At 43.1% G+C, this 114,742-nt stretch overlaps 5 protein-coding genes across 5 annotated transcripts; 3 read left to right on the top strand and 2 right to left on the bottom strand.

The window, feature by feature from the left end:
* Positions 1–19,154: 19,154 nt before the first annotated feature.
* dmap1 (DNA methyltransferase 1 associated protein 1) lies at positions 19,155–25,342 on the bottom strand. Its single transcript, XM_076087996.1, has 10 exons — positions 24,912–25,342; positions 24,625–24,716; positions 24,095–24,290; positions 23,780–23,938; positions 23,497–23,664; positions 23,090–23,275; positions 22,621–22,692; positions 21,900–21,972; positions 20,743–21,095; positions 19,155–19,898 (listed from the first exon to the last, which is right to left on the bottom strand). The coding sequence occupies exons 1-10, from the start codon at positions 25,005–25,007 to the stop codon at positions 19,839–19,841; spliced, it is 1,455 nt and encodes a 484-aa protein (XP_075944111.1). The 5' UTR covers positions 25,008–25,342; the 3' UTR covers positions 19,155–19,838.
* A 619-nt stretch (positions 25,343–25,961) lies between these two features.
* hnrnpm (heterogeneous nuclear ribonucleoprotein M) lies at positions 25,962–34,119 on the top strand. Its single transcript, XM_076087998.1, has 16 exons — positions 25,962–26,245; positions 27,237–27,418; positions 29,028–29,080; positions 29,812–29,819; positions 29,997–30,090; positions 30,196–30,432; positions 30,661–30,814; positions 30,933–30,982; positions 31,067–31,127; positions 31,513–31,656; positions 32,116–32,232; positions 32,418–32,486; positions 32,578–32,679; positions 32,810–33,411; positions 33,514–33,565; positions 33,659–34,119. The coding sequence occupies exons 1-16, from the start codon at positions 26,142–26,144 to the stop codon at positions 33,820–33,822; spliced, it is 2,193 nt and encodes a 730-aa protein (XP_075944113.1). The 5' UTR covers positions 25,962–26,141; the 3' UTR covers positions 33,823–34,119.
* A 171-nt stretch (positions 34,120–34,290) lies between these two features.
* Positions 34,291–40,462, top strand: timm44 (translocase of inner mitochondrial membrane 44 homolog (yeast)). The gene is made up of 13 exons (XM_076087997.1): positions 34,291–34,419; positions 34,825–34,929; positions 35,630–35,806; positions 35,902–35,982; positions 36,161–36,310; positions 36,613–36,749; positions 37,239–37,324; positions 37,750–37,842; positions 37,956–38,080; positions 38,351–38,401; positions 38,552–38,641; positions 39,017–39,127; positions 39,755–40,462. The coding sequence occupies exons 1-13, from the start codon at positions 34,390–34,392 to the stop codon at positions 39,872–39,874; spliced, it is 1,356 nt and encodes a 451-aa protein (XP_075944112.1). The 5' UTR covers positions 34,291–34,389; the 3' UTR covers positions 39,875–40,462.
* Positions 40,463–56,850: 16,388 nt separating this feature from the next.
* LOC142946585 (cortexin-1-like) lies at positions 56,851–70,592 on the top strand. The gene is given in 3 exon segments (XM_076087994.1): positions 56,851–56,936; positions 67,798–69,012; positions 69,014–70,592. Coding segments are annotated over 2 exon segments (384 nt in total). The 5' UTR covers positions 56,851–56,936; positions 67,798–68,958; the 3' UTR covers positions 69,344–70,592.
* Positions 70,592–76,268, bottom strand: LOC142946584 (fibrillin-2-like). Its single transcript, XM_076087993.1, has 9 exons — positions 76,051–76,268; positions 75,668–75,793; positions 75,425–75,547; positions 75,167–75,283; positions 74,908–75,036; positions 74,596–74,715; positions 74,097–74,328; positions 73,722–73,875; positions 70,592–73,564 (listed from the first exon to the last, which is right to left on the bottom strand). Exons 1-9 carry the CDS (start codon positions 76,214–76,216, stop codon positions 73,187–73,189), a joined length of 1,545 nt encoding a protein of 514 aa, XP_075944108.1. The 5' UTR covers positions 76,217–76,268; the 3' UTR covers positions 70,592–73,186.
* Positions 76,269–114,742: the final 38,474 nt, after the last annotated feature.

Genomic DNA, 114,742 nt, shown 5'->3' with positions numbered 1-114,742 from the left:
TTTCCTGTAATAAATTAATTAAATTAGTAAATCAATACATTGTCTGTTATGAGTTTTTGTCCAATACAATAAATTGTGAAGTGGGACTTTTTAAGTGGAAAAAAGCATCCCGGAAGAGAAGTTTCTTAACATTTCTGTTCTAAAATGTGAAACGCCAAACTGCACAATAACATCAAAGGATAAAAAGAGTTGAATTAATTACAGCTAATTTAAAATATTACGAAACAGGTTGAACAACAATATATTAGGCGGAAAAAAACAGCTCCATCAGCTCGTTCCCTGTTTCTTAAACTGGAATGTAATGAATAGAATTACTTCTTGGGAAAGACCGAAATAAGAAAGTTAACTTAGAGCACTCTGATTCTCTTCAGTGAACTACTTTCTTTTAATGAATAAACATCTGTTAAATTAACCAGAATGAAATTTTGCGCGCTTCAGTGACAGACATATGTCCACTCAAAACACTTGTCCTGAACACAAATTGAAAACAGTGACTTAAGTAGCGCAAAGGTCAAGTTTTGACCCTGTTATATTCGAAGCATTCAAATTGTCTCAAAGTCTTTACGTCGTTTCGAACCCGAGAACAGTTTTCCAGCCGAAGCGCACAAGTTCCCTCACTTTAGAAAAAAGAAAAGAAAACTACGACAAAGCTTCACAGCCGACAGAACACATGGCAATCAAAGAACCAATTAAAACAATTAAAACAAACTAAGCTGTAATCACTTGCGTTATCGCGCAGCATCAGAAGGCACTTACCGCGTGGAGAGCGAGATTTATTTCGCCGTCAAGCAACTCTCTCCTTCTTTTCAACTTCTAAATTTCAAGGACGCTGCACTTTCTCTCCCGGTCGCGCAGGAAAGTGAGAAGAGAAGAGGGGAGAGGGGGAAAAAACGTGCAGCTGCGGGAAGCGTCGGCTTTTCCAGTCCTTCTCCAGATGTTGCGAGTGTTGACTAGTGAGTGGCCGCCGAGATGTGTGGAGTTTAGAGGGGTGTTAGTCGCTGCGTCTCTGGGCTGGATCAGAGCATCAGTGAGTGGACTGGCTGCGGGTCTCTGTTGGTCTCTCCTTCATGCGCTCCGTGTGACAATCTCTTCCCCCCCTCTCCCTCTTTCCCTGCCCTCTTTTTCTGTAGTTCCCCCCCCCCCCTCTCCGCTGCTCTCTCCCCCTCGATGGACACATTCAATTCCTTGCCCTCATGTGTTAGAGTGAAATTGATTCAAAAGAAAAAAAAAATACAGTATTCAGTTTGGCCAAAGAAAAGACAACTTAGAGGTGCCAGAATGTATACCTACAAATATAGAATAAAAAATATATATCTGGATTCTTCATGCATCCTTTCTTATAATGATCATTATCTCATTAGTCTACAATGATACATTACATGACTTTCATGGGAATTACACCTGAAAACACTTTCAAATCTGGAGGATCACATCCAACCAAACAAATCTATTAGAAAGGATCAAATCTGAAGACATTTCTCCATAAGAAAAAGCTTAAATTCAGTTGTACAAGTTAACCCCCCCAAGTCATCACTTTCCCTGTGTGTGTGTGTGTGTGTGTGTGTGTGTCACTGCTTTCTTACTGTGAATGGCAGGTGATGGAGTTATCCTCTCCTCGGTGGCTCACTGAGCCTGAACAGTCTCCAGCATGTTTGATTGACACTCGGGAACATTCCCTTTTGATGAGACACAATGCTAACCAATGGTATTATTTGTCACAGATAATCTGCTTTCAACTCCAACACATTAGACACAGCGTAATATCTGCATTATTCATATCTGATTTCCAGCACAATGTCAGAAAGCACAGCTCAGAGCGCCACAAATCAGCCCAAATCACTCTTAATTTGTTTTTATCGGTATTGGTATTGCTTAAAGACTTTTTGAAATAATGTAATTGAAATAATTCCTTATTCCCCGGAGCCAATCCAGAGGCTTTACACTGCTAATCTAATGTGACACGCAATTTCCTTCTCTCAGACGATTGCTTCCCCTCAGGTCCCTGTCTTTAATGAACAGCCATTTGGCTGTGAGCCTGTGTGCGTGCATATGTGTATGTGTGTGTGTGCAATCAGAGAGCAAGAAAGAGTCCCGAGATAGGAAATGAGTGAATTGGGAATATCACAGCCAAGAAGAGGACACAAGGAGAAGGCTTGTAGCTGGAAATCAGAGGGGTTCAGCGCGCAAACTCAGCCTGAAAACAACTGGATAATTGGGATTTAAAAAAAACTAATATTGACTCTCTTGCCTATGTTGAGGAGAACCATGATATTACCTGGACACTTTATCTGCACCTTACATCCATATAGTGATCACTGAGATGAAACTTCCCATGTGAGCCGCTTCCTCTCACACCTAAAGACAGCCGGTGGGCGAGGAGGCGGAGGGCCAGACGGCGGATGCAGACCTTGGATATGGACACATAAACCAGAGTCCAGACGGTGTCTGTAACAGTCTTGCCTTCGGACCAATATGGAAGCATGTAACACATGTCTCCCTTGTGACAAGGCAAGGTCATTACTCCGCTTAGGGAGCCTCACACATTGTTTTGGGGTTAGACAACCGCATGCCACCACACACACACACTGTAAAACAGACAAACTCACAGTCCAGGGTTAGATGAGACTGAGACAGCACGTGGGCTGAATTTCAAAATAAAGTCTGCTCAGGGCAAGGGTAACCTTTGTTTCCATACAAATGAATAATCAGAGGTTTTCTAGGAAACCGGGATTCTAAACATGCCAAAAATACCTTCATTTGCAAGTTGATCAGTAAACACACTCACCACAAGTGGCTCATTGACATTCTGATTATTATGTCCACCCTGTTCCTCCAATTTGCCCCGTTGTGCTAGTGGCTGTGGGTGGTGTACAGTGGATGATGATGGGTGTGTGTCCTGCAGGCCCAGTGAAGTGTTAATGATGTCCCCGCTGCCTCAGCCAGGTTATGGCACAGGGGCCGTTAGCCGCCCAGGGTAAACTGCATGGCTCCCAGAATAAATTGCCACCCGGAGCCACGCAGGCTGGTCAGCCAGCCAATTACAGGCCTGCCCGCTCAGCTGAGGATGATGGGATACGATGTTAATTGTATGTCTTCATTTTCTGGCAGGAGGTGAGTCACTTGGCTTGTCTTCTTGACTGGCATACAGACACGCATGCACACACACACTGAGCGTTACATCTTAATGTATGCTGTTTATGCTTCCATCTGGTCTCTTTAGGTGTCTTTGCTCCATTCATCAGCGTGGTCACATTCCTCTGTCCTGTCTCACAGATCTGAGTTTTGAATCATTTCCACGCAATTTTAATATCATTTCAATTTAACAGTTCAGCCTCTGTCGTCGTCATTGTAATCCTCAACAAGTAAGAGATGAGTTAAAGGCAAATGAAATCAACGTGATGAGAGTTCTCCACTTCTTTTATTAAGATGCCAGGGGTCATCAGCGGAGTCTTTTAACTTTCACAATGCGTAATTGGAGTGGTGAACAGTGAATAATCATGTCTTTATTTTTTTGTACTTTCCTCCTCTCATTCGCAGTTCTTGTTTTCGGGGCGTGAAGTAAACTAAGTTACTGCTGTAATCATTTCCACAGACCAATTAGTGATAATTACCTTTTGCTGTGAGACTCACAATCTCCAATTACAGCAGATTGCTTTCAAAATTCATACGATTTCCACTAATCAAAAGAAGAAGAGCATGAAAATGAAACAAAAAAAAAAAGAAATAATCTTTTTTTTTTAAGTGATTGTGCTTGCTGGAAAACCTGAAGAGAGAAGTGGCAGACTTTTAAAAAAAGAAAAGAAAAAAAGAACAGGACAACAGAGTGCCCCAGCAGGAGCCTCGCAGTGGCAGCAGCAGTGGTAGAGATGAAGAGTGCTCAGTTGTCTGGAGTCGGTTGGGTAGTAGTTGTGCGGTGGAGTTCTGCACTCTCCTCAGTATATCAACATAGAGACTGTCTGGTAGCAGTGCTATGGAGAGAGAGGTTAGCTACTATATTAACATAGGGAGAGACAGCGCCAGAGCAGAGCAGTCTGCCAATGACTGAGCAGTGGAAGTGAGACGGAGAGAGAGGCCATCGACCAGACAGCTACAAGATGGAGTGGAAGGGAACGTGTGAGAGATGAGCTGTCGAACATGTGACAATGTGTGTGTGTGTATGAGGGAAAGTGGAAGTATGTGTGTGTATATTTGTGTGTGTGTGTGTGTGTGTGTGTGACAGCTCCCCAAAGCAGCCAGTGAGCGTGAATGTGAGGAGGAATACAGAGAGGTGCATTATGGTCTCAATCATTGATCGCTTCCTCCCAAGGGGGCTGATGACTGCCCCTCACCAAACACAAAACACACACACACACACACACACACACACACACACGCACACACACTAGTATCCTGTATGTTTACACATTCACAGCACAACCGTGTCGGCGGGCCGATACTGTTTGCATGTACTCAACTTAGTCTCTGTACCGCTGAAGTTAAATTCCCTGAACTGGATACAGTTTTATCAACACTGTGGAGTTAAGTCGTCATAAAAGAGGCAAACTATTCTACAGGGATGGAGAATAAGCACTGCATGCTGTGTGACTTCAGAGAACATTCTGTCCAATTATATTGTGACTTAACGGATATAGTTTTGTCGCTGTCAACAAATCCCATGAAGAAACTACAACCACCAGTATGTTAGACTTCCTGTCTGTAGCACTCGGTTATTTTTTCATACCGAAGACGTACATCTTTAAAGGCCGGTCATGAATGTAAAGTTAAAAAAAAAACTTAACAAAGCTAAGACATCGCCTGAAAGACTCACTGAACACGGTCGTTCAATATTCCCCTGTTGGTTTTCTGTGAGACGCAAGTGAATAATTCAGAAGGCATTAAAATATAGGAGGGTCAGACAAATTTGGACATTTAACAAAATGTTTAGTCTTCTTCTCCTGTGAATAAATGTCTGTGTCGTTTTAGTAGTTCTTTGGATCCTCATGACCCTTGCCTCACAGATTACAGACTCAAACCAAAAAAAATGCAGGTTGGTACAACATCACGTTATTTGTTGGAGAAAGTGAGTTCATTATTGGGTTCATTATTTACCCCATGTTTGCTAGGCTAATCGCTTACTTGCGAGCATTGACGTGCCCTCAGCAATGACTGTGTCTTCACCTCACACAAACAGAAGGAAATAGTGCGTTCATCGGGGACTATTTTCAGCTGTGGATTGAGACACATTTGATGTGCATGAGTATATTAACGGGCAATGAATGTGGAACTGACTGGATGAACGATTTGGGTGTTGTCCATGTTTTCGTCTCTCAACTTTAACTCTTTAATATATGTTAATTGTATAATTTTAGTTGCCTAAAAATGTTTTGTTCAGCATTTGATTGGACTTAGCTCCACCCTCTTGTGTCAAACTCAAGGCTTCAAAGCCTTAGTGCACAAACCAATGGGTGACGTCCCGGTGACTACGTCTACTTCTTATATGCAGTCACACCATGTAGGTCTATGACTGCAGGCTAAACAGACAATACTTGTCAGAGGGATACATGTATTGCCTATACTTATTCTTTAAGACAAATATTTCCAGGACAGCAACATGAGTGAAAAGTGGACACCAATTCCTTTTCTTCCACTCACCTTCATCTTTAGTCTCATGTAGCCACAAGGCGAAGAGTAAAGTGCAGTGACAGCCTGTGTCCTCAACCCACCACCACTACACACAAACACAACACTGCCCGCCACCAAACACCAAACATCACACCCTTTCCCCTCCTCTCCCTCTCCGCCTCACCCATCCAGCCAGCCGGGGCCCCCGTCCTCTCTCCTCTCTCACCGCCACGAGGCTGACACTAATGTGACACTCTGGAAAATAATTACCAACAAACGCACTGCTGACTGCAAACAGCTCGCTCCCCTCAGTGGACTGTCACTAGTCATTAGTCTGAACCCTGGGAGAGGACAGGACCACCGAGAGGGGGGTTAAGGGGTGTGGATGAGGAAGAGGAAGAGGGCCATACCATGCGTTATGAGAAAATAAAGAGAAGGAAGGGAGATCTGACAGGTGAGATAGAAATAATCTGCTTTCCAGATGTAAAACATGTAAAACAATTTTGAGAGCTTACAAGTGTGGTGGAGTTGAGGTCGTATCTTCTGGCCCAGTCTTCATCATTGGCCCCCTCTGGTGGTTTACATTATATTAACTGTGGCACGGCAGGAGAGAGCTGACACAGACCGTGTTAGCACTCAGTATATTGGTTCCTAGTGTGGGCAGTCTCCCTCTGATTTCCATCTGAAGCCGCTTGGTTTGAGAGATTTAAAAAGGGTAAGGGAAGCTGGAGTTGAAGAAAAAGTGAAATCCAATATTTGAGAGTGACAGAAAGCAGAAACAACCTATGGTTCAGGTAAGCAAAGACGTAAAATGAAAGAAAGGGCACTCAGCCTGAAAGCCGTTCAAGGTGGCAGCAATTCCAACACAATTATCCAAATGCCAAAGGGTACATCAATTCTTTGAACACCAACCCCCCTCCTAAAGACCATTATTTGAGTTGCCTTGGGGGGCAGCCGTGCCAGAGAGAGATTAAAATTTTTTAGAGCTCCCACAATGGCCAATATTAAAATGTCTCAATACATCTGCCTGGCTATTTTGATTGGGAACTTAACCCTTGACTCCTGAGCGAAAAAAGGCCCGTTCTCCGCGCTATTGTCGGCAGGCTGGAGTCTAATTTTTGTATGATTCAGGCTAATGAGCCAGTAATAAGTCCTGTGTGTGTGCGTGTGTGTGTGTGTGTGTGAATGAGGGGGATATTACAGCGGAGAGCGGAGGAGAAGGAGGAGGGCAGGGGTGGAAGATTCTCATTGTTCAATGATCGGAGGGTACGAGGTTTAATCTGTGAGAAAGAAACTGTTTCCTCTCTTTAAAATGCAGCAGGGGTTTTCATTGATAGTCAGTTTCTACATAAACAGACTTGATTGAAATAAGTGTTCACGCTTCTCATTCTGGAAGTCGAGACAGCAAGCGAGAGCGAGAGACAGGCTGTTGGAGAGAAAGTGAAAGTGTGTCTGTCTGTGTGTCATCCAGCCAATGGCTTTATCCAGCCTTATCCTGAACCATGAAACCATAGTGCATGACACCCCTCTATGCTCTGCACAGATATGGCTATTCACTGTTAGCACAGAGATTTGACAAGCCAGACTGCTCTCACTCAACAGCCTGGGTCAAATGGATGACTGTCACAATCTTTCTCCCTCTCTCTTTTCCTCTCTATTCCATGCTATGCACCCCCCTTCCCGCCTCTTTGCTCCCCACTTGCCGCCAATCTCCCAACTTTGCCTGTTCAAATTGACAAATTCAACCAGCTACAAAAGAATAAATGAAAGCGAGGGAAGATGCCTCTGAAGGGGATAATCTTTGCAGAGGGAAAGATCTGGTTGACTGGGAGACAGGAAGGTGAACACATTGGTCTTGTATTCACAATGTCAGATGTAAAGGTTTCTCACACTAAAATAGAGCATAGAGAAATGATTGAATAAAAAAAAATGTTATTTAAAGATCTTGTGTAAAAGATCAGTTTTACTGAAAAGTGCTGAGAATAACACATTATTTGATTAAGAACATTTGTCGCCCAATACATGACCAAAGCTCGCAGCTGTGGCGATTACATCCTGCTTTTGGTTTCACACTGTTTCTCTGATCTACAGATGGTGGCAGTGAAATGCAAAGAAGCATATAGCAAAGTCAGTGAAGAGGAAGAGTGCTGGCTAGCAAACACAAATACATTTAAAAAGAATCAGCGTTGCAAGTGTTTTATGAGGAAGCAAATGCATTCAACATGTCAGCAGCAGTCAGATTAATTTCTTTTCCTACCTTCCTGTGTTTTCCAGCAAGTTTTGAATGTCTGCCCCACGCTGATTGGTTTCACCTGTCCCTCGTTAGCCTTGCAGTCACCAGACCTCCTCACCTGTTCCCACTTCCTCATTAGTCTCCCTATTTATACCGGCCCAGTTCATTGCTTCATTGTCGATTTGCTTTTTTTTTTTTGCTGCCTGTTACCTTTGATCCTGAAACTGGAAGACTCCCCCCCCCTCCTTATTAAAGTATCTTCATTGAATCTGCACATCTCAGAGTCTGCATTTCCTGATGCATAGAATGTGTAAAAAACATTCTAATGGTGAAGCTGGTCACAGTGAAGCTAATTTAAACTTATTTCATCTTTAATGATCCATTATTTTTCATGAGGGCTTAATTTTGTCACATAAAATATTCATCAGAAAAGTAAATAGTAACTATAACTCTCAAATGTGGAGTACTAAAATGTACTTGAATCCAATACTTGAATAAATGTACTTTCCACCACTGGAAAATGTATGTTTATTCATGTTTAACACATATGTTTGCCCTCTTTTTTTGCTGTGTGCATAATGTAGTGTCTTGAAAGCCCACCTGGGTTTGTTTTATGGCATTTGATTAAAATAGTGTAATTTTGCCACAGCATCATTCAAATCTCCACCTTGCAAACCCTTGTCTCTGCTGTTGTGTGTCACCTCTGTGTATGTCTATCTACCTCTAAGCCCCATGAGGCCCTTTCGTACAGCCTGTGGTTTTGTGTGTCAAAATCCTAATCGGCACACACACACACACACACGGTCTATCGGTGTTCAGTCAGGTAAAGGTCTCTCAGTCGTGCTCTGTGAGTGGCCTCTGCTCAAACAGATCAATAGACGCTGGCACGTCCCTCCACCATCCAAGAGAAAACAATTAAAAGCCATCGATCCTGTGCCAGGCTTCCCCATGAATATGCATGTGTCCTTGACCTTCCCTTGGAGAGGAGAAGAGAGAGACAGACAGACAAATAGACTGACAGACAGGTGTATGAGCGCTCTCTTTTTCCGCCCCTCAGTTGTAATGTTAACTGCTTTGTAATCGTGTTTTGTGAAGCCCTGCTTTGCTCTTTTTTTTCTTTGAATCCGCGCATCAAATTTCAAACATGCCTCGCGAGCTCACATGAGGCGAATCGTCGCATTAAAGCCTGTGAAACCAGTTGCTCTTTTATAAGCTTGTTTTAGGCACAGACTGCTCTTTTCCCGTGTCGGGAACGGAGATCAAGTGGCTCCACGACAACTGTCCCCTTCAGCTCTCCCGTTGCCAGCCTCTTTTCTAATTACAGATGTGTGACATGCACATGGGGACGTCTCCATGTTAGCACATCACTGTTCCTGTCCTGACACATCCTGTGGTCACAACAGCAGGGGCTGCAGGGGACAGCACTGCCCTGTCCTCCGTCACTGGGGATTAGCATTAGCATGCTAACAGGACCCCCAGGGGAGTGCTGTGCTAAGGGTCACACTGACAACTGTCAACAGCCTGCTTTAATTAGCTGAGCCTGGTCATCATGGAGCTATGCTAAGGCTGACTCTACATTCAAAGTCCTGTTTACACATTCTGCACCGTTAGAACAGTATCGGCTTTAGATTGATGGTAACTGAAAGGATTCAAGCGTGACAGGTGTTGCAATTGTGTACAAAAATATGACTGTTACTCCTGTATCTCCTCTAATCCATCATTCGTCGTCAATCCCCATCCCCCCCCCCCCCCCGACCTGGCCTCCCTTTGCTTGAATATTGTACATCGGGAGTCAACAGTGTTGAGTGCTGACATGTCACAATGGCTGGCTCCTAACCTGACAGTATCAAGATGGCGTTGTCATAGGCCCGGAGACGAGGTGAGAAGCCGAGTGTGTGAGAGGTAGAGTGTATCGTCAGTCAGACAGTGCATTATCCAGCTGTTCTGTGGCTGTCTACCTTTTTCTGTGGCGGGGTAATGGGAGTGTCACACACTAGCAGACAGTTGGAGTCTCACTATTCAGCTGAGAGGCCACATCCATATACACTGCCTGCTAACTGACTGCCAACGCTGCCGAGGCTGTCCTGTCTGCCCCACAATGACTGTCAGTGGCAACCTGGGGGCTGGCTGGCGTGACTGTCAGCGACTGGTCACAAAGCATTTACCTGCTGACAGAATTGCAATTAGTCCAGGGAATGTTGTTACTGGGAGAAAGAAAAAGAGAGACAGAGGGGAGGGGGGGGGGGGGGGGGGGCAAGAGGGACAGGTATAGGAAAGGAGGGAGGGGTAGGGGCGGATAGAGTGAAAGGGGATAGGAGAGTGAGAGGTGGGTAGATGGGGTGTTGGGGAAGAGATGTGGAGACAGCAGCAATGGAGAGTGAGGGGTGAGTAGATAGAGGAAGGTAAAAGAGGATTGTGAGGAGTGGACAGGTTTGATCTCTGAAGCAGCCCGTGTGTGTGCGTGTGTAGAAGATTGATGCGTAGCAACATATCAGGGGAGTGTTTCTGTCTGTCAGTGGCCCAGGTCAACATACATTTACTTAGTGACACAATCCTAATGAATCTCCCCAGTCATATCACCACATCACACACAAAGAGACATCGCCAGTGACCTCCGAGAATAACAATAACAATAACTGTGTCTGGATGAAAGGAAAGAAGGAAAGAAGCTTGTCTTTTAAAATGCAACCTCTTTTCAGCACCATGGACAGCTCTGTATGCGTCGACTATCTGTCAATTGAACACATCCACATTTTCCCGGCACAAAGATTTGCACTGAAGGAATCAACGTCGGCCAGTCCTCTGGTGTCACACGGCTACACAACACACTGCGACCTCGCACAAAGCCAGTGTGCCGCTCCGCTTTGTCTCAAACTCTGGAACTCATCACCATCGACTAATGACCTCTCTCCCTTTCTCTGCAAGCTCCTAACACTCCTCTCCCGCCTTTCACTCCCCATCTCTCTCCATCCCACACACTCTTTGTGTGTGTGCTCTCTGCCTGATAAGAGAGTGGCAGGGGCTCCTCCCTGGCTCCTAAGGGAGAGACGGTGCATGACTGAAACTGTAGTCCCAAACCAAACACAAGTGGAAATTGGTCTATGGGCCAGGATCAATAGTGAATTAGCCAGTACGCTGGTTCTATGGAGGGTTGCTCAGCTCTGATCTGATGATCCATAGTAAAAAAGGCCGCAAGTGGAGCCTTGAGACAAGCATAGAGGCAAAGAGGACTTCAGGGTTGTAATGGTGGGATCCACTATCCAGTGGTGACCTACTCAAATTGAAGTGTCTCCTCAAGAAACTTTGTATGTAGAGCACTAAGACTGTCCTCCCAAGAGCATCGACAGCTACAGTCATTCCAGCAAATCCACACAAATGAGATATATTTACATTCAAGTGAAAGACCTCTGATGGGCACAGTCAGGAACTATGACTTTTGTGAATTGGAAGCAGAGGGGGAAGTCATTTTAGAGCCATGTAGGAAGAAGGAAGTTGAACTTTAACACAGGAGAAAGCTGTTCGTGTCCCGTTTCTTATCAGACTACACAAAACCTTAACCAGAGCGTTGTAACATCAAAGAACAAATTTGTAGGGTACTGACAAAAGAAATGTCATTCTGTCGATAGCAGCATCAGATCAGAAGAATTATGCTATATCGGCATTTCATTTGGAGGACTTGTTGGAATCTGCTTGATGTCACAATTATGTTTAAGCAGTAAGAAAATAGCTTTTTTATGCAGCATGTAACCATGGTTAAAGTCTGACAATAAATGTTTGATTTATCATCACACGTCCATAACATCGGGGCGATTGTGAGAGACATTAAATAAATAACAATCAAAGCAGCAGAGGGTGAGATATTCTGACTTTTAGTCCCTGGTATGGGTCAAACGCCAACAATGCTGGGTCCTACACTCCCCATAATGCACTCTATTCTCCGAGTATGTATCGCAGGCTGCTCCTTATGACTTATACATTTAAGTTGATGTGTTTTTCTTTCAAAACAACATCGAAATAGAAGAAGAATAAAGCTTGATATTAAAATGGAAGAATCTAAGTAAAATCTTCAAGGTGCAGCATTTTTTCTCGGCCTTCAGGAGGCCCTCTGAGGCCACATTCATGTCCAGGGACGTGTCGTATCGCCTAGGACCGACATGCTCTTTGTGGTGCAGGTGTGAGTGCTCCACTAAACTAACTCTACTGTTCATCACTGCCTGCCTTGATCCCAATGGTGTGTGTGTGTGTGTGTGTGTGTGTGTGTGTGTGTGTGTGTGTGTGTGTGTGTGTGTGCGTGTGTGTGCATAGGTGTGTGTGTGTATGTGTGTGTGTGTCTCTCTCTCTCTCTGGTGATTAATGAGCGGCAGGGCCTGATGGATTGTCCTGATCACAGAAGGGACACCATGTTGAGGAGACACACACAAACTAAGTGGGGATATAGGCTGCTGTCCAACACACACACACACACACACACACACACACACACACACACACACACACACACACACACAGGTATGCATACACATGCAAGCATCCATTCACAGACATTTAAGCACATATACAGTACATGCATCCACAGACATTTTCAACCCGGCTATACACATACACAGATGGTTAACCTCTATCAGTCCATTACATCAGCAAGAGTAATCTCAAGCACATCTTCCCATCTGCTGCCTCATGCACCTGCAAACGCACACAAACACACACACACACACACACACACACACAACTCAACCTCCTGCACCTGGTCCATCTGACAGAGAGGAGTTTCCAGAGGTGAATATCTGACCCGAGTGGGCAGACACCATCATCATCTCATCTCTCTCCTGAAGCTTGTGATGTTGTGATGTGATCTTGAGATGAGAGGTATTTCTGCAGCTGTAGGAGATACACTGGCGAAAACACACATTCTCACACACACACACACACACACACACACACGCACGCACACATACCCACACACACCCACACACACACAAAATCAAGGTGGCTTCTTCCCTCGGGCCTCAGCAGGGAACATATGTAACAACGCGCCTCATGTTGCCTCGTTGTCATGGGTGTTTCTTTGCCTGGCAAAGTGGGTTATTTGTGATCTGAATCCACTTTGCGATGCTTACCGTTTGACTGAGTTCTTAAGGTGATTTACATCGATAGAGTATAGGGCTTTCTGCGGTCCAATGAATCGCATTTGGAATATCCCATTTTACAACACAAACACATGCAAAGGTATGGCCGCAGACACAGACACACACATGCACATTCTCCCCCAAGCAGTCTGATAAGGTTGTCTTATCAGAAAAGAAAGGGAAGGGAGGTAGAGGGGGGTTGCTGTGTGATAATGGCTTTCACCAAATCCCTCCTCTGCCACAGATTAAAATGCCTGCTTGGAGAGCATTAGCAATCTTTCTTTTCATCTGTCTCCTGTTTTTTTCTGGGCCAATCTATTGTCACAGGCCTGCCACACATACAAGGAGAAGTCAACCTCAATCTGATAGGCCATTGTCTTATTCTCCCCATCGCTGATTCCTGCTCATGGTATTGATCGCAAAGCTGTCCCCCTCACATCTCATCACACCGCTCTGTGTGAGCGAGTGTGTTTGTGCCTTTGTCAGTCCGTCTGATGGAAGATGTGGTCAGTGTCCCAGTGGAAGAATCTTACGATCAGGGAGGAAAATGGCCAAATTAGAACTATTTTCTGTAATGACACAGATCTATTGGTGGCTGGATCACACGCTGGACTTATGTAGCATTGAACCCAGTGGACTCCCACCTAATCCGGTCACTCCAGGTATCAAGAGATCACAGAAGTGGGGCGAAGAAGCCACTCGAAACTAACTGTGACACTGCTCAGCCACCTTCCCCCCTCAACCTTCGCCTCCTCCTTCTCCTCACTCTCGCGCCTCCTCCACCATGCCTCACAGGCCCGTCTGTCACCCCTCTATAATTATGAGGAGTGAGAGTAATGTGTTGCAGTATGAATAGGATTGTCGGCCTGATTGTGATGTATAGGCTTTCATTACCATGTTCAGGCCTGTGCCCTTCGCCATGTAGGAAATCCTATTTAGGCCCTAATTTGGGAGGCTCCCCGACCGTCCCGCCTGATAGCAATCACACACAGTAATTGTGTGCTGGGGCAACTGACAAGAGTGGAGGTTCAGACATGGAGAGAGAGAAAGAAGGAAGGATTGGGGGAAGAGGAGGGAGGAGCTCCTGACAATGATATATCTGCATAGTTTGGTACATTATTCAAGTCATCCTCTGCAGAATATGTATGTTTTTGTGTATATCTACTTATTTTAAGGCGGTATGTTGGAAAGATTTAGAGGCACTTACAGTTAGACCGGAGATGTTCACGTACAGGATTTGATGTGAATTTAAAATAGACAATTGGAGGGCTTCCCCTTCTCTCATTCTACATCAACAATGCTAGATAGCTAATTGGGAGGAGAGATCATGCTAACTCGATAATTATGATTTATGAGACAATCTCCAGTGGATATCTCCCCTGATTCGACGTCAACATGTAACCACCCCTCCAGCAATCAATATTTGTACATTTTCCATGTCTAAGTTGTTAAGTTTTTTTAAATATTTCATTAGTTTCTTTTTAGAGGGGAGCGATTCTCTGCACCAGCATTAATGCCGATCTGACTCCACTTATAGGCTCGTAGATAATGAATGTCTAATTGACTCATTTAAATACTGTTTGCCTGCAGGAGGGCCTTTGCATTAAATGTTTGATTGCCCTCATATTAACTGTCATTAATCCCCTTTGCTCTTAATAAGGACTTTATGAGGCTTTCTTAAAACTTCTCGCCTACCTCACTATTCCCTTTGCATAATTAAGTAGAATATTCAAAAATATGGAAATGAAGGAGCTCTCAGGATTTGACTGATGGTCTTTGTGCCACAGCACTCTAATTACAGGCAAATCTTTGCATTTTCTGTTCTGCATTGGGTCATGGTTCATTAGCTGGGGGTCAGTTTGGGTCGACACAGTTAACTCTTCTGTTTAATGTCTAACTCGAGCCTGTTTTTCACACCGCACACGACATTTGATCAAACCGAAAGAAGTTCTTATACCTGTTGTGTTTGTCGACTGCCGTGTCCTTTAAAAGGAAGACGTACGACACGTAGGGAACTTTTGACAGCCATTACAAACTGTCACAGCACCAGAGTGGGTGAGAGACACAAACTTGTCTGTGTTTATAGCTTAACTGATCCTCTTATTCCTGCTACTGCAGTCTCTCTGCTATGCCCTAATCTCTCCGGGGGTCTTACTGGCCCAGGATGACAAATGGGAAGGAGAGGCCAGCCAAGCGTGGGCTCTGTGGAGAGGCTCAGGCCGAGGGTCTCACTAAGCCCCCTCAGCTCCGCCCTGGATCATCTCTGACATGGCCTGCACTAACCCCACGAATGGAGAGGCCACACGCATCACACATAAACCCAGGTATGTGCACAGGGACAAACAACCACAAATACATGCTTCCACACATGTAACCATACACACAGAGAAACACAAGAAGAGTTACAGTACACTACACCTGTCTCATTGACTCTTCTAGCTGCTACCTTATATCACACACACACACACACACACACACACACACACACAGTTCTCAGTTGCACCAACAGTCCAACAATGTCAGCTATGAACGGGTGTCACCAGATAGAACCCAGCCAGCTCTATTTCAGTATACACAGTCCAGCTCAATAGGAGCATGTACTAAATGACTGCAATGTGATGAGTGGCTGTACTGTGACTCTGTGACAGCGCATGAGAATGTAATGTGTTGAAGCCTCCTTCTCTTCCCCCCTTCGCTCTCTCTAGCTCCATGCTCCTCTGCGCCCCACTGCCTCTCAGCCACGGGATCAGCTGCAGGCGCTAATGAAACGTCAGTCAGGTAATTGAGGCTCTGGCTGTGGCGGGCCAGCCAGGCAAGCAGTCAGCCTGTGTGGGTGATGACACCGGGACGCCAGCAGCTACAGGATCTCAGCAACCCCCTATGAAGCATCACAGGAACTGCTCCAGGAACCAGCCGGGTGGAAGACATTGCATTTATGCTGACATTTCCCCCATGTCTTCCTGTTTGTGTTAGGGAGAAATATGAGCGACGAGTGGTAAGGTGTGTACCGGTAAGTTGAGTCGTCAACTCAACCAGAGATTGTTAACCAGCTCGGTGAAAGCTGCTGTTAGTTAGGATGATGTTCTGCCAGCAGCCCGAGTGAAAGAGTCAGAGGTTGAAATCCTTTGTTATTGCACCCCAGAGTGATGTTACCATACCTGCCATCCGCTGACCTGCTCAGCACCCCCAGTGAGTTATGGGTAATGTTTAATTCCCCTGCCGTGACAGCTGCGGATCCGCATGGTAAATTGGATTTTTTTTCTTTTTTCTTTGTTAGAATTGTGCTTGTGCAGGTGAAGAGAGGGACATTCGCTACACTGGTTTGCCGAGGTAACTCTGTCACATATTGTTCAGAGGCCTCTCTATCTCTCACCGACAAATCAAATCAAACTGGTTTGTTTCTGAGGGCTGAAGGTAGAACAGAGTGGAGCTGATCTGTCCAACCTGGTCTCGTTTATAGTCAGCATGCAATCACAGCTCTGACCTGAGCGGACCGCCCTCTGCTCACCCCTATGTTGCCTCCCTTTCTTCATCAGGTTAGCTCAGATCAACAATGAAATAAAAGTCCAAATGTATGGATACGCATACAAGCTGAGGACCAAAATAGGACATGCATACATGTGCTTAAAAAAGCACAGTTTTAAGGTTAAACTTGTTTCACAATCTTTGTATTCTCTGATTTAGAAATATTTCTCTGTACATGTAAATGTGTAATAAACCCGGTTTGTCTTTTCTATACTCTTAAATCACTCCTCATAAAAGGACTTTTTTTCTATTTCGCCACTATTCCACCCTGTTCCTTCTATTCAAAGGAAGGACACCTTGAAAAACAACAACACCTGACCGGAGATGTTCTAAGAGCAGCACAGCACCGGGGAATAGGAAGTCTAGATTTAGTCCGCTCTACTCCACTCCACTCTCTTCTGCCTCCCCGGGGCTTTAATGTGGAGAGTGGACAGTGGGGTTAATGCCTCGCTGTAAGCACTGCTTAGTGCCAGTGATTGGGTTTGTGTTGCAGCAAGCCTTCCCCCCCACCAGCAAAAAAAAATCCAGTGGAAATGACTTCCACTGTCCAGCCCTGTGGGCAACTGTGATTTTCCAACCTGCGGTTTCAACTCCCCTCCCCTTTGTTGCGGCTCAGTGTCCCACAGGGCACAGGTGAATCTGATGTGGAACCATGATTAAAAGTTTTCTCCCTCAAGGTGACCTAAATAGCAGGAGGTGAAAGTCAAAGTGACAAACATGGAGATGAGAGAGGGGCAAGGTGAAAGTCTGTTTCGGACTTTTGTTATGGCCCATATGGTAAGCGCTCTATTCCCGAGCTTAGGAGGGGAATTATCAAGACCCTGTCCTTACGCTCCTATTGCACCATTCCTGCCTCTTTCCCTTGTAGTAATCAGAGATTGCATGTGACATGATGGGTATAAAGCAGTGTGCCACGGCAAGGAGGCATCGACAATCTAATCATTGTCACATCAGCGATTACCTCAAGGCGTGATGTATTTGAACAGCGTTCTATCACATCTGCTATTACCTGCCTCCTCCTGCCTTATGTCCCTCAGTACACATCTTTTCTCTTAACTGTGTGTTCAATCACATCCACCGGCGTCGCCCCGCTGGTGCGGCCGAGCGACCCCTCGACAGTGACGTATGCCAGCGATTAGCCTGGATACAGTTCAATTATGATAAACAGCCAGTGCACCTCTTAGGCCGTGATTAAAGCCTCAGCCCGGCCTTGATAAAGAGATCCCATCTCAATGCCATCACAACCACATTATAAGACACTCCGCCGTGGTGTTCTGCCTCATGCTTTTCACATCAGTGTTGCAGAACGTACACTGTAGCCTGGATGGAGCTCATGGCAGATGGAGCAAGATGGGAGCTGCTGGGGGGGGGGGGGGGGGGGGGGTCTTTATCATTCACACATGGCTGGTGATGCATCCCTGCCCACCTATTTTCAATTTAGACTAGTATTTATTAATAACCTCCACTTTCTTGAAGCCTATATCTTACAAGATACCTGCCATATAACTTAAGATGGGTTTAGATATTGAGAGGGAGAGAGGAGCCCCAGCTTTGATAAATGGATGAGCAGTGATGAAAAGAAGATATCAGAGAAGCATGAAAGGAGAGAAGGAAGAGAGCAGAGCATTAATCCAACACAAGGCTGGTAGAAAGAGGGAGCGAGAATGAGAGACAGAGAAAAAGGGGAGAGAGAGGGGAGGAGGAAGCGAAAGAAAGATAGCCTTTCGGCTGTGTTCTGTCAAGGGAGAAATTACACATTTACGGAGGTTTTTTCAAGCAACGACGGGTTCCATAGATCATACCCCTGGATTTATGAGCCAATTTTCAACATGAAATATAGACACGGAGAATCCATTTTACCCATGTTTACTTGCCTTCTCTCACTCTTTTCCTCTCTCTCTCTCAATCAAACCGCCCCCAGTGTGTGGATGGGTTTACTCCTGTAACCTTAGAGAGCGTATTAAAGATAGAAATGAAGAGGTTTTAATTGTGGCGGTTTCACCTGTGACAGTTAAGAAAGACGCATCTGAAGGGATCAAGATGAAACAAAGGTTTTTAAAAAGTTGTGTTATTTTATGTCTTTTGCCAAATCAACATAATTACACTTGTATTTTAAGATAAGATAATCCCTTTAAACTTCATTTGTAATCTTAAAACTAGTGAACACTGAATGTTTTTTGGTTATAGAGATGCGGACCATAAAAAGAGACTGAAAAATGTCAGAGAGAAATTTGAAGTAAAGTTCGTATGCAGGTTGCAGTACCTGAAATACTTGATTTTTTTAAGAGTCTACATCTATAAATACACCCAGTAGGCCGAGATACTCCCCTCTTCTTGGCTAAATTTGCATAGAAATGAATGTCTAAGCAGGCTTAACGACATAATTGACATGCAATTAGCAATAATATGGGCAGGGAACCTAATGAAGTTTCAGTTGCTGTGCCAACCTAAGAACGATCACTGCTTAATTATCATATTAATGAAGTTATTACGTGTCACTTAACTTAGATGACAGGTAAGGTAAGAATGTCATGATCCTACAATTTCCCCGGCAAATGTGTATTCAACACTAATTACCTCCACGTTAAAATATGATCTGAGAAGCAGCGACAAGACGCTTGAAATGTGAAAGCGACCGCTGTGGCATAAACATGCATAACACGCAGAAGGAAAAAAAACAAAACAATGAGGTTTATTGAATCATTGACTGAACCATCTTCAAAGTCACCTGAGGACAAACAACACAAATCAGCCTCACTAGATCAACACAAACGACGGGCAGCAGATGGAACCGGCATCTATCAGCACTCTGGGTCAGGGGGAGCTACTAAAGGCCAACACAAAAACACATTTCCAGTAAACACTATGGCATGATTAGGCTGCAAAAAAAAAAAAAACTCAAGATGGGTCAAAAGAGCTCTGCAGCTCGAGGTCCTCCCACTCCCAAAGTCTCCTCTTCTTTCATTCCACTTCATTTCAATTACCCAGTCATTCCCACCTTCTTCCCCATGTCCCCGATTAGCTCAGCCTGGCAATTTACAGTTGATCTTGCCTCATCTAAGGCTGAGCGATGGTGGAGGCCGGGAGACGAGCAGTAATGGAATGAAATGTCACTCAGTTGTTGCCTTTGTCACAAAGATGCTGGGCAGGCCAGACGGGGAGGGGGTTGGAGAAAAGTTGTGTGTGTGTGTGTGTGTAGTCAGTGGTGCTTCTACGTAAATGAACAGCGATGTAGTTTCCTGCTCCCCCGTGTCCCACTTGTCCAACCATAAAACGTGTGTCTTCACTGTGACCACAGTAACGTACGCGGCCCCATGTCCTCCACCGTGTAACAGCTGGTGCTCTCGTCCTCATCAAGGCTTCTTCACCTTTTTCACTGAAGACGAGCTGGACGCCGACTCTCTCCGTTTGCGCTGCAATGTGACACACAAAACAATCACTTAAGGGGTCTGGCAGTTTTTTTTTACCCTTTCACAGTTAGGAGATTATTTTACCAGTTACCAATCGATGGCTATTTCTAAAACATGTTTGCTATAAATAGCGATGGCTGTGCATAACACTGCTACCCAGATCATGTCCTCTTCCACACAGGAACTTAAACCAGTCAGTTGCTAGTGCAATGACAATGACAAGATCCCTCACTGGGTTCTGCATCATCAGAATTGAAATATTATAAAAAGACAAAAAAAGATCTAATACAATTTTTCGTAAAAATGATCTCAACTGCATTGTTTGAAATGACTGAAAACGTACCTGTGAGTGCATTTAACTACCTTTCAATTAGTCACAAGGCTGTTTGCCCCTCAATCTAAACTAATATTTATAATACCAATTTATGAGACTGATGTTACATTAATTCCTTCGATAAATCTGTATTCCTCCGACATTCAAAATGAAAGCCGTGCATTTGGGAAATTGGTTTACTTGTGCGCATTCGGCAGAGCCATCGCGTCGGACAGTGCTCAACATTACACTGTAATAAATGTAACATAAAAATACAAGTTGCCATTGAACCAAATTAGTACAGAATAGTCATGAGTTATAAGTATTTGATGTGTGCGACTGTAATTTCCATATTACGCATTGATAAGACAGGAAAAACTTGCTTTTTAACTTGCACGTCCCGTCTCATAGACCTGGGACTTGCCCTCTAAAGATTTTGAGATTTGACTTGGTCCAAAAGACTTAAAAACCGCTCTGGTTGAAAGATAACTTCAGCCCATTTTTGGTGACGGTTTGGAAAGGTTTGGGTCTTACTGAGTTGGGGGTAAGTGGTGCTCCTACAACGTCAATGATTTGCTCCTTGGCTTCCAGCTTGATGTCATCTGCACTGGGCCAGGATGGCGCTTCGCACACTGGGGTAGATGCCGTGGTGCTGTTCGTGGCATTGAGTTCTCCACCCTGTGTTGCAGCGGCTGGCCCGCCTCCTATAGGTCCACCCAACATGCCTCCGCTGCCGGCCTTCAGCAGGGCCTCATAGCGATGCCGCAGCATCTGTTGTTCGTATTCACAGTTGCTGTGGGCCTGCTTCAGCTCATACAGCAGCACCAGGTCGCTACGCAGCTCGTTGAACATCTGAACGATCTCCTCTGTGGGCATGGGGTTAAGATCTGGATCCACAGACACAAAGGCAAAAAATATGAAGGAAAATTGAGGAGCTTTTTAGTAAAACACCTCAAAACGTGTTTACAAACGGTTAGAGGTTATTTGTGAGGCCATTATAGTAGAAGATGATGGTGCTACTGATGAATGTATTGGTCCCAAACTGTTTGGTACTGGATCAAAGGAGTTAGTGTCCTTGTTATGTCATACTTATATTGTTAAAACCCTCTCATATCATTAGAGATATGCAACATGAGGACTAGTACGTATTTGTGCCCAGGTTGTGTTTGTCAAGAAACGGTGTAAGCTTACTGCTAATAACCCACTGCCCTGTTCTTCCATTTGTAACACATTTCAAAGATGTCAGATTATTCCTTTAAAACACAGTTTTTTAACTTTTTCTGGCTAATTAGACCTCGGCTGAGGACTGTGGGGGCGTGTACAGACTAATTAAGTGACATCTTCTTGAGTCTCCTGCTAGCTTTGGGTGTTCGGGGTGGGACAAATCACACCTTTATCATTCTTATTGGTAGATGAAGATTTGTGACATCATATATTCCCATCAAATCTACGGCCCACCTTCAACCTGAGCAGAGGTCTAATCAGCCAGAATAACTGAAAACACCTATGTGAGTGTACAAAGGCTTTAAGTGGCTGTTATTCAGAATTAAAATTCTTAAATTGTTCCTGCTGTACTGAAAACACCAAACCAAGACCATCAAATAGCCAATTTAGGATCCATATATTTTACGGCTGTTGTAGAGGAGAGTTTTAACTTTAAATTTCAAATGCAGATTGCTAGTGTTACTTACCCACTCCTTGCTCCAGCAGAATCTGCTCAATGGCCTTGATCTTCTTCTGGCCTACCGAGCTCGGCAGTTTCATCTGAATCACAAACACACACATGGAGAGAAACACACGCCAACAGACACACACAAGGTTGTGATTTAAGGTGCTGGGGATATTAGGATGAACAGCTCCACCTCGGGGCTTTTAATTCGTATGAAATGCACTTCAGCGAGCCAGATCAAAATGTCTTTATCCACTGAACTCTGTCTGACTGATTGGCTGGAGGGATACTCCACTCCTTTAGCTGTGCTAATGCATTTCCCATAGAGAGGGGCAGCTCCTCATCAGTCTTGAAGATGAATAAGAGTCCCCTTTGCTAGGTCTTACAGATATTAGCAAGTCACTAACAGAATTAATCATCACAGTGCTAATGAGAGATATAGCATGCTCAAGTCAGACATCCTGGTCTCTCACATACATCAGCTGCAGGGTCCAGCTTTACTAAAAAATGTTTTGATATTAATAGTGGTTTAAACAAAACTGAATTGATGAATAAATGTCAACTACAAGTTGTTAATACAGAGCTGTGGGATTATTTCTGACCACTGTAGGTTTGTTGTTTTTGTTTCAGATTGTTCTTTTTAAGTTCCTTCGTCATATTTAAGAGCCACAGTGAAGTTGTATGTTGCAGAAGTCCTTTGGAGAATTTTGTCATTTCAATACCTCAACATGAGCTGTACTCACCCTCTGACTGCGCAGTGTGACGCCGGCTGATTTGAAGTCTGGGAACTTGATGCCTGCTGTTTCTGGAACGGCCTAGAGAAACAGAAATAACTGATATGAGGCAAGATAATGGCAACCCTCTGAACTTTGGACAGACTTGACATGTCAAAATATTCAATCAATTATTATGGGATAGATCAGGACTGAATTTCAGACTGCGACACAGCAGCCCCTTGAGTTTTTTTAAGACACAGCTGTTCCATTGAAATAATATAAAATGATTAATACAAAATATTGGGACAGAGCTGAATCTTAATTCTTCAGTGATAAAGCACTATTATGGGGTTGACCTCTGTGACATCTCAATAATAGAAACATTTACGGTTGTTCCTTCTCTCTATTGATGCTTTAATAACTAGTACACATTTCTCAGGTACAATTGGTTGGCTTGTGCGTTACTTCGCTCCTTCTGTACGAGTGCATATCATACCGGTTTCTCCGTTTCTCTCTTTTGTGGGAGCTTCTTCTTGGAAACTCTCTTTTCCGCTCGTCTTAACTCTGTGGTTGTGTCAGCCGCTTTAATGAGTTTCTGCAGATCCTGGGCCTTCTTCTCACGCTCTCTCTTCCTAGTTTCAATCTTCCTTAGCTCCTGAATAAGATATTCCTCTTCTGCCACCTGCAGGAAAAACAAGAGAAGTGCAATGTAAATATTTTAAAAGGCTGGAAAACATCTTACAAGGTTTGGCAATATTGCTGGATTCATTTCCCCACAAAATGCACAACTGCATTAAAACCTGTATTTATAACTGGTTTGTCTCATCTTGGCTGGGGCAATATCAAAGTTATGAAAGCCTAACAACAAAATAAGAATCCAAATCCAACTACAAAGTTACAAACTTGTTCAGGTGTGCGATTAAAGAGCTTGTCCAGTTGCTCTTTACGGCGCCTTTCATGGCCGGCATCAAAGATGTAGATCTTGGGCTCCGTCCCTGAAGCTGCACGGACCTTGGTCAGCTTACCACAAATACTATAATACCGTTCTTTCAGGTCCTCCACAGAACGTTTCTGAAAAAGCAGAAATGGAAGAATGTCACCACAAATATGGGCTTTAACTTACAGCATTGAGAGTTTTTGCAATATATCCCCAGTGAAAGGTGTAGATGAGTGGCTGAGTGATTACTCTGTATTGCTGGTGGTCGTAACGGTCGTGAACAACTACGAAGCGCAGGTCAAAGCGCTTGGACAAGTCAAACAGGTGGTCCGTCTCTGCTTTAGTCCAGCCATCGTCGTGGAGATGCATCTGATATTCCTGCTCAGAGTACACTGGCACCTGCACAGTCTACAAAAGCAGACAGAAGAACAGAAAGCATACAGTGAAGAAAATAAATATATATACGTCTGAACAAGGAGGAGCTGACAGAAGATGGGTAGCAATAAAACTCTGATATTTGTATTGAATAAGTGGTGAGACTAATGACTCTTTAGTCATCCCTACCTTGTTGAAGCGGGCAAACGGGTAATCCTTGCCCTCCTCTGCCACACGTCTCCAGTGGTGGAAAATAGCCCCATCCCTGCGAGCTGGATTGGTAAAGGGCATCCACTTCCAGGGACGCACCTTTTTACAGCCCAGCTTGGCTTTGACTGTCCTGTAGCCCTGAGTAGTGTCACTAGGCAGCAAAGGGGGTGCATCTCTGGGGAGTATCAAGAAAAACAGATCTTTGTTGAAGCAAGCCAAGTCAATAGTCAGCACATGCAGATAAGGGACAAAAGAACATAATACGCCAAAACATCTTTGCAGTGTGTAATGTCAGAGAGACAAAAGGCAGGGATAAACAGTAAAGAGAGATGATGAATAATTCTCCACGGAAGTGAGACAAACGCTACCAATTTGATTTCTACACCTCCTTTGGACAACTTAATAGCTGTAACAATAAGTAAAGTGGCTATAACACACGGGACTTGAATCATTGCCTTCAGGGTAATTCAGTACATTGACTTTAAGAGATACTTAAATGGAGCCCATACTTTTTATCTGAATAGAGCAGAGCATAGACCTCTCGGTGCATTCCCTCGGGTCTCTTGAAAGTCAGCGTTTCCGTTGTCTTCTTGGATTTTTTCTGAGACAGATGATGGAAAAACGGTTATTTATCTCATGAAAACTGGTTACACTCGAGCACAGAACAACAACATAGTCGTCTTAATATCGCTCTTTGTGGTGGTTTTGAGTCCCATGATCTGTATAACTCTGAATGTTAATTCCAATTTGGAGAAATTACATAGGGCAGGAATCGCTATTTGTGATCATCTCTTACCTTGTCTGAGTTGATGAGATCTTTCTTGCTGATGGGGCCGTCATTCTCTCCTCCAGTCAACTCCAGAATATCCCTGACATCAGCACCAGTACCCATGACTTATGCTGTTGTTAATCAACACTTCTCACAAAGTAAATACTGTTTATTCATTCACTGGCGCTCACCCAGTTAAGCGGTACTGTCCAGCGAATACGCTCCTAGCTAAAGGCTAACGTTGGCATTTCCAAGCTACGTTCACTTCACACAGAGCCGTAAACAGCCAAGTAACTATTTCGTAAGATACGTTCTCGTAATAATACAGTGAACTTTTCTACTATGTATGAAAATTATAGATACAGTAAGAAAATATTCACAAGCTATTGTTAAGGCTAGGTGAGTAGCTAGCAACTAACGTTAAACCAACATTACTTCCGTCCCCGCTGATGTCGCTGTGACGATACTGGTCTACTCTATAATTGACTTTCGCCCCCTTGAGCTCTGGCGGTGCACTGCAGCTTATTCTTATTTTTTATTTAAAATAAACCTGAACCAACGTGACACTGAAAACACCAGCAGGGTTGATACAATAATACAATTGTAACAATAAGATAACGAACCTTTACAAGCTAAATCAAGTGTCGTTCCCAACCTCGTCTTCATAAGAGTATAATACAAAGGAGAGCGTACAGATCTCATTCATTAAAAAGAAAACAAAATTGGAGCGTCAAGTTTGTCCCCACGTTACATTTTTATATTTGTTGGGCTATTTACCCAAACTAAAATATGGAGGTTTTGACTCAACAATTTCAAGTTTTACCCGAAAACTGTCACGAATTGGCATAAAAGAAGACTCAAATTAATAAATTGTGACAGTTACAACAGCGTGTTAAAAACACACACACTCAAACAAAATGCATTTTTATTTGACACAAGTTTGAATGTTTTTTGTAGGTTTATTTGTCTGCATTCCGGGCGCCATTATTCTGAAAACCCCTATTGTGCGTTTAATGACCTTTACTTTTTAAAAAGTACACCGGATGTAGACCATTCTCTCCCTGGTTTAAAAATTCCCAGCATTCGTTGTTCCAGGTTAACTGCTCTCTCCGCCATTTTCGTTAGCTGGTGTCGCAGAGGTGGTTGGCGTAGTTATTTGTTGCATTACGTTCAGTTTTAAAAGGTGACTCGTGAATACCATCGAAGATAGTCTTCGATAACAGTTTAATTTAGCAAGACACTAAACTGCGCGATAAGATGTCGACTGAGCAGGACGAAAAGCCTGACGTGACCGAACTAGCCGACGAGCTGCAGCAGCAGGAACCGCCGCCGCAGCAGCAGCAGCAGCAGCAACAACTGGGGTAAATCCATTCATCAAGGGTCCTTTGTTGGAGCTAGCTAGCTAGCTAGCTAGCCGTAATGATACAGATCGACGGAAATATCGAGAAAGACTCTTCTTTCGAAAAAAAAATCCCCCATAGTTTCATCTTTACGAGGCTATTATATAAGGCCTGCATTGGTTTTTTTAAAGTTTGTTGTAATAAGTTTACCTGGTGTTAGGATCGGTGTTTGGGATCCGTCTAATTACTAGTGGAATCAGTCCAATTTACGTAACTTTAAGTAACGGTAATATATTATTTGCAGATTATTTAGCTGGGTTACTTGTTAATGTCAAATATGTTGGCCCTTTCTCTTATTTTCGTTCGCAAATTGATCAAACACGGTAAAATACTGAACCGATAATTGAATAATCCGTTTGAGGCCTACTAACGTGATGTCTAAAGAGCGGCCTTGCCATGCGGCTGATGAGCAATTGTCTCGATTGTAAGACTGTTATTGCAGTCCAGACCATTGTAACTGTGTTCTTATTAATATTATCACACGTACTTTAACCACTTAATATATATATATATATATATATATATATATATATATATATATATATATATATATATATATATATATATATATATATATATATATATATATATATATATATATATATATATATATATAATAAAATCTACTTATGTTGAAGAATGGTTTGCACGATCGTATTAAGAAATCCCGTTAGGTCCCCTATTGGATTGAGTGAATTACGCTAATGGCCTCGTTTTGCCGCTATGAACGAGCAAAAGTCAAAATGCTGCCGTGTATGTTATGTTTTAATTTGTAGTCGTTAAGAACGTACCAGCTAATGTGTCTGCAGACTATTTCTTTCTCTTATGTGTCCCCACTAGCTGCCTTTTGGCTTTGAATTTGCATTCCAGAATCTAAATATGCTTAATTTTATACCTTTCTGGGCTCACTTACACTTTTTTTAACTCGCCATTTACTGATCTCTTTATTCAGAGAACTGAACGGCAAAGCCAAGCATGAGCCCAATTCAAGCAGGAAGGAGAGGCCCCAGAAGAGGGGTGGAGCTGGGCGCTATGAACCCTATGGAAACGTCAACAAGAGATACCGCGTTTTTGTCAGCAACATCCCATACGATGTCAAATGGCAAGCCCTCAAAGACCTGATGAAAGAAAAAGGTAAGGTGTTTGGATTAAGGGATTGAGTCAGTCTGCTTTGGACGTGACAAAAAAAAGATGCATCCTCCCGGGTCATTTTGTTTGACCACTGCAGCTTTTGAAGGGCTCTTGTGGATTTGTGCAGAAACTTAAGTTGTACAATGTTGCGTGAGATCTCCCGGGAGTTATGTGGAACAAAGGTTTTGGACGAGGTTCGTCAACTAAGGAGTCGCTGCAGACTTGTACAAGTGCAGTGAACCTGGGAATGAACATTTATTCTACTTTGAGATTACTAAAACCAATTGTGGTTTTTTTTTTTTTTTTTGTGAAGTGGGATTTGTATACGCGTTAAGCCGGTACACTACTGTGAAAATCCAATGGCTTGGGATCATGGGCGGCATATTGAGATGCTTTTCCCCAAGAAATCCATGAGAAACATTCATTACATTGCCATAACGTAATGATTTTTGCCCAGAAACGAGGTGACAAGTTGCTCTAAGTTGCAACATGTAATAAACGTTTAAAGCCTGAGCTCTCATGATTTATAAATATGTAAAACTTTTGGAGACTTATCAAATGAAATCATTTGTGATGCAGGGACTAGCCCTAAATTCTCTTCAATGTACACTGTGGATTTACATGTGTTCTTATGTAGTTATGGGGTATTGGAAAAGCTTAAGCTATATTATAAGTAATGCACTAAATTGGCATTTACTTGAATTAAACCATGTTTTTAAGAAAGGTACAATCCTTTTTCAGAAGGAGTGCCTGGTATTCGTTTAATGACTGACTGTGGAGTTAAATTGCATTTTCTCTTTTAGGTGTGACCTTGACGAGCAAATGTTTTCTCAGCAGATCTCCATGTTGTGCCAAACACGGCCATGCGTTGGAGTTTTATTTGGGGTACAGGTCTACAAAATGAAGCAACTTCTTATGCACTGTCCTTGTCTCTAGAGGTTTGGTCACTGATGTCCATCCGTTGAACAGACGTGATCTGGTCGAATGTGAGGCTGTGGTCGCCGCTGAATCAAAATTCTGATATTGTGCGTTTTTAAGGAACAGGTCCACTTTAAGAACATGTTTGCCAATAGAGAAGTTTCTATCCCCTAAGAGCTTGCCTTTTATTAAGATTATGGTTAGTTTCAAGCTGTATGTTTCTTCTCCGTTGATGGGCAAATGTATTGTTGCATTGGCCTGATGTTTTTAAAATGGCGACATTTGACAAAGTATGCACTTTGTCAAGAGGCATTGAACAGGTTTTACCTACTTGAAATTATTGGGTCAATTATCGTCCGGTATAAGGTGGTGTTCAAGGCATTATATCCAAATAGGCAGGCTGATGGCCATTTCAACAGTTGTTGTCCTCAGTCTATTGCTCTTGGTGCTTCGGGAGAATTCCGACAAGGACAGGCTAAGAAGTCTTGATTTTTTTTTTTTCCATAAAGACTCTAGCTTGCTTTTTGTAGACCTGTACCATATTGTGCTGCTGCTGAGGTGCTGGGGGAAGGCGCAGGACTGGCAGTGTGAGCTCACTGTCACCGGCCACCCTACTTGTGTCTGCTCTAAACCCCCATTGTTCTCTCGGCTTCTCTCCCCTTGGTGTGTGTCGTCTCTGGAATCTGATTTGTAGTGGGTGAGGTAACGTACGTGGAACACTTAATGGACGCAGAAGGCAAATCGAGGGTAAGTGCAAATACATACAAATAAAACTTGAATAATCCTAGGCAAACCTGTGTTTGTCAGCTTTGGTGTCTTTATTTTCATTGTTGGACATTGTTCAGCTTCAGAAACCTGGTGGAGTGTGTGAGATGGTGACATGCTGGAGGCGTGTTTTATTCGGTGTCGTTTGTAGCACTGACTTGATGTCATCCCGAGGGTTGATGCTCTTATAAAAGGACTTCAGCTTTCTTTGTAGCTAATCCTGTGGGATTGCAGTCCGAGTGACAAAGTCCCTTCGGTTGCTGGATTTGCGCCTCATGAACTAAAGGGGTCTAGTTTGCAAGAGGTTGTTACAAGGCTGGTATTTGGTTGTTAAATATAACTCATTCCGTAGAACAGCTTTACTGGAAACGTTGCCTCCATTATCTTAGTCGTGGGGAATCCTATCTCACTGTGGATTTTCTGCCCTTTGGATGTTGGGACAAATACTCTTTAATATTCACCATTCTTGCCTGCATTGTGCTAGTGACTGGGAAAAGATCTTAGAATAGTAATGTTATGTGGAAGTACAGAGTTGTGGCCAAGGCTGTAGGCTTGTGTGATGATCTTGTGATTGTGCATGAAATTGTCTATTTTTGCTCACATTTCTTTGTCAATTGAAACATCTATTTTAACAATCGTTTACTAATTTTAATTATTCTTTACTCCTTTTGGTGCGGCCTGCTCTGGTGTCTCCCTTGTCTCCATCAATAAAGGGTTGTGCGTAAGTAGTTTATCCATTTATTAGTATTTTAAGCATTTGTTGTATTGATGCCTTTCAGATTGACAAAATGGAAATGTTGCGCCACACGTGTCTAAGTTATAAAATCATTTTTGGAGAGGATAGTTATAGAAAATGTAGGAGTTTCATCTCACAGGATATACTGTGTATTCCTGTTAGTGTTGTTGAGTTTAGGACTGAAGAGCTAATGAAGAAAGCGGTGGAGAAGGTCAACAAGCACAACCTCAATGGACGACCCCTGAAAGTGAAAGAGGTAGGCCACAGCACAAATAACCACAGAAAACAGTGCAGCAAATCGATCAACATGTCAGTTGACTGTTTCCCTGAGTCACATTTTCATGCTTTTCTTTTTTGTTAGGACCCTGATGGTGTGATTGCTCAGAGAGAGATGAACAAGACTCAGGGCGGAGGACATCCAGGAGGCCATGGCGGAATGGGTGGAATGGATCGCATGAACATGGAGCGAATGGGCCCTGGACCAAATGGCTCCATGGTCAACATTCCTCCGAGCCTGATGAACAACCCCAACATCCCCAACGAGATCATACACGGTCTCCAGGCTGGCAGGATTGGCAGCACGGTCTTTGTGGCTAATGTAAGTCTTCAAGAGTCGTCCTGTTCTTAAAAAAAAAAAAAAAAAAAAAAAATGATTCGTGGATGTATTTGATAAAATGACTTACAAAACTTACATCAATACCTTATTAGTGTCCAGCTGTTATTTTAATCTAAGATATGTTATGTAGGTTAGTGTGACTCATCTTTTTGGCCTCGCCTGTGTGAATAAGCATGTAACCATCTCTAAAATTGTTCCTTGTACCTGCAGCTGGACTACAAAGTAGGCTGGAAGAAGCTGAAGGAGGTGTTCGGCATGGCAGGCATGGTGGTGAGGGCTGACATTCTGGAGGACAAGGATGGGAAGAGCAGAGGCATGGGAACAGTGACATTCGATATGCCCATTGAAGCAGTCCAAGCTGTCTGTATCCTTTTTGAAAAAAATGTTTGATTTGGATCCCTTTTGTGTGCATAGAATGTTAATTCAATAGAATCGCATTGTTTCAGAATCTCTCTGGTACGCTTTCTTTAATGATTTCACAGCTATGTTCAATGGGCAGCTGTTGTTCAACAGAGTCATGCACGTCAAACTGGTATGTTGCCTGAACCTTGCTGTACATCGGCTCACATTATAGCTGAAGCGCGTAGTCTGAATGCATTTACGTTTGCTTTTACAGGATGAGAAGTCTCTGCCCAAAGATTTTGGACCACCTGACAGAGCTGCTGCCGCTCTTCCCCGTAAGTACACATGTAGCTTTCTCCACTTGTATAAAAAAAGAAACAAATGCCTTGTAATTGAAATGCTTTGAATCATTATTACCACAGTATCCTTGCTGGTTAAATTTAGTTGCTTCAGTTTGGTGCAGAACTGCACCTGTGATACTTATTTGTGTCGAGTAAAACAAGCATATAAATATCTTAAGCTACACACTGGCTGGTCTGTCAGAAGCCTCTGGGGCCTCGCTGAGGTACTGAATAGTTTGATATTATTCACAGTGGTGCTTTCACTGCAGTTGATACAAAAGAATGGTAATACTATGGATATGTAATTTTGGTCCCATCTATTTGTACAGACACAATTTTGTAGACGACGTCTTAATACTGAACCATTTTCTCTTCCCAGGTGGCCTGAGTGGTATTGGTTTGGGCCTGGGACCTGGTGGCCAGCCCATTGATGCTACTCAGCTCAACAGAGGTGGAGGAGGAGGAGGAGGAGGAGGAGGCGGCGGTGGAGGAGGTGGAGGAATGGGCAACATGGGCCCTGGAGGTAACTAGCTCCAGTGTTTTTGTTAAACCCTTGAATAATCTGGGTTCATACAAAGGTTCAAGTTTTTAAAAATGCATAATTTTAACAGCTTTGAATTTGAATAAACTCCTTGAAAAATACTTCATTTTCAACATAGTATCTGGTTTGATCTGCACAATCACTCATGTATACCAACAATCTTTTTAGTATTTGAAATGAAGTGATCCAGTCTTATATTATCATGGTCTAAACATACAATCAAAGTTAATATGAACAGCTGGTAAAATAGACAGTGACAATTTACATTGATCGCTTTGGATATAAAAATTCTCGAAAAATGTATTTATCGCAATTAAATTTATAGTAACAATTTAGGTTTGCATACCTTGAAAAAGGGACTGTATTGTTTTTACTCTTAAAATGCTGTCAAATCCTTAATCAGTAAAGTCAGGGGCTTATCATCACTATTCTCACTTGCAGGAATGGATGGAATGGGCTTTGGTAACATGGGAGGTCGTATGGGAGGCGGAGGAGGAGGAGGAGGCGGCGGAGGAGGAGGAGGAGGAGGAGGCAGCAGCAGCGGTGGAGGAGGAGGAGGTATGTACTGAAGATTTTCAAGTAGCTGGGCCTTAACTGTATTTACCTTCATGTTCTAAGCACCTAGACTCTGCAAGAGTGTCAATTATGAGTTTGAGTCACTGACTATGATGTACCATACCAAGCCTGTCCATCCGTCTCTGGTTGTGTCGTCTGTTATAAGACTTTCTTCTCCTCTGTTCAAGGAATGGATAACTTTGGAGGAATGAACAACATGGAGCGTTTTGGTTCTTCAGGAATGGGCAGAATGAACGGTAAGGAGACGTTCTGAGCACCCCAAAGCAGGCGTGGAACACTTCACGTTTTGCTGGATGTGTCTAATGGTTTCATCTCTTGCGTTGTCAGAGATGGACCGTGGGATTGGTGGTGCTTTTGACAGAGAGTTTGGGCGAAATGAAATGGGCATGTCTCGCAATAATTTTGGTGACTCCTTTGAAAGAGGAATGGGTTAGTATTTCCAGGATTTTGTATAAATTTCCTCAGATAACGAATCTGATAAACCGGATCAGATTCAATTCTAACTTCAGCTTCGACAGTTGATGTGACACATTTTTCTTTTGTTTACTCGCTCTTAAAGGAAACTCTGTGGGCATGGACCGCATGAGCTCTGGAATGGACCGCCTGGGAGCCAACATGGACCGCATGGCGGGGATGGATCGGATGGGCATGGACAGGATGGACCGCGGGTCTGACCTGGAAAGGCTGGGTTCTGGTGGTTTCGACCGGATGGGCTCAGGGATGGACCGGCTGGGGCCGGACCGGCTGGGGCCCAGTATGGACAGGCTTGGACCCGGTCTGGACCGTATGAGCTCCAGCATGGACCGCCTCGGCCCAGCTGGGTTTGAGCGCCTAGGCCCGTCTAGTTTGGATCGCATGGGATCTGGCCTGGACTTCGGCTCCCCAATGGGTATGGATCGCATGGGCAACACCGGGATCGACAGAATGGCCAGCGGATTCGACCGCATTGGCTCCACCGGTGGCATCGACCGCTTCCCCTCCGGTGGCATCGACCGCATGAGCTCTGGCATGGATCGGATGGGGTCCGGAGGTGTTGGTGGTCAGTTTGATCGCGCAGGTGAATTGGATCGTGGATTTGTCGGGAATTCCTTTGGAGGAGCCGGAGGGCCCGGAGCTGGTGGAAGCAATGTCAGGAAGGGTTGCCAGATCTTTGTCAGAAATGTAAGTACTCATCTTAAAGGCAGTTTGACTTTTTTTTTTTTTTTTACTTAATTTGTTCTCAGGTATGAGTGTAATTAATTTGAAACACATTTTGTTTTCCAGCTGCCTTTTGACTTCAACTGGAAGATGCTGAAGGATACCTTCAACACATGCGGTAAGAGTAGTCATAGTTTGCAAGTACTGGATAAAATCAATTGTCTAGTCTACATTAATCTGACTAATTACATTGGTGTCCCTCCTTCTGCAGGCATGGTTCAGTATGCTGATATTAAGATGGAGAACGGCAAGTCCAAGGGCTGTGGTGTGGTTCGCTTCGACACCCCTGAAACTGCCGAGCGTGTCTGCCGAACCATGAATGGCTATCGGCTGAATGGAAGAGAAATCGATGTTAGGATTGATAGAAATGCATAAATTATTTGTCCGTTACATCTGACATTTCATTTAGTTCCTAAAAGTCCAAGCGCTCTGTATCATCTAAATTGGCCATAGGATATTCATATTATATTCACTTGGTTTGTTAGATATTTGTAACAGTGAAAATGTTATTTTAGTTAGTCATTTCTCACAGTGAATGTTTTTAGTTTTTGATTAAGTTTTACTTTTTCTTTTAGAGACCAAATTTTTATTTTTTATTTTCTGTCCTGCTTCACTTGTCATTGCCTTTTTGTTCTGTAAGGTGTTTTGATAAATAAACCTCAGTATTTGAAATGTGTTGTCTTTTGTGTGTTTTTAAATTGCATTGCCTGTTAATAATGGACTATTGTGGTTGGGGTACTTATGCTAGACCACGTATTAATATTTGCTCAGAGTTGTACTTGTTTACGATAATGAAAATGCTAATGTCATGGTGCATGTAGTGAAATGACGCCAGTGTGGAGTTAAAGCGCGCGGGAGGATATTGCTCTGTCGAACTCTCACGAGCCCCTCGTGGTTATAGACGGTCTTCGCAGGAAGAAGGTCACAGGCATTACATTCAAGATGGCGAACCCCTTGTGTCGGTGTTACCAGGTGAGTGCCGGGGACTTAGTGTCACATAAAATATCGGCATTTAATTACCACCAAAAGTTAAAGAGGCAACTCGAACGTTTTTTTTGAACTACCAGTGACTGGTAGCGTTGGATTGTTGGTTTGTTTTCATGATGAGGCTGATAACGTAGCGTTAGCTAGCTAACTTGGCTAACTTAGCTCTTGGACTAGTCGGATGTCCAGCTGGTGTTTGAGCTGAGAAGCGCTTGACATTATTTTCCTTGTAAGTTAAATAAACTTGGGTATGTAGATGCATGTTCTGCCTTTCCACCAAGCCTTGAGATGTCTGTCAAACGCGATAACTGACTATTTACTGCGTTTTCTTCCAAACATGGCAGTTGCTGCGTGTTTATCGAGCAGTCTATTACAGTTTGTGTGTCTATCCAGATATGTGTAAGAAGAGGCTCAGTGGCGTTTCCTTCCTCTTACCTGCTACTTCACTACAGACCCAATGTCTACAGGATGCGTGGGGTCCTCGCGTGTTCTCCACAGGTATGAACACCCTGAAATGCTTTGTTTCTTCCACACTGTTTCTGGGTATTCTGAAGCTGTGTGATGTCTTCCTCTGTGGAGATGTTTGGTTGGATTGTGCTCAAGGCCAACAAATCGCACTGCAATTAAGACACTTATTGTTGATTTTTTTGGATAGTATTGTAACCTTACAAAATGAATGCCAATATTGGGTTCACCTAGTAAAAACTGAAGCGGTCTAGTACAACAGTCCTGCAGTAAATCCTAACATCAGGAAGTTCAGTCTTTGTTAGAGGTGTCGATTTAACTTTAAGGTAGTTTTAGGAGATGAACTGTGCTGTTGAGTTGTCTCATTATGCTGCGAGGTGTTTCTATTAAGCTTGCACTCTATATAAATGGGGTGAACAAAATGATAGAAACACCTGCCAGTGTCTAAATTACCATTAACTTGAATCAACACCTCTAACTGAACATCATAACTTTCATTAATGCAGGATTTACTGCAGGACTGCTTTATGAGACTGCATTCATTTGCAAAAAAGCAGGATCACTTAATCATTCACTTGATCATTAGGGCACCCCCCCCCCCCCCCCCCCCCCCCCCCCCCCTGCAGGTCATGAATTCAAGTTTAATTGAACTGCTCCAGACATGCTAGAAGTAAATCAACTGTACATGTTTCTTATTCATACCAACTAGGTAACTCAGTCATGTCTTCTGCAGGTACGGTATTTGTCCGGCGAGAGGGGCAGCAGAAAAGGTTTCATCGGGGAATTGCTGGAGAACATTAGGCAGGAGCTGAACAAGAACAAAGACATGAAAGACAACATCAAGAAGTTCCGGGAAGAGGCCAAAAAACTGGAGGAGTCGGATGCATTGAAACAAGCTCGAAGGAAATATGTTAGTATTTGGCTGCACACAGCATTATCCAATATCCATTTTATTAGGAAAAGCTAGCGTTGGGGTTTGCTAATGTCCCGCTGTCTGTTTCCCAGAAAACGATAGAGTCTGAAACAGTGAAGACCTCCGACGTTCTCAAGAAGAAGTTGGGAAACATCTCTGAGACAGTTAAAGAGGTAAATGTGACGAGTATCTCACTCGGCCTTTCTTTTGATTGTCATCCGATAGATACGATCTTCGAGTTGATCTATCCACCTTTACAATGTGTGTGTGTGTGTGTGTGTGTGTGTGTGTGTGTGTGTGTGTGTGTGTGTGTGTGTGTGTGTGTGTGTGTGTGTGTGTGTGTGTGGACAGGGGCTAGAGGAGGTCGGTCGTACAGAAATTGGAAAGAAAATCAAGGATGGAATGGAGGAGGCAGCCAAAACAGCGAAGACCTCAGCAGAGTCTGTCTCTAAAGGTGGAGAGATGTTGGGGAAGAGCGGTGCGTTCAGAGCCATATCACAGGTGAGGAGTCACTGTGCACACTGCAGATATGTTTCCTCGTTTACCAGAAGTTGAACCGCATTCTTTATTTTTTGTTTCTCTTGAAACAAATACTGCTCTCTCTGTTGCACTGTGAGGGAAATAATTTGTCGTATTCAGTTAATGGAAATACTCCATTGTTAAGGATAAAAGTAGGGAAATAGCAGTGTACTATTAAATATGATTGTGAAATGAATTAGGACTAAAGGGAACTCGGAGTCCTGTAAACGATATGCCTGCAACTTATTTGTTCTCTCGTCTGCTCCCTGTTCATCCGTCTTCAGGGCATGGAGAGCGTGAAGCAGGAGATCGGTGATCTGGGTCACACCGGCCCTTATCGGTCGCCTGCCAGGCTCAGGAAGAGGAGCGAGTTCTCCTCCAAGGGGGCAGGAGACGACGGCAAGGTGTTCGAAGCCAACGAGTACGTGAGTGTCCTCTACTTTGCCCCGATACTGGGGGGGGGGGGGGGGGGGGGGGGGGGCGACACACCTCTCATGTTCGCGTAAATACCGTCATGTAGTTTAATCATTTAAAAAGAAAGGGAAATAAAACCAACTCAAGGCTGAAAAAGTGTGAGAGCTGAGAGTCACATCTGGTCAGGTACCAACAGACTTTATCTGAAGCAATATTAGGAAAACATCAGAGTTTGCAGAGATAAGCAAACCGTTGTTTTCCAGAAGAGACACTGGTGAGTCTTCATTCTGTTTGTAATAAGAGTAACGCTTCTCAAAGCTGAACCTTGATAGTGTTCCCAGTATTTCCTTCCGTTAATTGTAATGTAACCACTGCAGTGTTTTCCTTTCTGGGTTGATATGGTTAAAGTGTGATTGTCAGCATGAGCCAGCAAGTCAACAGGAACACCTGTTTCCCTCGGCCCGCCGTTTGAAGCATGACTTTGTGTGTACTTCAGGGAAGCGATGGGCATGGTGCTCCACAAAGACTCCAAATGGTCCCAGCAGTGGAAGGAGTTCAAAGACAACAACTTGGTCTTCAACCGTAAGGACTAACTGATCTCTTTTTCTGTCTGTCTGCATCCTCGGTTGTTTACTTAAAGTCAGCCTTTAACGAGTGCACCAGCAATTCTCGAATAAGCATTTACTGAAGGAGCCGGTTCATAGAAGGTCCATCACTTTTCAGTAAGAGGATACATCTACAGATGATTACAATCAGCAAAATGATGGCCGTCCTGTAGCTCCGATGGAATCGGTAATACGGGAATTCATTCACTGTCCAACCACTTGATATTTATGACAGGAACAACGATGTCTAGTTTCTGTATAAGAACTTACTATGACTACTGAAGGATTTGCTGATCTGACCGAGTGTATCTCCATCCTCCATGTGTGTACATGTGTGAAGGAGATCGAAGCCTCAGGTTTGAGCTTAAGATCACTACGCTCTCATTCTTTCTTTCACTGCAGGGTTCTTTGAGATGAAGATGAAGTACGACGAGAGTGAGAACAGCCTCGTCAGAGCATCTCGTGCCGTCACCGAGCGGATGACTGACATCATAGGTGAGAGAACTCTGGTGTGATAGGGTGCGTTAATCACAGCTCCACAGCTGTTCCACAGCTTATTATGTGTTTGCTGAATGCCACGTGTTTCCTGTCCTCGTGTGTGTGTTTAGGTGGGCTGTTTTCTAAGACGGAGATGTCTGAAGTACTAACAGAGATTTTGAAGGCGGACCCGTCCTTTGACAAAGATTCCTTCCTCAAACAGTGTGAACGAGATATCATCCCCAATATACTGGAGGTACTTTGGACCGCAAACAACACGTGTACAGCACCAGTGTCTGTGTAATAGAATCATTAAATCCATTTGAGAATGTTTTGTGAATGAATATATCACGTTAGGACAAACGCTTGATGATGTTTATGTATATATTTACAGTACATATCTTTATTAGGATTTTGTGTCGGTGATAAAACAAAGGTTGACCTCTGCCGTCAGGTCTTGATTTACCCGTTCTGATGTGTCCAGGAAGTTCTTTTTAAGGTGACGTTTTGCTCTGTCTCCATGCAGGCGATGATCCGAGGGGAGCTGGTAGTATTGAAGGACTGGTGTTATGAAGCGGTACGGCTGTTCTCTCACTCTCTGAGCTAGAAGTGCTGAAACACAGAAAGCTTCTTTTGTTTACGGATATGTCAAGGTTGAAGTTAGACATTGGTGTACATATTGGGCGGGCATGATGTTATCTTCTTTTTCTCCATGTTGGGTGTGTAGACATACAGCCAGCTGGCACATCCAATTCAGCAAGCCAAGGCCATGGGACTTCATTTCCACTCTAAGATCCTGGACATTGACAATATTGATGTAAGTTTCTCCAGACTACGCTACACGGGATTAGTAATTAAGCTTTGACACTCCCAGGTTTTACTGAATCAAAGAGGTTAAGGTGCAACACTAACAGACAGCCAATCAAGAGCCTTTATAATGCACAGCAAGGGATTGTGCTTTGATTTGGAGAGCTTGTGGTTCGAGGCTATATGGTGATCTGCAGGGACAAGGTTTGCAAATACGCATGATCAAAGTATACAAGTCAGACTGGGTTTGAAGTCCTTGCAGACTAACCATAACCTATTTGTTGTTAAATATCTCTCGAGCCATGATAGCCTTTGTAATACGTGAATGCTGTCTAAATATCACGTTTGTTGGTTCAGTGAAGTATGTATGTATCCTCTACTCCAGTTGGCCATGGGGAAGATGATGGACCAGGGTCCAGTGCTGATCATCACCTTCCAGGCTCAGCTAGTCATGGTGATCCGAAACACCAAAGGAGAGGTGGTGGAGGGAGACCCTGTAAGTTACACACACACACACACACACACACACACGATCAAATACACAAACACTGCTTTGATTTGATAGAATCGGTTGTATGTTAAAACTAAAGAGCATTTAAAACACAACAAATGTAAATGTAAATTAACTTTGTGGCATGGAACGTCTTAGAAATAATAGACCTTCTCACTTGTCATAGTAGCTCACTGGCACACATCGTTAATGTTATCAATGTCACCTGTGGTTTTCCTACTACAACAAGTCTAAACGTCTGCTGTGAAAAACGTCCACACAAAGCTTTAGCTGGCCTTTTGTCATAATCATAAACGTGTTAGAACGTCTTATAAATGATGCACCAAGAACATTTTACGAGACAATTAAGCAGCTTTTTATTTAGACCCACATTAAAGCTTTATTGGTTATAAATCAGCCATATTGTGCGCTCAGGGCTCCTCAGGGACACCTGTGACTGGTAAAGAGGTCAACGTATCCACCAAGCAGTTGGCATCCGCCCAGTGTTCAGATTCTTTATATTTGATTTTTCTAAAATCACATTTTAAGTGTGTCCTTCTTTGCTGCTCTACAATGTTGAAGAAGAATGGAACAGCTGAGAATAAGTGTACCCATCTGTTTTCCTCCCTCCAGGAGAAAGTGCTGAGGATGATGTACGTGTGGGCTCTGTGTCGAGACCAGGAGGAGCTAAACCCGTATGCTGCCTGGAGACTGCTTGACATCTCCGCCTCGAGCACCGAACAGATCCTCTAACTCTTTGATATGCGCAGATCACTCAGAGAGAGAACATACTGTACATGTACAGGCCCTGGAGCTGGCTGTGAAGGGGGGGCGGGGACATGGAGATGAGGTACAAACGAGTGGGACACGGGGACAACAGGAATATTGTGGCGTAGTGTTGCTAAACACTGCTCACACTAGGGGGCAGTAGACTACCAACAACTCTCATTCGCCATATTTTCTTCAACGCCTGCATGGCTGTCCAGCTATTGAAACTGGTGCAGTGCAACCGTTAGCATTGAAGGGATTCAGCTCTTTTATTATGAATATGAGAAAAGAAAATGTGGAAATCAAGGAAGCCGATTTGTAACTGAGGCTCTGAACTTCAAGTTGATGGCAGAATGTCAAAAATGTCAGGCCCCACCCCCCCCTCTCTCTCTCTCTCTCTCTCTCTCTCTCTCTCTCTCTCTGAGGCGTTGTTATCTCGCTGGTTGGTTGGTCGGTGTGTTGTGGCCAATCAGTTATTTCCTCGATCCTTCTTTGTATAATAACTGTAATTGTAATTGTTAAAATGTGAGTCTATATTTATTATGAAAATAAAGAATCCTTTTTTTCACTCTAGCAGACATTTTCATACCTTCTGCCTTGCAAATGGTTAAGCTTCTCTCCTGATCTGGAGGATGTCACATGAGTCCTCCTAGGACAGTTGCTAATTATTATTTCTTTAATTAAATCCTCAAGTGGGACTTCAGTGTTAGCTATATTTCCTTTGGGAGCCATGCTGTCTGGGTGTCTTTTTACAGAGCGGAGCTAGAGCACTCATTTACTTCAAGTGAAGTTACATGTGAAAATGAACATGGCCATTTTGACAGCTTCCTTGGTCTGAGGAGTATCACCGTCAGCTGTCAGTCTTGACATTAACACCATGTGCCATCATATGGTTGTGTTCAGATGAAAGGCTTTGACATTCTGTGTTGTGATGGGTTATAAATCACCGCTACATGTGTTCAATGTGCCATGACGTTGCCCTACACACCAGAGTCATGTGGCCTACAATCAACAACCCAAAACTCCTATCTTACAAAGGCTGAATGTCACCCATTTCCCCAAGTCTCACCAATAAGTTCTCAGCTTTGTCAAATCACGGGTCCATGATGGGCTCTTTGGAAATCCTCTGCTGGCTGTGTGGGCAAATATATTCCACTGAAACACCTTTTAGAGTTAAAAGCTCTATTGACAAGTAATTTGGATTCATGTCAATGACAATTACACCTCATTACAAGTCTTATCTAATATAAAGATTTAATGGTGTTGATTTTGTGTTGGTAACCCGACTGTTTACTTCTGATTTGCTGCAGGCAATAGTTTATATAAGGCCAGAGAATGTAGATTGCAAACAAAGCTTAATAACATTGACACATTTTCAATTGTCAAACCAACAGGAAAGTCTAGAGTGGATTTTAATTCTCTGTGTTTTGCCCGTTTTCACTTTGTAAGATGTCACCACCTCAATTAAAATGTCTGAACTTTTTTTCTACACTTGTTTTGATTGGTTTTATCACGCTATGATCTTAAAAGAGCAAATGCAATCTGGGCTGGATCCCCCTGGGGGGTCTCTGTGCTTCATTCGGGACATGTGCCTGAGATGCTTTTGGGTACAGGGTGCAGATGAGGGTGCGATATCTCTGCACAGTAGCTGTTCATCGTCCGTGGCAGCAGTCAGACAGCTCAGTACCGATAGTGGGATGCAGAGCAGCATGCAGCTCATACGCGGCACCATTGATTACAGCAGCCTTGGGTGAGAATGTAGAGTGGGGGTGGCTAATAAACTTGCATGTTGTGTACGTCTGCATATGTGCTCCACTGTTCCAGGGCTGTCCTGGATGATTGATCCTCTAGGCTGCTGAGTTGCGCTGAGGTTACAGCTCCCCAATGTAGCATTCATCGCTCAGGATGCACCCCCAGCAACCCTCACACACACACACACACACACACACACTGCTCTCAACACAGGTATTCAGAGGAGCCACCCTGGAGAATTCACTACTGGGCAATGTGGTCAGTCGGCTGGATCCTATCAGACAGCCACTGACCAAGAGAAGATCTGACACCACGTTTGCACCAAGGCCTTTCACAACGAGCTGACTTTAGATTGATTTACATGTTGTACATGTGTGATAATCAGCTTGCACTAAATGTTTAGTCACCTTTAGTTTTTTTTGTGTGTGTGTTGTATTCCCTGTTGGGTGCAGTTTCCAACCGGAGCTGTTTTTCCATTTATTCAATGTTGCATTCAAACACTTACAGCTGAGACGTAAGAAGCTACGTGTTGCACTTTGAGATGCTGTCAGAAAATGTTACCGTAAAACCCAAATGTAACTAAACCTGGACACTGTAAAATAATACGTTTGATATTGTATTTAAAAGGTTGCAGCTTTAATGCTCAAGTAGATTGTGGTGAACCTGAGACATGCAAACGCCTCAACAAGAAAATAGATCAAGCTTACAACAATGTTACCACATAAATATTATGTCATTAGACAAAAAAGTCCTGATGCTAGGAATGTAGGGATTCAATCTTTACTGCAAAGATATGGATTGGAAAATGATTGGTAATAATGTCAAGTATATCTTAATGAGATAAAATATGCAAACATGCTCCTATAAACTACCACCCTTCCAAATAATCCCCAGATTTGAGTTTAAAACTAATTCTAATGCCTCACCTTAATACTAGATGCAAATGTAAACCTGGTTGAAGCCCTAAAACTAACCCCAGAAATAACCTATGCTTACACAGATGACTTCTCTTTGAAAGGTTTATCTCATCTTACTGAATAACGTATGATGAGTGCACTCACTCACTCACACACATTTGTTCACACTGCTTAAATGCTGACTGCACAAGTTGCAAGGAAACACACGTGGACACATGGGTAGTTAACGGCTTTGTGAAGTGAACTCAACAGGGATATTTACTCTGACCCACACACATGCAGACTACAAACCTCATGACTGTCTGAAGAGCAAAGAAGGTAACTGCCAGCTGGCCAACCAGGGGCTACTCTCACATGTATGCCCCCCCCCCCCCTCCACACACACACACACACACATGGTACCAGGCCAAGTCCCAAAGAAGTAGGGCAGAAGTGTCGCATAGACACTCATACTCGACGGGTGAGTGCTGACACCACGCCGTGGCCTGGTATCCAGGTAGGCGGTTGCAGCCGGACTAACAAGCTGAGTGACAACTGCTCAAGAAGGAAGAAAAAAAATCACAAGTCATAAAACATCATCAAAATGGAAGCAACATGTAAGACACAACTCAAAGTCTTTTTAAATGTTAAAATTATTCCCAGGTGCCTTTTTTGACCAAACAGTGAACAAAGAACAGTAAAAGAAACGAAGCAACGTGAGGCCAAATATCATCGACTGTACAAGCTTTAAAAGCGATGCCATTAAAGTAACCGACTGTGGTGTTAGGTTCCCCACCCCTTATGGTTCCTATTCAGCTTTATGTCACAAATGGAAATTTTCCAACACATGTCAGCCATCCTTTATTTCATTTCCTTTCTTTCCTGTCGTCTGTCTGATGCCCCATTAACTGTCCTTGAGCTCCCCTGGCACCCATTCTCCTGAAGAGCGATTTAACCAGCATTTTCTCTGGTCCTCATTCCATCTAATTAAGTCTATACAGCTTAACTGCATCCTGTCTTGTATCTGATTATAGCAAATAGCAGAAGCAATATGATGGCAGACAATGGTAACTGTCTTACTCCGCCGAGTGGCAAAGAAAAAACAATTTTATGCATCAGATGTTTCCAGGTGGGCTTAATGCAACATGACGTTGTTCTTACATGATCGGAAGTTGAGCACTGGCCGTAAGAACTCTCTGATGTGCCCGTGCACAGTCAGTCTTTTAGAAAGAGCATGTGCATGCATGTGTAAGGTGCTCATGTCAATTCATGGGCACACAGGGAAGAGCACACACACTCACATTCATACGTGCAGACCACAGAGGGTCAGAAAGGTCAGGAGGGTGTCCCGGTGAGAGAGGGATTATATATATATATATATATATATATATATATATATATATATATATATATATAAACAAAAACAATGACAAAAAACATTCTGTTTTCTGGGTTTTTTGTTTTTTTGTGTAACCCCAGACCAGGTACAACATCACAGTGTCCAAGCAATCTCCCTTTTTGGGGCTTTTTACTTCACCTCCATTGCATTTGGGTGGAGCCCAATAAACTAAGTCATCTGCATGGCTACTTACCTCCGCAGCACATTAAGCAAATGTGTTCTTTGTATTTTAGATGAACCAACCAAAGTCATCTTTGCGGTGAATGTTTTTTTATGTGTTCCTGAACAATGCAATTCATTGTTTTTTCTCAAGCATATTATGACAAAAAGGTGGCGTAGCTTCTGTACCTTTTGCTGAGGATGGTTCAATAATAGATCTTTGAGGCTTTTATTTGGGGATATTGCCTCACATTAAAATTACATTTTTCTTCTAAAGTTTATCCTCTTCATCTTTTCATAAAGCTACCCTTGTTATTGCAGCTCTAACAGTGGATCTAATACTGAGGAGCTTTTGTGTCTTCCTATAAAAGTCAGTGGTCAATATATCCTTATCTCATTTTCATATATCGCGCCGGTCCCATAAGATAAGACAGCGATACCAAATTTGGACATGTGTTATGAAAAAAATCCCTTTACCTTTAACAAAAATGAGAGGGAAGGAGATAGAGAAGTGTTGTCAGCGAGAGAGAGAGAGAGAGAGAGAGATAGAGTTAGAGGGACTGACAGGCAGACAGACAGTACTTGTTTTGCATTGGAAATGAGTGGCAAAGCAGGCAGCAAATTTATGGAGGGTCAGGTGTGCCTGTTTAGCAGTAATGGGCAGTGAGAGTGCTCTAACCAGTCCCCTGTCTCACCCAAGCATGCACATCCAGAGACCAGCAGGACGTGGCAGACGTGCTGGAACTCCCAGGCCCAACATTATCACAGAAACGTGGTCGCAGTACTGCTGTGTCAGACACAGCTCTCTGTGTGTCTGCATGCGTCAGTGCTGATAAATACTCACTGTGGCCGGATCACACTCTGCGTAGTGGCACAGGCCGGTTACTCCAGGTCATGAAACAGACTCACCTTTCTCACATATTCACTACAGTTCCCTAATTGAACAATGCTTCTTCCTTTAAGCCGTTCTGTCTCTGTCTGTCTCTCTGTCACTTTCAATTCCATCTTCAATTAAAGGGGGACTGTGTCGATTTTACACACCAAAGTCTGTTTACAAGTCTCGGTGCCATAGGTCTTGTGAGTTGAAAAGGAGCTGCACACAAAATCTGATAAATGTCCTCGAGTGACATCACTTAGGCTAGTGGCTTGAGGACACATTAGCCGCTACTAGCATAGCACACCCGAATCTCCAACCAAACTTTCAGCAGTTGAGTGGCATTTAGTGTGATGTAGGCGCCAGGTTTTAAACAAGGAAAAATGAAGTGACTGAGTTCCAAATTGCATACTTTTTCTTTTTACCGTTAGTACTGCTGCTGCCCTTACAAAGTACCTACTGTTGCATGCAGTATGGATTCAATTGGGATATTGTTACACACGAAGGTAGCCTACATAATGCTTGCACTCTTCACCACCAATGTCACTTATATCACACCTAGATAGCAAAGAACAGAAAAGGTATGCAGAGAAAATATCGGCTTGATTTGATGTGATCAGTGTAGAATCTCTCAAACACAACTTTCAAACACAAAACAGCAAAGGTAAGACATCATTTAGTGTTATGGCTGTGTTGAAATTCTTAAATGTCTGCCATGACTCCGATGAGCTCTGGGAGGAGCTACAGGCTCACCTGTGCTGTCTGGAGTCCATTAGACAACAGGTGAACTCTATCTGCCCTGGATCAGTGCTCTTATAAAGAGAAAACCTTTCCCTGTTTGCACTGCCACTAACCAGACCTGAGTTATTCTTTAAGGTTCATCAGTTTGATGGTGTCATGTGTTTGTTTAGTTCCATTTATATTTAATTCCACTGTTTAATGCTAAATCTGTGTATTATGCTTTATTGATATGGCAGATAAAAACGTATGTTGGGTTCAGTGGGTTAACCCTCTGAATTGTGATATTTCATCAAAATCATTATATTCTACATGTATCATTTAAAATCTCGCCCTGAATAAAAGAAAAAGAAATTCAACTAGCATATTTTTTCTTTTTTATGATTTATGTTATACTGAACAAAAGACATTTTGGAGTTTTCTCTGCTTCTAGCTTCATGGCTGTACTGTTTGCATAGAGGTGCAGGATTTATATATTGCAGTGAAAATCAAAGCCACAGAGAGAAAAATGTGACGGGAGCAAAAAATGCCAACAGAGAAATCTAAATTCAAATGAACTTTTGGTGTGAAACTGAAGGCGTAGCCAAAGTTCATTGAGGGAGCCCACTTCTTGGCTCCCATCCTTTAATCTATTTAAAATTCTTCAAGTAAACTCAAATGAAGCCAACCTAAAACTACACTAATCGGCATGTTCTTTATTAACCCAATTAACTGCATGTCTAGTGCACTGCATGCTGTTTCTGCTGCTGATGCCATCTGACCAATGAATATAAATAATACCAATAGGGAAATATAGCCTTCTGTATATTTACATTAAGTAAGGACAATCTGATTCACTGTTTGTATCCTACATACCCCTGTATAGGAGTACAACTGTATGCCAAGAGAGGCACCACTACATACAGTACATATCCTGTAGATGATACAATATCAATGCACAAATATCAACATTTACGTTTCCTTCATTTAAGGTAGGTTACCATTCAAAGATTGCTGCTTCTTTCCCAGTATACATTTTCACACCCACTAATACCTGAATCTTTTCTTATCGTTTTTCATGCTTTCCCATCCTTTTGAATCTCATGCATTAGCCACTTTCTAAGTGTTTCAATTCCATTATCACCTCTCTTCCTCCCCCTCGCCCCCTTTTCTCTAAATCGAATCCGCTGTCCACCCAAGACACCATCAGCAAGCCCACCCTAATTGCAGGCAGCAGATTCTTTATGAGAATGGCGATTCTGCTGAGAGGAGGAAAAACAATGGAAGCAAATGCTGTTTCTATTGATCAGCCACTGCTCTCCCTCCAGCCGGCTGTGTTTACTGTTCCCGTTCAGAGGTCTAATATGTCATAAGATTTAGTGGCCTGGGTGCCCATATTAGCCTCTACAGGAAGATATTTCAGTGGACGAGCAGAGATAAAGGTGGCTGTAAATACAAGCTCCTCTTCTTAACAGACGCACACGGCTTTGTAAGTTGTCCTGAGGAGCTTCAAACATGGCCGTTAACTTCTGGCCCACAGACAACCTCTGAGGAAAATACCACAGTATATCATATAGGAGAGAATTAAAGTGTGTAGTGACAAAGGACAGACAAAGAAGTGGAATAGAAGAGGTATGTTGGCCAGAGTTCACAAGAAACAATAAAATGGTCATTTTCAGTGACTATACCATGACTAATACATGTTTCCCCTTCGACCCATTCTTTTTCATGGGCCCTGTGGGACGACACTGTGTCAGATCGCCTCACCTCCAGTGAAAGCTGATCAATAGGAGTAAATCAGACAGGGGCTGGGGCCAATGGACAGCTGGAGTGGGCTACAGGAATTGCCCTGCTGGTCTGACCGCTGCTCTCCACAGCCTTCCAATAAGTCTAATGATGATGGAGGACCTGATTCACTTTCCACACTGTTACCATGTCAGTCATGGAGGTCAGTGAGCTGCAGAAATGAATGTTAGCTTGTCAGAGGTTTGCATTTGCATTGTAGAAAGACTGCTAATCACTAAAAATAGAGGATATTCTGACTGATATCCAGCACACAGAGCCTTTGACCCAGCAGTGAAGGCAGATGGTATAGTCTATACACTATATACGCCTTCTTTCCCTCTCTGCCTCTGAGTGCGTGTGTCCGCACACTACGGTTGGTTTTTCTCTCTCCCTCAGCATGACGGGTAGATGAGGTTGCGAATAAAGAGTACAATCGTCTCATCAATAGTTATCAAGGTCAGGGTCAGAGCAGGAAGTGTTAAGAGCAGTTTGAAAGTCCCTCCATGCAATTCACTTCAGCTCTAAGTCACATGGGTAGAGAGAGGTCACTTGTTGGTGATTTTGAGTCCACTAATCAAGTATGTTCAACATGTCCACCCTTATCAGCAATCCTTACCCAACGAGTTCCTCATTGAGGATTAGTGATGTTAGATAATGTGAGGATTTGGGACTGCGATGACCTGCGATACATCGTGGTTCAGCGCTGCTAATTAGCCCAAAGGTCTGTGTCTGTTTTTTTCTTATTGCTTTCTTTATTGTTTGACTGTGTGTGTCTGCTCAACTTTGATCACTAAAATGTATTGGTTGAAGATTTATTGTACGGACACTTGCAACATAAGTCACTTTGATATACTGTAACTTGTGTGTTCCTCAGCTCGCAGTGTTTCCCTGCAATCCCCTGTCAAATTTCACAAGTGTCAGGGTGACATAGTTAATCCACCACACCGTTCTCAAGAGAGTCCTCCATGGGCTAATTGTGCTTCAAAGAATAATTGCAGTCATTTAAAAGCCATGCGTGAATGGTATTTGATAATATGAGTTCTTCTTCCCCACAGACTGCTATTTCCCTGTGATCCTCCACACCCTACTTCCTGCCAGTAACAAGGACTCTGCTCTGGAGTCTGCTGTGATCCACTGTACTCAGAAAAAAGGGAAAAAAACGACCTCCGAAAGGAAAAGGTGCAATGGGTCTTTCGAGTCAGAATTCGCTTTTCCTCCATTCTTATTTTATGTTTGTGTTGGGAAATGTGCTATAGTGATGTTGAAGCTGCTGCTTTCTTAAAAACTCATATCTAACCCATATTGTTTTTGATTGCGGTCGATAGTGGCCCTGTGGTGATGTAGGTCCTCTGTAGATGCTTGTGAAGCTCAGAGGCTTACCATATACCATAATACCAACTCAGAAATGTGCTTGCAATGGATTTCAGCATTATAGTAGTAAGAGATTAGGAACCTGTCATTTAGTTTCATTCTCACAACATTCTCGTGATAACAATGCTAACATGCTGATTTGAGCAACTATGATGCTAACCATGGTCACCAATCTTAGTTTGGTGTGTTAGCAGACTAAAATGTGCTTATTAGCAGTAAATTTAAGCTGAGGTTAATGGAAATGTAATTCGTTTTGCACATATTTGGTCATAAACCAAAGTATTGGACAAATTCAAATGTTGCCTTGATGGGGATGCGAGATGAAAAGTCAGGGGATCAGTAAAGTTAGCCTATTACAATTTATCCTGCAGGGGGCATGGATGTTTGAACCATATTTAATAATCCATACAGAAATTGTTGAGACATTTCACTCAAAATTACAAATGGGCATCATGATTATTTTTACCAAATTGCATGACAATCATTCTGGACCAATATGGTGCATTGGCTATCATTGCCATAAGGCCATGTTGCTGTTAGCTGACTCCTAAATATTAAGGAATATACCAGTTGTATTTGTTGTATCTAGTTCCCTGTTCCTCAGTTTTTCTTCTCTATCTTGCCCCCCATGTCTCCCACTCTCTCTCTCTCTCTCTCTCTCTCTCTCTCTCTCTCTCTCTCTCTCTCTCTCTCTCTCTCTCTCTCTCTCTCTCTCTCTCTCTCTCACACCCATGCTTATTGTTTTTCTTTCTCTGCATCCATCTACCCATCCATCCATCCTTACAAAGACCAATCTGTGGACTGGAGAGATGTTTGCTTAGGAGCAGCATAAAAGGTGTGACACAGAGTCAGGGTAGTCGGGCCTGGAGTGACGGATTGTGTCAGGCCTGCCTGGCGGAATAAATAGAGGCATTAGCAGCTCTACAGCTGGCCCGTGCTACTGCTGAGGCTTACTGGCCTATGAAACGTGCAGCTTGGCGGTGTCCTGGGCCTCACCACACTATGATGAATGGCTTATATTTCTCAGCAAAGCATATTCAATTCATATTGTATAATGGATAGCAGGCAGAAGACAGCAGAAAAAGAGGAGAGGAAGGTAGAAAGGGGCGGATTAAGGAAGTGGGGGAAATTAAATCCCAGACAAAACTATCAAAACTGCTCTCCAACCACCTACCTTCCATTTTCAGTGGCTGATGAAGAGAGCAGAGGTAATTTTGAATTTGTAATGAGTCCCCAGCACAAGTTCAGATTCTGCCCATGACCCATGAATCTCTGAATAACTCTCATTCAGTTTTCCTCAGGTATTCACCATTAGCGCCTAGAATCGTAGAATTAAACTATAAAAAACTTTTTATTATCCACCAAACTTTTGCTGATTTTTAAAAAAACTACAATCTTAATCTTTGCAAATTAAAAAATTCTTTCTGTCTAAGAAAAGAGCAGGATTTTTTAAAATTTCCCTCAACTCAACTGAACATGGACCATGAACACTGGAGCTCATGTGAGTATCCACCTGGTGCTCTTTCCTGAAACTTTTCTTAAGTTCCTGCATTTTGAAATGTATGTATATCATCCATATATATTTTCCTGGGTACATATTAGAACTTTAGAATTTTACCCCACTTCATTTTGAGTAAGGGGGGGGGGGGGGGGGGGGGGGGATTCATGTTGTACTTCTGTCCCCCTCTCGCTGTAAATAACTTGAAGGTGTCATGCTGGAGCTAAATACCACTGGGTGCCAACAGATGAGTCAGACTACACACACGGAGGCGAACACAGTTCTTGGGAAGTTCTTTCAAACTCCAAGTATGAAACGGTCTGAAATACAGTAGAATAAATATATCTAATTTGTAAAATAAGATTATTAATTCATCAATTATATGAAAGAACCATGAATGAATGGAATTGGCAATTCCATAATTACCATATAGGACAAAAGATTATGAATGAATTATTTTGGCATTATTCATCTTATTCATTCCACTATTACTTCATTTTTGAAAACGATCATAATTACATGTAAAATTCCAATTTTCATTAGTTAGCTGTCGTCACAAGCTCGGTCCAGTAATTGCTTTTTCACTGCGCTGATGTGATGTCAGCTGTATTGAGCGAGTGGACTTGCCTCATGCAGGCCGGATGCAGAGCAGCAGTGGCGGTGATGCGATGCTGACCTGCAGATCTAATTTCCTGGCTGGTCGCTCTCTGTGTGGCTGTGGAGAACTGCACTCCACTCCACAGTGTCAGTGGGCATCCATCGATCCATTGACAGAAAGGCTCAATGGGTCAATCACTCAGCAGCTCAAAACCTGATATCTTCATTCGTAGAGGAGCAACTCTGCGTGGCATTTTTCCTTCACAGTGTCACATGGGTCAGAGGAGATTGATCCTTGGCCTTTGATCCCAGGTAGAGGGATCATATTGACTTATTGGCTTTCAAGTAGGGTTAAACAGGCCACATCGAGTGTGTGTGTGTGTGTGTGTGTGTGTGTGTGTGTGTGTGTGTGTGTGTGTGTGTGTGTGTGTGTGTGTGTGTAATACGGTGGACCAGCATATTAAAAAAAAAGGCAAATGACAAATTTGAAAGTGATGCATTGCAGCAGGAGGGCTGGTTGCCTCTCTGGCAAGGCTGATCCCTCATTCGTTATTAATATATTTACTATTTGTTTCATTAATTTATATGGATGATCAATCACTCCAAATGTAACCAGAATTAATCCTCTGGCGTTGCTAAGCGTGTGGAGAAAATTTGAAACGGTGCATCATCAGTCAACTGGCTCCATCAGACTCTGTTATCTGAACTAAGTGTCCTCTCATCTTAATTTAATTCAGTCTCCCCTCCTCACGATCCCTCCCTTTCTCTCACTTGCTCTCTCTCTCTCTCTTGTTCCCCGAGAAGGAAAATGACACCGTGAGTAGCAATACAAAATGATTTCGGCAGCCTGGTCCAACAAAGCCCTCCAATCACTGTTCACTTCGTCAGCGTGCTCAGACCTTTACAGCTTTACACTTCATTTCCAAAGCTGATATCAAATGGTCATCAGCCATTTTGCTTTAGGTTTTGAAGTAATAAATGTCCCCAGGCTCAGAATCACACCGAGCAGATACAAAGTATTTCTCCTCAAGGGTTGTTTGCTACAGTTTGACATCCATTCATAATGAAAGCTGTTATGAATAACTAAGACCATGCCTTTAATCACATCACACACCTTCTGGGGAGAGAAAATAAATCCTCAGAATGCTCTCACCAAGGTCAGGGGTTGAGCTAATGTCTCATTAAAAACTAAGCTGAGCTGATGGACAGCCTCGAGGTATTGATCTGCAACTGTTACACACAAGGGGAACTGCACCCATAATATACACGAAGCCTTTGTAGCAATGGGAACTACGAAGAAACGGATAAATCGCCTCAAGGGGTGTCCCTTGGGACTGAAGACAAAAGTTTGAAAATGAAAACAATCTGGAGGTGTGGAGTTTGAAAGGAATTATGGTTTACCTGACTGTCTGTAGCCCGCCCCTCATCTCTGCTTTAGGATAGTGGCTCAAGGCAACAATAGCTGCAACTATAGCATGAAGTTGGGCATTTTAACAAGTGGGCCATTTGAGGAACTTCCACGATGGCTTCATTTCTCAACATTGGAGGTTGCCGTTTGAGTGCTGTGCTAAGTCTGTGGAGTACTCTTTTAAAAACAATGGAAAAGTTTTTTTCACTCCTTGTTCTATATGTGCAGAACTAAAATGGACTTCATCGGAAGATCTGTATATACAGTGTACATTGTCTGAAAGACATCTGTAAATGTCTGATTAATGCCTACTATCATTAACAAACAAATAAAAAAACAATGGAAAAATATGGCCATTAGTGGACTTTACACACAATGTATTAAATGACATTATGCAACTCCTTCAATAACTGTACAATCAAACTGTTGTCAAACGGTCACACACACACACACACACACACATACACACACACACACACACACACACACACATACTATGCATACTAAGACCTTGGATCTACCTAGCCAGATACTGTCGAGTAATTAAACCAAAATAGAATATGAAATGGACCGTTAAGCGCGGAACAGCAAAGAGGAGTAGTTTGGGGACTGATGGGTGAAGGCGTGTGTCTGTCTGTCAGGGACTGGAAGGATGGGTGAGCTTCCACAGTGGTGGTGCTGAGACAACCAAGGGTGAAGCTATTGAATGGGACTGAGAGGGAACGATTAAACCCTTTTCACCGATCACCTCCCCTGCAGCTTGAAAACCACCCTGGAGACGACGCTTCTGCTCTCAGCAGAGGACACACAAAGACACACACGTATACACACATACATTCAAACTGTATTTTTTTTGCTGCTGAAATGTGGGTTTAAACTTCAAAGATCATTCTGTAAATTGTCACGAAGAAGTATTTGGAATTCTGTGTTGATAGCTTCGTGTAATTAGACGTCCAATCCTTTGCTTGTTTAGATTACGTACATTCGTGCTGCAGAAATGTGCTGATCCAGCATTGTGTTTCAGCCACGGAAGCATCTTTGCTGAATTTAATTTATATTTATATTTAATTTATATTTAATTTATACAATAGCTCACGATGGATGAGAACGAAGCGGTTAATGTTTTATGTTGCTCCAGTGCCACACATGGTCTGCTAATGCACCCACATGTGTTTCATAGGGAACTAAACTTGTGTCATTCTGGTTTCAGGAGTCAGGACAGTCTCCCTACACTCAATTTAGCAAGGTCCCTTTATACCACTCAATCAGCCAAGCCCCTACAGTGAGGTTCACACACACACACACACACACACACACACACACACACACACACGCACAAACACACACACACAAGCACGTGTACTAACACACCACAGGGGAAGTGACATGGCTCTGAAGGTCACTGGCTACAAAAGCGCTCTGATTCCCAGAGGTATTAATGACTTTCAGACACCCTGTTGACTTTTCCACTTTCACTTTGAAAACAGCGGCCACTGATTTTCCAGCATATTAGTGAAATAATCCCTGTGCTGGTGGTCGACATGGGAGGGATTAGGTTTCAGGAATGAGGAGAACATTGTCAACTCTCCTCAAACATACTGAACGGTTTGCTCATTTAATGTCTACAGATGATGTAATGCCTATTCGAGCTTCTTCTGTAAATATAAGCATTATTAAGTTGTGTAAAGTTTATTTTGGTGAGATAGTGCAGTCAGAAAGCTTGAATTATTGTGGGATATTTTCAGAAAATAATTTCCACTGCTGACAATCGTAAAATGCCGCATATTGCTTTGTGCTCGGTCAGTCAGCTTGACAGAAATCACTTTATTTGGTAACGTTAACAGATACTGAATTAGAGAGGACCTTATGCTCCAAATGGAGCAATAAGTAAATCATGCTGCTGAAATCTCATCACAGACTTCTTCACTGTGACAATTTATAATTGGAGGAAATTAAACCTTCAACCTTATGAAACACGTCCAAACTGCTGCTAAAACACAACCAGAAGGATTAACTTGTTTTTAGACCTTTTGCGAAATTACAAGTATTTGTTCCAAAGAGAGAAGAAAAGCTGTATTTGCTTCCAACAACTGAACATGTCATAGCGTCTGTTTGGCTTTGTGTTGCCTCAAAAGGTTAATGACGTGCGTGTTTGGTCAGAGGAGACAACGATGCTCTTTACGGAAGAGGAGGCGTTGAACACCTGAGGGGCCGCCATAATGACACCCCTCAGATCTCATTATCAGGCTTATTGATTCCATCTGCGCTTCCACCCGCCCACACAGAGCCAGACACGCACACAAAAGCAGAAAAGATGAATTTTTCACTTACAGGAGTATTATGCACATGACACAATCATGCACATATGCCTTTCAGGTTATCAAGCCGGCAGATTTTAGTCAACATGTCAGTTGTGGGATCTGTAGCTCCACTCACAGCCTCCTACACACACACACACACACACACACACACATACACATACATTTGAAAAACACGCCTGGGAAAAGTGACACACTCACTTTCATTACATCCGTAATGTACTTGCCCACACCCACACACTCACTCCGCAGGGGATGAACACACACACACACACACACACACACACACACACACACACACACACACACACACACACACACACACACACACACACACACACACACACACTTACATACACACACATTTCCAGCCCCTAATGTGAAGCTGCCATTTTGTTCCTAGAGAAAATGGCTTTAATTAGAATTAGCACAGTGATAATAGAAGTACGTCCAACTGGGTTAACAAAGGTTTGAACACTCCGCTGTGTTCGCCCGCACACTCTCGCCATTGTGAGATGAACCTGCGGGGAATATCTGACATTGTTCAGTAACATAACCTGCACTTTGTTGGCCTCCGCTCAGAGTTTTGGGAGATTACTGTAAACAGAGGAAATGTATATTGGAGGATACAAAAAGTCATCAGACCTCAGCTTGGGTTGGTTTGCTTCTTCGCATCGTTTCCAACATTACACAATTTCAGATTCTGCCATTTTGCCAGTTGTTGATGAACCTCAGTGGGAAAATCACATCAGTCATACAGTAGGTGCGGGGGTTTAGTAAGTGTTATTTCCACATGGAGCATCATCTCTTACTTCTTGGCAAAAGAAAATGTTCCAGGAAGCAGCAGTTTGGCATCATTCCTTTATCAATTACATATCAACTGTGGAGGTGAGTCTGTGAGGACCAAAATAATTACAGCAATAAATCGTATTAAGGCCTCTCTCCACGTACCACCCGTCTGCCACTGCTCTCTCTCTCTCTCTCCCGTTTACCACCTGCTCCTACACTCGAGGTCTGTCCTGCTCTGCTCGGAACAAGGGTGAGGCGACTGGCAGCAGTAGCACCTGGCAGTGGGATGGAGGGATGGCAGCAGGTGGCAACAGATTGCACCGATGCAACTGGTTCCCCCACATGAACTGCAAGAGCAGGAAGAGGACGGAGCATTTCAGGCGGATTTGGCAGTTTAAGAAATGGAGGAAGGAATGAGGTGTCGAGTTGGGAGAGAATGAGTTGAGGAGAGACACGAAGAGACTGTGTGGACCAATGGCTTATGAACCAATGGGATGAGAAGTACTTTTTAAATATTGATTCAAGACAAGAAGTTTTTTTGCAGAGTGGGTTAAAAATGGTGTGAGTTTACTTGATAAGCTGCACACACAGCTACAGTTTTGAGGTGAACCACGCAATCTGGGTTGGTCTTTCAATGAAGGGACTTCAGCAGAGGAGCATGTGATGAGTGGAACAAGCTGCTCAAGAACAAAATGGTTGAGGACAAGAAGAAGTAAGTGGAAGGGTCATTTGTGTGAAGTCACGTGAGATGCACGGTGTTGGGCTATTCCTGCATTTCAAGCTTTGTATAACAGGATCATAAGGGTTTAATATTTATATTAATCTCACAGAGGCACAGGTACATGGCTGGAATATATAACAGACATGTAATTGTCAGTTAATGGTACCCCAGGAGTACAAGTTTATCTATGCATGACCATATTCACAGAGAGTAATATTCCTCAGGGAGGTTTGATTCTTTGGTTCCTTATTTGTCCATATAATGAAATAAAACAAAAAGAGATAAGAGATATACAATAATACAAGACAATGCACAGGTGGGTTGAAAAAATATCAGAGGGCTTGTAAAAAAGAACCCACCTAACATTGAAATTAAATTATGTGCTTTCCCCCAATTTACTAAATACATTTTATAAAGAAAGAAGAGAATACAGTTTCCAAACAAGAAATACTAGTTAATTGTGCAGTGACAAATCCTGCAAAATTTACCAGAGGTACTTCCGTATTTGTTCCCCCACCAGAACATGTATTTTGTGTATGATTTATTTATGCATTATTGTGATTGGCTGTGCGCTCTGGGGGCGGTGGAGTGGGTGGGGGGAGCTTTAGGAGACTCGTGCTGCTTCCCGTCGCGTCTCCTCGCAAAGCAACGCTCAGCAGCAGCAGGAAGATAAAGAGGAAGAGGAAGAGGAAGAGGAGAGACGAGCGCATCACAAAGTTTGAAGCTGCAGCTGTTCGGACACCGCGGTAACACGCCTGCTCAGGTTTGTGTAATATTCCAGCCTCTATTTGCAATCGCGATGTTTATAACGCCTGTATCTAAAAAACAAAACAAAAAACAGCAGAGTTAAAGCAAGATCAATCACTATCGGACATGGATCTATAAGAGATTGAGACGCGAAACACCGTTGAAAATGACTTGCATGTGTTTTGAATTTTAGATATCGCTGTGTCTTGTGCGTCGATTCTGGTACTATTTGTGTCAAACTTTTGAAGTTCTTGCATTTCTGCAATTCTCTTGCAATCCGGTCTACTGTGTCTGTTTTTAACTTAAAACATGCTATTAGCTGACACAATTTACCTGTGAACGTTGTATCATGGTGGTATGTGTCCAGCCAGAAATAGACAACACTACCTGACAGCTATACTGGGAATCATTGTACCAAACCTGCTGACTTCGATTTATTTGAAATCACCAGGTTGCCATCATCATAGACCAATGTGCCATGAAATTACTACAATGCTTGTAGTGGCAAGACAGAATTCCTTCTCCCCCTTTTAGCTTCAAGCAAGGAGCACTTTCAGGAAATGTGGATTGAATTACCCTGCTGAGATAGGGTGTGCAACTCCCCCCATTAGGAGAGCACAGATGCAAACATCCAACAGGTAGCAGTACACACCAATATATATAATATGTTCAATTTAAAACTGTCACTCAGAGTAAAAATCTAATTTCCCCACATAATGTATATTTGAATTTCATTGGCTCTTTCAGGTTTGCTATTGATGCGGATATGAAAAAAAAACAACCTCTGTAAGCACTGCGTTGGCACTCTATGATCGACTCCATTCGGTTATTGTCTAATGTGATCCACATACTGGCCATGGAGGTGTTGACTTTGGCCCATTTACACCTTATCATTTACCCACCAGGACTCTGAAATCTGTGCTAGGCGTTGGATGCACCACGGCCTTCCTGGCTTCTTCCATCCACATCGTCTCGTGTGACAGTGACCACTGCTAAATAATTAAGCACGTCTTTTTAACAGGAATGAGCAATCTGAGTTTTTGTTATCTAAAATCTGGATTGAGGTTGTTGAGCAGCGGGCAGCGTTCTGGTGTTCTTAGACCAGTTTGAGTTTCAGATTAAAGTGTAAGCACATTAGGTGGAAAGCTGGTCAACTCTCTCTGTTTAATCAATAAGTTATAGGAATGCTCATTACAAAGACATGCTCTGCATTGTAACATTGTTCATACCCACAGAACCTGATTCTAAACTCCCAACATTTAGAATAAACCCAAAGTGTTCAAAGAAATTAAACATGTCAAGACAAAATGACACATCTATATTTCGAGTCAAGGCAATGATCTTGGGTTTCAATTTTTACTCAATGTAAACAGCTTTGCAGAGTTGGAACAAGCTAATACATAATGTGAAAACAAAAAGGGGAACATTGTACATTAAGGGGTTGATAAATAATCTTAAAAATGAGATCATGCAAGTGGAGTCTGTGGTTACTTTACTTTATTGACCACTCTCCGTTTACCACTTGTGATAAATGGACTGCACGGTACGGTGACACTGATCGGCAGGAAGCTCATCAGTGTCATCATGTAATGGCCTGTAATGAGAGGAGAGATGGAGAGGACAGAGAAAACCCTGGAGGGTTTACCCACAAAGCCCTCCGAACACCCCTGTCAGCATATACAGTATTACATGGAGCACATTAGAGAATCAGGTTCTCCACCACACGGCTGTCTCACTCGGTCTCTCTCTCTAGGTTCCATATCTTATATCATTTATTCTCTGTTGCTCACCAACGTGGTTGTTTTATCAAATTGTTCAGGCCTCATTTGAAAGCAGCTGAGCGACAAAGTAAAGTCACTAGAGTGTCTTTGCTGCGATGTTCCGAGTGCCATAATTTAAACTCCAATGCGGTAGTACGGTTCAGTACTTCAATTACTTTTTCACGCTGAAGCACAGAACAAGAAATCACCTGCACATTTTGTGGCACTTCATTGTATTAACCCTGAAATAATAGCAATGTCACACTGAGCGTGATTCAATTTGGCTTTATGAAATGTGGCAACGTAGCACATGGGTTCATAAAGCTCCTATTTGCTGTCCCGTGGAGAGACGCCTCCTGCTCACATGAGCACTAAGGCAGCAGGAAGGTGGAGCGTCTTCTGTGCACAATGACTTGTGTCTCTGCACAGAGGAGACGCAGCGGAGTCATCATGGGCCCGTCAAGCTTGACAAGCAAGAGGGAGGCGATCCTCCAAGATGTTTCAGTTTTGATTTCCTGGTGAAGATCGCCCATCAAATCTTCATCAACCCCATCATTTAGTGTATAGCCCTTTCATAAACGACAGGATTTGTTGTGTCAGCTCCAGATAGCCCCTTCGACCCCAGAGCAGCACGAGTCTATTAACTCACCTGGAAATACTAGAAAAGGGCCAATTCACTTATTGGAATGAAATCTGCTGATGGACCATGAAGTAAAGTGTGCAGATAAACTCTTCTTTCATCTGCCCCAGATGTCGTTTGGCCTTCCCTTTTCTGGTCTGCGAGGCTTTAGGGTCTCTCTCTCTCTCTCTACCTCACTGTAAGCTCGGTAATCAAATCAGCTGAAATGACTTCCTCCACTTCAGCAAGGTGATATATCTGTGTCTTTGTGATGACTTTTCTTCGGGTGTTTAATCCGTGCTTAGGAGTCCAACTGGTGGCTTCAATTGTCAGCGGGGATGAGAGCAGTCAGCAGCACCCTGCTGAGCAAAGTTCTTTCAGCTTCACCGTTTGAATCAGCACTTTGCCACTGTCGAGTATTTAAAGCTCCAATTCTTTTCAAAAGGTTGACAGGATTTACCGGGCGTTGTGCCCTGATATTGTATTTTCACATTCATGGGTGTGGTACAAGTGTGTTTTTTTCATCCCCGACTGAAAAGCATTGTTTTACATCCTGGCTCAAGTTCGCTCCGACGTCCCGGGTCATTTCCTTTTACCGTCTACAAAAAAAGTTTCAGCCTTCCTTAATGCTGACTCTAAGCCCACTGCCACCTTGATTTTGAGCGAGTGTTGTGCGGGCAGGGCATGTAATATATATGGTCTTCATTGTGGGCCGGTTGACTGGCTGGCACAGGCTCTGCTCAGTCGTACTGGACTTGACAGAGTGGCTGCTTGATGGAAGGAAAGTGCTGTCTTCTGACTTTAAGAGTGCTGACATTTCTATATTCCCCCCCTTCCTCTTACCTCCAGATGTATCTGATTGATGCCACCCTATTCCCTGTGCTCCCCGGTTAGCTGCAGACCTCTGCTCTGTCTGAATGCAGACGTGAATCATAGGGATTACCATTCTGCTCTCCACCTTTCCTCCCTGCTTTTACCCTTTCTCTCGCTCTGTCTCCGCTTCCCTTCTGCCCGTTTACTGTCCTATCTCACCTCCTCTTTCATCTGACGTCCCTCTCACCTCACCGCCCGGTCTTTCCCGTTTGGTGTGTTGCGCTGTTAGCCATCGTGACAGCAGCAGGGGGTCTTTCAAGGTGAATTATAGGGTTGGATGGGTCGTGTTAGCTGCTCTCATGCTCACTCGCACTCTCCTTCTGTTCTCTCTATTGCCTTTTCTCCCTGAATTAATACAGAATAATCCTTGACATAAAACTTTTTCTTCTCTTTCTGACTCATCAATCTCACATCCACACACTCCACCTGCCACCACTTCATCCTCATCATTGTATGTGAATATTTCATGCGTGTGATTTGTGAGTAGAATGTAGTTGGATATGATTGGGCTGACATTTGTTCACCCCGACTGGTGGGACAGAGGGGATTCTTTTTAGAAAGGAGGGTGGGGAGACTTTCAAAACAGAGGAATCAAGGGACGAGAGGCGGGCGAGTGTTGCAAGGGATTGATGGAAATGATGGTCAGATATGACGGAGTTGATTATGGTGGTGGTGGTGGAGGTGAAGGAGAGAAAGGTGGGTTCTTTTGCTGCCTGTCAGCATGCCAGCATCAGTGAGTTAGATGGCTGGAAGCGACAAATGTGTTTCAGGACAGTCTTTCCCTCTGAGTCAGCCTCCGAGGTGCTTCACAACAGGAAGAAATAAAAAAAGTAATTTAGAGCTTAGAGAGTCATGACTTGGTGAAATAAAATTCACAAATGGGTTCGCTCTGTGAGTGTATGCATTTAGTCTTTTTTATTTTATTTTTATTGCCGTTATTATTTTTCTTGACAAGCCCGCTTTATTGCACAGGGCGCAGCAGATCCAGCGAACACTAGATGTGATATTCTTAGTTCTCAAATAAAGGTCTTTTGAGCTCGTGAAAGGATGACCTGAAATCGTTTCTGTGGTTTTTATGCAATTTTCTTGTGAGCCTGTGAATCATGGACACATTCTGGGAAGGTGTATTTAGAATTAGACCACAAGTTATTTCAGCATTTAAGATGGCATGAAATAAATTAAGGAATCAATATGTATATATATTTTTAGTATCTCATTACAAATTTAAAGCAGGAAATGACACTGAAGTCTAATATTTGTGCCTTTAGACTTCAACGTTATGCTTTGTTTTTTTATGCATGTTTTGAACCATGTTTTTCATGAAAATGACACAGGTTAAGGAATGCATGCAGCGCTCTATGTATCCCATAAATGCAGAACATACTGTATTTTATATCTGTCAGACACCTCAGAGAATGTAGTTTAAGACACTGGAATACTAAGCGTTCACATTTAAATTCTGTGTAGCTATTTTGGTCCAGGTGTTATCCATTATTGTCAAATATAAAACTAAGCACGAAGTATATAGTTTACATGTATATACCGTACATAAACAACCTGCTGTGTGTGTTTAGTAACTTACATTACAATATTATAGTCGTTCAAGCAGTCTTTGTGCTCCCACACTCCCTTGCACTCTTGTTGTCCATTGCTGGTAAGGCTGATTCTTAAGCATAAATGGAAATTAAATAGCAGAGTAAAATGTATATATTTTACTCCGGCTCATTGGAGAGAAACACAGCAAATGTCAGTGTCATGAAGAGTGGAGAATGTGGACCCAAATACAGGAGACTACAGGCAACAGGACTTTCAGAGTAATGACTTTAATTCAAGGTTCAGTGCAGGCAAGACAGAACTGAACATAACAAAAAACAGGACTTAAACACAAATTGACGTGACAAGAGGATGAAGTGCAGGTGGAGAAGCTTCGGTGAAGGGAATGAGGTTAATAGGCAAGAGAACGGGCAGGGAGCTGATTGGCAGGGGAGGAACAGGAAAGGAGCTGATTGGCTGGGATGAACTAACTAGGCTTATTCAGAGCAGGTGTGTAGATAGGCAGGAGAGAAGGATTAATGAGGGACAGGTGATACCAATCAGGGCAGGGCAGACAATCAAAACTGGTGGGAAAACACAAAGGCAGGAAGTGAAGTGATTTGCAACTAGAGGAGAGGTGAGTAACCAAATTAAACAGGAAACACGAAACCTGACAGAATCAAACAAAGGAAGAACATGACTGAGGAGCAGGGCAGATTGTGAGTTGGAGCGAAAGACAAGATGCTGCGGCTCAAATACTGTCAACACACCACAGTCAACGATGTGCTTCTTAGCCTATCAGGACGCTAATACAAATACACTTATGACTGTATGTACAGTCAGAGGGTGAGAGCTGGGTTTGCATCTGCACATCTTTTCTATGTACAGTATGTGTCTCTATGGGTGTTCTGCATGCCAGCAAATTAGTTTTGTGTCCATATATTGCATCCCGCAGTATTCAGGACAATGCATTCGATAGTTTTGATCATCCTGATCGGCAGGAGGACGTCCAGCATCCAGTTCCTCCACAGAGATACAGAATTGAGTCCCTCAGAGCATTTCCCAGTGGCAGTCAGACACGCTAGTGCTTCAGGCTGTCAGGTAGAGTGACACAAATAACCAGGAGAGAGGACGGACCAGGTTGGAGACTAAACAGAGGGGAGGTCCCCCCCCTTGCTCCTCCTCCCTGCTGTCTGATCCCGCTTGGTGTTTTTGGGAGAAACCTGCAGCAGGTGACCCCGTCAGGGCAGACTTTTTGATCAGCAGCTGCGCCTAATCAGGCCTCGTTGTATTTAGGTAAATCAGAAAGCTCGTCCTGCACAAAATGAATACTATACTATCTTGAATCTTGAATACTTTGAATATTGATGCTGGAGTGACCTTGAAAACCCTAAATATGCTGATAGAGAAAATAGACTTCGTGTTCATCTGGGCTAGTGATAAAATGATAGATTGCTGGCAGCTTCGAAGATGGAATTGCTCAGCTGCATTGACAATCACAAAGGGCTTGTTTTTTTCCCCCGTTGCTCCTTCATCTGTGCACAACTGCATTTGTCTCTCTCTCCGTATCTCCGTCCCTTGTTCATTTCTCCTGGTTCACTAAGTTTCTCCGTGAGCTGATTTCCTACAGTCATGGGCCACTTTTTCTCTTTAAAAAACACCCCGCAGTGAGATCCATACTTCAATTTTGATGAGGAATGAGCAGTGAGAAAGTGCATGTGTTTATGACAATGGACAGGTCCTTGAAGAATATATCAATCTAAAGTGTATTGCCCTCTTTGTTCTGTTGCTGTACCCTTTTTTTGTTTTAAAAGGTCAGCAGTCTTGAGTGTTTTCCACACCCACAGTTTTTCATTTGCATGTACTCAGTGAAGGAACAGGGCTCTCGCTCTCTCTCTGTCTTTCTCTCTCAATGTGTCTTTACATCCGTCTCTCACACACAAATACACGTACATAAGCAAGTGTGTACTCGGAGCCAAATGCCCGGCTGTGTCGAAACGGCAGAATATTTAATTGCCCAACTTTATCACCATTACTGTAGCTACTGAGCCTAATTATGACGGGGGCTATCTGCTATCAGCTGGCTGGCCCTGAGCTGAGCTGCTAAAGAGAAACGACACTTTGTCTCTCTCAGGCGCTACAAAAAAAAAAAAAACTTAAGACGGGCATGTTTTGGTTTGTGAATTTGTGTGTGAATCCCTTCTTTTATAAGATGCATTAACAACGCTAGGTTAAGTCAGATAAAGTCTGTTTGTTGTTCGCAGCTCAAGGTGACCTGGTCCCCATCGTCCACGTTAGCCACAGACACAAAGCAGTCGTCAGCTCCCTGAAGTGACGCATGAACCCAGACACCCACAAATCACAGCAGAAATCAAACTTGTCTATAAGGCTTAATGATGGATGGTATCGATTCACTCTCACTGAGCCCACCCGCCCCTTTTGACAATATGTCCAGTTTCTATGTTTCTGTATGTCTGTTTTGTGAACAGGGATACCCACCTGAGCTTATGGACCTCATGCAGCTCTCTTTTGCCTTTTCTTCAGGCCCACTTTATCTTCGTAAGCAGCAAATTGGAAAGGGTTAACTCAATTCCCAGCAGGCTGTGGCTGAGACTCGGAACATTTACCGTCTCTCTCTCACTTTTTCTTTCGCTCTTTCCGCTTGTTCTCTCTGTCCTCTCTCTTCCCCCTTTCTGTTTGTTACTGAGGTCTAATTACTTTCAGAGAGTGGCTTTACTCAGGCTATAAATAATGACAAATCAAGGCTGTCTCTGCACTGACCCCAGTGGTGGCTGGCTTGTTTTGGCTTTCTGTGTGCTTGAAGAGGAAGAACAGTGGTGGTCTGTGGTTTCCTCTCTGAAAAGAACATACTTTGTTTTAATGTGAAATGTGTGACTCTGGCAGAGTGTCTGTGTGGGTGCATGAGAGATGGGGGGGGGGGAGAGAGAGAGCAGACAGCTTTCAAAACAAGCAATGAGGCAAATACAATGTCCGTCTGATTTTTGTTGAAATGTCCCTGTTTTGTTTTTTTCTTCTTGGCACTGCAACAGAAAACAAAACTTCCATCCCACTGAAGTGTAATGAAACCTCACAGATTTGCCCTTTCCACCCAAATGCAGCTCAGATGTCAAATATGACCAGTACTCGAATATCTACTTCTATGAGCCTAAATGGATAAACTTCACTTCAATGTCTCCATAGGAGAAGTTAGAATTGTTGACAAATATTGTTCATTAGTAAATGCTTAAAATATCTCAATTGGACTTGATTGTAGATTAAAGAGTGCAAAGCACTAAAACCGCGCACGTGCGTGAGAGTGGGAGGTGGATAGATGAGGGAAAAGGTGACACCTTGGTCACCTGAGACGTAACAACATTATTTTCTGTGTGTGTGTGTGTGTGTGTGTGTGTGTGTGTGTGTGTGTGTGTGTGTGTGTGTGTGTGTGTGTGTGTGTGTGTGTGTGTGTGTGTGTGTGTGTGTGTGTGTGTGTGTGTGTGTGATCTCGAATCTCTGTCCTCAATGTATGCAAGTTAGCTTAAGGGAGGCAACTTTTAAGTGTGTGCTTTCATTCCATTGTGTGTTTTTGAATCCGAATGAGTTCCCTCTGGTGCACTTGCGTGTGTGTGTGGGTATGCATGTGTGAGAGAGGCGTCCATTTAAGGGCTTTTTGATGAAGACTGACGAGTGTTTGCTTCGCTTCCCTTCAACTCGGGGGTCTCGACGGTGCTTTGAAGAAGTGTCCTGGAGGAGAAATGGAGTGGGCGAGAGCTAATGCGAGTCGAGCAAGACGATGGCTGATGGACGACAGTGTGTGAGACTGATGGAGGGAGATGGTGGGAGCGAGACTTAACGAGGAGGAAAATAAACTGAGCAATCTGTCTGTCCTCCCTCTACCGCCCAATGACTTATTCACACACACACCTTGGTAGACCATGACTGATTTCTGACCACTGCCTCTACAAAGGCTTGTTGCCATTTTAACTTCCTTTTTATAAAATCGACCATTTTTACACTTGTGACCACAGTTAATTGCTTAAGTAAATCAATATACAATATGTAGAAGTAATGGTATACCTATTATTGTATACAATGAGGCATTTCACCATTTCAAAGGGAACAAATGCTTTCTCTCTCAACCTTAACCCTCTTCCCTCCTTTTCTTCAGTCCATTTATCATCTACTCTCTCTCAGTGATGAGTTAGTGAGAGATAATGGAAAATGCTGCCACAAAATAATTACAGGGTGGATAGGATCAGATGAGGAGGTTGTGTGTGGACCTTTTTAGCCGCTCCTCCCACATTCAAAATGGAAATGATCCGTTTGTGGGGTTTCGTCAGCAATGTTCTTTTTTGCCCACTTATATTTCAAGAGTGTGTGTTTTAATGCGTGTGTGAGTGAGAGTGGGTAGTTGATCGTCTCACGGCTGGATTAGACTGGTCTGTCTGCATCACTGCAGTGTTTACATGAGTTTTTCCTGTGCAGTGAGCATCCGTCCTGGGCAAGGTTTGGTATTTGATCATGTGGTGGTTTAAGGTCTTTAATTGCTTTTTATACACGCAAAGGCTGCTTGTATTAGTAGCTACATGCTCTGAGAGGTGAAAGGAATAGAATACAAAAAAACCTATAAGAACGGTGTGAAGAGTGACTGCCGAACAACATTTTACCTAATAAGCTAAACATTTTGTACAAGCCATAAGTGTGGTTTCAAAGCTAACGATAAAAAGAGTCTCACAGCTGGAGAGCCTTTCTGATCTGGAGCTGCAGATGTGTGACGGTGTCAGCCGTAACAATGTCCTTGACAACAGTTTCAAGGTTTCCTGACCTATTTTTGGGCTCTGCAACTCGCATCAGTCGGAGGCAGCGCCGAGCTAGAACACACGCACACGCACACGCACACTCATTCACAGTGCAAGTGCCACCTCCCCGGTGTGTCATCCTGCTGCCAGCTTGAGTCTGTTGCACCAACCACCCTGGAGACACTGGCCGATGAAGTAGCAGATATACAACCTTTGAGAGAGAGAGAGAGAATATGAAAATGCATTTTACCGTGGTCATGCAGAGGAGAGTCAGTCCGGTTTGTGCCAGCAAACCTCTTCTCTCTGTACTGCTGCCCATTCACCAAAGGAACTTCTGCTCTATTCATCCGTCTTTACCTCCTCCTATCCATCTACATAATTAGCTTTTCATCTTCCTCTGTTTTGTTTCCATCCTACATTCCTATTTGTATCTCAATACATTGAGTCACTCCACTGTTTATTTATTAATCTCGCATTTATAATGCTCTCTCATACAATAACTAACTCACTGTAAATGTTAAATCTAAACAAATCTCTGCACCTCAGTTCATTTCCTCTGAAGTCCCTTCTCTCTTCCTGTTGCCAACCATCTCTCTGCCTCCTCACCTTCGTCTCTCCCAAACATCTCCCCCCCCCCACACACACTCAGTGCTCTGCATATCTATTGCTATCACGTTTGTCCAAGCAAACAGCCCAGTCACCACTCCATTCAGACGTTTGAGCAGGTAAAAAATGGGTTGTGTATTGCGTTTCCTTTTAATGATTTGAAACATTGTCCTCCAGGGGAGATGTGATTTTTAGATTATTGATGAGGCTCCACAACACGTTGTCTTCCCCTCCATCATGTGAGCGAATGAATGAAGGGGGTCAACAATTGAACAAAAGTCCCAGTGTAACAGTGCACTGACAAATGAGGGTGATGTAATGTGGTATCACTGTTTATTATCATGTATTCATTACTGCTAATGTGGCTGTAATGACACCATAATCAGCTCACTAATTGAGTGTCATTACAGAGGATGCTGGTGCTGTGTTCTCCCCTCAGATGGCTAATGTCAGTTACTTATTGAGTAAAGGGTGACAATGATCACGTCGTATGAGGAAGGAATTACTTAATCTTCTCCTTATGCTCCGCATTAGAAACAATCGGTCCCAAAGGAAAAGTTGTGCAGTGTTTTGAAGGGATTTTACTGTGTACTGATGTTATATTGTGAAAATGAAATGTCCTCATCAGAGCTTTATTAGTGTCAATCAATCTAAATGTTTTTCTAACCAGATGTCTCTTATTCTTTTCAGCGGGTGGAGCTGAGGTCACTCCCTGGTTGCTCGGCTTAACGAGGAACATCTGATGACACTACGTCCTGTTAACGACGCTCTGTCATGTCTGCCGAAGAGCCCCATAAACAGAATCTGCATTCAGTAGACTGAAGATCAAACTGGATGAAGCCACTTTTCATTTATGACTGACAATTAACAACCTTCTCAGAATCTTCATCTTCTATCTCTTGTTGCTCGACTTGTCGAGAGAGGCAGTTTCTGAGGACCTGTTTTAACACTTGACAGCTGTGAACCGCTACAACAAGCCGGGCATAAAGGGACAACTTTGCATTTATCAGGCAACACCAGCAACGGTGATGCACTGTTTTATAGTCAGGGCCATTGATCCACTGACCTCCTGATTGAATTAGTCACACACAAACACACACACACACCTGGTGTTGCTGGCAGTTGCTTTAAATGACCTTGTGTCTGGCTCAGGTTCAGTGACACAACACCCAGACACACACTTACACAGTTATACCCAATTGGGTGTTAGAAGTCCATCTGAACACTATTAACTCCCGTTGAGAACACCGACCTTGACTGTGATCAGACACGTGTTGGTGTGTTTGCATTAGCAGGAGGCAGTATCACGTCCTGCCGGCTCCGAGTGAGAATGAGAGCTGATGTGGCAGAGTGGCCCTGATAATCACTCTAAAAACATTACCGCCTTAAGGTCGGTCACTCGAATAAGAAAGGCGTAGAGCTTCATTACACTGTTTAGTCAGTTCCTCAAAATGTGTGATACTGAAAAGTAATTAATACTAATTGTGTGTGTGTGTGTGTGTGTGTGTGTGTGCGCCTGTCACACTGTCACAGCACAGTAGGGCGGGGCCTTTCTGGGTCATGTCACTTTAACTCACCTTGATTTGACTCAATACACTGGCCAGCAGAGGAAGATGTGTTTGCAAGTCCGGCCGTGATCAGAATACACACATCTTATACACCTTCACTGTCTGACTTTGAAAAAAAGCTCTGCAGTCTTCTTACTTGTAAACTACCTGCTGACTACTACACTACTACTACATGCTCTTCGCCCAACAAACAGGGAATACAATATACAACTTGTTAAGTTATTAAGCATTGTAATCAAACTCCCCAATCTCCAGTCTGGCCTTTCCTTCTGCGCCACCCCTCATGAGCAACTTCTCATCCTTCTCCGCACCTCCTCCCAATACACCAACCATCCAGTCAGTCGGTGTGTAAGCCCTGCCTGCGGGCCTCTTGGAGGATGAACAATGTGCCCACACTTGACTACGAGTTGCTGCTGTCCCCGACCAGCTCCTCCCTCCCTGGCAGTCCTGGCGGTGGCAGCAGCAGCCCCCCTCTCTCCTTGGTCGGCGCGGACAATGAGCAGCGCACCGCCTTGGCCTTCGTAGGCCTCCTCATGCTCTTCCTGGTCTTCCTGCTGGTCAGGTGCTTCAGGATCCTGCTGGACCCCTATAGCCGCATGCCTGCATCATCCTGGACTGACCACAAGGAGGGGCTGGAGAGGGGCCAGTTTGATTATGCACTGGTGTAGGTTGATGTGGAAAGGGGAATGTTTCATTGCACATAGACGGGATATTTAAAACCAATTTAGATGTGGAAATGGACTGTACCAATTCATAATATTGTGAATGCACTCTTTACAGGAGGGTGTGCCTAATGCTGGTGTATGACTGTTTTTTTATCACTGTATTGCAGCTTGTCTACTGATGTAAATATGAGGCTGCAGGAAGCTATGTAAGCATAACAAGTCTGGTTCAGTAACAGACACACAGACCACCGGAATCCCTGCAAGCCAAACACCCAAATTTTGAACCATGAAGGACAGAAATAATGAGCTGCACAGCTGCCTTAACCTGACCTACTGTACCCATTGAACATGTTACGTCACGCTACAACATCATCTTAGGGCTAGGTTTTCCAAACTCCAGAGCTTGCCAGCATTAAAACACAATATGATTTTGGGAAGATCACCTTTGCTCACCACATAGTTTGATTTCTGATGAGAACACTCGACATGCAGAACTTAAATGAAGGAGTTTACACTAAAGCAGATGCCCCTTTAACGAACCTAAAACCTTATTAAAGTGTTAAGTGCTGATCAAGGACCACAAATCCACACTTTTCTTTTTTACTTTGGACACTGATCCTGGAGCAGAACTGCAGTTTCAGATGCTTTTTAAGAAGCAGGTAGTTTGAGTCTCCATAAAACTTTATCCGTGTATGTGTTAGTGTGTTTATAACTGAAAAGCCATATTGAAACTATAATCTCTTATTACAGCAAGTAGAGTTTATGTTCACTGGTTGTGTATTTTGCTTTAGTCAGCCTGCCAAGTGTGGTGATGGAGCAAACGGCAACCTTTAGGCAAAAGAAAGCTTTATTTTTCTATTCTTGACTCAAGTTTGGGAGTCTCCTTTCTGCCATCTTCCTACTTCCTGTATCAATCTTTAGACTGTGGATTTTTGAGGTAGTCATGCAGCCACAGCGTAGAGAGAGGCAAAGCAGGTAGCTTTGCTATTCTTGTGTTTTGTAATTAAATATTTTTCTGACTATCTGCTTTGTTTTTTTTATACACTGAGTTAAATCAGCGAAAATGAAAAAAAAAAACAAAAAAAGGATTTTCTTCTTCCTAATTTCCACTGAGAGGTGGACTGTGTGGAAAGTCCACATTGTTCATGTTGTACATTAAATAAAATGATTACTACTTACAGTATGTGTCACTTTTGTTAGCCGTCGACATTTACACACAAGTCCAGGAGAAAAGAATTGAGGACACAAGACTTAAAAATATACCCCACAATACTTTATTGCCGTTAATGTCACTGGACAAAAGTTTACAATATTATGTGAATCACTCTAATTTTACAGACCATTTGGTGGTATAAATCTTTGGTTTTTGACTTTGCACAAAAATGATGATCATTCAGCATATTAAAAGATGTTCCATGATGGCTGATTGATTTATTGATCGTCAGCTGGTAGATATGGTGCGACTGGATGATTGTCATTTCAGCTTTCAGCTGGACTCTGGTATCAACAAGTGTCGGGCTTATGGTGGACATTTGAACTAAAACAGGCTCCTTATTTCTAAAGTGTAAAGCAGACATTTCAATGCAAGCAGATGACGACGACATTATCGTTTCAAGTTTAACACTGACGCTGAGCACACGCAAAAAACACTGCCTTTTTTAAACATAGTGGCAAATAAAAGAAAAATTACAAACCGACAATAAAGATACAAAGTATACAAAGGGTCCCAGGTTAGAAAAATGGTTATGTATTATAAACATTGCTTAGGCTGTGGGGCAGTGCAGCAACCTTGACTGTTAAGAGAGAAGGATTATTGTTCAGCACCATAGATCCGAGCTGGAGATGGTCATTGATCCTCATGGCATTGTACAGACAGTGTAAGCTTGTATGAGATAATAGATGATGGGAATGGTAATTATCTTCAAGTCTGACGTGTTCTTATTTCATTTGCTGACAACTGATTTGAATGGTGACAGTGGTTTCAAACAATACAAACAAATACAATGTTGCGTTTACTTTGTGTTGATTTTGCTTCTTTCTTTTTTTCTCAACAAAACAAAGTCGACAGCACATAAAGGCCTTCAATATTGGGTTTTACTGTAAGCATTTGTTTCGGCAGCCTTGGCATTTAAAAAAAAAAACATCTACATTTCGCTTAAAAATATACAATTTACTTTTCAAGAAGCAAGTTTGATAATATTGTTTTTTTTCAGCACTGAGACAATACAAAAGACAGACATACACAATCAAAATAAATCCTAGCAAAAAAGAAAGCACATTTTTTTGCAATCCCGATTCAAGACTGCACTTTCTTTGTACAGCGTATGAGATGGTATTATCTAGCACCGTATTTCTCTTTGAGAGAAAAAAAAAATCACGAGAAATGAAGGATGACCTGATGGACATTAGTTTTTTTTGTGAGGTTTCGTGTTCACCTGTGCGTGCCTACACTGTAAAGCACCGCCTTTAGTTACAGCTTAGGCTAACATGTCTTGTACCTTTGAGACCGTTACTCAATTCAGCTGTGTGTCTCTTTGTGTTGTAAACGAGGCTCGGACCTCAGACATCAAGCTCAAGTCAAAGAAGTCAGATAAAGTCAGCTTATAGTCAAGTTCAGCCTCCCAACACGGGCTGTCAGCTACAGCTCTGTTACCCTGAAGCATTTATGTCCAGAAATTTGTTTGAAAAATGCAAAACCCAGGAGAAGCAACAAGCCTCTGACAGCCAACCAGCGGAAAAAACTTTGGACTTAAGGAAAAAGCTGTCTCTCAGGTCGAGAATCAGTGCACCTGAAGTCTTAATCCCTACAAGGATAAATACAACGTGACCTGATCCATCTTCTTTTACGTCTAAAAGCTACTAGCAGGTGTATTTCCCTGCTCATGATGCATGCTGAGCGACACTAGCCCTCTCTTTTCTTTTAAAGTCAGCATCACAGCATGGTGTCCACACTCTGTGAGAAGTACTGAGATAACCAAACATGACAGCACACACACGCAAACACGCTAATCCCTGCTTGCCGCTGCCCCGCAGGCAGGACAGAAGTCAGTTACATCAGAGTAGAACCCAGCTCGCTGTTCTCTCGTCTAAAAATGAGTTGTCATCCAGCTATAAAACAGAGCGCTATGGACCAAAGAACCTGAAATGCTGTGTAAATGTTGCAGTCCTTCGTGTTAACATTTTTCAAACAGCACAAATACATTAAATGACACACTACAATACTGAGAGAGGCAGACGTAAGAAACCTTGTCCCCAGTGTTGTGATCACAGAGAGGTGAGAAAGTCCTTGGACCACCATGATGGCATCTAACCCCTTATATTAAGGCGTAATATCACTAAACAGAAAGACATCACTTAATATCCGGCATGTGATTTTAATACTACAACACAAGTTGCATCAAGACAGTTTTGGCCACCCTCAGCACTTCATTTCTGTTTCTGTGTAATTCCTTGTTTTGCATGTCTACAAAAGTGCTTCATGGACTTGTGAACCACCTGTCTGCCATTTTGTCTTTATTAGAGGACTGTGGTCCAAGCACTAGGGCACCTCTCGGCCATCTCCTCGGCTGGCTCTCTCAATAGAGAATGAGTGCTGGGTCGGATACAAGTGGAGGGGGAGTGTAAGGGGGTAAAAAAAAAAAAAAAACCAAACATGAACATATAATAACATGAACAGTAACAAAGTGGTGGTAGAGTTGGGCCGATTGACTCAGTCTTTCATAGCCCTTGATTACCCCTGTTGGTGAGGATGGTCCTGCAGGGGAGGAGTTATTGGATAAAAGGGAAGGTTAAAACTCAAAGGCTTTAGGAATCAGTCCAGAACAGGATTGTGAGCGTGCCCTGAGCTCAGTGCAGGTGGATGAGGAGCTTGATGCGCAGGGCGTCTCCCATTTCCCCTTGTAGGTAGTCACTGTCGTGCTGCTCCTCCAGCTGGTGTAGTCTCCGGGGCCCAAACAGCCGCAGGCTGGTGATCTCTAGCCGGTAGGATCCCGCTGGAGGCGGCCTCTTGCCAAGCCGGAGCACACTCTTTCCGTCGCGTCGTTCCAGCAGGCGGAAGTGTTCATTGGTGTTGCCGTGAGTGATGACATAGCGTACATGGTGCTCCAGGGGCTGCAGGGCCGGCAGAAGCTCTAGCAGAGGCTCCTTGTTGTGCAGCGAGGACAGAGAAAGGTTCATGGGGATGGAGGCCCGGGTGTCTATGCTGGCCATGCTCACTGCTGGTTCCTATAGCGAGGAAAGGGACAGAAGGGATGAGATGAAACACGAGGTAGCAGAAGATACAGACCTCAACAACTGATTTTATATAAATCCGAGCACACTTATTGTGAATTGTCGTACCCAATGCGACAAGCACCGAGAAGCAGTTTGTCGACACAGTTACCTGGTTGAGCTCATTTTCGTCAGCATTGCGTTTGTGTCGTCCGTTCTTTCCTCCTCCGTTGATCTTACACTCATAGCAGGCCTCAGGAGACAGACTATCATCTTGATCGCCCTCCTCAAACTGGGCCTGGAAACCTGAGCCTGTCATACAGTGACTGGATGGAAACGACAAGAGAGTTTAGCACGTTGATTAAGAGGGATGGAAGTTTATTTCAAATTCAGGAGCAAAACTCTCAGCACATGAAACATGGTAAAATGTTTTCTTATGGTCAGATGGTGCCACCAGGAATTACTCAAAAAAATGTTCAGTGACACCAGTTTTTACTCTAGAAATACCAGTTGTTTGCAATGATCTGTTTAATGGCTGTTCCCTCACCCCTGTCCGGCTCTGTAGAAACCTCCAGGACAGCCACACAGGTAGCCTCCGTCGGTATTGGAGCAGCCGTACATACAGGGGTTGGCGCTCTTGCTACATTCATTCACATCTTGGCAGCCACCAGCGCCCTGCTCAAAGTCAAAGCCAGAGGGACACACACACTTGAAGCTGCCCAGCGTGTTGTAGCAGGAGGCAGAGCCACACACTGTTGATGCCTGACACTCGTTTTCATCTGTGGAGGAAAAGACAAAAAAAGCGCAGAGAGCGTGTTAGGAGATGATACAGTACATATCTGGTGACATTTCTGGTGACATGTATTATACTATCAATATTTTAATCTATAGCATATTAAATTATACTGTAGATTAACAAATTGTTGCAGCCTTAAGATACTTCAACCTTAATAAATCCCCCAGGTCCTCTTTACTACTGTGTACTGGTGCCTTTGTTGTTCATTACTGTCAACATGACAAACTCGCAGACTGAGTCGATAACTCACCCACACACTGGTTCCACTGGTAGTGCTGCACGTAGCCCTGAGGACAGCCGCAACGGAAACCTCCCATCATGTTCTGACAGCCGTGCTGACAGCGATGGTTACTGCCACACTCGTCCACATCTGCGGAACACGGAAATGATGAGTTTTAATTGCAAATTGGTTTCAAATTGGTGCAACCACTATTTGCTGCCACCTTTGATCACAAACGTGTCGGCAGAACTTCATCCATGTTCCCGTGATTTTGGAATTGAAAAGGCCCCTGTGTGAGAGACCTTCTTCTCACTAAATGCAAAGGTTTCTGTGTCTGCTCACCCTCACACTCCGCTCCTGTGTTGTCCAAGGAGAAACCTTTGGTGCATTCACAGTTGAAGCTACCAGGCGTGTTGACACAAGAGGCCCGGGAACCACACGCACTGTTCTGACCGGAGCACTCATTGTTGTCTGCAAAGAGAGGAGAAATGGATTTGATTTCAATTAAAGATGCATTTTTTTTTGTTTTTCTTGTTCTTCCTTGATAAAAAGCGTTTTGTCTGTGCGGGGTAGCACTGATGTCCTCCTGTCTTGTACTCACCGATGCAGGCAGTCTGGTGCTGTGTGAAGCCGGGAGGACACTTGCAGGTGAAGCCTCCAATGGTGTTGACACAGAGGAACTGGCAGTTATGCTGCTTGGACGAACATTCATCCAGATCTAAGAGGGAAAGAAGAAAGCACTTAACGTCCACCAGATTACATAGAGGGATGGACACTCAAAGACATAAAGCTTGTTAATATAGAATTATATGAGAACAATATTTCATTTGTAACATAAATTAATTAAGAGTCCACCTACCTTTGCAAGTCTTTCCATCTGGCTGGAGGCTGTATCCTCTGGGGCAGGAGCAGAGGTAGCTGCCCTCTGTGTTTTTACACAGGAAGTTACACGGCTTCGGAGACAGAGCGCACTCATCCATATCTGGAGTATGCAGAGAGGGAAAAACCAGACAGCTGTTCAGTATAGATAAAACTGAATGCCTTTCAAACCAAACTGTCTGGTAACAAGAGAGAGTATTAGCAGGACAGAGATCAGCCATACCGACACAGGAGGTTCCAGTGAAGTCGGTTTTGTAGCCCACATTACAGTGACAGCGGAAGGATCCGATGGTGTTGATGCACTGACCGTTCCGACACAGATCTGGCATCACCTGGCACTCGTTGATGTCTGGAAGTAAGGAGGCATTTTAGAAAGTGATCTGGATTAGTCAGGTACTCTTGCTGCCAAACAAATAATTCAACAAAACCAGCACAAGCCAGTCTCATTAAGTTTCTTTATGACAGTGTGACAGCATTGAACTTGATGTACCTCAACCTGCTTGGTTTCCTTCCCAAATTTATATTTCAATGCTGTTTATTTTTTATTGTTTTTACTTTAAAAGATTGTGGTAATTAAATTGAATCTAAATTCAGCGCGCTACTCACCTCTACCGTCTGTGGTGTAGCCAGGTCCAAGCGGGCACATCTTCTTGTACTGTACGGTGCCAGGCAGCGGGCAGAGCTCACACTGTGACCCCCAGCCTCGGCCCATGTTGCAGCAGCACTCAGACTTGGTCACACTGTTCCTGTTGGTGGATGACTGCTGGCACATAGTCTGCAGGACCTCTGTGTAACAGTAGCCCTTACGGTTGTCTGAAGGAAAGGATAACAGGACACGAGGAGTGTTCGCGGTTAGGGGTGGAAGAAAAAAAAAAGATGTATCAGTTGCTAAACTTCACAATTGAGGTTGTGACACCTTCACCCTAACAGTGTTAGACAACATGTTGTTCAGCAGTTGTGATCTTACCAATACATTCAGTTCCAGTGGAGCTCGACTCGAAGCCGTCGTTGCACTCGCAGCGGTAGCTTCCCACTGTGTTGACACAGCGTCCGTTCTGGCAGATGCCGGGTTTGGCGCGGCACTCGTTCAGGTCTGCCAGTGTACAGAGCAAAAGGACGGGAGGATGAGGAGAGCGAAGAGGACTGAGGATAACCTCGCACATTGGCAGAAACATTTTTTACTCACCCATACATCCCTCTCCATCCGGTCTGTGCTGCATGCCAGGAGGGCAGATACACATGAAGGTACCGATCAGGTTCTTGCAGGTCATACCCTTGGAGTCACAGTCATCCAGACCCTCAGAGCACTCGTCCTGGTCTGGTGAGGGACAATTACAAGTAAGACCACAACAGTCAGCGAAAATGAAAACTATATCCTGTTTCAGTGGTGTCAAAGAATTAAGGAGTCGGCAGGAGTCAAGCAGCTAAAAGTGACACATTGCAGAAATGAAATCTGCGGTTCTCTCTCACCTCGGCACATGCGTTGGTCATCTCGCAGCACGTAGCCAGCAGGACACATGCACTCGTAGGAACCAAAGGTGTTAACACACCGGAACGCACACAGCAGAGGATTCTGGGAGCACTCGTTGATGTCTGGAGTCAAGAAGAGAGACAGCTTCTTTTAATTCACTATCATTTTACCTGTGCCACTGTGCTACTGAGTAAGTGACTGACCTTCACAGGTCATCATGGCTCCGGGTTCGAAGCCCTCCTGGCACAAACACTCGAAACCTCCCACCACATTGGTGCAGGTTCCATTTCCACATGGGTTTCCTATTGAGCACTCGTCAGTGTCTGGAGAAGAGCGGGGTATAGATAGAGCAGGCAATTAAACCCAATGACACACTTTTACTGTACCTCAGACTTTAAAAGCACTCATTAGCAGCTTCAATGTTAGTCCAAAAATAGATCAGGCTCTAATGCAGGAAAAGGCTGCTACTGGTGATAAAGAATAACACCACGCTGATTTTAATTATATATTCTGAGACACAGGAATAAAGTTCCGAAAAAAAAGTCCTGCAAGCGGCAGTCATTGATTTGATGTCTTCTCCATTGCGGCTGTTTCAGTATGAATTCTCAAAACACTCAGTTTGTCTTCTATGATTCCAATGTTGCAGATTGTTAACTTTAACATCAGAAATCATCTCACCAACACAGTTGACTCCGGTGTAGTCCAGGTTGTATCCGAAGGGGCATTCACAGCGGAACGAACCATCTGTATTGATGCACATACCATTCTGGCAGATTCCTGGGTTTTCCAGACATTCATTCATATCTAAAGAAAGCAGAAGAAAATGTGCATATTTTTAAAATATATAAAAGATGTCCACAATTGGCCACTAAATTCGAGAGAGTTGATGTACGTTTCAGCCCTCACCTTCACGAGCATCTCCTGGTCCAGGCAGGGCTCCGAGGCCGAAGGGACACAGAGTGTCAAAAGCAGCTGGAAACACAACAAAAAAAAAGATCAGCTTTATTATTTTTTTACAAATGTCTTTGTGTGCATCTGATGTCTTCATTAAAGCTCTGTGTGCGTGTGTGTCTATGTTACACACCCTCGCTCTCCCGAGGGCACAGCTCACAGGGAAGTCCCCAGCCCTCTCCAGGCATCAGGCTGCAGCAGCACTTGGCCTTGGTGGTGTTCAAAGCTTTGGGGACGGAGCATTTTCCTGCCTCGAATTTGGTGAAACAGAAGCTCTCTCTGGTATCTGCCGTAGGAAAAATGATAGACAGTAATTGGTCTGGTATTCATGGGACACACAAAGACAAAAAACCTCCTCCACCACCTTAGTAAAGGAGATAAAATATGTCACATTAGCATATTCATTCAAGATGTTAACTAACAGCTTCTCTCACCGTAGCAGCGCCGTTTGTTGTCAGAGAGTACGAAGCCCGCCTGGCAGGTGCACTGGAAGCTACCAGGGGTGTTGGTGCAGGTGCCAAACTGACAGATGTTAGGCTCCACCTCACACTCGTTGATATCTGGAACGTAAAAGAAGTAAGGGAGGTTGGGAAATTGTGTTGCTGTATTTGTGAGAGTGTGTTAGAGCAGATGGCTCAGTGTATGTGTATTGAGTATGAGTGGAGAATTTAGTCTGGACTGAAGCTTGTCTATTTGTGTGTGTGTGTGTGTGTGTGCGTGTGTGTCTTACCTATACACTGGTCATTCTGCACCTCATAGCCAGGTGGGCAGATACATCTGAAAGATCCGTCCAGATTCTGACAAGTTCCCGGAGAGCAAGTGCCGGGCAGACTCTGGCACTCATTGATATCTGGGAAAAATGGCACAATGTACAAATCAGAGAACGTGAGGTTTATGTCTGTGTATGTCAGACAAACTGTAGTGTATGAAAGTCAATCAATACCCCATGATATCCACCCGACTTACCAACGCAGTTTTTCCCATCCGGAGTATTCTCATAACCCTCATGGCAGAGACACTGGAAGGAGCCCAGTCCATTGATACACTGTCCGTTCCTGCACACCTGGCCCTGGAGGGCACTGCACTCATCTACGTCTGTAAGAGGATAAGGACTCTCTAAACATTCCTCTGATTTTTGATATCTATTGACAAACACAACCAGCAACACCAAGAGCTTCTGAAATAAATGTATTGTGTGAAATGTTCTTTGTTACACAGGAAAAGTCAAAACTGATATATTGTCTACATTTTATGTCATGCCCGAATGATATACTGCTACAAGAAAGGGCAGCATGTTCTTAATGGAATTTAGAGGTGTAGTCTTTAACAATATGACACTTGCGTCAAGACTTTGACACTGACTGCTGTTGACCTTTGCAGAACAGTAAATGATCCATACCCATGCAGTCGTTGTTGTGTGTGAGCTCGAAGCCGATGAAACAGAGGCAGTTGTAGGATCCCACTGTGTTTTTACAGGTACCGTTACCACATGGCTGTCTGTCACACTCATCGATGTCTAAAATACACACAGAAGGAAACAACATTTAGACTTACTATGCAGGATTATATGCAACACACCGCTGTGTTGTATTGGTGTATTTTGAGGTTGAGCTTCTCACCCATGCACATGGTCTGGTCAGCAGTAGCCTTGAAGCCGTTGTGGCAGAGACAGCGATAGCTTCCCTGCGTGTCAATACACTCTCCATGGCTACACACATTAGGGATTTCCTGGCACTCATTACGGTCTGAACAAGAAACAAATTATTATAAAAATTAAAAAAGTTGACATATTATAAATATCATAAAATGTTGAAAATGCCCATTATGATTTCTCAGAGCACAATGTGATGTATTCAAATAGCTTGATAAAAGATACTAAATTCAACAACAAATTCTAACATTTGAAAAACTGGTTCCATCATCTTTTCTTTGATTGATTTGGTTTTCATAACAACTGATACATTTTCTGTTAATCGACTATTTCTTGCAGCACCACGTTATTTTTTGATTTGATGTATAACACCTTTCGTGTGTGTTGTATCTTATTTATAATATGTTTTGTTTTGTTCTATTCCATTTGTGTCAGCATTGAACTTCTTGTTTTTTTTGTTTTGTGAATATTCGGACACGTGTTATGTGTAAGTTGTGTGTGACAGAATAAAACCAAACCAGGCATAACCTGATGTGTGTAATCAAAAGCTGGTTTAACTTAACATTACTCAGCAGATTTTCCACTGCCCCGTAAATGCAAATCCTAATAATTTCACCTCAACAAGGGATGTCCATGTTTTACATTTTCCTCACATCACCAACACAATCGACCCAACTCTCTGGCATCTTAAGATAGGAAACCTCAGTAAGGCCTGTCAGGCAGGCTGCACTCACCCAAACAGGCCCCACTAGGGGACAGTTTGAAGCCCGGTGAGCACTCGCAGCGGTAGCTGCCTGGAATGTTGATACAGTTGGCGTTTCGTTGGCACAGGTTGTCCCCGCTGTTACACTCATCAATATCTATGCAGGGGGAAGAAAAAGAGAAACAGCGAACATCAATCACATAACTGGCTCCATAAGTGTCTGTTCAAAGCAGGCAGTCAGCTTGTGGACAGCAGGAGAGAAAACACAACAGCTCCTTTTTAGCTCTGGTGCAGTTCGGACGCTGGTCAGTCGCTGGCAGGTTCTGGTCTGGATGATTGAAGGTCCAGACAGGTGCTCTCTTTCAGAGCCACTATACTTGTCTTTACAAGGGCATAACTCTGTGGGAAAAGGCAGCATTAACTCCACTGAGTGGACTGCTTGTAAAAGTGCCTCTCGGCCAGTGATTGAGTGTAACCTGTATTTGTGTGTGTTGGTGTGATTTTGTCCCAGAAGTAAGTATATACTCTATACTGTATAAGAAAGGCATAAGTATGCAATGATTCAGCAGCAGGGTCAAAAGAGGAGATACACTGTGGGGAGGTAAAAGTGTGTGCTTACTTTTACGTGTGTAAAGAGTAAACAAAATAAGCAAAAGAACACGAAATCTATGTAACACCACCATGTGCTCATCGTCTCATAATACACAGATAGTTGCCGTTATCTTCTCTTGCAACAAACACAGTAAGAGCAACAAAAAGGAAGAGAGTTTTACCTTCACAGATGAGCAGTATGTTGTTGTAACTGAAGCCCATAGGACATTCACAGCGGAAGCTCCCGATCTGATTGATACACACTCCACTGGCACAGATACCAGGGATCTCCCTGCACTCATCAATATCTGTACAAAACAACACCACAGAATGTCATTATGCAAAGTGTCCCTTGTCACAGCAGCACTTTTGCACTGTAGCCCTTTTGACCTTACCGATCGGCTTGCCAGTGTGGATGTCGATGATGAAGCCAGGAGCCGGGTTACCGCACAGTAACTGGTACTCATCTGAAACAGACAGGACAGGAGACGCTCAGTGACAGTAATGAAAATGCACTCATACGGCGACGTTTTCGGTTGTTTCAGAATATGCCTCTCTGGTGTTTCTTGAGACTCACTGGTAGCAGGAGTTGGACAGGCCTCACACGGCTTGTTCCAGGCTTTTCCCACGTTGTAGGCACAGCAGCACATCTTCTTGGTCATGTTGAAGGACAGCTCGTTCTCACACGTGTCATTGTAGCTACGGTAACACACACTCTTCCTCATGTCTGCATTACAAAGAGGAAGACATGGGCTTTAAATCCAAATGCTGAGAGCCGGCATTTAGAAATGTTTTTCCTTTTCAAACGGTGAATGATTTTTGAAGTTTAAGACATGATGACTATTTTCTTTGTAGGTCTTTCCCACTCACCCATACAGTTGTTTCCTCCATTGACCTGCATGTACTCAGGGGGACACACACAGGTGTAGTTGCCCAAAGTGTTGTAGCAGGTACCAGGTCCACAGATCCCGATGTGGGTTGTGCACTCATCGATATCTGTATGTAAAGATATGATAACGGATAATCAAAGAAAATGTGAGGGGAGAGCAGGTTGTTAATTTTCAATAAACTAATTCAGTGTGATTTCTCTTCCAGCTCTTACCCTCACAGATGCGAGTCTCCTCGTTGAGATAGTAGCCTGCTGGACACTCGCACTGGAAGCTACCAAAGGTGTTAATACAGTTGCCACCCTGGCAGAGACCTGGCAGCTCCTGGCACTCATCAATATCTAGAGAATAATTTAAAGTGTTAGTTGATTCTAAAAATATAAGCCAACATTTAGTGTTTTGCAATGGCGGTTGCCATTGTTCATTCAAAAAAACACTTAAAAACAGAGAAAGCTGGATGATTTACCTTCCAGGATAACAGTGATGGGGTTGGGTCTGAATCCCTCTCCTCCTGGACAAAGAGTCTTGTATTCCGCTACAGACAAGACACACAGCAAGTTAGTGTGACTCTCCATTTCAGAGTCAAAAAAAAGTCTGAATAAATAACTTTAGCTCAGACAAATGGGAGAAACTGCGACATGTAAATTTGCAGTAAATAAAGGTGATTGATCAGTCGAGGTCCTGTGGTACATACTGGAGTTGGGGGCAGGGCACAGTTCACAGGGGTTTCCCCAGGCTCCTCCCAGGGAGCAGCAACAGGAAGCTCGGGTCACGCCCACGCCGATCTCCGCACTGCAGGAGATTCCTCCATCACCACGATCAAGAGTGTCCAGGAAGCAGTTGCCCACACGGGTATCTAAGAGAGACAAATATACTTATCACTTTCATGTGTCAGGAATGTAATTGTTGTGCCTACGGTGTAGAATTGTGATAGAATCTGAATTCTAAGTCGCTTTGGATAAAAGCGTCTGCTAAATGACTGTAATGTAATGTCATAAAGAGTGGTTAGGCCAGCTTTAAGTGTGACTCACCCACGCAGCCCACTCCTGTGGGGTTGAGCTCAAAGTCAGCTGGGCAGTTACACAGGTAGCTCCCTGGAGTGTTCACACACAGCCCGTTGATGCAGTTCACGGGGTCCGCACACTCGTTGATGTCTGCAGCACACACACAAGCTCAGCAACACACACCAGATAACAGACACCTTTCTGAAATCTATCAACCTATACGTTTATACGCTGCTGTAAGTGGAGCAAACAAATACTACTTTTAAAGATTTCAAATCTTGCTTATGTCCCAAACTAACAGAGGGATGATTTAAAGGCGATCTGTACAAAGACTGAGAAATGAAGGGAATAAACACACTTTGGTCTTTGCATATGTCGGATATCTTTCATCAAAGAGTCTTGGTAATGGAAATGGTAATACGATGCATGAATGAAGGCTGTTAATGTCAATTAAACTCAGCCAAGCTATTTGAGTCTGTCCTATGTCTGAACTAAGTGATTTAAGCGCTAAAGTTACAGAAGTGCAACACTAACCAGTGCAGTTTCCTCCGCTGCGGTCCAGTTCGTAACCATCATCACACACACAGCGGAACATCCCTGGAAGGTTCTGGCACGATCCAAACACACAGATGTTTTGGAAATTACACTCATCGATGTCTGTGGCAAAGGCGACACAGAGAGAAGAAATGTTAGTTACACTACGTGAATAAAAAAAAAAAGAATAGCAAAGAGAATAAAATGTGCCAGAATGAGTGCAGCACCTTGACAGGCCTTGCTGTCTTCTGTAGGAGTGAAGCCCATCTCGCACTCGCAGCGGTAGCCACCTGGAGCATTCAGACACTGTCCGTTCTCACACAGGTTCACGTTGTCTGCACACTCATCCATGTCTGAAACAGAGCGGACAAGTGCATATTAAACTTCGTGTGCATGGAGCTCACTGGCCACACACAGTGGCAAGTATTCAATTATGATTGATTAAGACCGATTCAGCAGTCTTACCAGAGCAGGAAAATCCATCTCCATTGAAGCCCTCCTTGCATGTACACCTGTAGGATCCCGGTGTGTTGACACAGTCTGCATTGGGGTTGCAGTTGTGGTCCTCTAGAGAGCACTCGTCCTGATCTGCAGGAAGAGAGAGAAAAGTAAACTTGATAGCAGATCTCAATCAAAGCAGGCAGAAAAATCTAATATTCTTGGGTACAGAAGATCATTTTGTTCCTTTATTTTGTAATATAAAACGATCTGGTCTGAATATGTACTCACCCACACACGTGATGCCGTCTCCCAACCAGCCGTCTCGACAGCGACATTTGAAGCTTCCAGGCATGTTGATGCAGGCAGCATGCATGTCGCAGTTATGAGCCCCGATCTCACATTCATCAACATCTGGAGAGGTACAGAGATCCATTAGCCAATACTTTTAGCAGGCAGTAACACACATTTCCCTTTAAACATTAACAAAATGACAAAAACAAATTTAGCTTTTTTGATTAGCAGATCGTTTTTAGTTCTATCTGTAGTGAGTCAATAATTAACTAACATTTAAAAAAAATTGTAGACCTGGAACTAGTGTATGCATGGGTGAACTGTCTCAACACTCGTCTGAGATTAGGACACAGAGAGGCCCAAACCTCTCAGCCCCTGATGTTTGTGTGATTGTGTGTGTGTGTGTGTGTGTGTGTGTGTACCTGTGCAGCCAGTGGATCCCTTCTTGACAAAGTATCCCAGCTGACAGTGGCAGATGAAGGAGCCTTTGGTGTTCTCGCAGTCGCCGTGGAGACAGATGTTTGGGTTCAAGTCACACTCGTTCACATCTGGGCAGACAGGGATGGACAGACGCAGATAATATGTGAATGTTCTGGCCTTCAGAGATTAGAGTGACCGATAATCAGTCTGACAGAGGAAGTCCCATAGATCGGCTCAGAGGAACTGAATGCATAAATGAATGTGGCGGACAGAAAAGTTACAAGTTACATTCATATTCTAAGTATTGCTTTTCCTCTCACCGATACACGTCCTCATGTCCATAGAGGCCATGAAGCCATCGTAACACAGACAGCGGTATTCCCCGGGAATGTTGGTGCACTGGCCTCCGTCACAGATGTCTGGAGTTTCCTCACACTCATCAATATCTAATAGAAACAGCAGAAAATACATTTCAACGGGATACAGGTGTTTCTTTCATGGGATACCTATGGGATGCGATGGAAACTATCACATTATGACATTGGTGCATCTCTTCATAGTTTTAGTTTCTGATAAAAAAGAGTTAATTTAAATACAGGTAAACCGAATATATCCTGTGTTTGATTACCTGCGCAGGTCCTTAGGTCAGGCATAAGAGCGTAGCCCTCACTACAGCTGCACTCATAGCTGCCCTCTGAGTTGGTACAGTGCGTCTCACAGCCTCCGTTCATAATGGTGCATTCATCAATATCTGCAAAGAAGGTCCCCGGTTACGATTTGCATCTGGGTCTCATTAGATAAGAAGGTAAAGTACACAAACAGAAAATCCCCTTGTTAGTTCGTTCCACTCACCAACGCAGCCCTGTCGGTCTGGTGTGGCCTGGTAACCGGTGTCACAGGAGCACTGGTAGGTTCCCGGCATGTTGACACACTGGCCGTGCTTGCACAAGTTGTCACTTAGCTGGCACTCGTTCACATCTGGCAGGACAAGCAAACAAAGTTAGGCAGTATATACAATCTTGTGTATTGTACTTTAGGGTAATAATGAATAATAGATATAACATAAGTTTATAGAAATTAAAAGATGCAGAGGAGAAAAGTTTGACTCTGTGAAGCATAGCAGTTTGTGACTGACTTCAAGCACGCTAGCTCTTAAAATAGATTTGGCACAAAGTATGATAAATAACACCATGTGAGCCTGTGTGTGTGTGTGTGTGTGTGTGTGTGCATTATGACGTATGATCCACCTTCGCAGGCAGATCCATCGTTGCTGAGCGAGTGTCCGGGAGGACATTCACACTCATAACTCCCTTCTGTGTTCAGGCAGGTTCCTCCACGACACAACAGGGGATTTCTCTCACACTCATCAATGTCTGTCAGCAGAGAGGAAGACAGGGAAGGTGGGATGAAGAGGGAAGAAGGAGAAAGAGGAGATATGGAAGTAATGGAAAGATCAGGTGATCTGCCAAACTGGACTATACTTTCAAACTATGGACATGAATTCAAACAGGGTGTATCATTTGAAATTGTGTATTTATGAGTGTAAACTTGTTCCCAACTCACCCATGCAGTTCTTCATCATCATGAAGCCGCTCTCGTAGCCCTCGAAACATTCACACTCAAAGCTTCCAGGTGTGTTGACACAAGTACCGTGACCACACAAGTCCGGGGAGATGCGGCACTCGTCGATGTCTGAAACACAAAGACATTAAAAACAGAAACGCTCACTAACTGCTCACTAATCGTGACAAAAATGTTTCATTTAGTTTGAATCATTTTGACTCGTTTTCTCGTACCTGTGCAGTTCCTCTCTTCTGCTGTCAGAGCGAAGCCGTTGTTGCAGCGACACTTGAAACTGCCGATGGTGTTCCGGCAAGTTCCATGAGTACACAAGCCCTGGAACACCTTACACTCATTTACATCTGGAGAGGAAGACATAAAGTTAAAATGCCCACGCCTACAAAAAAAACAAACTAATTTGGTCAAAATGATACGATTTACTAGATAAATATTTAAGTGCATAAGTATGAACATTACAGATTAGATTTTTCGGACATGTTTTCCACTTTGATTATTGGGTTCTACCAACAAATGTACACACTCATGGTGTCACAAAATCCTTTGGATGAGAGTTGAGAATTCTTGGTACCTTTGTAGAACGGCCTGCCGGTCAGAATTTCTCCTCTGTTGGCGAAGCCGGGCCCTCTGGGACAGATGGCTCTGTAGTCTGTGGTGGCTGGTTTGGGACACTCCTCACAGTCGATGCCCCAGGCAGAACCCACTGAACAGCAGCACATGTCCACGCGGTATCTCCCCGGCAGCGGCTCGCCACACTCATCCTCGTGCCACTTCATGTAGCACTGCTCACTACGTGTATCTGGAAAAGTTTGTGATAACAATCAAAGATAGAGTCACCTCTCTTGGAGGTGATGTCTTTGTTGTGCTGTGCAGTCCTCTTACCCACACATGTGCGTCCAGTACTGTCCGAGGTGAGACCCTCAGCGCACTCGCAGAGGAACGAGCCCTGGGTGTTCACACAGCGGCCATTTGTGCACACTCCGGGGAACACCTCACACTCATTAATGTCTAAAGGGAGCAGGACATTTTATGAACCGTAATTACAAGGTGAAACAGACTTTTTTTTTTTTTTAAAGATATCTACAGGGAGAACATTAAGGCACATTACAAGGACAGATACATGATTTCATAGGCGGCGATGTTGGATGAAAGGAGCACTGCAGGTTTGTCACCATTCATCAAATTATCACATTTTCTTACCTTCACAGACGACACCCTTCATACGAGCAAACCCTCGAGAGCAGGCAGTGTCTGAGGGGACATGACAACATGAAGAGATGTAATAATGACATTATATATATATGAGAGCATGTAGAGCATGTTTGCCACAATATTAAGGAGGTATTGGCCTTTAATTCAAATTTGGTACTTCCTTATTGACCAATGCAGCCAAAAAACGTGTAAAACCTTCAATATCATTTAATTTGGTCTTTTATTCTTTTGATTATGTATTAATAATGTACTTATTATAATGTGTACAATTGTAACCACTCTTCAATGTCAATTTGAAACAGTGATCTAAATGCCATTTTAGAGTTTTATCAACAAATCTTATGTCTTAACTCTGGAGGACTGAAACCGTGTCAAGTTTTTCTTAACATGGTCAGAACATCAAAAACTGGCAGGAAAACTGAGCGGCATCCTTGTGTGAGAACTGACCGATCTCGCAGGGTTCACAGGGGCTGCCCCAGGCGGCTCCCAGTGTGGAGCAGCACTCAGACTTCAGCGTGGCTCCGTTGATGTTGACCTCGCAGCGGTTGTCTTGTATCGTCAGCCAACATGTGCTCTTCATGCTGTCTGTGGAGCCGAAGTTACAACAGAGAAGACTTGATTATAGGAACCTTGTGGGGTTTCCTTGTAAACACAGTTAACATTCCGCGTTAACCGTGTCCATTACCCTCCAGGCCGGGCAGTTCCATCTTCACGAAACATTTGCAAAGTATTTTCCACATGCGTGTGCTAGTAGAGCACGAGATAAAAACAAAACAGTTATGTGCTCATGAAAACATAACTCCACACAGCAACACGAGTGGTCAGAATGTCAAGATCTCCACAGGGTACCTTTAACTATGGCAACAAAATACTCCACAAACACAATCAAAATGTCACCTTTAACTTTCCTCACTGCCATAAAACGTATGTCTTTGGCTACACGCTGAGCTGAGTAAAGTAAAGCCCATGCGTCATGACATTTAATCCTTTGCCTTTCCATTACTAATGAACTGAAAGAGTGTACAGTCATAAGAGTGACACCTTTTCCGAGACCACCCAAACACAAAACCACAATTTGCTCTCACTTTTTTCTCCCCGCTGAGTGATGGGCTCTAAAACAGAAACAGAAATGAACCAAACCAGAGGAATTTGTAGATCTTTGACGGAGCCAGCTCATGCAATATGCATATGCACATATGCATGTGTATTTATTTAATGACTCATTCTCCCTTCCAAAAACATCTGTATTCTGTATTTGCATGTAGCTTTCTCAGAATGATTTCCCAAAAGTACACAACCTCCAAACAAGTGGAATATTTAACCTCAGCAGAGAGTCTTACATACCACATGTCATTTTGAGTCTGCGGGGGATCTCTGTGAAGCAAAGCAATCTCCATGCGAACCAAGGCCATGCATGCAAGTATTTTTCTAATAAATTACGTGTGTGCCATTTTGCCCAACATCTGAGGATGATAATGTATATGGATGGCTCCTGGAGACCTGAACAGCCTCAGTGTTTTGTTTACAAAAGGGAAGAGTAAACCTCGATTAGAAAGATTACAGAAAGACTCCAGCACCAATTATTTCCGGTTGACATTCTCAGTGTGTTATCATTATCTTAAGCAGTTTCTGGGACCCTGCCGTGCTGCTGTAATGTGCGTCGGGCACTTGGGAGGACGGATGTCTTACCCACGCAGATGGTGTTGGTGGAGTCCAGCTTGCTGCCGTGGGTGCACTCACAGTTGAAGGACCCGGCCACGTTGCGACACGCTCCATTGATGCACGGGCTGGAATCGCATTCGTTGATGTCTGAAACATGTGCAAACACACACTTGAGGTCGAGGCTGAGAGGCCGATTCAAATGGATCATTATCCTCATTTGGCAGGTACAAACAGTGTGTGTGACTTTTTTCCATGAGCCACATGTTTACTGGAAACTAAATGCAACACATCTGGTAATAATGTCACCTCGTACTGACACTTGAGTGTGTTTGTGAGTCAGACAGAAGGTGTCCGTGTGAGAGCTCACCTTCGCAGGTCTCTGAGTCGGGTTTGAAGACATATCCTTTAGGACAGGAGCAGGTGTAGGAGCCGGGAGTGTTTCTGCAGAGGCCGTTGTCACAAAGCAGACGGTTCACTAGGCACTCATTGATATCTGAAGGGAGGCAGGAGAAGGCAATGGTTTGAAAATAGAGGACTTAGATAGAAGGTTTAAGACATTTCTAATTGAAGGGCTATCATTCAAAATCTACAGTATTGTCCTCTTCTTTCCTTGTGCTGCTGTGTCTTAACAGTAATTACCTGTATAACTTGTGGCCACAGTGGCCTCTATAAAGAGAATAGTACATAGTTTTACTTCATAAAAAAAATCTTCTCCACTCTGACTCACCAACACAGTTTTTGCCACTGGTGTCAGACTCGTAACCGATATTACAGATGCAGCGGTAGCTTCCTCTCAGGTTCTCACATATGCCGTTCTGACAGATGTCTGGGTCCAGGGCACACTCATTGATGTCTAAGAGAGGACAATATGTAGATTAGTACTGATTAGAGTGTTTCTAAACAGCACCATCGGAACATTCACACTCATGAACAATATACTCACCTCTGCCATCAGCTGTAATGCCAATACCACTGCTGCAAACAGCCTGGAACTCAGCTGAAAGAAACATCAGATGAGCCGGATTGCATTTTTCTCTTTTTTGTTTTACAAAACGAACCAAATTTTTTGAGAATGGAAATGAACAGTATGAAGCAAATGAAAGATTGTACCTGAGTTTCTTGAGGGGCATGGTTGGCAAGGCTCTCCAAAGCCATGTTCAGCATTGGCACAGCAGCACTCAGACTTGGTCACTGCACCAGGGAACGGCCGCGAACATGTGCCCATCTTTATGGCGCCGTAGCAAGTGGTCCTCATGTGCGTGTCCACACACACTCTCCCATCTACATCGATAGCCAGGCCTGGAGGGCACTCACAGCGGAAGTTGCCCTCAGAGTTGATGCAGCGTCCATTCATACAAATGCCAGGAGTTAGACACTCATCGATGTCTGATGGAGAGAGAGCACATAATGTATCCATCACATGTTGGCTTCAGTTTATGAGCTAAGGTGTGTACAGAATGGGCTAAATCTATAAGAAAACTGAAGGAGAAATCACCACTAAATATGCAAAGGACATGAGTTTCCTTTAAAAATAAATCTATTGGTGATTTATTTTATCATTCTGGATACTTAACAAATAGTAACTACAAGAAATTGTCTATAAAATTAAAATTCGGCCATCTTGGATTATACAAATCACTGTTTTTTTAGGAAAACATTTTCACTAATCTCATAGCTAATTTGTGAGCAACTAAATTAAGCAATTAAATAGTTCTATTAGTACAACTCTGCTCTGTCTAAAATACGGAAACATGCAACATGCAGCTTGATGAGGAATCAGGTCATGGAGAGTTAGCAATAACTAGATTGATACGTGTTGTATTTGGGATACTGTGCTGTTGGTGTTACGGTGTGATTTCAATACTGGCAGCTACTCTTGATACGTTCTACTCAAAAGAGACTCACACCTTCATCCATCTATCTATTTGTGGACTTTCTGGATTGATTCAAAGAGTCAGACATAAGTGTGCGCGAATTGGTTTAAAAAGGGATCTGAAGGATTTCAAAGAACACCACATCTGTCTACACAGCAGGCTGTTTGGCCCAAGACTTGAGGTCTGTGTTTGTATTAATAAATAATTCATACCGGTGCAGTAGCGTCCGTTAGGTGCTAAAGCAAAGCCGGGCTTGCAGATACACTTGAAGCTGCCATCTTCATTGATACACATGCCATTGTGACACATGTTGGTGGTGGCGCACTCGTCGTGATCTGGAGGGAAACAGGAGGACAAAGTCAGGTCAAGTGTGTAAAAAGTGAGAGTTCGTGTGAAGGTCAACCTGTGTTGTCTCCTTACCGATGCAGTTCTTTCCATCAGCAGTGACCTCGAAGCCAGCATTGCAAATACACTGAAAGCTTCCCTCTGTGTTGACACAGCGGCCGTTGCGACACATCACACCATTCATAATGCACTCATCAATATCTAAAGAGAGGGGGAAGAGGGAGGAAGGATGTGGCTTAGTGTATTATATCTTAACCACTAGTCATAATCATACTACAGTGATACATATGTCCAAAATATATTTTAAAGAGACATTGGGAAACACTAATATAGCTTGACAGCACAGTGAGACAAACCATTGCATGCTTGTTTGGTGGGGGTTCCGCTGTAGCCCTCATGGCACTTGCAGTGGTACCCTCCAGGTGTGTTGGCACAGTCTCCATTTCTACATGGATTACTGACGCACTCATCCACATCTGGGGAGAGAAAACAATATTCACATTTTAGCAGATTTCACCTGCACCTACACTTGTATTAAGTTCCTTAAATCGGCTGAAGATGGCAGTGCAGTGCATGGAATTGGTTTGGTCTTGCTCTAGTGTCACATATAGTCACTGTGTCTGCCTATATGGCTCTGGTAGGTTATTGAGAACTGACTGCATACATTGCATTGTGCACTTATACAGCATGTATCTTACCGATACACTCGCCACGAACATCCTGTTTGTAGCCCATGTTGCATTCGCATCGGTAGCTCGTGGGTGTGGGAATGCAGCGGCCGTTGAGACACAGGTTGGTGAAATGTCTGCACATGTCAATGGTGTCGTTCACAGAAACCGAGCCTGAGAATACACGACAGACACATTAACAAAACAAAAATGCAACACAGAAATAAAATTTTTCGTACTGAGAAATGAGCCCTTTGATCTAGTACAGGTTTATGGAAATCCACAGAGTGACTTACCTATATGTCCTCCTCCGTTACCTCCAAAGCTCCCACCGTTCCCATTAAAGCCTACTCCGCCGTTGCCACCGATGCCACCGATGCCACCGTTACCATTACCATTTGGTGCACTGGGGAACTTGTATCCATAGTTGTACCCGTTGCCGTTGGTGTTGGGGAAGTGTCCATTGGGGTAGACGTGAGGGAGTCCGTGTACTTGGGGAACCCCCACAATGCACAGACGCCTGAACTCATCTACAAGGGACACCAAGATCACAGGGAAGAAGTCGGTCTATGCATGTAGGTTACGTTTAATTTGTTTCCGGCCAGGTGAAGCTGAGGAGGAACATATTCATAGGCTCTCATGTTATGCCAACCAAGAAAAGTTCTTTGGATCACTCAAAGTCTCACAGTATAACACATTTGAAATGTACTCAATGTTTCCTGGAATTGCAGATTATACAAAGGCCATTGCATTTGCTGTACATTTTGATGTTCTTTTGCTGAAGATTTCTTAATAAGTTGACTATCTAACTGTTCTACTGGTTTCAAATATGCTTTGACTGGAGCAAGGCCTGACCAAGTAATAAGAGAAAAATGTGCTATTCCCTCGCTGTCACACACACACACTCAAACTCAAAGCGCTCTCGGCGTCAGTGTTGTCTAGTTTAACATCACTGTTAAACTAATTTGGCTTGTGAAATGTTTTCGCTGTCATGGCTTTATTTACCGCCTATGCTCATGGCAAGTCATGGACAATCTATTGTGGAGACTGCCAGTTTTTCATCGGCAGTGGAAGAAGGTGACGGTTGTATTCAAAGCACATATCCGTCACTTTGTTTGGGAACAGCTAGCATATGAAACGTGTATCGTCTGTTCTGTGTATCTTGTTTTCATGTGTACTCACCAGACCCCCTGACGGGGCACATCTCAGGGATCTGTCCCAAAGCCCAGCAACGTCCTGTGTCACAGCAACACTGCATCTTGGTGTACTGACCGTTCAGCTCCGCAGCACAGCGGCCGTTAGCCAGAGCAGAGAAACAGGTGCCCACGCGCTGATCTGAAGGAAGAGGAGATGGATTAACAGAATTAGACGATTGAGCAGGCAGCAACATACGATTAAGCTCGAAGCCATCAGAACTGAAGTCAAATAAAAAAAGAAATACATATGGCTCATGTGTTTTCGGCATATCATCATTTAAGATGTAAGCTTTCTACTGTATGGACATATGAAGGATCAAATTAATATGCAGACCTGGAAAAAAACATAATATATTTTCTCTATGAGTTAACAATATTTTGGTACTTCGTTGAGTATTTTAATTTCGAGATTAAGATGAAAACTGTTTGTGACGTTTTTAGGAAAAAGTACTATATATAACACAAAATATGTATCTAAAAGTGTTTAAACTTACAAACAGCAGTGTCATATAGTCGTTAGATGAAATAAAACATCTAACAGGTAATGTATTATAATTCAACATTTTAAAGTAGAAAAAAAATCTTCGAATTGAACATTTGCTAAGTTTTTACCTGAATAAAATGAAACACCGCTTTTCAGCCTGCTGTAAATCACTCTTTAAATGCAGGGATTTCATGTAACAAATTAAGCCCCAGTACCAACACTGACACAGCTTTTTATGTGGGGAAAGGTTACAGGTAATCGCTGCTCTTAAATTAGCAGTTGTGTTAGTCAGAGGGCTGGCCTGGCCTTTCCTTGGTGGCTGGGGAGGAAGCTTCTTTATGGGCTGGCAGTGGGAAAGATTGCATGGGGTCTCAAATAACTGCAAGCATCAGAAGGACCTCCAAAAGGGGGTCTTATTTGTTCCAGATTTCCAGGTCAGGGTCAATGGGGCAGGACAGGGGGTCGGGGTTCAAAGATCGTGTGTAAGGAGTAAATGGAGAGGAGGAAGACCGGAGGTTTCTGGGTATTTAAGGAAAATACCAGGGAAGGGGAAAAGGCAGAGTGGGAGGGAGAGAATGCATGCGTATTATTTTAGAAAGTGAGCAGCATGTGTGAAAGAAAATTTAAAGTGTATCTACAGAAAAAAGGGGAAAAGCAGAATGAAGGGGTGGAGTGGAGGGAGGGGCACAAGTCGATTAACACACTAATGAGCCAGTCTGGAATTAATCAGTTCCATGTGGAGCAATTCTTGCCAATTAGATAGAACATGAGGCACTGTGTCTGGGAGCACATATTGTACAGTACACACACATTTACGCAATTACACACACACACACACACACACACACACACACACACACACACACACACACACACACACACACAGATATGCATTCCCATACATATCCACGGTCACGTACACAAAACATGCAGAAATACGCACACATACGCTTGTACAAAATATGTACATACACACATCAATGTACACAAATACACACAAACGCAATCTGAAAAAAAAATACCGTAGGAATGATGGAGCTGGAGGCCGGTTGGGGGGTGAGGAGAAGGGGTTGGGGGGGGGGGGGAGTTGCTCATGAGGATGATGACTTAAATTGGATCCAGACCTTGGTTTGCCCGCTAGTGTTGCTCCACTACACCAGCATATGCTTTCATTTGATGAGGTGTTTTTACAGACTGACTGACTGGTCAGGTCCACCGTGTGACAGGGCATTGGGCTCTGATTACTGTCCCAGCCCCCAACAGCTCCCGCTGGCTGACTTTACCATGGTACAGTACATCCCACAAAACACAGGGAAATAGCCACATCGTATGGCCTCCAGGACCAGAGCTATATACATCCTGCTTCTAAAAGCATGGGGGCGAGAGATCAGCCCTATAAAAACAATTTACTCTCTTTAATTCACTGTATGCTCTGACCACAAAAAAGGCGAAGAGAGCAGACAGTAAGGGAATCTGCGTCAAAATGTGTCAGTCACGTTAGAAGGAAACCAGCTGAGTTTCTAGGCCCAGGTTTGTTATTTAAGTGTGATCAGTGGTTTGGCCCGGTCTAGTTTTGTTTTGTTTGGGTTTACTTATCTCTACCTCTGTCTCCTACCAATCTAGTCTTGTCGATTTTGGATGCGGGACAGAGACGGAGGAAGGAGATATTAAGGTTGTGTCTGGCACCTGTTTTATTTGCTCTCCCTTTTTTTCTCTCTCTCCCTTCAGCAGGCTGCGATAGAGCAGCTGAAAACCACAACTGAAGGAAACAAGGTGCAGGATCTAGATGTCAGATGATGGATGGAAAAGAAAGGTCCAGAGGAAACAGTTAGATAGATAAGGAGGATGAGAGCGCGAGAACGCTTAAGTTTTGGCGATTAGGAGTTAAAAAAACAACTAAAAAACCACAACAGCCAGAGGAGACGGAACAAGAGAAAATACCCTTACAGAGATGGAGACATGCACAGTTGAAGAGTAAACACAGAGACTTTCTACAGTAAATCACTCAACCGTTAGCTGAGAGAAAGATCTGTAGAGAGAGAGAGAGAGAGAGAGCAACATATCTCTTCAGGACAAAGGAGGAAAAAAGGGGATAACAGTGGAAAGAGGAACAAAACAAATTTGGTCACGCATAACAGATGACAGATGGAGAACTTTTGGGATTGGTTGATTGGAGCACCACTTTCCCTGATACAAACACATTGATACAGGCACAGGCACACCAGGCTGCCAGTTAGTGCCATATTTGCAATGATCCTTCTCACACTATCTTTCACTCCTCTTTCCAATGCTTCACCTGTTTGTTGAGGAAAACACAACCCATCTTCCATCACCTATTCATCCTCTTTTTCTTCTTCTTCTTCCATATATTGACTGTTATCTCTCCCATTACCAATTTGATTGATCTTTTGTTCCTCTTTCTCCTCTATATATACACCCTATACCTTGAAGTTACATTGAAGGTAAACAATCACATAGTACCTGTGAGATCAGCCCTATACTGTTTTCTGTCTATGTTCATGTGTGGGCACATGTGAGACTCTGGCCATTAGTCTTCTTGGTATTTTTCGACCAATTTCCTCTTAAACGGTTTCTAAAAATTAAAAAAATTAAAAACAACAGAAAAGCTCTGCAGGTGATGGAGGACAGATTGCATGAAAACTAGAAAATAACTGTGAGGAAACAATCAAGAGGTTTTGGTTTGCTACAGGATCTTTTATTGGAGGAGAGCTGAGCTGAGCTGATGCAGATAGGGTGAAACAGACAGACCCTGAGCTGTCAGTTTTGGGGTGAAATCTTGAAATACTGTATTAACACCTGGTTGTGTTTCACTGAGGATTGCAGGAATACATTAACACCTGGTCATGTTTCATGGGACATGTCAGTTAAGTATGCACTGTATGGGCATGAGTGTGTGTGTGAATGAGGGGCACTAACATTAGAGTAGACTAATGCTGTCAAGGCCAAATAGTGCGTGCAAGTGTGTTTGTCTGCACGTGGTGACCACAGGCCAGCTTGACTCATCAGGACTCCACACACAGGAAGCAGTGATGGAGGGAGGGAAGGTAGTAGCCAGATGTGTAGCTTTTAGCTAGCCGGGGAGTGAGGAAATGCTCAGTGTTGGAAATCTGTTCATGTGTATGTCCGTGTGTGTGTGTGTGTGTGTGTGTGTATTGATGTGTGTGAGACTCACCCACACATCTGGAGCCATCTGTGCTGGAGATGTAGCCTCGTGGACAGGTGCAGACGTAGCTACCGGCAGTGTTGGTGCATTCTCCTCCATCACACACACCAGAGATGGTGCTGCATTCATCAATGTCTGAAACATAAGTTACATCAAAAATACACATCACATCAGGGGACACATCCGTCAAGTACGCCTCACGCCAGCTCAGAACTACTTTTTTTTCAAAGTTCAAAACGTTTTTGTTTGGAAAGATACAGTACAAGTTGTATTGCCCTGGAGCAACCATTTCTCCCTGAAGAATAATGAAGCAAATCAAATAGATCTGCATTCAACTTAAGTAGAATTGATATACTTCTGGTGTGTTCTGTTCAGGCTAAAACTCAAGCTTGTGAGCCACAAACTGTAAAGCTCAGTGAATGAAGAACAGAAGCAACGAATGGTTCCTACGAAGGATGCTAAAATAGCTCTGACGTATTATGCATCAGGTTAACCTCTCTCACAATATGATAACCAATCAAATTATATATAAAACAAACACAAGAGTCTCGTTCTACAAGTAGTTTGACCGATATGTGTATGTAGGAAAGAGTAAATAAGTGAAACCTGGCATTGAATGTCTTCGTAGTCTTCTTTACTTCTTTACTCTACCAATTTCAATACCTTTGTGCCAATTTTAGACTGTGTTTTATTCAGACAAATGCTTTGGTCTGCTGCTTGTGACATTTGGGAAGTTTGGCTTCTTTTATTCCTCAAAGTAAAATATAAAAAAAAGGTATCATGAAATTGAAAGATACCCAGCTCTATCAAAGGGCATAAGAGACAAATTGATGAAGCTATAAAGACAATAATAAGTGATTGTTATACTGACAACTACTTGTTGTATGTACAGCATGATAAGACAACGAAGCAGTCTTATGAGGACCCCAAATGTGGACAGAAACCAAATATATGGGCAGGGATAGCAAGGAAACCTGCTATGCTATAAGGCAAAACATATGTATACTACCACTCAGCTTAATTACATGTGCAATTGTGGTATCTACAATTGCTTCAAGTCTACAAATGGCCGTATTAAAAGCAACAAAGCTTCCAAGGTTACAGTGAATAAGCTGACTTTTTTTTAAACATGCCATGGTTAGACTCATAAATGTGTACGGTGGCTGAGAGTACCCGGGTCGGTGCTTGGCAGGGCCCACCTTTATGATGGCATTTAGCTGTATTATTCAGTGGGAGGGGGCCTCATTGCTCCATGACGGGGGGAACCCAAAGTGGAGTTCCAGAAGGTATTGGGTTTTTATGATGTGTCACGCTTATTTATATGCATACGTAATTACTGCACCACTGCGGGGCATAATTACAGCAATAGAGCAGACGTAGTGTGTGAGGTAATGTGTGTGTGTGTGTGTGTGTCTGACCTGCGCGTTTAGTCGGAAAAGTGAAGGGTGTGTTATTGTTTGTCTTTCTAGGAGTGTGTAGCTTACATCTATGTGTGTTGCCTGCTGTTCTTCCCCTGCTGACTCCTGTCTGACAGCAGTGGCAGAAGGTCTAGGTGAGGCAGTTAAAATCCCCGCCAAATAAACCTTGTGTCAGCAGCAACAACAACACGCCAGACATTACGCTCCCCACAGACGTAGCACTCTGGGACCGACCGTGTGTTTGGAGGGAAATCACCTGGATAAACGTCTACAACTGAGTCATCAAGTCTGCTATGTTTAACTGTGTGTACGTACCTATAATATATTAAGTATTTGTTTGATTTAAGTTTCCATTGTGTCATCTAATCTAAACTCTGATGTGTCAAACTGTTTGTTTGTGTGTGTGTGTTTGTACAGCACGAGTGCGTGAGAATCCATGAGTCAGAGGGAGGTCCGCGTGTGTAATGAGAAAGTCTCCCAGATGACATAAGTATTTCTTTGTTCAGCACCAACAGCTGGTTTTAAGCCAAATGACCGTATTTATGGAAGGAAAATGGAAGGAGAAGCAGAAAAAAAGCAGAAAGAGGAGGAGGAGGGGAAAAAGGAGAGACTGTTAAGCACAGTCTGAACTAAAAGCAGGTCGTTAAACTAGGTGCTTTGTGCCCGAAACGATCAGAAGCCCATGACATCTTAACTGCACTTTATCTTAACTGCTCCAAAACCTCAGTAATTTCACTGTGAAAGCTCTAAGTGAGGCTTGTTTGTGCATTAGCTAGAAGAACATTTCAATAAAACTCCCCCAAAAGACCAGGTCTGATTGTTTCCGAGATTTCACTAAACACGGGTATCCATGACTTCAGATACACCTCACAACTGTTCTTCTGTATTTACGAGCTTTACAAACACTGAACTCTTTCTCTTCTTACATTTGTTGTTGTTGTTGTATTATTTGTTTCTCAGGCAACATTAGAATGGGAAACTGCAAAGAACATATTTCACATTTTCTTATTCTTTTTTTAGATTGCACACGTTCTACCAATCATTAGTTGCAGCTCTAGTCTTGCTCTGACCATGATCACCTTTGCTGAGGAAAATGAAGCTCACACTGTGTATAAAGTGGTGGAAAGAAGAAACCTCTCAGAGCGTCCTTGTAGTATAACTGCTCAGCCCTCTCTGTGCTGGAATGTGGCTACAACATCCACACCCAGCATCTTATTTTCTCCTGACTGTAAGTCCTGAACCGTTGATGGTGTTCACCCAAAACCACAACTGAAACAGGGACTGAATTTAATGAAGTTATCCTCCCCGTTTCCTCTATTATTCACTGTGACATAAATCACTTTTTGGTGTGTGATGATAATTGCTTCCCATGAATCTGAACTGGAGACACTAGTTTTCTTTCTGTATCTCGTGCATCCCTCAGTCATGCTAGAAGTTAGTAAAGCTAGAATTTATAATTTAATAATTCATAGAATGACGTACTGCGATCGCCAGTTCAGCCTTCTTGTTCAGTAGAATAGATATCATCTGGCTGAAACTGTTTAAGAGCTTTCTGTAATCCTCCCTAAAGACTAAGAACACATCTGCTTCAGTCCAACAGACACAGCCCCTGCCTGGCTAACTATCAGACTGTTTAGCCTGGGCATTGTTTAAATTCCATCCAATCAACACATTGTAATGTGAATCCACCCTGTGTGTGTGTGTGTGTGTGTGTGTGTGTGTGTGTGTGTGTGTGTGTGTGTGTTTATGTGCACACGTCCTGACTTCTTTAACTCTGAACATGTCGTCACTTTTTAAACGCCCGTAGAGATTGCTAAACTGAACCCAGCAAACCCAAAGTTATCATAAAGTGCATACAGTTCATTACTGTCTCACCAGCAAGTCAACAAAATCTAATTTAAGTTCCACTGGATTGTTTTGCATTAGTAACAGTAAAGTCGATATATTTTGCGATGCTTTGTCAATCATTAAATGAAAAATCTTTTTAGTTATTAGTCGTTATCTTATTTGATAATAATAAGCCAACATGTAGTTAGGCCTATGGGACATGTGAGACAGCTGCACTCACTGCTACATATAGGATTATAACTTCTCACAGAGTGAACTTCTCTTTGTCATTCTCAATAAAGATGTTAGAGTATCAGCTACAGTTCAGCAACCATGAAGCCATCAGGAAATCAATGTCTAGCTCAAGGACACTTACTTCACGGGCTACTGCCTCTTTCTACTGAAAACTGTGTTCTAGACCCAATTCACACTTCACAAACCGCTGCTTTATCTACCTTAATAATATTTCCCCTAACTCAATTTAGACAATAATGGTATCGCATCAAAGAGCGCTAGTCTTCATGGTTTCTTTATTAACCAGGCTGACGCTAATCTGATCCATTTTCTAATACCTTTTTAATACCCTCGGTCCTCATTATGCAGGTTTGTTCTCTAATCATTAAACGTGTCTTTGTGTTAAATCCACTCACCTTCACATTTGTGGCTTGTTTCACTCTGACGGTGGCCCGCGGGACATTTACACTCGTAGGATCCCACAGTGTTGATGCAGTTGCCTCCGGCACAAAGACCTGGCACCGCCTGGCACTCGTCCACATCTAAGAGAAGGACAGAAAGACATAGTCGTCTGTGAGAAGAGGCCGAAGCGGAAAAGGATAAAGGTTCTAATAATTACTGGCGTCTGCATATTATTGATTTAAGAGATGAAGCATCCTACAGTATGTTAGTTACACCCCAAAAACTACAAAAAAAGAGGACTCAGACTAGCATCAAGCTATTCTATAAAAAATACGTATATATTAGTTTTCTGGCTCAAAGCACATTTTACAGCATGTTTCTGGCACACTTTCTATCGCTAAAACACTGTTCTTCATTTTTCTGTTCGACATCTTATTAAAAGCGAGACGTAACTTGGCGCCGGCTGTGATGCCAAAGACCACTTCCAGAAAGACCCAGTCGAGCTCTTGTTTCAACAGGAAACGGCTTTTTAAATGTAAGTTTTTCCCAGCATTCAATGTGAGTCACTTTCCCCAGTATTGGGTATATGTGAGAGGGCGGGTTCCTGTAAGAAACTGTGGATACCTCTGATCCTCATCCACACTCGCACATACACACACACACAGTGGGTTTATATTCACCACATTGCCAGTCACCAAGCATGACCCAGGCATTGTCAGTGTGTGCCATGGCCTGGAGATATGAACGTATGACACATACACATACATACATATTGGTACAGATATAGATATAGATGTATAACAGCCTGTTTCTATTCATTTGAATACATTCAATCTCTGCTTCTTTGTCCAAAAGGCTGAGAGAAAAATAAATAAATAATCTACCAGCCATCAACTGGATGTGGAGCCTGGAGTGCATGCAATCCTCATAGTTGGATTCATGGTCAGGTGTGCTCTGTACTTCTGCCAGAGAGATGTTGCTCTGGGCTGTCTAGCGATTAGTTGTCTTTGGTGCATGTGTGTGAGAGAGAAAGACAGTGGGGCGTTAGAGAGAGAGGAGAAAAGATCGAAACAGAGATTCAGAGAAGGAAGGAAGTATAAACAGACAAAGAGTGAAAAAGAGAGTAAGAGAGGAGATATGTTGGAGAGATGAGCGAGTGTCTCACACTGGCATACCTCTAACATATGAGCAGCCTGGCAGCCACGTCCAAAAGACAGGAAGTCGTGGAGCTAAATACGAACCAGTTACTGATAAACAGACTGAATGGCCTTTTTGTTTCACTTAATTTGTTTTTTAATTATTTGAATCGCTGGATGAATGGAAAATGTGGGCGGGGATTCAGATGCCTGGAACCAGGCTTTTAATAACAAACACCCGTTCAACATATCTGCCAATGAAGTCTAACAAGTATTGGTATAAGCCCACCATGAGTAGCTTTCAATCGTAAACAACTCTTGAATTTGCTATAATTCCCAACTTCCCAGCACAAATACATGAACTTAATGTCCTTAGCTCTGATACTATTGAAGTGTGGCCAGGTGCTATGAGCTTCAGAACAAAAACACAGTCTCCCTCTGTGGCGGCTCCAGCAATACTTCAACCATCACAATCTGCCCAGGGTGGTGTTGGGTGTGTCAATGTGAGAGAAGCTGGATTGAGGCAACAAAGAGCTTGGCTGGGCTCATTTAACAAGGGACACGACCTCCACATGTGTCATATATTGATGCAGTCTTATTGCTTAGTCTAGTCAGGGCCATAGGTTATTTGAGAGGCATGCAGAGAGAGTCTGGTCTGATCTGAGGGGGTTCTGGGACACCAGCGACAGGAATGTTGATGGGAGAAGGTTAATTCCAGTTCATATTTCCCTCAGTTTCTCTTTTATAACCTCCATATCTCACTCTTGTGGACCCCAGTGAATACGTGTATACAATTAATGCTATAAGTATCTTTGCTTTGCCTAATAAGTTCATATTGTAAATTCTGCTATTACGATGATATCATTGGGTGACATGATGCACTGTGTATGGAACATACCGGTTTAAGCAAGGCGAGGACAAGCTCACATTTTGACTTAATTAAAGACAGAAAGACTGATGATGCAGTATTTTGAAAACAATTCAAGAAGCCTTCAATTCTGACATCTGCAATGACCCAAGTTCAGGACTGGCTCACTAAATCATGTCTCTTATTGAATTATTTAAAAGAACCGATGTGGATGATGTCAACAAAACAACCAGTAGAGGTGACATATTCTTGAACATTATGTGTTCAAATATCTTGTGGTCACATTGGACTCTGCCTTTACTTTTAAAAGTCATGTGAAAAGTTTTATCCACAGGTTTTTATGCAAATCAGGCCAATTCTGACAGATGCCAGGATGTTTTTACACTCAATGATTTTGAGTATTGATTTATTAACTGGTCACTTACAGATGTAACTGCACTTAAATCAATAGAATTACTTTTAAAGAAAGCCCTTAACGTTTTTAATAAATATTTAAAAAGAAGCTTCATTCCATTATTTAACGTTTCTGAAAAAATATAATTTATTGAGCTTTAAGAATGAAAATATACTTTTTTTTCATGTGTAAGGCTTTGAATGGGCTTGCCCCACCTCCTTTAATTAATCAATTAAAGGGCTGACAGCAGCATTGGCACCAGGGCCACCACTAGATGGGACTGTGAGATGCACCACATTTGGACAAACTGTGCTAAAAGATGCAATAAGGGAGTGCCCTACATATTCTACTTCTAAGATCCATCTCAAACAATTCGCTCAAGGCAAACCAGAACTGTGATCACTTTTAACATCACATGTTGCATAATGTATTTATTTGTTTCTACTTGTGTATTGTATATTTGCATCTGTATATTGTCCCTTGTAATGTTTCTGTTTTTGTTACTACGGGACAAAGGATGTAATCTTGTATTTGTATACTGATTACTCATTAATGTGCTCTGTCCCTATCAAATGAGCCAAAATAAGAGAGGCTTGTACACAGCTTCTGCTGAATAACACCTTAACAGGATAATACAAGCTAGTATTCGTCCTACATGTACTTGTGTACATGTAAACACCATCTGTGTTGTTAACACTACCAAGGGGATGTTGTGGGCAGGAATCGCAGTTGAGATGATGACGGATAAAGTAATGGTTACACTGACTATCGTAGTTAATTCTGGCTGTGTACGTGAGTCTGAGTGTGTGTGTGTGTGTGTGTGTGTGTCTTCCTTCATCACTGGTTAAAAGAAGATCTGCCAGGTGTTTGTACAAGAAAGAGAGAGAGGCATATGTGGTTGTATGTGCTCTGATCTGACCTTGGCAGGCTCCGGTGCGGATGTTGGGGATGAAGCCTCTCCTGCAGGGGTGTGGCTGGGCGGGGCACTGCTCACAGGGGTGGCCCCACGCTCGACCAATGGTAGCGCAGCAGAGGGTCTTGGTGCAGACGATTCCACTGAGCTGGCCCTGGCACATCTGGTTGTTCACCTGGGTGAAACATGGCCCAGTCCTGTAGTCTGTGGAGTGAAAGAGACAAAAGTCCTTTGTTTGTTAGTGGCTTATTTAACTTTAGATTGATTAAATAGATCAGCGAATCAGCGTTTCAGTTCCTCGAACACATCTGGCACACCATTAAATGAAACCAGATTAAGTACATAGTTGAGAATTTTCTTCTTTTTCTTGGGAAGGCATATGTCCTCTAATATCGAAGTCAGTGATCTTTTCTTTCATTGTTAATTTCACTCAAACAACAAATGGAGGAATGGAGGTTGGAAAAAAAGATACTGGCACAGCATTAGAGGATGATTTTGAGAGAGATGACTCACCAGACCTTTAAACACATCCTCACAGTTTAATTGTGTTCAGTCTTTGAATCAACAATTGGCTCACAAGGAACAGCATTTACAAGTAGCAGGTTTTACCAGGACTTAAGAACAACAATATGAGAGTTGGTAGCAGCATAGCAGCTCATGTCAGAGCACGTGACTTCACGCATTTTCCTATTAAACCTGCTCAGAATAAACTGCAAAACACAGCCGGATTGTTTCTTTCCACAGGAATTTAGAAATAGGATTTGAATGACTGCTATGCATTTAGTCTCTGTGATAATAAGTTAACCCATTGGATTGACTGAAGCACATTCCAGTACTTTAGGAGTTGGTGGTGGGCTAAACAGTGGTGGTTTCTGTTTCCATCTATGTGACAGTACAAGCAGCTAATGGCAGTGTGGTCGTCTATAACAATCACCCCGTGACAATCATTCGCTCCCAAAATAATCATGACATTTTAACGCATCTGGATGTTATCTTCAGGACAATGCCCATTTGTGTGTCCAGAAACACATTACGACGTCACACGACATATGTTGCCAATAACACAAATGTCTCATGGAAGTCGAGACAGATGTGTTGAAATTGAAGATGCTATCTTTTTAGAAAGGATGGTAACAACAGTGAAGATAAGTAAATACACACAGCAAACAGATGTTGCAAGTAAACATATTATGAGAAAAAACTGTCCCTGTCTTCAGTGATCATCTCGCCTGTACTTGCTGCATTGCCGTTTGCCAGTAAACCACGGCATAACCTCGGTCAATGCACTTCACAAATCAGACACAATGACCTCCTGCTGAAACCATTTCAGCAATACATATAGCCTAATGATGGCTTCCTTTGTGGGAGAAACCCTCTGCAGTGGCGCCAAACTTAATATAGCCTTCATTAAAAAAAAAGTAGATCGTTAGATCACGAGGGAGACAAGCTGCACGGTTGGCTAGCCAAGGCTGTGACAATGAGATGTGGAGAAAGACAGCGGCTCAGCTCTGAAGGACAGAATGACATGGGAAGATCGGAATCAGTGGTGGTGTCTGGTGGGAGTCCTTCTTCAGACTTATTGGTTCCTTGTGCTACATAAAAGGGGATCACGGAGAACGGGGGGAAGAAGAGTAGGAGAGGCAGAGACAAAGAAAAAAAACAGAACGAGAGGAAAGTAAAGTAGGTCAAACTGAGCATGCAGAGTGCAGGTTGGGGGCTCATGCCAGTTCTCCCTCATCTGTCTTTTCTTCGCCTGCTTTAGGTCTTCCTGTCTGTCTGCCTTCTACTCTCTCCTTGCCGGCCAATCAGACACTATTTGATCTTCTGTTGCCTGGTTGGCACAGGGGAGTGGTGATTCGTACACCACATGCATTTACTCATGTTCTGAGAAATAATACAAACAAATGCATATTCTGCATACAAACCTATACACACAGAAGCAAAATACACATTTACATTAAATACTAAGCCTAAAGAATAAGACATTATTTTGTATTTTTCTTGTTCAGCAAATCCCATAAAAAGACCCAAACCAACAATCCTATCTCTAAGGATTTTTTACATCCCTCCGTCTGTGACGCTCACCAAGCCCATTGTTCCTACTGAAGACAGACATTTATAGCTTCAAGTCTTTTTTCCTAAAACAGCTGGGTACTTTATAGTTTTTGCAAACATTACTATAACAGAGGTAAACAGTCTTTTCAAGTCATGTTTTTGTATTTTCTTTAGGTACTGTCTCTTTTGCTGCAGACTTTACTTCCTGCCTTGCGTGTTGTCCCGCCTGTCCTCGTTAGCCCTGCTGTCACCTGTCTCTCGTTATCACCCTCCTTCACTTGCGTGTTTAATCTCTGTGCTCCTTTTTCCGTGTGCCGGTTCATCATTGTTCTTCGTTCCTTGTATTAAGCGCTCCAGTAGGAATACTGGTTCCAGTTTCCTGCCAGCCTTTGGACTTCCAAGCTGTAAGTAATTGATGTTATTAACTTTATTATACTTTATTATCTGATAACTCTAACAATACGTCTTCCTGCTGCCTCCTCATCAGTTTGTCTGATAGCAGGAAGGTGTATGTAAATGGTAAATGGACTGTACTTGTATAGCGCTTCTCTCGTCTTCCGACCACTCAAAGTGCTTCAACGCTACATGTCATTCACCCATTCACACCCACTCATTCACTGATGGCAGGGGCTACCATGCAGGTGCCACCTGCACTATGTAATAATTCATACACCTACGGGAGCAATTTGGGGTTAAGGACACATCGACATGAACTAGCGGAGCCGGGGTTTGAACATTGATCCTCTGATTGAAGGCGGACCCGCTCTATCACTCAGCCACAGTCGCCCAATGTGCAACTGACTAAAAGAAACAAGCTACATAAAGCTTTGGTTACTCACTTGTTGATCAGTTCATTTTTGATTTGGGTATTTTCTTGGGATTTGTTGACAAATCAAACATAAGTGTTGCTAGCCTTATCCTTTAATACCAAAGCTCTTAAATATTCCGACAGCAACTACTGTTACTGTTTCTTACACGTCTGCAATAAAGCAATTGACACTCTTGTTTCGGGGCCAGTTAAAATAATCAAACTGGAGACAGATTCAAAGGACATTAAAGAAGAAAGAAAAAAGACAAATAAATAAGAAAAGCAAAGGAATGGTGCTTCCAACCCTTCAGTTATTGATTTATTAAGAAAAGAAAGAACTGTTTCCCTTCTTAGAGCAGACCGGACTCTCCCACACAGCAAGAGTAGACAGTAGCACACAGCAGCCAAGTTCAGCAGACTATGCATGTGCGCTAAATTAAATATATATGCACTCCCCCACTCTTCTCTCTCTTACACATGTCTTTACCTGAAAGAAAACACAAAATCTCCAAGCTGCAACGTGGAGCCAAACTAAAGGCTGGACACAGCTTTCTTCAAAAGCACAAAATAACAAACAGTGAAGAAATGCAGCCTGTCTCATAGTGTCCCAATCAACATGTGTCTTCCAAGTGTTCGGGCTTTTGTTTGGTTTACACGTCTGTATGTTATGCATGTAACGTCAGCGGACACACGTGCGAGCATTGGCTAGGGCAGGTTAGGACAAGCGAGCGATCCAACATGGTGACTCGGTCCCGCTGACAACATTCGGAAGTAATTTGTTCTAATTAGTGTTCAAATTGCTCAATAGATGAAAAACATTCACCAGATCCTCTCTCCTATCCGCGGTCCACTCTTTACTCCTAAATCCACTGTTAGCAACCTCTGTCCCTCATCCAGATGTCTCCGGTTTGGTTCATAACCAGCACACATCACTATGAATTAAGCCATTTTCCTTCAATGAGAACTTGTCCACTTTGTGCTAGACTTACTGGAGTCTTCTCATTCTAACAAGTTTAAAGTTCTTTTCAAGGAAAGTTTCAAGGAATTGCTGTAAATCAGCCCCGAGTTAGAAAGGTTAGCACTTGTAACCTTTCACCTAGATCAGTCCACATAAATCATATCAGAGGAGGTTAATGGCGTCTGACCCTTCACATTTTTGTGGTGAAGCCAACCCCATATTAATCTAATATTGTAAAAAAGAAATATGATCAGACACCAAAGCCCATTACTCTTTGCTCTAATGAAAGTTGGATAAAAGGAAGATAAAATACTTTAAAGGCTGAGGGTGATAAAATATTTAATCCTGTTTGGAACGCAAACCCTTCTGGGAAAACACTTTCCCATCAACCCCGTCCAGCTGTGGGATCGGGGAGATGGGACGGGGGGGGGGGCATTGACTTGAGCACTGGAAGGGAAGGAGAGGGAAATAGCAATAGCAAAAGAGAAGAGAAAAAAAATCCCATTTCAGATTCATTAATAACTTTATAAAAATCCCAGGACAGGAGGTCTGGGAAGATAAGAGATTTGAAATATGAGTTGATCACATGAGAATGAAGCTATTATCGTGTATACGAGGTCAATAGGTCAAATGAATCAAGATAAGAAATATATATACAGACACACTTGTGTGTGTGTGTGTGTGTGTGTGTGTGTGTGTGTGTGTGTGTGTGTGTACTTTTAAAACTGGATCCTCTCCAGACTAATCAGCTGGAAGACTTACTCTGAGCCTAAACGTCATACTGTTACTCACCTGTTTGAAAATAGAGACATTCTCTAATTCTCCTTTGTGCATGTGCGTGTGTGTGTGTGTTCATGTTTGGTTGGTGTGTATAGACTGAGCAAATGTCTGGCAGATCTTGTGGAATAACTTATTGCATCGCACTGTTTGTGTCCGTGTGTCCTCGGCTGATGTGGACTTATATAAATGATTCAAATGTGTGGGCTTGTTTGTTTGCAAATGTGTGTGTGTGTGTGTGTGTGTGTGTGTGTGTGTGTATGCCCGTGTGTTTGGGAGGTTTGGAGGTTTATCCTCATTGTAGCCGACCATAACAGTCTCTGTGAGTCTTATCAGCGGCATTATCAACAAGCTTGAAATCACTCTTTTCCTTTATCCCTTATCATTCCTCGAGGAGTCTGCTTCTTTTCATTTCGTTCACACCAATAGCAGTCGCTCGAACGTGACTAAATGTTTAACACACACACACACACACACACACACACACACACACACACACACACACACACACACACACACACACACACACACAGGGTATAACAACTGTGGGAGAATGGAAATGGGAGAGATAAGCGCTCAGCAATCTACAGAGATCTGAAAATCTGAAGCCTGTAGATAACTGCTGTGTGTGACATGACGAGATGGAAAAATCTACACAAAATAGTTGTTAAAACCAGTAATTATCAGGCATTTTGTAACAATAAATAAATAAATAGAATATAATTGTGTGAAGTCTTATGTATTGGCATCAAGTTGTTCCTCAGTCATGGATTCTATATCTCACCCATTGTGCTGTGAATCTATCTTGACCTCTACAGCTCATTTGGTTTGTTTTGGGAAACTTCCCATCACAATAATGTCGAGCAGTGGAACAATGATGCAGACACCGCCAGGCAAAAACACAGTCGAGCAAGTGGGCTCCAGGCTCCATCAACAGCTACCACTCATGGGACATGAGTTACTTACTCGGAGGGAGCAGTCTACTGCTTTCTTAAGTGCAGCGAGAGTACATCGGCCCATTTTCTATCAGGCCAGATCAAAGACGGCCTTCATCGCCATCCCGTGAGGCTACTCAAGTATTGATTGGAACAAGCCAGAGCCTCAAAATTTGGCCTGGGCACTGGTGAATAATTTCCTCCACTTTTGTTTACGAGATGGATCATCAAAATGTAGTACCCTCATGAAAAGCAGACACTAAAAACAGCTTGTTAAATGTGACGTTCCTAATTACACTTAATGCATAACATGGTGATTTAATCCTGAGCACATAGTCACACATAGAATCTGGATGAAGCGCAAGCCTCATTATGTTAGCCCAGTGAGACACATTTCCAGACATGGATTAAAACATCATTTTGGAGAATTTGAACACTCTCAGCCAGTTCTTGAAATAGTATTTGCTCCTTTGTGTCTTGATAGGGTGTGTCTTGCAGCAGAAATTCCTATGATATTGAATATATGGAAAACACAAAACATATGGGGTCTACATTAAGCGGTAACGTCATGCTGCATTAGTATATCATTTATAGACTTGCTGTAAATCAAATTTATCGCGGCTCCGAACTGGCTGACTGAAACTAAATTGTCATTGGGAATATTTTCCACAGAGTGACCTGTGCCTGCCCCTGAGTCCCACCCTTCCACCAGCACAGCCATCCTGTCCAGCCATGCTCTGTCCACTATTATCCAGAGTCCATAGTGCAGAAATAGCACAGCTTCCTACTCTTCCAGCACCTCAAAATGCCCTTGACGTCACCGCCTGCTGGGGGGCAAAACTGCTCCTCAGCGAATATGGGTTTATTTGCTCTGGCTTCGGATTGGGACTGACCACAGAACCTTTCTAGGTCCACGGAGACAGACTGGACTGAGCAGTGCTGGAACAGAGACCGATAAATGAGCCAAAGATCTGCAGGCACACATCAGCATCGCTCTACCTTAGTGTACATGCGGGTGAAATTATGTGAAAACATACATCACAAACAAGTGCAATGGGGCTCATATTGGCGTGTGATGCACACACTTAATGTTGCATTGTAAAATAAGAGTCTACAGCCTGCTATAGTGGGTCTGTGAGACTGAAACTAAAACTTAACAGTAAGTATATGCACACATATAAAGAAGCAAAACAGTGACACACATATATATAGCTGCTGAATAATGACAGAGGGCTGATGGTGGGAATTCTTTTTCATTTAAGGAGGAAGGATTAAATCTAACTCTGTCTCTTGTAAACCAAAGTCAATGAACCTCAGGCAAACGCACACGCAAACTGCACACACACAGCTGCACGTGCACACACACCACAAACGCGCGTACACGGAGGAGTTTCCCATGACTCCATCCCGCACATCCAGTTCGCCCATACTGGTTGACTTTCACTGCCTTCACAACAACAGTTCATCGGCAGTCCTCTCGCTGAATCACACACTAAATCTACTGACTCATGGACTCAATTGCACAAACTTTCAAACCACAAAACACAACAGAGCTGTAAGAACACTAAAGGTTCACACCAGGGACACAGCATCCAGTTCAGGCCAAACCTAATAATAAAAATAATACACTGGTCGTTTATCAAAATTATTTATTATATCTCAGAGGATAGTTCACTGAATTTGAGAATCAGTGCGCTGACAATTCTAATTCTTTTCTGGCAAACTGAAGGACAAATGTTTAAATGTCTTTAGTGACCTATTTGCTAAAGATATGGGGACAACTTTCAATTTCCACATCCAACACACCGTCGTTAGGCTCAATTATGCTGTTAATTTGACACATTTAGACCAACTCCACTGAAGCATACTTGGCACCAAAAACGCACACACAAAGATTTCTAAGTGTTCCCCTGTGACTATACCTGCAGGTCCAGCAGACTCCCCATTCCTGCAACATGGAGAGTGTTTGTACTCCATTCCACCAGGCTTTGTGTACACAGCTGGGGAGTCCATTTTCATTTTCACCCTTTTCCTCCCCTCATTCCCTCTCTCTCTCTCTCTCTCTCACTCTTTCTCTCTCTCTGTGAGTCTGCTTCCCTCATACCTTGCTCCGCTCCTCATCAGGAAATGTCCACGATCACTCTACAAAGAAAGTCTATTCTGTCAGTCCTGTGGGGATGTCAGGGGGAGGGGGTATTTATTGCCAGATGTCTTTCAGGCTCCGTCTTACAAACTCAATCCCCAAAATGTTGTATTTTCCCAGAAAACAAGCCCCGGAGTTCCATGGAGAAAGAATTTGAGGGATGGAGAGTAAGATGAAGGCTATAAAAGTTATAGAATTGAATGTGGTAACCTCAGTTAAAAACATAGGGAAGAAAACAAGTCAACATTCACTGCAAAAGAAGACTGGAGAAAGGCCGAGTGGGGAGGATAGTATTTAAAGAAAAACAGAAGACCATTTTTTTACATACAGTAAACTACGGTATATAGCTAGGATAAGGAATGCAGAAGAAATGCTAAAAGGCATGAGGTGAGTGAAATTACAGGACAAGAACTTTCCTCTAAGTGTTAATCAACAGCAGGAGGAAGATGATGGAATTGGGAGGAGAGTGTCACAGAAAGTTGAATTTGGTGGAGAATATCTGAAGGTGTAAAGGTTTTCTCCTCCGAAAAAAGGTGAACTGAGGTGAGAGCCCAGCCATCATCTCAGGTCTTTTTTCCTTCTGCAATCATGGGTCTGTGCCACCTACTCCCACACCCTTCCATCACTTCCCACCACACACATACCTCAGGCTTCTGTTCAAAGCTCAGGAGACGAACACCCACTGTCTGTCTGAGCTAACTGTATGAAGTCATCCACGTTAAAGGAGCCCGAGCGCTCACCGAGCACTGAACAAATGAACTAACAGAGTATGTCTGTGCTGATAGGAGCAACACCCATGACTGCATGACCACATCAAAGCCTCCCTGGTTTGATATCTTCCTCAACCCTAGAGTATGTGTGTGGTAGTGGGGAGTATTGATAAAAGCAGGGTCGCTGTCTCCCACGCTTGATAAAGGCTATTTTAGTCAAGTTGCACGATGGGATTTCATTTAAAGAAAGAATTCAGCTCTTTTACAACCCTAGTTTTAATTTCATCTTAGTAGTATTATTCATCAGGTATGATAAAGTTTTACACGCCAAATGAATTGCTGACAATAACAGGACAAGAAAGGCAAGCAGTCACACAAGCTATACACAACCGTTCATATTTAGAGGTGAAGTAGGTAGACAGTAAGCTCACTGAAAATGGCCGTTATAACCCCTGATTGTAGAGTTGTGTAGGCCCATCTATGGTAAGAATAGTAGGTCAGAGTTAAAAGTAAATTGATCTACGAAATCAAAGCAATTGACAGTTTATTTGCAATAATATTTCTTTGTTTTTATCTCCATAAAGGGTGTATAAACTGTGGGCTCTTTTACAAAGCGGCTGATCGTCTGACCTGTCGTATCCCTTGCTCGACATTCTCAGATCTCAAATACCAAAAAACAAATACCCAGGTTGTAAAATAAATTCAATACATTGTTTCATCACCCTTTGGTTTCCCCACTAAAACACCAAGCAAGGTCTTTTACCAGCAGGCCTCTTTCAAGTCTACACAAACTGAGCTGAAAGGAAAAGTGGAGAATCACAACTGTATGAACACAGAAACGAGGATGAGCACTCACCTCTCTCGCACTGCGGGCCAGTGAAACCGTAGACACAGGCGCATCTGTTGGGCCCGATGCAGCGCCCACCATTCTGGCAGCCATTCTCACACACAGCTACAGGAGACGGAGAAAAACAGAGGGATTCACAAAGAATCACACACTTCAGCACATACTCACTCTCACAGAAACGCTAACACATTTATTTCATGAAGCTTCAAATGACTTCACCTTTTAATCAATTGCATCGCCAACAAATCAACACATACTGTGTTGTATTTTTGACGTATATTACGTCATCTCTTATGTATGTTGACGACTATGACGTCAACACCGACTCTCTTCTCCGAGTGCACTGGGTTTCTGATTGGTCATGCAGCAAGTAAAGGCCGGACCAATAGTCTTAAAAAGTTTTAAACCAAAAGCGTTGTACAGCAACAGCATATTTATGAGATCCAAATATAAAGATATAAATAAGTATAGTCTGCATGATACACTCACGCTGTCCACAGTGGTTGCCTGTGAAGCCCTTCGTGCAGGAGCACGAGTCCTCTGCACAGCTTCCTCCATTCATACACCTGACGTTACAGGACTGAACTGTAGGAGAGAGGCAGAGAGAGAGAGAGTTGGGGGTGATGGGGAGGAATGATGAGTGGGGAATGGCACAAAGAAAGACAAGTGTAAACAAGATGCAATTCAAAAATGATTAGGCATTCACATCCCCTGTTCTATCGAATAACACTAGCTGCAGATTTATCACAAAATAGACAAGTACAGTACATGTGCTTTGAGTCAGTGACAGCATTATTTGATAGGTTTTATTCTAAAGCTTTTACAGGTATTATCAACCAAACCTCAACTTTTAGGAAATTAAATGGGAAAATGAATCGATTGAGTGGTCAGATTCCTTCATTATATTATGACCTAATTGAAAAACGCATTGAGAGTTGTTTCCAAACTCTAGTGACACTTTAACAAATTAAGAGGCTTTTTCCACTTTAGTCGGGTTTGCACAAGTCCGGTGTTTCTTTGGCAGCTTTAGATGAACAGACAAGACTCAAAGACCCCAAGGCCACAAAAACTAATTTAATCAAGCAGACTTGGAGTACGCAATAAGTCGAGCCAGCTGTATGCTACAGTCAGTTAGTCAGTCAGGAATTTTGCTGAGAGGAGATGGAAACTGGGTGAGGGGGGGGGGAAAGAAGTACGGTACAATGGCAAAACAGGAGGCACAGGGGAGCAGATTTATTAGAAAGAAAAGGAGTAACTTGGAACAGTGGGTAAACAAACCAGGAGTGCTGTGCTGAGGTGGTACAGGTAGTATGATGTGAAATAGGAGACTCCTGGCTGGCAGACTGCCACACAGACTGTGAGAGGACCAATAGGACTCAAACACGTAGCTGCAGCTTTCATAAGGGAAACTAATTGATCTTTCTGGCAGACAGCCTTTTAGTGAACACAAGAGGGGAGAAGACATCTACAGTTCTGGATGCTAAAGAACTGTATTCACTTAATGTGTCCTTGCATCCTTCGTTTATTGTACTTTACTCTCCCTGTGCCTTCCTTTTACTTCTTTCCTCCACTATTCCCTCAGCGCCTTTCATGCTCTTCTGTCTATATCTTAATCGCAAGTTCAACATTAATTTCCTCTCTTTCTCTCTTTCTCCGTCTGTCTGTTTATGTATCCTTCGCTCTTTAAAATCTCTGGCATGCAGGGCTGTGCAGCAGAAGGGAAATG

Source organism: Anarhichas minor, unplaced genomic scaffold, assembly GCF_050575085.1.
Source record: "Anarhichas minor isolate MPS153535 unplaced genomic scaffold, ASM5057508v1 ptg000010l, whole genome shotgun sequence".
NCBI lineage: Eukaryota > Metazoa > Chordata > Actinopteri > Perciformes > Anarhichadidae > Anarhichas > Anarhichas minor.
This window is presented reverse-complemented; position numbering and strand designations above follow the sequence as displayed.

Excerpts from the sequence above, each read along its gene's own strand:
- timm44 (XM_076087997.1), top strand. The coding sequence starts at position 34,390 with ATGGCGAACCCCTTGTGTCGGTGTTACCAG. Across the intron at positions 35,807-35,901 it reads AACAAGCTCGAAGGAAATAT|AAAACGATAGAGTCTGAAAC; the intron begins GTTAGTATTTGG and ends TCTGTTTCCCAG. Across the intron at positions 38,402-38,551 it reads AGGACTGGTGTTATGAAGCG|ACATACAGCCAGCTGGCACA; the intron begins GTACGGCTGTTC and ends TTGGGTGTGTAG.
- hnrnpm (XM_076087998.1), top strand. The coding sequence starts at position 26,142 with ATGTCGACTGAGCAGGACGAAAAGCCTGACGTGACCGAACTAGCCGAC. Across the intron at positions 27,419-29,027 it reads AGACCTGATGAAAGAAAAAG|TGGGTGAGGTAACGTACGTG; the intron begins GTAAGGTGTTTG and ends TCTGATTTGTAG. Across the intron at positions 31,128-31,512 it reads AGCTGCTGCCGCTCTTCCCC|GTGGCCTGAGTGGTATTGGT; the intron begins GTAAGTACACAT and ends TTCTCTTCCCAG.
- LOC142946584 (XM_076087993.1), bottom strand. The coding sequence starts at position 76,216 with ATGTGCCAGCAGTCATCCACCAACAGGAACAGTGTGACCAAGTCTGAG. Across the intron at positions 75,794-76,050 it reads CTACACCACAGACGGTAGAG|ACATCAACGAGTGCCAGGTG; the intron begins GTGAGTAGCGCG and ends CCTTACTTCCAG. Across the intron at positions 75,037-75,166 it reads GCACCAGACTGCCTGCATCG|ACAACAATGAGTGCTCCGGT; the intron begins GTGAGTACAAGA and ends CTCTCTTTGCAG.
- dmap1 (XM_076087996.1), bottom strand. The coding sequence starts at position 25,007 with ATGGGTACTGGTGCTGATGTCAGGGATATTCTGGAGTTGACTGGAGGA. Across the intron at positions 24,717-24,911 it reads ATCTCATCAACTCAGACAAG|AAAAAATCCAAGAAGACAAC; the intron begins GTAAGAGATGAT and ends CATCTGTCTCAG. Across the intron at positions 21,973-22,620 it reads TCACACTGCGCAGTCAGAGG|ATGAAACTGCCGAGCTCGGT; the intron begins GTGAGTACAGCT and ends TTTGTGATTCAG.